Source organism: Acartia tonsa, chromosome 8 (assembly GCF_053477335.1).
Source record: "Acartia tonsa isolate MP-2025a chromosome 8, ASM5347733v1, whole genome shotgun sequence".
Taxonomy (NCBI): domain Eukaryota; kingdom Metazoa; phylum Arthropoda; class Copepoda; order Calanoida; family Acartiidae; genus Acartia; species Acartia tonsa.
This window is the reverse complement of record NC_137267.1, coordinates 22,924,563-23,065,964: the sequence shown is the minus strand read 5'-3', so window position 1 is coordinate 23,065,964 and position 141,402 is coordinate 22,924,563. Positions and strand designations below refer to the sequence as shown.

Below are 141,402 nucleotides of genomic sequence, written 5' to 3'. Positions count from 1 at the left end.
TTAAGAATATAAAAAGGATTAACATTTCACTAAAACTTTGTCGAAATAAAGACTAAATGTCTGTGATAATGAAAGTTCAATTATAGAAAAAGAATAAAATCATAAAAAATTTCTTTTTTACCCATTTATTTTTAAAGAAATTTAGATACTGTAAGAGTGCGTCCTTGTTTGACAGGCTTCTCAGTTCTTTGAATAACGAACTTAGGTGTAGACATATGGACGTACAGATCACTAATTATAGATCAGCTACGCTGATATGGAATCATGAAGCCAGTTTAAGTTTATTTTAGTATATGAATATGGTATAAAGATATACAAAGTTAAATCATATAGGCAAAAAACAAGCAATTACAATGGTTCTGTTAATGTCTATCCCTGTCTTTGGGAGACAGGATAGACAAAAGGGGAAACTCACTTGGAAAGATTAAATCAGCATCTGCTGAGAACCAAACTAGTCCAGTGATTTAGTGGTTAGTGAGATCTTACTGTACAAAGAGACAGCAGACAGACATACATTCTATTACTAACATATATTACATAGGTATAGACTGTAGATGTAAAATTATTGAGAAACCTTACTCATGATACTATTTCTTTCTTGAAATAACAAGGATAACAACATCCATAAGTAGCGAAGCACAAAAAATCATGGATGGGAATACGTACAAGTAGATTTAAAGTGTATTTATTAAAATCAAGAATAGATTTATTGGAGAAAATAAACACATACTTAGTATAATGATGACGGTCAAAGTAAATTACATAAAAGATGCTCATATAAAAGGAAAAATTATTTTGATACTGATATCCCAAAAAAGTTTTAAAATTGACCAAAAACACTAAAGATATGGGGAAATATGTAAAACATATAAAAATATCCAAGAAACTGCTTAAAGGCCGTCTGACCGCCATGATTGTATTCTTAAAACGACAGGATATTTAATTTTTATTATCTTAACCTAAAAAATTTGGAAAATTTGACTATATACATCAGATATATGGAAAAATAAAGGAAAAATTTAAAAATAGCCAAAAACCTGCAAAAAGGCATTCTGACCGTCATGGTTGTTTACTATAAACGACAGGAAATTTAATTTTGATATCTATCACTGAAAAAAATTTTGGAAATCGGACCATAAACACCAAAGGTATGGAGAAAAATGTGAAAAATACAAAAATAGCCTAAAACCTGCTTAAAGGCAGTCTGACCGTCATAGTTGTTTTCTTTAAACGACGGAATATTCAATTTTGATATCTATATCTGAAAAAATTTTGGAAATCGTACCATAAACACCAAAGATATGGAGAAAAATGTGAAAAATACATAAATAGCCTAAAACCTGCTAAAAAGCGGTCCGACCGCCATTGATGTTTTATAGTTAATTGTGCTCCCTAATAATGGGAATGTTGTCAAAAAATTTCAGACTTTTATCATTTATAGGAGCCGAGAAAATCACGTTTCCTCCAAACTAAGACGGACATTTCAAATTATAGAGTAGCTTCGCTACTAAAAACATCTCAAAATTTCAAGACCTCTAAAAATGTTTTCGCATGCCGAAACTAATTGCAAAAATGTTTTCTAATTTTTTTGTGCTCCATAAACTATGATTAATAGTCTCACAAAATACAATTATACATTATACAAAGATAACTATGTTTATAAGGAGCGTAGCAATTATAGACTGACAATATTTTTTTAGGATTAATATTATGAAAGGCTACATCAAAATGTTTTTGTAGTTAAAATGAGTTTATCAGTTAAAAGGTTAGTTAGCTTATAAACTACAAATATATACCATAGCCAGTTTCCTAACACATCCTTATAATAAATAAATAGGGTGTCCGTCTGTACGTCTATGAGTCTGTCTGTGAGTATTATCTCGCTATCCACTTATCCGATATGGATCTCATTTACAATCTAGCTTAAAATAAGTCCAGGTAAGTTTTATAACTAATTTGAGGTAGAAAATGACCCTTCAAAAAGTTTATGTTTAAAACTTGAAAGAGGGGGGGGGGGATGGGAGGCTAATTTCCCAACTCCATACCTCAAGTGTCCTTAGAGGCCTCTATGACATAAAGACATTGTGATGTTCTATAGAGTAGCTACAATACTGCGCTCTCTCTATGTATAAGAAATAGGATGCCTGAATCGATGTATCTCGCTCCAATATGTCTCTCCTTTATAGGATTGATTCTCATAAATCAAATAAATCGGTGAAACACATTAAATTGACGTACTAGGGACTTCCAGAAAATATAGGATGATAGGACCTCATTCTTTCTCATGTGTGATATTTTATATATAAAATATAATATATATATAAAAAACACGAATTTGCAAACGGAGTGAATCAAGCTATTGTTTAGTGTTCATGAAAAATGATTTTGAACAAAGAGAAAGAAGTAAATTAGACCATGAGATAGAATAGAACAGAAAACTTAATTTTGACTTCACTGAAAATCGGATTAAAATACCAAAGATTTTTCATCTGATGCTTCAAGCTTTAATTACTTTAATTATCTTGATGGTTCAAAATTTGGTCAATTACAAAGATTAGCACTTTTTAAATGAGTGCACCCCTATAATCTTAGGGTTCTGTATTGGATGATTTAAAATAGTCTAAAACCATCTAAAAAAAACTCCCAGAAACTGATATTCTAGCAAATCCAACTGCAAAAAGTTCAATAGTATAATGCCTATCTGTACCGAAGGATCTTGCTAACCACAGGACCGGTAACTTTTATGGGAGTGGGTATTACCACCCTCCCAAGAGAATCGCCCCTAACAAAGAAATTTAAAACTAAGATTAAAAATAAGAAATGGTAGACTCCGTGTGTACCCCCAAAATATATTTTTACTTTTTCTTTTTAAAACTAAAATTAAATAAAAGTGTCAAATTCACCCCCCCTCCCCCCACCCCAAGTGCCCCTGATGGTCTCTAGGGGCGTAGCCGCTAGACAAATATATATAATAATATTCCACTCAGGTTTGCGTAAATTTAAAGTGTGCAAAAAAAACAATAATTGGTCAAGATTTGATTTAAAGGAAAGCATAGCTTTTAAATTATGCCAGTTTGAAATTGCAGAACCAATTATGAACATAATTGTCCTACTTTATTTCTGGTATTTTTAAAAGCGAAGCTTTTCTATAATTAGGGTCGGTACGTCCGTCCGTACGTCCGTCCGTCCGAGATAGATAGCTTTTATTCGTTAATTTAGGCATGTTAGAATTGTCCTATCGATTTCAAACTTTGCATGATGATTCCTGTTGTAGTTAGGTACGATTTAGAAAGCGTAGCAACTCTATAATCATAACCAGAATGTCCGTATGTCCATCTTAAACATGTTGATTTTTCTACTTTTTTAACAACAAATTTTTATGTGATCTAATTATCCGTTTGATCTGATTTTTGGTATATTGATTCCTGGGACAACAAAGATCAATATTATAAGCGAAGCAACTCTAAAATCAAGCCCTTAAAACATAAGTATGTCCATAAACATTATCCTGTATCAAGCAGTTTTTCAACAAATTTACTTACAATTTTGCTTCGACTCTTATACTTTTATATTCTGATGATTCAGTTTAGACACTATACAAGTGTTAATGTCCGTTTGTCCTACCGTTTCAGTGCTTCGCTTTTATGGATGTTGCCATCCTTGTTTTTCTAAATACCGTCCTCAACCTGACTTTTGTGTCTGAACATTTTGACCCTAATGTGAAATAATGTAAAATACAATTACTGGACGATAATCTGTCATTCATGCATAAAAAAATTTTAGAATAAAATTTTATAATTTTCGCACAAAAAATTTAAAAACAAAAATGACAACACCCATAAAAGCGAACCTCGACAATTATGACGTCAGATAAATAACGTTAGCCTGGTAATGTCATTTCCTTCATTTACTTAAGTACAGACGGACAAAATGTGATTAGGAGCAGCTTTGCTATTTTTAAACAAAAGAAGAAATAATAGCATAATTAATTGTTATAATTATGTAAATCTGGGCGTCGGAAATAATATTAAAAGCGAAGCTTTTCTATACAACGTTTTATCTTCAGTCCATATAACCTAGAAAGGGTTACTATTTACAATCCTATTAGAAGGTCTGTGTTTCTATTTCAAACCTGTCGGTTTTTTTCTTTATCTATTTGGATACAACAGTTTTTTATCTCATTGCATTATCCTTAATTTGGGATCAGAGGTGAATTCTTAAGAAACTTTTGCCCCACTAAAATCAGTGAGGCAAGCTAAAAATTTTGAGGGGATAATTTTGCCTCACTAAAATTTTAGTGAGGCAAACTAATTTTAGTGGGGCAAAAGTTTTTTTAAGAATTCACCTCAGGTGCAGTTCAATGTAAAATGTTCATGGTATCGAATAACTTCAAAAATTTATGAACTTAATTTAGAACCATGTTTTGTCTTGTCATTTCTTAAATAGAAAATACTTTCATGGATGAGTATATGTATTTCTATCACGCAAAAGTATTCTATAAGGACTTGCTTCTATATTTTATAATTGGCGACTACGCCCCAAGAGGCCTCTAGGGGCACTTGAGACTTAATGGAAGTTGACCTTCCACTTTCCTATAAGAGAAATATTTTATCTAGAGGTGATTGATTATGGGTGGGTGGAGGTACCCTCCTCTAAGATAGTTATAAACCTTTCCTGAACCTTTAACTTACTTTTAGATAAGGAATATATGAATGTTGTGGTTTAGCCTCAAGCAAGTATGGGCTCCGTCCATATAGATGAGTGGGGATAATTCCCTTACTTTTATTTTGCTAAATAAATAAATAAAAATAGAGAATTTTTTTTGAGGGGGGGCCCGGGGGGGGGGGGGCTGGAAATCTTTTTTAGGTGGGGGGAAACACGACATTGTCTATTCAGTAGTTACCAAGATCTTAAGCTTCAGACAGACAAAAAACATCCTTCTACTTTGTATCATTTAGTGTAAAATTTTCAATCCACTTGTTGCTTGTAATGGCCACTAGAGGCCTTGTTTCTATCAGATTGTTTTGGTTGGCTGAGTATAAATAGAAATTTTAGCTTTTTTAACATTTCATAGATTTTTCTGACATTCACAATGTATTTTGATTTTGTTCAAAGGATATTATCAAGTGAAGCGTTAGCAATTTTTCAAAGAACTTTAAACATGTATACTGTATAGGACCTGAAAGTACATTCAGTACATTTAATTTTCAAATTCATGTTTTAGAATTTTTTCACATATGTTTTGCAAATTTGCCATTTATTTGCGAAAATTGGCGACCCATTCGCAATTTTTTTTCAGCTGGGTAGGTAATAGTAGATATAATGATTCCCCTACTCGCATAATGTTTTAGGCACGTATATATTTTTTAAATTACCTCTTGGGGCAAAGCCCCTAGAGGCTAGGGGCGAAGCCGCTAGTAATATAAAATAGATTTTTTATCTCAAGCTTAAGATAAAAAAAATTACTGGTCTGATTGGGTTGTACTTTTTAGGGAATCTTTAAAAATATCGTGGTGGGGTTTAAGGCTATTATTTTTATCTCACCCATCCTCTTTAAGGGTAGGTGCGAAGCAGCTAGTCCTATTATATAAAGCAGTAAGGGTGTTTTATCTAAAGCTTATGATCTCAATAACTACTGAACCAATTTGGTTCTCTATTTTAGGTAGGCTTCACCTAGGTCCTGATGGTTTTAAGAACCTAGTAAAAGTGTCTGACTCTGATTATGACGTCAAAAAAATTAACCAATGAGAGGTCACTATAAATTTTACCATTGGTCAATTACAGTGTATATTTACAGGCCTCTCATTTTCTAATTTTTTTTACGTCATAATCAGAGTCAGACACTTACTAGGTTCGGTTTTAGGATATTTTATTTTTTGATTGAAGTCTTTTATCTTCCCTATTGAATCTAAACCCCTAGATGGTAGAGGCGTTGTCACTAGTGGAAATCAATAACAATATCTATGATTTTTATAAATCTGTGGGCATGTTTATTGTACATCTTCTCTATAACTCACATGCTCCTTCAGTCTTTCTGTAATAATTAAAATGTGTTTTCAACTTTTTCTTTTCTGGTATTTAAGATAGGATGATGATTTTTTGGGTGAAAACTTTGCCGACCCTTTCTAATTCTATAAATCACTTTTCCGGAAGTCTATTATTCTTTGCCACTTCGAAATGAATAATTCTTTTAATAGGAATGATCAAAAAGACAAAGTGCTTTGCACACCACTGATTTTTATTAAAGACATTTCCTGTACATAAATAAGAGATGAAAAATTATATCCAACTAAGACGATAACAGTCATTGAAGTGAGTCTCAACGTATCAGAAAAAAGTACAAACTAATGAACAGAAAGGATTCTTTGACTTGTGCTTTAAGAAAATTCTTTAGAGTGTTAAAAAAAACTTTCACTATTAAATTTTCAAAATTGTATTTTTAATTAGATATCATGTAACGTGTGCATTTTAACTCTAATTCATTGATTTTCATTTTCTGGTGGAAATACCAATCAAACAAGGATGACAACATTCATAAGCGAAACATAAGTAAAAATTGTATGAATGAAGTCAATAATTACAATGTAAAAAATATACATATAATCATAGGCCAAATAATCTTCTTATTAAATTTCTGGTGCCTATCTTCATGGTTATCAATTAAAAATCGTACTTACCTTAAAAACGTTCGGAAGTAAAGACGTCCAAGCTTTTTATTTTATATTTTTGGATATTGGGGGGTAACATCCCTTTAATCCTCCCCTTAGAAGGTCTCTTTATTAAAGGATAGATAGATATTAGGACAAAAAATTTAAGAGAACATGGACAAAATAAACCACTGATCAATACTCGAGTATATTATCATTAGCAAAAAAATTAGTCTTCTATCTGCAGTAGGTAGCAAGAAAATACCGTTTTCCACTTAGCCATTTAGACAGACTAAGTAAGTTATAGAAAAGCTTTGCACTACAAAAACTTTCTTTCGGAGGAAAAACCTTTAACATAAGCTTTCCATGTAAGTTAATGCAATTACATATATGGTAAATCCATTGACGTCACAACGAGGTAAGTCCTATTGCGACAAACAACATTATGGTAACAGTTAAATTGGACAAGATTTAGCATTTATGTGTGGTGTTATTATCGGTAGTTTATGGGCCCTGTATATATCTATAAACTGCGCTCTTAGCTACACGCGCACTGTGCGTCTAAGTTGTCTTCAAAACATTTTTTAACTCTAAACAAATATGATTTTCATTATAATCCAAAGCCATAACAAAAAACTACTGGGTGTATCAAACCTACCTACAGAAAAGGGTTGCAACTGTAGAAATCTACAAGATTGCCCCCTGGATGGAAAATGCCTTACAGAAAGTTTGGTGTACAAAGCCCTTGTCACAGATGAAACAAACCAAACTAAATACCAATATATAGGGCTGTCATCTGGAACTTTTAAAAACAGATACTACAAACACTTGCACTTATTTAGACACAACAACAATGGTACTAAGCTTTCTGACTGCATTTCAAAGCTTAAAGAACAGAACAAGCCACACAGCCTAAAATGGTCAATAAAAGCCCTTGCAACGACTTACAACTAAAACTTCAATAAATGCCAATTATGCCTGACAGAATGTGTTTCCATTGCCCATGCTTCAAAATCAACCACAACATCACTCAACATGAGAAATGAAGTCCTCAACCACTGCATACATCGAAAAAAGTACTTACTGGACCAAACTTAACCTTGTATGGCCATATCATTGCATTTTTTTTTTTTATATATATATCATGCATAATATTCATTACTACAAAGTACATATTGCCTTTTTATGTGTTAAATAAGAAACATTAGTCATAGTTAAATGGTAAAATTTAAATACCTCACCACCTTTTTTATTATGATAAAATCATCTTTTGTTTTTAATAAACAGTATAAAACTTATGCTCATTAAAGCATCATGTCTTTTTATTTATAACCAACTGAAGATTGTTTTTAACATGAAACACTGTGTATTGGACTTATCAAATAAAAATAACATGTTTAATTAAACTGTGTTGATCACTCTATCTATAATACAAAGTAGAACGATGTCTGTCTGTTTGTTTGTGTGTTTGTGTGTGTGTGTGTTTGTGTGTTTGTCTGTTTGTAGCGAAGGATCTCGCTAACCGCTAAACCGATCGGGTTCTCCTTTACAGGGTAGCTTCTCATAGTTCCCGGGAAGGTTTATAACTATTTTCTTTGGGGGTGGGACACCCCTAACCCCCCCAAAAATGAAAAATACCCCCCCCCCAAAAAAAAAAAAAAAAATTTCTTTTTTATTTTAAATCTAAAATACGAAAAATTGGTTTGATCAAACCTCTTGGGGCAAAGCCCCTAGAGGCTAGGGGCGAAGCCGCTAGTATTATATAAAGTAGTAAGGTTTTTTTTACAGTAGCGAAGGATCTCGCTAACCGTTGAAACGTTATGGATCTCCTTTACTATTTAGCTTTGAATAGGTTGTGGGAAGGTTTATAACTATTTTGGGAAAGGGTACCATTACCCTTCGAAGAGAAATCGCACCTAGTTATAATACAAAGAACTGAACTTTTTTGTCTGCAGCTAAATATTACGAAAAACTCTTTCTAGTTGGTTGGAATTAACAGTCGTTATAAACGTCTTGGGGTGGTTTTAGACTATTTTTCTGATTTTATCCGTCCTAAAGGTTATTGTCAACGCAACTAGTTTTTTCATATACTGGTGGTCCCGTCCATAGCATTTAGGGAAGGACTGAGGGTAGTAAAATAGCCTAAAACCATCGCAAGACCTGGTTGATAAAACATCAATTATAATATGTCAGCCATGGCTACTTTTATTTAACGTCATATTGTAGATACAAATTAAAAAAAATGTTAAAAATCATAGATTATGTAATAATGAAACATAGTCCTTCTCAAAAAATTTCAAATGTCTAATTATATGTGTGTTCATTTAGATCTTGAAGATTACGTCTTTCATTAAGCAATCTTCATGTTGACCCTTGGTAATTTTGGGACTTTATTTTCACGATTTCAAAATGTTCTAAAATAATTAGGGAGTATATAGTGCGCACAGCCAAACATAAAGAAATGTTCTAAAATATTAGGGAGTATAGTGCGCACAGCCAAACATAAAGTGAGCGCAAAAAAAAACTATGGATTTAAACCTTACTGTTTTTCAAGTTTTGTATTCAGTTACTCCAAATCACCCAGTGTAAAATCATCTCAGCCATTCAAAGTGAACTTATTTTTTTGCTGAAAGTAACCTTTACAGCTATTAAATGTGTACACATTTTTGCTCTTGTAATTTTGTATATGTTCACTTATAATATTGTAAATAGTGCCGTTTTTCTAATAATGGTGAAAAACTTTTTTTCTTTGGCTGCATAATAAGATTGTTTCCTCTTGAAGTTGGGGGGAGGGGTTCTAATTATAGATCCCGTAATGCAAATAATTTAGTACATTTAGAAACAGTCAAAACTTTTTGGCTTGTGTGTACATTTTTTGACTTTTCAAAGCGTTTAATAGATAAAATGTCAACAAATAGTAAATTTTTTTTGGTATTTTTAAAGTTTAGCTTACAAATACCTGTTTATAGGAAGCTATCTATTAATTTCTATCTTTCTAGGATGTTTGAAAAAATATACCATATACTTTGTTTTACGTGAATTCTCTAGTAAATAGTTCCCTTACCCTTAAGTATTTTTTAAAAAGAAATTATAATTGCAGATATGATAAATTAATAATTAATAAAAACAAAAAAATAAGATGCTTCTAAATGAAACCAAAGTGTTGATGTTGTACCAAATTCTAATTGTATTATTTTCACAGGTAAGATTTTTTTTTGTAAATAATGAAACACCTAAAAAGTTTTAGCAAAAGTTAGTTGCCCTGCTAGGGTTAGCGGATTTCAAGTTTATAAAAATGTTAATTTTTGTAAGAATTTATAGTTTATCAAGTTATTTAAAGACAACTATCGGCTGCGCTTCTACCACCTAGGGGCTCTATATTTGAAGGGATATAGAATAGCAGATATAATAGCCCTAAACCATCCCGGGATCTATAAGGCGCTTCTCTTTAAAGAATATCGGTTTGTGGTTAGTAAGACAGACGAAAAAGCTTTCTACTTTATAAAAATAGGATAGGTGTAATATTTCAAACCGATATAAGCAGAGGCAACATTTTCAATTAAAACAAAACAAAACATGTTTTTGCCCAAACTAATTGTATTGCCTTTTAGGCCTAGGCACAACATACCTCTGCCCCCCTCTTCCCCCACCGTCCAACATTTATCTGTTAATAGCTATTTATCATAGACAGCTTTCCACGGATATTAAAATGAAAAATTATAAGATTAAAACCCGTTTTGTTGGCCCCGAGGGGCCGAAGGAACACACTAACAAAACTTGTATTAATTTTATGATTTTTATTTTAGAATTCGTGGAAAATTGTCTTTAATACATGGCTTTTCAGTATTGCTAAGAACCGGTTCCAATCCAGCGGATATTAACTAGCTTCGAAGCCATACTAGAAATCTTTATTTTTAGATTTGTTATTGCTTGTCTCACATGCACAGATCTGAAGAATGTGCTATAGGAAAAGAAAGGTGAGACATTTTCTTTAACTTAGTGAGGATTCATTGAACAATGAAGTATAAACTAAAAAACTTAACAACTACATAATCACTACAAGTGTAAATTTAGTTCATTTTTAAAATAATATGTGACACACAAAATTTATAAAATCAATGTCTGAAATGTTGATTTCTAAGACGATTAGACATGATATCTAAATGTCTGGTTTTTAGATTTGTTTATATGGATGATGCCGCACTTAATACTTTTTATTTGATTTAGTAGCATTAGCGCCAGTTTTCTTAAGAGGGCCTATTCAAACACCTATAGAAAATAGATTTTTCGTTTGTTTCTTTATTAATAAGGTCAGGTTAAGTTAAGATAGGTTGCATTGGGTGATGGGAAGCCCAACAGGATAAGGGCACCGCATGTATAGGAAGGTAGGGTACGATCCCCTCTTATTTTTTTTCTCAAATGAAGGGTGATGCTTTATTTCTTGATAGGCACTTTAATAAATTATCTATGTATTTTTAGCTATAATTTCTCCGAATCTTAAAACTTTCTATTTTATAACAATTGAATTGAAATTTAATCTTTTCATTTGTCAAAGCAACAAAATTAAAGATTAGTATTTAAAATAGTGTCATCTGGCAAATTTGGAAGGAGCACAGCTTCTCTATAAAAGTCTGTTTGTTATGTAGATTTTTGTGCTTACTAAGTTTAACTAAAGATTTTCTTTTGCATCACTTAATTCCAAGCTATTGTTCTAAATAACATAGAGTGTGACAACAAAATATAAATCCGCTACTTTTGAAAATGATTAGCCCAGCTAAACTTCTTATTCAACTTAGGCATTGTTATGTTTTAAAAGGTTGCAAATATTTGAAAATGAGCACACCTTAAATGCGGGAAAAGAGATATTTCAATTGAAGAAAATTTTAATACTATTAATATTGGCGTGCAGAGGGTTCTGTCAGGGCCGAAAATTTTGACAGCCACCTTGAATCGAAATCTAAGTGGTGCATTACAGACAACCAGAGGTGTATATTATTAAGGTTAGGGGGGTGGGTACCGTCTACTTGTGGCATTTTTGCTTGACACCCCCCTTGGCTGTATTAGGGGTAAAGTATCAGAGGGGTGTAAGTTCTATGTCAAGGGGGGGGGGGGGTAAAAGGGTGTATGGTGTGGGGACAGAGGGGGTGTATCCCCCCCCCACACCCCACTGTTTCACGCCTCTTCTCTTAAACATATTTTATGAAGATTACACCATTTATTGCTAAAATAAGCCAAAAAAAATAGTATAGAAACTTTTCTCCTACTTATTTTGTGCTGTCAGAAAGGATAATGACAACATAGCTTTTTTCAGATGAATTATCCCTCTTCAATGAAAAAAGATTTCTTGAAAGTAGTTTTTATGTCAATTTGTCTAGCTGTTCGTTTAAATGTTTTCTTTTTAGGCAAGAGCAATTTTCATTTTTTGAAAGTGCATGATTTATATTTAGTCTCGGTCCAATGCTCAACATACAAGAGCTGTTAAGAATATTACCTATTGTATATTTCAAAGAAAATAGACATTATTGTCTTGAAAAAATATGTCTGTCTTGGACCAGAAACGGGCCAAATTTATTCAAGCCCATTATTATAAAGGACGTGAAAACAAAGGGTTAGTTGTCTTTATTTGATTGCATAATTTTTACCTTTACTAATTGTACAAATGCACACAAACAGAATGACAACTTACTACTTTAGTCTATAGGAGGCATTTTTGAAATATGATTTTGTTTCAGATGTTGTCCGTCTGATCCCTCATGGCTAAAATTTGATGGTTATACTGATATTGTTCAAAAGTAAGTTATTTCTTAACAAGGATGACAACATCCATAAAAGCGAAGCTCTGAAACGGTAGGACAAACGGACATTAACACTTGTATAATGTCAGAACTGAATAATCAGAATGCGAATGTATAAGAGTCAAAGCAAAATTGTAAGTAAATTTGTTGAAATACTGCTTGATACAGGATAATGATTATGGACATACTTACATTTTTAGGACTTAATTATAGAGTTGCTTCGCTTATAATATTGTACTTTGTTGTCCCAGGAATCAGTAAACCAAAAATCAGACCAATCGGATAATTAGGTCACATACAAATTTGTTGTTAAAAATGTGAAAAAAATCAACATGTTTAAAATGGACGTACGAACATTCTGGTAATGGTCATAGAGTTGCTACGCTTTCTAACTCGTACCTAACTATTACAGGAATCACCATGCAAAATTTGAAATCGATAGGACAATTCTAACATGCCTAAATTAACGAAAAAAGCTATTTAAAAAAGTAAAAAAATCAACATGTTTAAAATGGAACATGGAAATGATTATAGAGTTGCTACGCTTTCTAAATCGTACCTAACTACTAAAGGAATCACCATGCAAAATTTGAAATCAATAGGACAATTCTAACATGTCTAAATTAACGAAAAAAGCTATCCGTGACGGACGGACGTACGGACGGACCGACCCTAATTATAGAAAAGCTTCGCTTTTAAAAATATAAATAAACCAAAATACTGAATCAATAGAAAAAACTTGTTGGTCGTTCAGCCGTTTAAGAAATCTTGAATAACACATTATTGTACAAAACACACAAACGTGCCAATTGATATCCTTTTAAGATTAAAATTTATAATACAAAATTTCTATTTTGTGACAAGAATTACAACAAACAAACAATGTTTTTTTTAACATTAAATAGATTTAATCTTTTATTGTCTTTGAAAATGCTTGTTTTAAACACTAGAAAGAAAGTTTACAACACCAAAAACTTCAGAAGAGTTTAATCAACCCCTAGAAATTTCGACTGTTGGGGGATAATTTTTGAATAAAAAATAGATGATTTACTACAAAAATTCAAATCGGACAAAGGTCTTTTAAATTGTTAGAATTGATCATTCTACATTTGGAGCACCTTTGAGCCCCCCCCCCCCCCCCCACCCTACTATCTATGTTTTCCTTCTCATGAATACTTGTATCTATCCACAACCTTTAACCTTACTTAACTTAACCTATAAACTAATGAATTGTTGTTAAAAAGTACTTTTTTGCAAGAGATTTTACTTAGATAGGATAATGGCAGATTTTTTAATCTTACCCCAAATTCCATATGTTTGAAATCCTATTTTAGATGTTAGTAAATGAAAGGGATTTATATTAATTTTATTTTTATTGACCTTTCCCTCCCTGGTAGTGAGGTTATGGGATGGGTTCGCAAATGCAAAATTTTGTTTGGTTTGAATAGCAATTATACAATGAACGCAATGAACTTTTAGCCTAAACTTTAAACAAAGATACAAAGACAAAATTTAGTACTGTAAAGGTGTAACTATTAAAACCAGGGCTCGGCAGCCACGCGTCAGTCGTGACTTATCTTCAAATTTGAGCCCATTTAAATTACAAAATAATTTTGAAAAGAAGGATTTCCATTTTTGGATCAGGTTTAGACTTTCAGTTGAAATTCAAAATTAATAAAGGTTAATTTCCCTGAGACTTACAAGTGACTGACGCGCGGCTGCCGAGCTCTGATAATATATCTAGATACATATATCTTGAAGATAATATCATCTTTACTAAGTAACAACGGATGTAGAATATACGTGGATATTATGGAAGGGAAAAACTGTCCTAAATTTAACATGGAACTGGTTCTTTGGTCATTTCGTTCATACAGTAAAGGTTGTAGGAGATAGGGGTAAAGGGAGGGAAGGGCGTAATCGTTATTTTAGCCCAATTTCTTAGAGAACATGAAAATCCGGTGTAAGGTGTATGTAATAATACTATTTGCTACACCTAGCCTCTAGGTAGTCGGGGGAAACATTTTCAAAGCTATGCTGAAAAGCATAACCATTATCGGAACAACAAGTTCTATGTTCTTTAGCTACGGACCAAAAAAACCTTACTACTTTATATCATAAAAGATATCCAATTAAGTAACTGATGGATATAATGATTCTTGTTTTAGTTGTTTGAGTGTAAATTCATGCATAGACCGAACTATTCCCCTATGCACTGGCCGTCAAGGTATGAATCAAGAGCAAAATACAATAGATACGGATTCAGGTACTAATTCATAAAACAGAAGCTCTTTATAGTTCCTTTTTATAAAAATTACATTCATACAATACAAATAACAAATGACAGGCCAATACACAGGCTAAATTTTTATACATTTTTATTGGTAAGCCAGTATGACGTCATTTTCATAGGAACTATAAAAAGCTTCATAACAAAGCCAATAGTAGCGAAACTATTCTATAAATAGAGCATGTCCGCACGTCTGTTTGTGCACGTTTATATGTAATCATTAATGGTATTTGGTTCATTTTTGTTATTTTTGTATTTTGTCATACATAATGCATATCATACAAAATAAAGTATTATTTCGTAAATGATAAAGTATTAAGTTTATTGTTTGTCTATCAAGATATCCCTAGCTCCCCCTCACCCCCCCACTTCCCTTAGACATCTTACTTAAAATAGGAAGGGATTTCTGACTATTGATTTGAACAATAGAATTATACTGAATTGCATGTTCTATAATAATTCAATTCTCTTAACATACATAGTAAGAAATAAAGAGACAGCGTAAAGTGGCACCAAAAAAATGACGTCATACGATAAAATAACCAATGAGAGGCAAGTATAAATTTTACCATAGGTCAATAACAGTCTATACTGGCCTCTTATTGTCAACTTTATTGTATGACGCTATTTTTTGTGCCACTTTACGCTGTCTCAGAAATAAACATTGATTCATTTTTAAATTTACATTATACATCTTGTTTATTTAGTAGCATAGCTACTTTACAAGGCAACTGTGTTTGTCGGTACTTTACTTTCTTTTTTAAACTATATGATGTACGTCCACATATGAAAATATTCATCACTACCAATCCTAGGGTGCTGCCACTTCTACGGCTAGCAAAAGTATAGTCATTGTTTTTTTGACAAAATGTGTTTTTGTCAATTTCTGATTTTTGGCCAAATTTTTTTTACCAACTATCAAAGTAAACCATTACAATTTTGTAAGTTTTTTTTATATTTGGTACTATAGAACGTTAAAGTCATTGTTGTAATGTGATTTTTTTAAGGAAAACAAAAGTTTAAGCCATGGGAGCCCGAATGGTATGAGGGATGTAAAAAATCTTGTCTAGAACATCATGTACATAGGAGAGCTTGTATCATTTGGTAAGTAAAATTAATAAATCTTGTGCTTTCCCTCAAAGTACCTAGCGAGCTTAGGACCCCAACACATTATTTTTATATTGACTGAAAACTCTACTTCAAACCAATGATACAAATTGTTTGTAAAACTTTGAAGACCAGTAAAATTTACATTTCATGGTTCCCTCCTTCCCTGATTAAAAAGTAAGGGTAGAGAGTTCATTTAGCGTTGACTAGAAAAATGACGAAGTTTTTTTTATTTGTTTTTATTTGTGAGTAAGTGTGAAATTTGATTATTCCAACAAAAAAACGGAAGCGCCATAATTTTCTTCATAAATAAAAACAGCATATAAACTTTCTACAATATACACACATTTTGGTCCTTAAAGATTTCGTTAACAACTGAACCGATTAGGTTCTTCGGGAAGAATCTTATGGCGATGGTTTTAGCTATTTCTTACCCCCTCCTATCCCACCAAACATTTAGACATTGGTTCATGGGGCAAAGCCTTTACTTTACAATAACTTCTTTAGGTTGTTGGTGTGTTTTTGTTTAGCTACTTATTAAGATTAATGTTCTTATTCCTTGGAGGCCTCTTGAGAGAAATCTATTCAGCGTATGGAGGGTATTATTTGCTACTTACGCGACGGATAGACAAGCATCCTGTTACTTTTATATAAGTATTTAGATTTAGTTTTAAATTATTTAATAAACTATTTGATTTACAGGTGTTCTTTTTATCACAAGAAATCTATCAAGGAGAGAAAGAAGGAGGAGCACCAACTTGTTCTAACTCCAGAATTCACTGTTGTTGGTCGTGTACATCATGCAAGTAGATTCAAGCATGCCTATGTATATTAGTTCCTTGGTTAATTAACATTAATGCTGTAATTTTATCAATATAATTCTGGAGAAATACTATTATGTTAGAAGTAATAGGAGAAAGACTAAACTACATAACTTTTGTGTCACTTTTGAGGAAGACGATTTCCTTTTCTCCCATCTCTTTTGAAGAGATTTTCTTCCCACCTTCCATTTTTCTTTTCCAAAATGTATGTGACGTCACAGGAATCGTCTTTCTCAAAAGTGACACAAAAGTTATGTAGTTTAGTCTTTCTCAGTAATGGATGTACAAATCACAAGAGGTGGTAGGACAATGTAATATAGAGGGAGAGAGGGCACATTGAACCGTAAATTACACTGGTGACCAAAGTTTTATGCCAGCGTTGTCTTATTCGTTGGCTTAAAGACATTGGGTATTTTTATTTCATTGGTTCCAAACTAGTAGTGTCCAAACTTTTCAACCAATAATTTTAATGTATAGAAGGGGTAACTTTGTTTATCAGCATTGTGGATGTATGTATATTAATCTGTAATCCATTGTCTTATCCCTAAAGATCCATGCTACGCCCCAAGATCATTACCACAATAGGGTAAGCTTTTATTGATGATAGGCATGAAGATTAAACTTCCATTGTCTTAACCCTATATATTCTGTATTAACACCTCTTATTAAAGTCAATTTATAAATCAAATTCTTAAAAGAATGTGTCCTAACTTTTGTGATTTTGTTTTAACTCATTCGGGACGAGCTCCCAAAGTTCAAAGTTTTGATTCAACAGGGTTCAACAAAATAGATTTTTTCAATAATTACTCAACAGAATTAAAAAGTAAGGTGTCGAATTAAAGAACTTACTATCTTTGTTCATATTGGCAATTTTCTTTTTTTTTGTGTTTTTGTATCTTAAAATCGACCTAATTTAAAAAAAATTAAATTAACCGATTGCATACCTAAATTCTATGGATCATTTTACATCTACTACTAAAAGCACCGACTAGCTTTTTTTTTTAAATCACAAAAGTTAGGACACGTTCTTTACAGATTGACAATTAAAGACTTTTTACAGTTTTATCTAAGCTTTAAATAGTAGAAAAGTTATATTGAATCTCTTACTGCTTTGAGTGTGAGAGATTTTTTTATATAATCTTTTTATGGTTCCAGTGCATTACATTCTAACAGACCATCAACTTTTTTATGTACAAAAGATTTTCAGGTTTTAAATTTTTAAAAGATTTGTTTTTTAATTGAAAATTAAGTAAAACTTTCAGTACAAACCTAATGTAGTGTAAAATAATATATAATAATAATATGTATATTTTATTTACATTTAATATTGATAATATAATATAATGTGTTTATTAAAATTCATAAGTTTCATTAAAAATTTTGAACATATTTTTTGTGCTTAGCAGTCGCCTTAAAGCTGCCCTTTCTGCAATTTTTTTTTATAATTGAAAACTTAATTCATTTCAATAAAAAGTTGGCTTATAACATGCATTAGATTAAACTAAATTTTCACAAAAATTTGAGATGATCTGTCTAGACTTTTACGAAATTTTATACTGAAAAACACAAATACCTAATAAGGGTACAGGATTTAGTAGAAAAAAATACAACAATAAATTTGTTAAAATTAAACTTTTGACAGTTGGCGGCTGTAAAGTCAGAAATTTTCCGTAAATCTGTAAAAAAAAAGGTAAAATTTATAAAAAAAAATCATTTATTCATGTTAAACTTGGTGTGCTCTCATATCCGCATGGATTAAATCAGCAAATTATGAGAGGGAGTGTTTAATGATAAGAGAGATGAGTATGAGGCAGTTTGTGCTGTTGTGATAATATTCAGTTCTAAAGATTTGACTGTTTGATACAATTGCGGAAGTGAAGGCACACCACACATCATTGTATAGTCACGCCCATATTTTTATTCAAATTATTCTTACAGATCAAAATACATTTTGAAAAGAAGGCTTTGTGGTGTAGTGAGGCTACTCTATAATGTTAGCTTAAAATAGAACAGGAATCGCCATTTTTAGAAAGACCACTAAAGATTTTTAAAAAAACTACTGGCTTATGCTGAATACTTAAGGATTGCGGTTGTATTTTGATTTTACACAACCAGCCGCAGCTGCAAAGGACAGCAATCATTGCTGGTGCGAATAATTTAAAAATTCGACTGTTAACAGCTGCTAATTAGCCATTTGTATGTAAAGATTGCTGCTGGTTGTGGCTAATCAAAAGGCTTCAGCCGTAAAGCACTGGACTAAAGTAAAATGTACTTCCCTATTTGTTCAATCTGAAACTTGATTACTATAATTGCATAATGCATTGAAAATCGCTATTAGAAATTCCCTGTAGTAATCTGATTATGCAAATAAAAAACGCCAAAACTGAAAGGTAGTTGGCTTTGAATGAAAAATTCTTTCTGAAAAGTCTTTAGATTACTTATAAGAAGCATATGTATACCATAAAGATTAAAAGTAACTTTGGATTCTTGATATAGAAGTAGTAAATTTTAGCTCTTATAATAGCCAAATTTTTATCTGAACTTCTTACAAGAAAAAAAAAGAAATCTCTTATCAATCGTCTAAATTTTCCCTTAGGGTCAACAACTGGGGACTATATACTCATTAATCACTAATGTTTGGGTGTTTTCTTAAAACTACAAAAACATCTTATGATTTAAAAATGGTTTTAATTATTTCATAAAAACAAACTATTGTATGCACTTTATCTTTTGCTTTTTTGCATAAAATGAAAAAAAATAGTTATGTTTCTATTTTCTAAATTGTAGACCAAGGATTGCCAAACTAAACCACGCGGTGCGGGCGAGATTTAAATGTGTCTAGTACACAATTTCTTAAACTCAATTTAGGGGGTTTTATATAATTGCAACGTATTTATAAGACTTTTGGTAGCAATATAATGAGACGTTGGGTACCCCTCTAACTAAACCGATTTTGAATTAGTTAACGGATCTAAATTTGTCTTGTCCAGGATATATTTTAGACACTTTAAAAGCCTAAATCAGCCATGGAATAGCCAAGTACAATATTTTTGAACTTAAAAAATCAAAATAAAGAGCTAAATGAGTGATTGCCTCTTTCTCTTTTATGGACAGACTCACTTGAATAAATTATTTTCATAATGAATGATATTTATTTCCCACTTTAACGTCAGCTTATGTGTAAATTTTGTGAGCTACTTTATTGAGTAGCGTCATTAAGTTTTGATGGAAGAATTTTGTAACGAAAGGAAGAGTGGGGAAGGGAATAAGGGATGGGATAAACCGGTTCCCATAATGCCACTGTAACTAATCTTTAAATTAAACCTCACCAAATTGAAGGAGTAAAAAAAAGTTGTAGGTAAGAAGGAAAAAAAGGGGGAGAGTAAAGGTAAAGTGGAAGGAAGGGTAAGTAGAGGAAGGGATGGAAATGGAAGGGTGAGAAAATGAGAGGGGGTGATTTTTGTTTCTTGGGGGAATGCATTTACTACTTAAAAATTTTATCATAACCCTAAGAATTGAAATTATAGAATCCTATGTTTATAATAAAATGCAATGATATTACTTTTAATAGACAGACATTAGGGAAAGTTGGCACCCTGCTGTTCTATGAATTTAACGTCTTACACTACATCTAGGGAATATTATGAAAAATGACTAGTAAATTTCTGAAACTTGATGACTACGTTCATCTTCAAAGATTATTGTTAAAGTATTCTACTAAATTTATAAATTCAAATGAGTAGGGTAAAATTTATTTTTAAGAAAAATAATGACATTGATAGAATGACAAGTTTTAATTGCTAAATGATAAATAGAAACTAGAGCAATAAAAACAACTGCATTTTCTAATAAAAAAGATATTGCCACTATACTTTTTTATTGAAATGTTGCTTAATATTTCCGTAAAAAAGTCTATTTGGTATCTTTTTTTATAGTAGCGAAGCTACTCTACAGTTCACTATGTCTGTCCATCCGTAACACAATGGGGTAAATTTGATTTTCTCGGATGCTATTAAATATAGACGGCTGATTTTTTGTGTGAAGATTTCATGACATATGTACATTTATACTATACATTTTATTGTCCGCCTGTCTGTCGGTTATGCATCAAAAGATGTAAACGATATTTCTTAAGGTTTCGTGAATTTTTAAAGTTTTTGCATGTTCTCTCTCTTTTTTTTCTTTGTCTGTTTGTCCACTCCATGATTTTATTGTGCTTCCTTCCCCAAAATAGTTATAAACCTTCCCTGGACCCATAAAAAGCTTCGCAATAAAGAAGAACCATATTGGTTCAGCAGTAGAGTTTCTTTGCTTACTACTTTATATAATACTAGCGGTTACGCCATCTAGAAGTCTCTAGTTGCTCTTGAATGGGTGGGGGGGGGGGGGAAATCGACTTACTCCACTTTAGATTTTATTTAAAAAAAAAATATTTGGGTGGGGAAGAGGTAAATTTGTTCTAGGGTGATTTTCAGGTCCATATTCTAGGACCTCAGGTAAAGGAGAACCATATCAAATCAGCGGTTAGCGAGATCCTTCGCTACAGATAAAAAAGCTTACTACTTTATACAATAGGATTTATATAGTAGATCTCTAGTTTTAGAACAAAAATGGTATAAATTTCCTTGTTAGTATTTTGTTACATGGTTTTCCAAGTACGCAATAGAACAAGAACACAATATATACAAGAGCTGACAAATCTATCGACCAATTGAAAATCATGATTCTGGTATTAGTGATTTCTTTCCGGTTCCGCCTTGGCTTTGCTGTAATATCAGGAGCGTGATGGTATTATGACGTTTAAGATACAAGTATTTCATGTCTTTTTTTGCATCAAGGGTTGGTTGTCTGTCTATAATAGTCGGTATAAAAAGCGTAATCAAATAAAATAAGGATGACAACATCCATAAGTAGAAAACCACAAAAAAATACGATATCAAAAAAGTAATTATTAAGTGGATACTATTTATAATCAGAGGAATCATCTTAAATAACTTCTGACGCAAAATTCATTCAGCAATAAAGATACCTGCCCCTTTATCTTCAATTAAACAACCTTGAAATCAAGGATGTTTAAACTTTTTATGCTGGGGGAAATACAAAATGTTATTGGGGGACAACTGTCCTGTTCTCATTAAGGAATTTCAAGGGATAAGAAAATGGGCGTTTAATTGATATACATCTTCAATGATGATAAAAATAATTCCTTCTATATTTATCTATTGGTGGAAAAGTTTGGACATTACAGAATGGATCAAACAAACTTTTTGATCTAACGAAAAAGATAACACGAGTACTAGTGTGATTTACTGTTCAATGTCCCTCCCCCACACGAATTAGGTAAACTCCCAATCTTATTGAATTGCTTTGGTCTGCTAATATAAACATATGGCGGATATGTAGAAGTGATCGCACACTAAAAAAGAAGACACCATTAAAACAATACAGGATTTTTGATTTTGTAAATAACAGAAATTAGATTATTGTGCTTTAGACCAAATAATTATTTTATATCTACAATAAATAAAATAATTATGTGTTACACGAAATGTAATTTTAATTAAACTAGGATAAAATAATTCATAAATGCGAAGCTTAACATGTCAGATAATAAAAGAAGCAGAATTTTTAAAATAACATAAAATGTAAGATGTTGAACAAAACTTCTAACAGAACAAGGATGACAACACCCATGTGGGCAAAGCTCTGAATTCAACAAACGAACATGAATACTTGTAGAGTTAAAAACTTAATAAGTCCTAATTATTTAAAAAACATGAAAATAAGGAAGAGAAAGGTAATATTTTGTGTGTTAGATCTTCTTCTTTCAATGTTCATATATCATTTATGCTTGTTATGGACGCTTGCGGCCTTGTTTAACTTTATCTCTAAAATTAAAATTATAGGTAACAAGAGGAGTATATGAGTTGCACTCTCTTGGACTACAAAATAGACTGGTCCCCAAAGTTCTAAAAAAACCATATGTTGGCTTTAAATTGGGATGTGTAAATTGTTTGGAGGGGGGGGGGATTTATCACCACTTTATACCCCCCCGGCCCCCCCCCCCCACATTGGACGTCCTTGCTCCCGTCTATATAAATATGTAGCGGTACAAAGTGTCTCAAAAATCTGGAATGTGACGTTATAAAAAAGAGGGAGATGAGAGGAGAATTGGGAAAGAAAACCTCTAAAAAAGAGATGGACAATTCCTCATTTTTATGACGTCACATGGCTGATTTTTTAGATACTTTGTCCCGCTACATAATATACAGTAACTACAACTAACAAGGATGACAACATCCATAAAAGCGAAGTTCTCAAATAAGAATGAAGGATAAACGAACAATAACTTAGAGTGTTGGAACTTAATAAGCAGAACATTAATTTGTAAGTCTAAATGAAATTGTACATAAATTTGTTGCAAAATTGTTTAAATAAAGGATACACTATAAGGACATACTTTCAATTTTAGGATTGGTTATAATATTGTACCTTGTTGTCCTAGGAATTATAATTTCAATAATCAGAAGAATAGGATAATTATATTATACAAAAGAAAATTACAAAGTAAGATAAAAATGGACCTACAGGCTTTCTGGTATCGATTATAGAATTGTAAATAACTGTTGTAGGAATCATCAAGCAAAGTTTGAAATCGACAGGACAATACTAATATAACTAAATTAACGGAAAGAGCTAACCGTTACGGATGTTCGGACAACCCAAATTATAAAAAAGCTACGCTTTCAAAAATAATTTAAGAGGCGCCTATCTCTTAATACTGCACAAGAAAAACACTAATTTTACGGTGTCTTACTTTTCTAAACAGATTTATGTATAATTTCTTTACAGAAATACAAAACTTAATTATTCAAGCATAAAAAATCTGCAAATGAAAACGATGGGTGCGACTGTTTATGATTATGTTTGATTATGAATTTTAAAAGCTGCGGATATTGTCAAATCGTTGGCAACTTAGAAAAACTTAAATTTCGACAAATTAGTTTTTAGTTAGAGGGGTTTTCTGTGCTCGCTATAGGAATTGAGGAAAACACTAATCTAATTTCTGAATATGATTAATAAAAAAGTTGCTATTAAACAATTATGACAACATCCATAAAAGCGAAGCACTGAAACGGTAGGACAAACGGACATTAACACTTGTATAGTGTCAGAACCTAATAATCAGAATATATGTATAAGATTTGAAGCAAAATTGTAAGTAAATTTGTTGAAAATGCTTACAGGATAATATTTATGGACATACTTACATTTTTAGGACTTGATTTTAGAGTTGCTTCGCTTATAACAGTATACTTTTTGTTCCAGGAGTCAATATGCAAAAAATCAGATAAATCGGATAATTAGGTCCCATTAAAATTTGTTGTAAAATTTTTTTTTTTTAAATCAACATGTTTAAAATGGACGTACGGACATTCTGGTAATGATTATAGAGTTGCTACGCTTTCTAAATCCTACCAAACTACTAAAGGAATCACCAAGCAAAGTTTGAAATTGATAGGACAATTCTAACTTGCCTTTATTAACGAAAAAAGCTATCCGTTACGGACGTACGGACGGACCGACCCTAATAATAGAAAAGCTTCGCTTTTAAAAATAACTCTGAGTTACTTTGTATTATAGGCAAACAAAACAATACTGAATTTAATTTTCACAGATTAGGTTGGGTTAAACAGAATAATATATGATTCCTTCCCTTCACGAATTTTGGAAAAGGAATAGGCAGAATACATTTAAATAAGCATAAATAATTCAAACAAACTATTATCAAGTACATTATTATTCAGGGGAGTATAGCTACCAGGGGCGTCCAGACTTTTTTATTTGGGAGGGGTAAAATTCTTTTACGGTTTTTTTGGGGGGGAGGAGGGGGTATTTACTAGGGCCTGTCGATTTGCAATCTTTTTTGGATTTTTACATTAGTAGACATTGGCAGGGGTTACTGGGTCAATATAAAAACCAAAAACAACGGGCGCGCATGGGGGTATAAAAAGTGCCCACCCCTATATAAAACCAAAAATTGAAATTCCTTCAAATACAGGCATGTTGCATGTCAAAATGATCGCATTGAAATGCTGATTACGAATCTGAAACCCGTTTTGAAAAATATTGCTCCTAGTTCGAATAAGATCTCATTAAGTACCTAAAAACAGCTGATTTGGTCAAAATTTATTATTTTGGTAGGTTATTTGAAAATCATTTCAGACTGAATCAATATTTTTCAAAGCGGATTCCAGATCTGTAATCAGCATTTTAATGTGGGCATCTTAAAGTTCTGTATATTAATAAAAATATAATATAATATAATATACTAGCGGCTACGCCCCTAGAGGTCTATAGGAGAGGAGAGTCGAATTTGAAAACCAAATTTGTTATTTTAGATTTAAAAGAAAAAGTAAAAAAATGTGGGGGGGGGATTGCTCCCCTTAAAGTTTTTTTTTTTTTTTTGGGGGGGGGGGGTAATAGATATAAACCTTCTCGGGACCTATGAGAAGCTACCCTGTTAAGATAAACCCGATCGGCTCAGCGTTTAGCGAGATCCTTCGGTACAGACAGACAAACAAACAAACAGACATCCTGTTACTTTATAATAAGGATTAATAAAATTATTGGAATTTTAGCAAAGCGTAAAGGTTGAATTTATTTGCCTCGACAGTTTGTATGTGTTTAAAGGTTTTTTTTATAAATCATAGAATTAATCAAATTATTAGGTTTTTATCAATGCATGTATGTTGAACTTATTTGACTCGACAGTTTAAAGGTGGATCTTAGAATTATTGGATTATTATCAACGGGAGGAGGATGAATTTATTTGCCACAAGAGTTTGTATAATTTAAAGTTTTTTAGTTGTTCTTTTGATGTTATTATTAGGTTTTTAACAACGAGTGTAGGTTGAATTTTAGTAACTCAACAATTTGTATAATCAATAGGTATTTTGGTAATTTTTAATTTTTAATAGAATTTCACGTTTTTATCATTTGCTTAATGCTTCAAAAGACCATTATATATTTTTGAAAGGTTTCGTGATTTATTATATTTAAGTTTTTTTTTCTCGTATTCATTCGAATCCGGTGGATAGGAACCGGTTCTCATCCATACGAAAAAACTATGTCTAGCATCATATTATATCCAGCTTTCTACGAATATAAAAATGTACAATCATAAGGTTAAAACCAGTTTTTTAGCCCATGCCTTTGGCACTTCGGGGCTATAAAAACTGATTTTAATCTCATAATTGTACATTCTATATCCGCGGAAAGCTGTTTATACTTCGATGTGAGAAATAACTATTATGAAATACTCTATAGATCATTTTCTCCAGATGTCTATCCATAATTTTTGAGCTTCGCTACTTATGGATGTTGTCATCCTTGTTGTGAAATTATTGGGTTTTTAAGAACTCATGTAGGTAGAGTTTATTTAACTTAACAGTTTATATAATTAAATCAATTCCACAAAAGAATTTTTAGTCCAGCTGCTCCAAAACTTGGTATATTGTGTCATATATATTCAATGTTTTTTTACAACGCCAGTTAGGTTTTTGTTTACTCTCTAATATACCTTTTTACATTATAATTCTGTATAATACTTTTTAAAAGACAGATTATTATAATAGATTTTACTATAAATACATAGATCAAGCACTGTAGTCCAATTAGCAAAAGCTATCAGAACCAAATATTAAAAATTACCATATATAGATATGATACATTTTGCGGATTTTGATATTAATTTTTTCAACCTATATTACCAAAATAATCACATTTTAATGAACACCGTGTCTATATTTGAAAGATATCGAAAAATTTGGCATAGAATGTGATATTTACAGAAGCATCTATTAGAGAGAGAGAGAGAGAGGGGATTATTGGCTGTCTATTACACTGGTCCCCAAAGTTTTACAATAACGTTTTCTTATTCATTGGCTTAATAACTTTGGAGACTTGAGTAAATTTTGATTAGTTGTTTCACTAAGTTGAGTGTTCAAACGCTTCAACCAATAATCCCTGAAAAGAAGAAGGGTTTGGAATTAAGTTTAAACATTGACAGTATGGTTGGCGATAGAGTGCTCAGATACGAATTCTGTATTTGGGAGATAATGCGGAAAAGAAAGGGTTGTAAATTTAGGACAGTAATATTGAGAATAATTGAGTTCACTAATTGTGTGATAGGCAAGACCTTGAAGTCTACTCTACAACTAATTATGTCCGTCTGTCTATTCCTGTTGTTTGTTTAATTACAAGCGGTGATCAATGAGTGTAACAGTAAACTGGCGGTTTCCCTCAAAAAGTCTTTCCAAGCAACATCCCCCCCTCCACACACAATTTGAAAAAAAAATGGTGGTATTTTTTCATTTGCTTGTTTACTACTTTAAGTCAGGTTAATTTAAATAGGGTACTAGGTAGCCTCAGAGGGTTGCCCCCCCCCCCCCCCCATGAAGTGGTTAGGCATAGAAAATAAATTACCCCCCTCATATTGAATGAATAGAGAATGTGTGTGTGTGGGGGAAGGGAAGTGTTCGACAGGCAATTTTAGGGAAAGTATCATTTATGTCTAAGCCATTGTAGAGTCATTGGCATAATTATTTTTAACTTGAGAAAAATTTGTACGCGGTGCCTCACAGATAGCAACTGAAATTTAGTATAATATAGAAAGTTCAGTATCACTTAGAAAGTTTTTGTAAAGAGTGAATGCACTAAAAATAGAGTCATAATTTATTATGTGATGTATATCTTTTACTGCTGCCATGTATTGGCATTGTATTGTAGCTAGGATTTCCAGACAAAGGTCGTTCAATCAAAGGGGCTATAAAGTCACAGAGTTGAGTGTAATGTCAATACACTATTTTATCCCCTAGCTTGAAGTAAATATGAACATGCTTTATTAATCTTATTCACTAAACTTTTAATTAAAATATTTTTTTGTCTATAGCAAAGGATCTTGCTAACCGCTGGACCGATATAGTCCTCCTCTTCATTGAATATTTTTATAGGTCCCTGGTTGTTTTTAGGCTATTTTATTTTTTTTTATAAAAAAAAGTCTGGGTGTTATTTTAGGCCATTTTTTCTGCTAGCAGTCTAATGAAGTGAAACTTGTAGCTGGCTACAATAACGATCCCCACCATCCACCAACCTACAGGCTCAAACTGATCAATAAAAGTTGTGTATGTTAGTAACCTTAATTGACGACAATTTATACCCTGTCATAATATCCACGTATATTATATATCCATTATAATAATGAAGGTGCTTTAGTAGCAAAGCTACTCTTCAATTCAATATACTCCTGATAGGACAAGGTAATAAGGCGAGGAAAGTGGGGAAAATTATAACAAGGATGATAACATCTATAAAAAGCGAAGCTTCAAAATCATACGGTAGGACAAGCAAACTTCAACACTAGTACAGTGTCAGAATGTTTTGGGGGTAATTTATTATAGGGGCGATTCCTCTTGGAAGGTTGGTGGTACCCTCCCCCAAGTATTCATAAACAGTTTCCAGGACCATGAGAAGCTAAATTGTAAAAGAGAATCATATCGGTTCAGCGATTAGTGACATCATTCTGTACAGTCAGAAACACACACAGACGGAGGTCCTGTTACTTTTCTATAAGGATAATTATGAACAACAAAAAATGCCCTTGACGGAAAGCACCACTTTTCTTGATGCCAAATTATTTCAAACTTGAGAAAAATTATGGGGACAATTAACTGTACACCTTATTCTTAATTAATTCTTATTAATTCACTTCCTAATGTTAAGTTTCATATAAAAATAAAGTGGAGGGGGGGGGGGGAGGGGGCGGGGTTATTTGATCATTCTTCGTCTTATCCTAATCCATGATAAATTTATTGAGTAAGAGTTTGATAAAGCAAATGAATTATTTTTTTTGATATGTTTTTTTTCATTTTTATATAATATCAATCTTTTAACATCAAGGTACAAAATTGTTATAATAAACAAATTTAGAGCTGACTTTAAGTTAACTACACAATTAAAATACGTTCCAAATAATTTTTTTCACATAGATTTCTAAAATAATAATTTTATATTATTAGGGGTTTGTTGGTGTATATTGGTTTCTCGTAGCTTAGGTGGTTTCATACATTTCAGCAGAAAAAAAGATGTATATAACCGAATTTAAAAAAAAGTTTTTTCTTTTAAAAATCCAAATAAGTCTAAAACATTTATAGAATTAGTTTTTTAAAGAAAGTATTATTATTGATATTATGATAAATTTGTTTATTGTTATTTTATGGGAACACCCACACGGGAACACTTAGGTTTACATTAACCGTTTACATGAAAAGCAATATTTTAATGACCAATTGTAGTCTTACATGTTATGTGCCTTCTGATTAGGGTTAAGTTTTGAGAACAAGGACACGTATTAATGTTTCGTGCAGCGTTTCTATAAATGATCTTACACAATTAATAAATAAGAAAGTGTATGATAGTAAAGACAACCATTTTTAGTTACAAAGAATTAAAGCGAAAAACAGAAAGTTGAGATAAAAAAAGGAAAAATTTTTCTTTGCAGGGTCATCATGGTAAATTTTTCTTGGAGGAGGGTGGTGGTACCAGCTCCACCACATTTTAACTTACTGTGATGAGAAGCTTCACCGCGATGGAGAACCATATCAATTAAGCGGTTAGAGAGATCCTTCGTTACACACAAAAAAATAGGCATTTTGGTACTTTTATAAGGATATATTAATGTTTAATATATTTAGTTTAGAACATATTTTAATATGAAATATGTATATTCTTCTCTTTTATTCGGATGTTTATTATTCTAGTCCCCAAAGTCTCATAATTACGTTTTCTTAAACGGTAACGTTGGGTTAACAACCTTGGGGACTTTTATTGAATTTTAGTTGGTTAATTTATCAAGTTGAGTGACAAAACATTTCAACCACTAATTGTAATCTACAGAAGTGGTAACTTTATGTATCATCAATGGGGATGTACATCAATTTATCTTCCATTATCTTATCCTTTAGATCCCTGTCAGAATGCAGTCGCGTACTTAGAAAATGAGGGAAATTTGTAGCGCACAATTTACTAGTACCCATTACTGCATTACAAACCATTCTGTATACACTAAGAAAGGTGAACCAAGGGAAAGTTTTATTATTTTTGTAAATGTAACTTATAAGCAGGGAGTAAGGGAGGGGACAATGGGCAATTAATTCAATTTAAGAGTTTTCATAGAAAGGCCATGAAATCCAGATTAATCCAGAAAATTTGGAGGATATTGTAAAGGGTTTGTTAATTAAATTTAGTAAACTATAAACTAAGAAAAAAGTTCCAAGAAAAAAAGCAATCTTTTGAAAATTAAATTACCAGTATATCAGACTGACGTCTATCGGTAAAGCAGTTAGCAAGATTCTTCGGTTTAAACAAGCAGATAGACATCATATTACTTTTTGGTAAGAATTGTCCAATTAAAGTGCTAATTATATTGATTCCCTGATAGATAATTCTAGGCTGATTAATAGGACATATTTTTTTGCTTTGCTACTTATAGATAAATGTCAACTTTGTATTGTTATATTTCAGAAAAAAATATGAACAGGCCTATGCTAAAAGATGGTTCAAAATATATAAAATTTATTAATCGAAGATTGTTCAGAGCAGTTTTACTGAAAACTGTTAGTTTAATGATTGTTTTGATATTTTTTACAATGTTATCATTACAAATTGAAGAAATAAAAGGTAAATTATTATTTTATAACGTGGTTACTCTATTATTGGGGTATTAATTAACAACTATCCAAATGTTCCTTTTTAAAATCCAGGTGCGTGCAAAAGGAAGTGTATCCACCCCTCCTGGTAAAATTATGTGTCTATCCCCCATACACCCCCTATGAATTAAATTTAATGGGGAGACATTTTTATAATTTTTTTTGAGTATATTGATTATCAAGGCGGAAAACTTTAGGATGGTGTATCCACCCCGTGGCAATAAAAAACACCCCTTCTTTCTTTATTATACCCCTTTAAAGTTAACACCTCTTTATTTCGGCTTCGCGCATTCCCCCGGCAAAACCCTGTGCACATCACTGATTGATTGCGAACTAATAAAATGTGCCCCTTACTTGTAATCAGCAAAGCTACTCTATAATTAGAAATGTCTGTAAGGGAAAGCTGATTTTCTTGGCTGCTGTTAGAAATGAACAGCTATTTTTTTGCAAATGCAATGGCAAAGATATTTTATTTCAAAATGTGATTTACTCGGCGTCTATTGAAGATAGATATATTATCAAATTTATGTTGATATTATTTAGTGAATGATATAAGCAATAACTATGGAGTTGATTGTGCGGAACACAACAGACTTGTAAAGGTACGTTGTCTTACAGATTAAGGGTAGTATAAAGTAGCTGCTCTTTTTTTTAAGTTGTTAAATCTTTATAAAAAATTACAGAATGTCTTTCTGTGTGTCTATTCTATATACTTTAAAATCAAATCAGCAAATTTTGGTTTCAATAAGATAAAGTGAAAGTTATAAATGTACAAAGTTTCTTATTATTTTCTCATCAGTCACATAAAACAGTTTTTATTTTAAACAAGGATGCGATATTCATAAATAGCAATGCACATATGTATTAAAATATATTAGCATGTAAATAACATAAAAAGTAAATGCTTCTTAATCAAAGGAATTATCTCAAAAGTAGCTACCTGTACCTAGATCTACAACTTTTAGAAAAACTAGAATAGTTATTTAACGCATCGTAATAAGGACAGCTTTCCGTGGATAGTAAAATAAAAAATTATAATATTACTTACAGTTTAGATAGCCTAAAGGCGCCGATAGCTATGGCTTATAAAACTGGTATTAATGTTAACATTTGTATTTTACTATTCATAGAAAGTAGTGTATAAAACTATACGAAATATGATTTTTCATTATAGCCTGGAACCAATTTTACTTCAGTGGATATTAATTGGTTTCAAAGCACTTTTAGTAGTAGTTGTAAGCCAGTGCGCGTTTTAATTGATGTTCTCATCCTTGATATATTATTTTAGTTCCGGAAAAATGACGAAGAATTATATGGAAAATTCAAAGATGAAGTGATCATAGGAAAAGAAACATTTCAAACATTTTTCTTCTGGAATAGTTATTTATCGCATCGTATTATAAACAGTATTCCGCTTATATACAAATATACAATTATAAGAATAATTACGAGTTGCCTAAGGCACGGGCTAACATGCTGGTTTCAATATTATGATTTTACATTTTATATTCGTAGAAAACTGGATATAATACGATGCAATACGTGAATTTTCAGTGTAGCTGAGAACCGGTTCTTATCCACCGAATAATTTTTGTTTTGAAGCCATACTGAAATAAATAATTATCCTTCATATAAAATTCGCTATTTTTTGTGATCTGGAAAACCATCAAGTTTTTTATTACATTATTACTCACGGATGGTTTCACAGCTCTCATATTAAGCAGCAAATATTGCCTAATAAAAAATGACGTCATACAATACAAATGACAAATAATAAATCAGTGTAAATTGTAATTAATCAAAGGTAAAATATATAATTGCCTTTCATTGGTCATTTGTATTGTATGATATCATTATTATTAGGTACTATTTTTCAGGGAGTAAGGGAGGGGACAATGGATTGATATTCAATTTTTAGGAGTCTCAGACTTTGGGTACTGGCTTAAAGGGAATGTGCAAGAATTTAGCAGTTTCTGACTGAGTTTAGGTTCTAGTGCAAGAAATACCGCTACTCGCTGTGTTAGTTTTGAATATAGCAGACAGAGAGTAGTTTAGATATAAATACACGGCCCCCCTCCCATACTCTATATCACTTTCTTCTCCCCCACCTCCTTTTTTAAAGCAGATGAGAAAGGGAAATGGAAAAGGGAGGTGGGGGCAAGGGAAATAAATAGGATAAAAGGGGCAGGAAGGCGTGAGGGTCATATTCTTGCCCAGCCAGCTAGCAGTTACCCTACTCGCCAGCCTGCCCCTTTTTTTCCTGTTCATATCCCTTGCCCCCATCTCTCTTTTTTCCCTTTCCCTGTCATCTGAAGAGTTCCAGGGAGATTTTTCTAGTGATTAATTACAGAATGGTTAAGTCAGTCTGTAATACTGGTAATCTAATTTTCAAATGATTGCTTTTTTTCTTTAAACTTTTTTCTTAGTTTATGGTTTTCTAGATTTAATTAAAAATTTTACAATTTCCTCCAAATTTTCTTGATTAATCTGGATTTCATCGCCTTTCTTTGAAAACTCTTAAATTGAATTAATTGCCCATTGTACAATCCCTTACTCCCTGACTATTTTCTGCTTCTTCTGATATTCTATGGATATATATTAACAAAATGTTTCTTAATGTTTTAGAAGAGAGAACTCTAATTTTTGAAGATGGGGTAAATTTTACAGTTTTAATATATAAGAATTAATCTTTTGATTATACACCCCCCCCCCCCCCCCCAATAATAATAATGATAAGAATTTTAGATTGAGTATAGATTAATTCTATATTGTGTTGGATATGTTGAAACCGGTTTGTGGCCATTTCCCTCTCCCCCTTTATGGCCTGAAAATGGGGAACACTTTCGCTTTCATGAAAAATCTTAAAAATGGTTTCAATAAGTGGGCTCGTATTAACCCCTTAGCTGACGATAACGTGAACAGTCTTAAATAATTTATTTTAAAAATGTTTTTTTATTTTCATTTGGGGTTTATGGTTTTTAGTGTCGTTTTTTACGATTGTAATAAGTTTTTTTGTATTCATGTGATATTAATGAAATTTCATACAGAGACTACCAACTACTTTAACTAGCTATGTTTAAAATTTCATCGATCTACATTGAAAGGCCAATGAGTGAACGACACTTAGAGACAATCAACATTTTTTATTTAACAGTATAAAAAAAGACTTTTTTAAATGTAGTACCTACGGACAAAGATTGCATAATTAAAGGGATTTAAACGTAAAAATCGATCATGAAGCATGAAAGAACTGCGATTGTCATTTGTCTAAAGAATCTACACAAAAAGTTTCAGACTCCTATCTTTATTTTAAGTGTTTTTTTTTTGCACGAAAAGTTAACGTTAATTTTGTGAAAGGAAAAAATAATTGATCCGAAATTTAAACGAAAAACCTACGGACAAAGATTACATAACTATAGGGGTTTAAACGTAAAAATCGGGCACAAAGCATAATAGAACTGCGATTCTTATTTGCCTAAGGAATCTACACAAAAACAAGGATGACAACATCCATAAGTAGCGAAGCACAAAATTTCGTGGATGGGACTGACAGTCATTGTTGTTGTTTTTTCAAACGACGGGAAATTTAATTTTGATATCTTTAAATGAAAAAAATTTGAAAATCGATTAATAAACACCAAAGATATGGGGGAAAATGTAAAAAAATATAATAATAGCCAAAAACCTGCAAAAAGGCAGTCTGACCGTCATTGTTGATTTCTTCAAATGACCGGAAATTTAATTTTTATATCTTTAACTGAAAAATTTTTGAAAATCGGTCCATAAACACCAAAGATATGGGAGAAAATGTAAAAATATAAAAATAGCCAAAAACCTGCAAAAAGGCAGTCTGACCGTCATTGTTGTTTTTTTCAAACGATGGGAAATTTAATTTTGATATATTTAACTGAAAAAAGTTTGAAAATCGGACCATAAACACCAAAGATATGGGGGAAAATGTAAAAAATATAAAAATAGCCAAAAACCTGCAAAAAGGCAGTCTGACCGTCATTGTTGTTTTCTTCAAACGACGGAAAATTTAATTTTGATATATCTAACTGAAAAAATTTTGAAAATCGGACCATAAACACCAAAGATATGAGGAAAAATGTGGAAAATAAAAAAATAGCCTAAAACCTGCTAAAAAGCCGTCCGACCGCCATTGATGTTTTATAGTTAATTGTGCTCCTTAATGATGGGAATGTTGTCAAAAAATTTCAGCTTTCTATCTTTTATAGGGGCTGAGTAAATCCCATTTCCCCCATAGCGTTACGGACTGACGGACGGACGGACTGACGGACGGACGGACTGACGGACGGACGGACAAAGCGAATTATAGAGTAGCTTCGCTACTAAAAATCAGACTCCTTTCTTTATTTTTAGTGGGTTTTTTTTGCACGAAAAGTTAATGTAAATTTTGTTACAGGAAAAAAGTAATTGATCCGAAATTTAAACCTAGTAAATGAAAGCTAGCATAAATCCTGCCATGTGGGTCTGCCCCCAACCCCTTACCCCTTACCAATAAATGAGGTCCATATTAGCAACCTAACTATACAACATGTTCTACCTTGTAAATATTTCCATGAATGAGGGATCTTTTATTTTATCCGCTAGATTAAAATCAGTTCTCAGCCATACTGAAAAGCATCATATTACAGGCAATTTTCTCTCTATTAATAAAAATATAATAAATAAGGCAAACAATATTAAATCAGGACTAATTGGTACCCAAACTTTTATAACCATTAGTAAAAATTGGTTTGTAAATTACATTTGGTACCCAAAGTTTTATAACCATTTGTAAACATTGGACTGTAAATTACACTCGGTACCCAAAGTTTCATAACCTTTAGTAAACATTGGACTGTAAATTACATTTGGTACCCAAAGTTTTATAAACCTATATGGCTATATCCGCTAGATTATAATTGGTTCCATGCCATACTGAAATGCATCATATTACAGACAATTTGGCACAAATATTGTAAGTAATTTAATGGCTTTAGAATCGTTTTCACGTTGTTTTTATGTTAAAAATGGTCCAATTTAACAATACTTTTCAACAAATATTATTAGTAATTTAATGGCTATAGAATAACGTCTTTTAATCCTTTTTTACATGGTCTTTATGTTAAAACCGTCCAATTTAACGATACTTTTTATAAAAATATTTTTAGTAATTTAATAACTATAGTATAACGGTTTTTTTAAATAGTTTTTTACATCATGTTTACGTTAAAACCGTCCACTTTAACAATACTTTTTAACAAATATTGTTAGCAATATAATGGCTATAGAATAACCGTTATTTTAATCAATTTTTTTACGTTGTTTTTACGTTACAAACCATCCAATTTAACGATACTTTTTAACAAATATTGTTAGTAATTTAATGGCTATAGAATAACGTTTTTCACTTCGTTTTTAAGTTTTTAACTCTTGTATTTCTATTTTAATATCTGCGGACAGCTGTCTATAATACGATGTGATAAATATCTATTTCGGTAAGGCTTCCAAACCGATTTATATCTGCTGGATAAGAAACTGTTCTAAGCCATATTGAAAAGTCATGTATAGCATTGTATTACAGACATTTTCCCACAATTACTAAAATAAAAATCCTAAAGAATAATGTTAGTTTTTTTAGCACAGGCCTCCGGCCATTTGGAGCCCACAAAACTGGTTTTAATTGTATACTTTTAATATCCGTGGACAGCTGTCTATAATACAATGCAATAAATAACTATTCCAATATGACTTCCAAACCAATTTATTTCCGCTGGATAAGAACCGGTTCTAAGCCATACTGAAAAATCATGTTTAGCTTCGTATTAAAGTCAAATTTCCACATTTTCCCATGATTACTAAAATAAAAATCATAAATAATAATGTCAGTTTTTTTTATCACAGGCCTTTATTACAAAACTGGTTTTGATCTTATAATTTTCCATTTTAATATCCGCAGACAGCTGTCTATAATACAATGCAATAAATAACTATTCCAGTATGGCTTCAAACTGATTTATATCCGATGGATTAGAACTGGCTCTATGCAATACTGAAAAATCAAGTTTAGCTTCGTTTTACAGTCAAATTTCCAATTATTAAAATAGAAATCATAAAATAATGTTTAATTTTTTAGCATTGGTCTTAGGCACCTCAGGGCAAACAAAACTGGTTTTATTTGTATATTTTTTTATTCTAAATAACTGCGGAAAGCTGTCTATAATACCTATAAATACCTATTCCAGTATGGCTTCCAAATCGATTTATATCCGCTGGATTAGAACCGGCTCTATACAATACTGAAAAATAATGTTTAGTTTGGTATTACAGTCAAATTTCCACAATTATTAAAATAAAAATCATAAAATTAATGTTAAATTTTTTAGCATGGGCCTTAGGCACCTCAGGGCCCACAAAACTGGTTTTATTTGTATATTTTTTCATTCTAAATTACCGCGGAAAGCTGTCTATAATACAATGCAATAAATACCTATTCCAGTATGGCTTCCAAACCGATTTATATCCGCTGGATTAGAACCGGCTCTATGCAAATGCAATACTGAAAAATAATGTTTAGCTTGGTATAACAATCAAATTTCCACAATTATTAAAATAAAAATCATAAAATTAATGCTAATTTTTTTAGCATGGGCCTTAGGCACCTCAGGGCCCACAAAACTGGTTTTATTTGTATATGTTTTCATTCTAAATACCCGTGGAAAGCTGTCTATAATATGATGCGATAAATTGATTAATTTAAGCATGTTAGAATTGTCCTATAAATTTCAAACTATGGATTTCCAGCCAAAAAATTGTTGATCAACAGTGCAGTTACTCTTTAATTTATTTGCCTTGTGGCTTTTCTTGGATGTAATTAAATATATAGGTTTACAATTCAAATATTATGCTTATTTTATTCTAAAATCTTTTTATCATTTTTAGTCTTTTAAAATCGCTAGGATTTGTAGTTGCACTTAAAAAAAGAGCGAATAATGAGATTTTCCTTTTATTATTGTTATTATCATGAACCGGTTAGAAGATATATTTTTCATGTCAGATATACTTTATCTACAACCGAATTTTAAATATATGTATATCCATAGGATGCACCAGATTTAAAAGAAGGAACAGTCAAGTTAGTTGAGAAGAAAGTTGATTTTATTAGAAGGTAGGATTTTATCAAATTTCCAGCATGGCTTCAAAACCGATTAACATCCGCTGGATTATAACAGGTTCTCAGTCATACTGAAAAATCACGTATTGTATCGCATTACAGCCAGTTTTCTACGAATAAAAAAACAAAAAATCATAATATTGATGCCAGTTTTATTAGCCCAGGGTTTCGGCCCATCGGGGCTAACAAAGCTGGTTCTAATCTTACAATTTTACATTTTATTATCTGTGGAAAGCTTTCTATAATATAGTGCGATATAAACCACTTTCGACAGATAGTTGTCTAGAATATACATCTATACTTATAGATTTATTGTTTCTGTAAAATTCTTGATCATTAGAGATATTCTATTATTTTATCAAATTAATCAAAAGTGTAAGGTTTCTTAGATTAATTACTATTTTGTGAATGTTTTTAATACATATTCTTTTATTTCAGACCTTTGTTAAATTGTCTGGATGCAAATGATGAATACCTAGCTTGTAAGTTTTTAAAACATGTTTAAGTTGCCAAGCCACTAGACATCTAGAGTACATTTTTCTGTACATCAGAGATAAAGGGACATTAGACTGTAAATTATACTTGTTTTATAAAAAAAATATCTTATTTGTTGGCTTCAAAAATTGATAAGGTTTAATAAATCTTGATTGGGCTGTACAAAAATTTCCATCAAAAATTAATCTTGTTTATTGAGGATATATCTTTAAAATTGAAAACAAAAAAATATATCTTAAAAATTTAAAACAAAAAAAATAATGTGATTAAGATATTGATGTCATATTTGGTAATTCATAAATGTATTTATCTAGCTTAAACTCAATAGAACTCATAATTAATCAAGCATTTTTTAGTCTTTGCACCTTTAACAATCATTTAAATAAATATTTTTAAAAGCGAAGCTTTTCTATAATTAGGGTCGGTCCGTCCGTACGTCCGTCCGTAACGGATAGCTTTTTTCGTAAATTTAGGCATGTTAGAATTGTCCTTTCGATTTCAAACTTTGCATGGTGATTCCTGTAGTAGTTAGGTACGATTTAAATAGCGTAGCAACTCTATAATCATTACCAAAATGTCCGTACGTCCATTTTAAACATGTTGATTTTTTTACTTTTTTAACAACAAATTTTTATATGATCTAATTATCCGATCGATCTGATTTTTTGTATACTGATTCCTGGGACATCAAAGTACAATATTATAAGCGAAGAAACTCTACAATTAAGTCCTAAAAATGTAAGTATGTCCATAAACTTTATTCTGTATTAAGCAGTTTTTCAACAAATTTAATTACGATTTTGCATCGACTCTTATGCATTTATATTCTGATTATTCAGTTCTGACATTATACAAGTGTTAATGTCCGTTTGTCCTACAGTTTCAGTGCTTCGCTTTTATGGATGTTGTCATCCTTGTTTTTAGATGTTATAGGTAAGGACTATTTAATTCCACCAGTACCTGATAAAAACTATATGTTGAAGGATCAAAAACGTTTAGGTAAGAGAATTGATGCTGTGAGTATTGGTGCAAAAAATATGACGTAACAAAAAAAAATTAGCCAATGAGAGGCCACTATAAATTTTACCATTGGTCAATAACGGCCTCTCATTGGCTAATTTTTTTTGTTACTTCATATTTTTTGCACCAATACTCACAGCATCAAGAGAATTATCTGAAAAGTTTATAATTAAAATCAAGTATAACTTTGCAGATTTTTTAAAGAAAAATGTTCTTTATTATATGTTTATTATTCTAACTATTATATGATTCAATTTTTACAACTGTAAAGCTAAGAAAATTTAAAAAATATCCTTTACTATTGTTTTTCATTACCCCTTTTTTTCTCTCTTTAAACCTTTTTTAGTATACTCATCTGACCTTTAATCCCTAATTACATGTTTATCTTTTAAAGTGTTGCAGCTATTTGTTTTTATTATCCTTGTTTTTTATTTCAATTTTAGAATTGTCATCTGATAACCAAGCAAAAGATGTTATGGAAATGGTTTATAAAAATAATTTGAAGGTAAGATATTGTTTGTATTTCAAATTTTAGGTATACACAAATCCTATTATATAAAGTATTAAGCGTTTTTTGTCTGTCCCGAAGGATCTCGCTAACCGCTGAACCGATAATGTTCTCCTTAACAGTGAACCTTCTTATAGGTCCTGGGAAGGTTTTGAACTATTTTTTAGAGAGGGTGTCTTCACCACCCCCCCCCCAAAAAATTTTTTTTATCTCTTTTGAAACTCAAAATTAAAATGGGAAAAGGTTGACTTTTTCCCCTCCTACCAGTGCCCCTAGAGGCTTCTAGGGGGCGTAGCCGCTAGTTTTTATATATATTGCTATCAGGTTATTTTTTTCCCAAAATGTTTTGAGTTGTCAATATTTGAAACTTTTTATGCTAAATATATATTTTTTGCAGAATGGATTTTTTGTTGAAGCAGGGGCAGCTGATTGTGAATTCTCTTCTTCATTGCCACTGGAACACAATTTTGGATGGACAGGTAATATTTCATTCATTTTCAAACTTAATAGTAAAAAGTACTAAAACCTATAGGGGCATTTGAGGAAAGGGGGGGAGTGGGAAGGTTTCTCTTCACTTTTAAATTTAATTATGGCAAGAAAGAGTAAAAAAAATTATTTCTTTAAATAGAGTCATTTTTTCTAGGGGAGATTTTTCTTGGGATGGTGAAGGTACAGTTCCCCAAAACAGTTTTTAAACTTTTCCCTAAACCTATAAATTGCCTTATTTTGAAGGAAAACAAAATTGGTGCAGCATTTGGTTTCTTTTCTACTTACAGACAGACATCCTGTTACTTTTAATATGCCATTTAACCTGAAATAATTCTTGGAATATTTGGTAAAATCTTTTAAAATTAGTAGAAAATAATATTTAATTATATTTATTTTAGGTATTTTGATAGAAGCAAAAACTCAATATTTTCATGAATGCAAAAAGGTAAAATTTGATATCATATCACATAAAAAATAAAAATATAAAAATGTGATAAAAATTTTTTGGTCAGATTGGGAAGGATATTGTATGTCAATTTGACTTCGTTTATTTTAAGTTGGAATACGTATAAGTTTTAGTCAAATAATGTTTTGCCTTTTTAGGTGAATAGAAAGGCTTATCTGATGAATACATGCCTTGGAGTAGAGAGAACACCATATTTTGCTAAGTTTAATTTTGAAAGGTAAAAAACAATTATATATTTTAAAAAGATCACTAACCCTTAATAAAAAATGTATTTTCATATGAATATTCTTTTCATAAATTATATCTGAAGGAATTATTACATTTCAGTCAACTACAAATCAATATAAAAGTTATATACCAAATTGTTTCAAAAAAAAAAATATTTAACCATTAACGGTCGGGGTGGGGGAGGGCGTTGAACGCCTTAAAGCCAACCCCCCCACGCCCTTTCACCTATTAAGGTGCAGCAATTGGGGCCCGACCGTTAAGGATTAAAAGTAAAATTTTTCTCTGAATTTATTGATAATTACTTAATATATAAATAATTTTTTTTTTCAGTGCAGGAATTAATAACAAAACATCATTAGAGTAAGTCTTTTAAATTTAAAACTAAAAATTTCTGATTTTGATTAATTTATACCTATTGATTCTAAATGACTTTAAAGTAGGAAAAAATATCACATTAAAAACTAAAAAATTTGATTTCAATTATAGGTTAAATAAGAAATAATAAAAAATATCCTTCAAATTATTCAAACAACATACTCCTCAGAGTTTAAAACAAATTATATATTTAAAACGGATGACAACATCCATAAATAGCGAAGTACAAAAAATTGTGGATGGGAATGCGTACAAGTAGATTTAAAGTGTATTTATTAAAATCAAGAATAGATTTATTAGAGAAAATAAACACGAAACCTTGTTTTATTTTGTATGATGAAGACGGTTAAAGGACGCCTGCAAGAAATAACACGCTTTAACTGCTGAAAGACTGCCACAAGAAGACCCAATACCCCAAATTTAAAGCCTTCAGCTTCAATAACAAAAAAGTTTTAGGCATTTCAAAATAGCATTTTATGTACAATGGAATTTTTGAAAGATTTTCAATGCTTATAAAAGAAAAAACAATATTAAATTACGTCGCCTAGACACAAAATTATAACCTTATCTTTGTCAGAAACTTAGATTGCCTGTAACTGATTACATTTTTACAATAAAAACAACACATTTCATAGTCAAAATCTATGAAAAAAATTCGATTTAAATAGCATTTTTAAACGAAAATCATAGCGGAAACAAAGGGGTAAACTAATACAAGCTTAGCTGTGATTGGTTGTTAAGCTGATTCAGCCTTCTGATTGGCTACAATACATTTGGTACAACGCACGTGAAACCTAAATTTTTAATGATTTTGACTATAAAAATGGGTATTTTTATTGTAAAAATATAATTAGTTACTGGAAACCTAAATTTATGACAAAAATAAGCTTATAATTTTGTTCCTAGGCCACGTAGTTTAATTTCAAAGTTTTCAACATGAGCATTGCAATTCTTTCAAAATTTTCATTGTACATAAAATGTCATTTTAAAATGCCTGGAACTTTTTTATTATAGAAGCTGAAGGCTTCAAATTTGGGGTATTTGGTCTACTTGTGGCAGTCTTTTAGCAGTTAAAGCGTGGTATTTCTTGCAGGCTTCCTTTAAAGTAAATTACATACTATATTCACATAACGATGGGAAAATTTTTTTGATACTGTTATGGCAAAAAAGTCATCAAAAACTGGACCCAAAATACCAAAGATATGGGGAAATATGTAAAGCATAGAAAAATAGCCAAAAACCTGATAAAAGGCAGTCTGACCGCCATTGATGTTTTATAGTTAATTGTGCTCCTTAATGGTGGGGAGTTTGTCAAAATTTTCAGCCTTTTATCTTCAATAGGAGCCGAGAAAATCACGTTTCCCCCAAACTAAGACAGACGGACATAAGGACAGACAGACATTTCAAATTATAGAGTAGCTTCGCTACTAAAAATACAATAAACTGACAGAATATATGGAAGTTTTAAACCTTGGAATACTTAAAGTAAGGTCTAGTAGATAGATATTTAGTTGGAGAAAGCAAAGCACGTCTGTAATGTATAGCACTATTTGATCTTACTAAAATAATATCTATACCCAATATACTAAACTCATTCAGATATTCAAGTTGCGCAGCTATTATATAAATGATATATAACAGGGTTATGGCAGGGTTTGGTGATCATTCTACAACTGATAAGGACAGTTATTATGTGAGTATTTAAGTCTCATTATATTTACTAAAAATATGTTTGCTGTTCATCTTTATTGAAAAAGTCTGGTGCTAATAATTTATAAATGGATATTTTATTACTTGGATCTTACACCAGATTTTTCTCAAAAAAGTGAAACTTGCATCGGGCTAAAAAACAATTTCCCCCTCTACTCCCCTTATCATATTCCCTCCCCTCCTAGTGTATAAACGAACTTATCAATAAACGAGTTAATGTTAGCAAGCTAAAATGACGACAATTTTTACCCTGTCATATCATCTACGAATATGCTACATCCATTTATATATATAACATCTACTTTATATTATACTAACAGTTGTATTATACTATTTCTAAAAAGGTAGTGAAAGACAGAAAAATAGCATTAACCCATTCTAACTTAATATAAACATAAATAGCATAAAACCATTCCAAACCTGTACCTTAAATGAAGATCTCAATCGGTTCAGTGAATACAAAAAAAAATCTTAGGCTACAGACAAAAAACCTTACTACTTTTATATTATCGTATTTTTCTAGATTCAATGTTTTCCTCTGGAGGCCATATTAGCAGCAATTGGACGTCCCAAAGTGAACTTATTCATTCTGGATATTGAGGGTTATGAACTTGCAGTGCTCAGAGCTATTGATTGGACCAAGGTTGATATAGAGGTAGGGATTAATTGCTTCAATTCGAAGCTGCTTATAGTGTATTATCTCATCTATAATACAAAGTAGAACGATGTCTGTCTGTCTGTTTGTGTGTATGTTTGTTTGTGTGTTTGTCTGTTTGTTTGTAGCGAAGGATCTCGCTAACCGCTGAACCGATCTGGTTCTCCTTTACAGGGTAGCTTCTCATAGTTCCCGGGAAGGTTTTTAACTATTTTGGGGGAGGGTACCACCACCCTCCCAAGAGAAATGACAAAAAAATCGAAATTTTAAAAAACGTTTAGGAGACTTCAACGTCAAATGAAGAGGTATCGTACGTAAATAATTATAGTATAGACTTTATCAAACAAAAACATTTAAAGTGCCACTAGAGGCCTCTAGGGGCGTAGCCGCTAGTTTTTTATAAGGCATTATGAGTTGCTTCATTGAATTCTGCATATTTTTTTATGAGTAATAATGGTAAATGCCGAATGTCGCTCTAAAAAAAGGGCATGTGACGTCATAAAAATGAGTGATTATCCATCTCTTTCTCTCATCTCCCTCATTTTTATGACGTCACATTGAGCGACTTTCTCCATTACGTAATAATGTATGACGAGAAGAAAATTGGTATATACAATATACATAGTTTTTATTTTTTTCCATCAACTAAAATTTTTAAATTCTTTCCGTCATTTTGAATGGTCACTAGAGACCTCCGAAACTGAAACAGTAGTCTCCAAAACAGAGTGTGTGTATTTTTGTGCCTCACATTCCCAGACTTTCGGTTATTGGATTTCTATCTCCAAAAGTTATCTTTGCCATTTCCATCACTTTGTCGATAGCACGTTGATTTTTTAAAAAGTTTTCATGATAACTAATCTTGTTTTCTACAGATTTAAATTGATTTCAGGTACTAACTGTAGAAGTGGAACATGCTGGAGTTTTTATGAAAGGTAATCCTTATATAAAAGTAGCAGGATGTAGCCCTGTGTGTGTGAGAGTGAGTCTGTCTGTCAGTACTGCTTCACAATGTAGTTTTCATGGGTTCAATGGTGGTCTATTTTGGGGGAGCTGGTACCACCACCCGGCAAAGAGAAATCGAGAAGGGTCGACTTCAACCCCCCCCCCCCATCCTCCCCACCTAACAAGCCCCTAGAGGCATTTAGGCGCGTAGCTACAAGTCCTATTATATGAAGTATATAGCCCCTTATATGGGATATCAGAATATTTGTCTTAATAACTAATGACCTTCCTTTGTCAGAGAAGCTTCGTCTTAAGGTTAGTCAATCTAAGCTGTTGTATTAATACTAATTTAAGTTGTTTTTATTATTTTTTCAGATTCCTCTCCAACTATTATAGAAGAATTCATGAAAGATAAGGGATATAAAAGGTATATAGCATATAAAATATGAATGATCGATCTGTTTGTCTGTAATGTCAATTATGATTTAGTCGTTCTTGTGCGCAAGGATTCTTTTTTCTTGACTTCTTTTAACTACAGTAACATTCATACGGAACACACACACATACATAATATTGAAGATAAAAACACTGTTAATTTAAATTTTTTATAATCAATTGGGAAAGTTTTTGTGCATGCCAGGCACTTTGAGGGAAAGCACCGGATCCATTTTTCTAATTTTTATATGCTCCACGTTTTCTTAATCTTTATTTTATTATTGAATCTTTTATATAATTTCATATTATTTAGGTTTAAACACAGAAATCGAACCCAACGATTTCAGGTTCTAACTGTAGAAATGGAAGATGCTGGAGTTTTTATGAACGGTAATCCTCATATAAAAGTAATAGGATGTAGCCGTGTGTGTGTATGTGTGTGAGTTTGTCTGTCTTTCTGTCTGTGTTGCTGTCGATGAACGGATATAGTTCTCCTTTACAATGTAGTTTTCATAGGTCCGAGGAAGGTTTTTAACTATTTTTTAAAACTAAAATTGAAAATTTCAAGGGTCTACTTCCCCTCCCCCTTCCCCACCTCAAGTGCCCCTAAAGGCCTTTTTAATTAGTATGGCTTTTTGTATGTCTGTCTTATGATTTCAGGTATCATATCTTTAAATCTAGGTCTTTGGATGGGATAGTTTTATGTTATTTTTCTCCTTTCGAATACAGAGCCCCATATGTATGATGTCAGAATATTTGTCTAAATCACTATTGCCTTCGATTGGTCTTCCTTTGTCAGGGGGGCTTCGTCTTGGTGAATTAGATTTGTTGTTTGGTAGGGTTAGGCATCCTAGATGTTGTAATACTGATTTTTATTTTTTAGTAGCGAAGCTACTCTATAATTCACTTTGTCCGTCCGTCCGTAACGCTATGGGGGAAATGGGATTTACTCAGCTCCTATAAAAGATAGAATGCTGAAATTTTTTGACAACATTCCCATCATCAAGGAGCATAATTGACCATAACACATCATTGGCGGTCGGACCGCTTTTTAGCTATTTTTATATTTTTTACATTTTTCTCCATATCTTCAGTGTTTATGGTCCGATTTTTAAAATTTTTTCAGTTACAGATATCGAAATAAATTTTCCGTCGTTTAAAGAAAACAACCATGAAGGCCAGACTGTCTTTATAGCAGGTTTTAGGCTATTTCTATATTTTTTCACATTTTTCTCCATATCTTCAGTGTTTATGGTCCGATTTTCAAAATTTTTTCAGTTATAGATATCGAAATTAAATTTCCCGTCTTTTAAAGAAAACTGCCATGAAGGCCAGACTGCCTTTTTAACAGGTTTTAGGCTATTTTTATATTTTTCACATTTTTCTCCATATCTTCAGTTTTTATAGTCTGATTTACAAAAAATTTTCAGATATTGGTATCAAAATTAAATTTCCCGTCTTTTTATATTCTTGATTTTAATAAATACACTTTAAATCTACTTGTACGTATTCCCATCTATGATTTTTTATGCTCCGCTACTTATGGATGTTGTCATTCTTGTTATTTTCAGATTCCTCCCCAACTATTACAGAAGAATTTATGAAAGATGGATATAAAAGGTAAATATATATATTATATTATAGACAAATACTTTCTACTTTGAATATGATTTTTTCGGCTCTTATTTAAGATAGACTACAGATTTTTTTGTTTAGGTAACTCTTACCAAAAAAACATCTAGTATAAAATTTACTTTGTTTTGTCAGTCATTTTTACAAAATCTAATATATGTATTTAATATAAAGGTGATATACTATTATTTATAATACATATATCTTTCTTTTCCTCTCTCTATATTTTGTGACCGCTGAACATCAGCTCCATAGCTCTATGTATGACTTTGTGTGCTTCGCTACATGTTATCCTTGTTTCTTCTTTAGGTTCAAACACCGAAATCGATACCACCAAATAAATGGAGGAGAATTAGACCATTTATACGTAAGAAATGACATTGTACAGAAATATAATGTCGTGCAATTGTAGTCAAAGTAAATTATACAGTGGCTATACTAAAAAGAAAATTAGATGCGTGGTAGGAGAAAAAGCCAGTAGTTGAGCATTGAAATCCCTCGAACCTTATTCTTATATAAATTTGGGGGGAAAAAAGGTGGAAAGGCCGGGGGTAGTTTTTAGTTTGTTTGATTAATTCAATTTAGGTTGGAATAGGTTATATTGGGTACCCCAATAGGGTTAGGGCATCGCATGGGTAAGGCATAGCAAAAACACTTCATATTCTTTAAAAAATACTGGGGGGGGGGGGACTTCAGTGCTCAACGGGCACTTTGTTAGAAGATACCAAAAATCACTTGGCCATGATTCTATTTGAAGTGAACAAAGTTTTGCTTACAAAAGCAGTCTTTATTGACCCAGCGATCACTACTTTGATCATTATTACTTTTGTTTTTTAAAATAAACTTGTTATTCTTTCTTTCATTTAGTAATTATAAAGTGAAAATCATCTAATGATATAGAAATGGCTGTTTTTATTTTATCTTTGGAATTTTTTTTTATTTAATTTTTTTTTTGCATTTACAATATGTGGTATATTTGAAAAGAACAAAATTTTTGTTGTAACATTGTTGTTAAATAAATATGAAAAAAGTTAAAATGTAAATGTTTTTTTTTATATGGTATTTATAATGATTGTAAAATTTTTAAATTCGTGAGGGAAGCTTATTTTATTATTTCTTTCCCCATGTATACCCTATTATAAAATTTATAGGTTTTTTATATGATCAACCCCTGCGGGGAGCTTATAGTATCCCTTTCTTAACATAACCTATTGAAAACCTTCTTATAAGTTTTTTAAAGTGGTAACCCCTGCGGGGAGGTTATTTGTTTATTCATATCATAACCTAACCTAACCCATTGTAACACTTTTTACAGGTTTATTATATGCCAAAATGTATTAAAATGTAACTAATTATGTTATTATTTTTTAATAAGGTTGTTGATGAATTTATGAATTTTTATGGCTTAATAAAGCACTTAACAGCCTGCAAAGACTTCCATCCCCACCTGGCCGAGCATTTCTATAATAATTTGTGATGTTCATATAACGTCATAAAAAATTGGATATACGGCTGCTCATCGATAGCACCCGTGACACCTACCTTTGGGACCCCTGTACGTTTGTCCTGGAACCCCCCAATAATGTTACATAAAATTAACCCTTCTGTAGACTACAATTAGGTGGTTGAAACGTCCGGACACTCAACTTAATGAACCAACTATTTAAAATTCAATAAAAGTCCCCAAAGTAAGGCAAAAGAATAAGAAAACGTTATCATAAAACTTTGGGGACTAGTATAATATACAATTACTAGCGGCTTCGCCCCTAGCCTCTAGGGGCTTTGCCCCAAGAGGTTTGGTCAACCCATTTAAATTTAAAAAGAAAAATGAAAAAAAAATTGGGGGGGGGGGAGGGGGGGGAGGGAATTTTTTTTTTTTTTTTTGGGGGGGGGGTTAGTCGACCCCCTTTTTAATTTTAGTTTTAAAAAAATGGGTTGGGGTGGCCCACCCCCCAAGAAAATAGCTTAAAACCTTCACAGGACCAGTAGGTATAGATGAGTAGAGCCAAATCGGTTCAGTGGTTACTGAGATCCAGACAGACAGACAGACAACGTACTACTTTGTATTATAGACAGACCGATATCCCCTCCTTCCTAATAAATAGTAAAAAATCAAATTATTAATCAAAAACCATAACCTAATTTTTCTAAAAACTAAATAAAATCGCGAAACCTTCCAAATTTGTGTCTTATCGGATAAGTAATTAAGTTAAAATTTTTCTACAATTGGGGTTCTGTTATACTGCATATCTAAAACAAATTCTGTTTTCTTCTTTATAAGATAAAACAAATTATATTGAAGTAATTTTGTCATGATATTACGTTTGGTAACCCTGAAATAAGAAAATGAAGAAGCTAAATGTTCAAGTTGGAAACTCTTTGCCGGTGAAAATAGAGTAGCCAACTTTTTATTTAAAAATCAAATTTATTTAGCATTTTTTGGTAAATCATTTCATTAACATTTAGGTTTAAAACTTAAATTTTATAATGGAATTAAAATCAATTGTTATTACAGCATTATCAATGAACAAAATATAAGCAAAAATAACTATATAAAACAAAATTATATAAATCATGATAAAATCACGGCAGCTCTGTTTTCATTTGTTATTTTTCTTTTCGGTAAAATGGCTTGTCTTGTATAAAAATATAAATAAAATTTTTGTGTTTTCTATGCGTTGTTTATTTGAATATATTTTATTATGTGTATTGCCATCCTTGTTTAATACTAAAAATTATTAAATTTACGTTTGTCAAGTTATTATTTAAAGGGTTTAGGTAGAACTTATTTTCCATTTTTTCAGATATTTTTTGTTTAGAGTGATTTGCTCGTTTGGACTACCTCAAATAAATTTTCATTAACACATCACCTCCTCGACTTTTAAACCAGGTCAGTATTAAATTATTAAAGTAATTACCTAATCAATAGTTATGTTTAATAGTGTAGCTAATCTGAACTTATTCAGCCCGTTCGTCCGTCTGTACGTAAAATTCAGAATGGAAGAAATTTGAATATCTGAGCTACTATAGAATGACATGAAAATTTATTGGGGAAGATTCCCTGTGGCATTGAGAATCCAATAGATATAAAATGTACTCTGACCGTTGGACGCCATGCTACATTTAATTAAACATGATGACCTATATGAAAGCTTCGTAATTTCAAAATTTTATCATCTTTTACTCTTTTTTTTTCTCCTGTCTGCGCGCTGATTATGATCACTGAACATTTGCCATATATCTCACTATGTCGGTTTGTCAATCCATAAGTTTTGTGGTTTGCTACCTATAAATATATGTTTTATACACATATTTTAAGCATGAATTTTTTATCAATTCCAATTTTGTTACATACATATCTACACATTTTCAAAGAAAACTATATACCTACCTATGCTTTGTTTGTATGACTATTTTAAATGCAGATAGCTTTTTCTACAAAATAAAATTACTATTGTTTTATAATAGGAAAGAAAAGGCATCAGAATGTCTGATATTAGCAAAGCCGACCTTAAGAAGGAGATCCAAGAAATTTTGAAAGATGCAGACCTTGACAACACCTCTGCAAAGAAGGTAGGTTGTTTGGTTGAGTTGGTTACGGAAATCACAACTAAATTCATTAAACACTATTTTAATTTAAAAGGGACTAGGGTAGGAATAGAGTGACATTTTTGTAATATGGGGGGGGGGGGGGCTGTCTTTTCTCCTTATTACATGGGGAGAAACGTAACAGAAAAGTTACTCAAGCCTTATGTTTTCCAAAATATGTCCTATTGAGAAATAAAATGGCGACTATTGGTTAACTCTTGCTGAATCTGACAATTTAGAATTATTTAAAAGCTATGTAAAGAGTATTAACCAAAATTATTAAAGTTTGGCTGATAAATCAAGTCTGATAGATCCGGTTGTTTATTATATATCTCATATCTTACATTATTAAGAAACATTCATGGCGTTCTTTTATATTTTTATTTCATTCCATTGATCGAGAAAGGGACAATTGGCTGGTAATTACACTAGTTCCGAAAGTTTTGCATTAGCGTTTTCTTATTCGTTGACTTAATATTTTTGGGGACTATTGAATTTTTATTTGTTGGTTCATTGAGTGAGTGTCCAAACGTAATTAAATTGTAATAATTTTTGTGTACCCTTCTTGGATATGTACATCAATTTATCGGACATTGTCCTATCCCTTTAAATCTCTGATCTCATATAAGAGGAAAATCAACATAAATGATTTACTTTAGGTTCGTTTGGAACTTCAAGAAAAGCTGGACTGTGACTTAACAGAAAGGAAGAAGGAAATTGATACTCTTGTTATGGAGGTCAGTACAATAATAATTTCTGCGCTTCAATACTTGTTGTCATCCTTGTTTTCTTTTTATTTAGTCTTGATCTTTTGGATCGTCACTTATCTAGTTGTTTTCATCCATTTTTACTTTTCTTAAAAGATATTTACATATTCAATGTTTTTTCTACCTATTCCTATGTACTTTCAAAGCATATTTAATACTTAATATTAATATTAAATCTATCTCAAAGTTTTATATGTAATTGTACAGACTAAAGAGTTTAAAAGCCCTAAAGGTGTTTGTATCTTAAATTATTTATGTATTTATCTATAAGTGATATATGAGCACAACCAAGAGTCTGGAAGTAAAAGGGTGGAAGTGAAGGAGACTGCCTGTTTTTCTATCTATCTACCTATAATCTTATCCATATAAATGTGTAGGTGATAGATGAGCAGACTCAAGAGTCTGGAAGCGAGGGTGAGGATGAGAAAGAGGATGGGGATGGGGAAGAGGACGAGGAGGGAAGTGAAGAGGAGGGCAGCGAGGAAGACGAAGATTCTGAGGTGAGTTGTTGTTTGTGTATTCATTGTTCTTAGTGTTTGGACCTAAGTAGTCATGGAGAAGGAAGAAACACTTTTGTATAGCCACTAGGGATATCAAACTCTACGCTCAAGTACATTATAAGTTGACCCACTGTCTCAAGGCCGAGCCACTCTTTATTACTTCACCCTCACCGAGTATGACAGGTGTCCCAAATTAAGTCGGATCTTGGGATAAGGGTTGGAGAGTAGGTAACTACTGCTGCTCTTTTGAACAGCTATTACTCACCCTCAAAAAGTCTCTAAAGGGGAATGAAGATGTGAAGGGAAATGCAACCCCATCCGTTTTTACTTTAAGTTTTAAGAAATATTTTAAAAATTTCTTTGATGGGGGGATTTTGCGGAGTTCGGAGATACCCTTCCCCCAAGCTTCACCTTATAAAGGAATCATATCGGTTCAGCGGTAAGTGAAAACCTTCGCCACAGACATAAAAAGCCTACTACTTTATATTGTAAGATATGATAAGAAATTTTATGATTATGGACTGGACTTATAATTTTATTCCCTTTAAACTAAAAGTCCCATTATAAACTTTTCAAAATTACAACAATATGAATTTTCTCCTGGCCTTAATTCAAGTAAAAAAAAAGTTATTTATTTCGCGAGAAAATTATCTAGGTAATTAATATTTTCAATTTCACAATCGATGCTAAGAAGCTTTACTCTCTTATTAAAAACATTTCATAGAGTTATCATTTTGATAAAATATTGTTATTAGGATGAGAAGCCTAAGAAGAAGGCTGCTCCTAAGAAGAAGGCAGCCCCACCTCCCAAGAAGAAGGCCAAGAAGGCTCCCAGTGAATCTGGCAGCAACTTCTCTGGTGATGAGGATGAAGAGGAGGTAAGATTTGGCGGGAAAGCTTCCCGGAAAAATACAGCTCGATAACTTAGGTAGTTGTCGACAGAAACAAAATAAACCCACAATTTTGAAGACTAGTAACACATACTTAAAATAAACCAAATCATTAGTATTTTAGTGTAAGAAGAAATCTTAGCCATCATCTGCTAATCGTAAAGGAGGTGATAACTAAAGACGTTAAAAACAGTTCTGACTGCTTCTATGTCAGGTGCGCGTCATAAATAGTCAGAGAAGGGTGAATGCCTTGGCCCATTAACTGGCGCAACTCATTACCATTCACAGTTAGGACTCGACTACCAAATTACTAATTTTAATTCAGATTTAAAGGATGGAGGGGATATTCGACTGTATGGTTTGCTAAAGGGTTAACTTTGTTGAGCATACTTGTAGATGTACATTAATTTATCGTCCATTGTCTTATCCCTAAAATTCCTGCTTTCAATTACCTACCCTTAAAAATGATCGTTATTTAAGTGTGCCCTTACTCTCTAGGATGGCAGTGACGATGATGGATCTGACTATGAACCTGATGAACCTGTCAAGGTAATGACAGTAGTCAAGCTACTCCATAATTCACTTTGTCCGCCAGTCTGTTAATAATCTAAAACAATCCCGGGACCTATAAGAAGCTTCCTTATAAAGGAGGACCATTTCGGTTCAGCGGTTAGCGAGATCCATCACTAAAGACAAAAAAGCTTACTACTTAACATAATAGGTTATGTGTTTGTTATGATACATATTTGTATACGTTATTATAAAAAAATGTATAGCTGCTGCAAAATTATTTTTTCCCCTCCTAGTTTTTTTTTCCAGTAAGGACAGGAATAAAGTGGAAAAATATTTTCAGAACTCTTTATTTTATTCATATTATCCCCCATCCCACATGTTCTTTTATTTTTTTTTACCAAGGAGGGGAGAAAAATTGAAAAAATGTTTTCAGTTCTCTTAATGTTTACATTTTTCTCCCAAACCACATATAAATTTTTATCCCCCCCCCCCCCCCCTGGTGAATAATATTCCACTCCCCCCCCCCCTTTATCAGGGTCAAATATGCAGAATATACACCCCTGAATTGAAGTTAAAGCAGACCTCACCATGAGTCCTGATCTATTTATTCTAATAAACTATTTATAAGTACTATTTATCTAGATTGGTAAGAAAAGAGGAGCTCCCAAGAAGTCTGCTAGGAGGGGAGGTTCTGATGACGAATCTAGTGGAGAAGAATGGGGAGCTGCCAAGAAGAAAAAGGTAAAGATTAATAGGTTTTCTGACTAATTAAAAAAGGACTATCCACGAACAAGAGCAAGTGATTCTAAGCACCTTCCAGCATTGATCCTTGGCATTTTTTTAGTGAATATACTAGGTTCATGTTTATTATTTAGTTTATCGACTAAAAAATTAGGTTTCACCATGGTTTTATATGAAAAAAACTTTGAAATGTTAAGCATAGTTTGGTTTTGATGAGTTCAAACTGTTGTTTAAAAGTTGTTTTAAAAAAGTATATTATTGTGATTAAAATTGTATAATTAGAAAAAGGGTTGGTAACTTGTAAACAGTTTAATTAATGTACTTTTGCAATTTACAGCATTTGATGCTTTTATTTTATTTTGTCCTTTGAACTCAACAAAGCAGTTGATGATATTGTATCTAAAAATGCTTTACATTTTAAAGTTTTTTCATATAAAACCATGGTGAAGCATAACTTTTTAGTCGATAAACCAAATATTTAACATAAACCTATTATATTCACTAAAAAAATACTATGGATCAATGTTGGAAGGTGCTTAAAATCACTTGCTCATGTTCGTGGATAGTCCTCTTTGACGTATGTTAGGCGTTCTTCATTTTATTACATTTTTGTTGTAGGTAACTATGACAACTTAAGATTAATCTCTTTTCGTTCTATTTGATAAATACGTCTGATAGAGTATCTTTATACTAGCGGCTGCCCCTCAAGCATCTAGACTAGAGGGCTCTGGATTCAAAGGGTTAGATGAGGGACAGAAAAATAGCTTGAATCCATCCCAAGGATTAAATCTAAAATAGAATAGCCTAAAACTATCCCTGGCCCTATGCAAAGCTACCCCATAATGGAGAACTCAATCAGTTAGTTATTGAAATCTTAAGCTTCAGACAAAAATAACCTTAGTACTTTTTATAATAAGCTTAGCCAGCAGGCGAAAATCTGGTGCAATATCCAAGTAATTCTATATCCATTATTGTAGGCTGGTGGAAAGAAGAAGGCCTCCAAGGATAGTGATGATGACAGTGACGATGAGAAACCTAAGAAACCCAAGAAGAAGAGAGCTGGCGGTGGAGGTAAATTATATAATTCTCACGCCAAAAAAATCTGACTATTTTAAAATAAGGGTAGCGCTAGGTTATATTGGACAGCGATTAGTCCCGTAGGGATTGGATCTACCGCAGGAATAGGTCGTAAAAAATTAAATATTTTCAATAGGTATAAATTCTAAAGAAGGAAGGGGCCTCGGGGGAGAGTGAGCGATTTCTGTGCTCGGTAGTCACTTTAAGGGAATGCACATAATTTTAAACATGAGAAAAAAACTTTACAATTGAAAAGTTTTCAAATTTTTATTTAAACAATTTTTTTTTTCAGCTAATGGTTACACAGCCCCAGTGAAGCTATCCGCGGATTTGGCCGATATTGTTGGTGGTAATGAGATGCCCAGACATGAGGTAACTAACTTGATTGTCCCTGTTTATTGTAGTAATAAATGTATAAGAAATGTATAGTCGTATAACCCCGACAATTACCTGGTTCCAGTGGTGGGAACCTTTTTTTGCTAATTGCTTTCTGTTCTTGTGTAGCGTCTTGGCTGTTTGAAAATTTCCGACGTTTTTGGTTAATATTCAAAGACCCAATGGAAAGTCGACACAGGGTGCCACTGTGTAATAAGGACCGGAGGTGGAGGGAGGGGACATTGGACTGTCAACCAAACTAGTTCCTAAAGTTTTGTATACCTATTAATTTTCATATTCGTTGGCTTCAAACTTTGAGTACTTTTGATTAATCTTGATTTGTTGGTTTAACTAGCAAGCAGAGTCTTAACTTTTCAATCGATATTTTTAATCTACATAAAGGTTTATTCTATTTATCTATAATGTAAAAAGAATGTGGACATATATCAAGGATAATAATCTACAGGGCCCTAATATAAATATATTATTAAGGCTGTAAAGAGAATGTGGACATATATCAAGTAGAATAATCTACAAGGTCCTAATATAAATATATTAAGGTTGAAAAGAGAATGTGGACATATATCAAGTAGAATAATCTACAGGGTCCTAATATAAATATATAATAAGGTTGTAAAGAGAATGTGGACATATATCAAGTAGAATAATCTACAAGGTCCTAATATAAATATATTAAGGTTGAAAAGAGAATGTGGACATATATCAAGTAGAATAATCTACAGGGTCCTAATATAAATATATTATTAAGGTTGTAAAGAGAGTGTGGACATATATCAAGGAGAATAATCTACAGGGTCCTAATATAAATATATTATTAAGGTTGTAAAGAGAATGTGGACATATATCAAGGAGAATAATCTACAGGGTCCTAATATAATAAAATATATTATTAAGGTTGTAAAGAGAATGTGGACATATATCAAGGAGAATAATCTACAGGGTCCTAATATAAATATATTATTAAGGTTGTAAAGAGAATGTGGACATATATCAAGTAGAATAATCTACAGGGTCCTAATATAAATATATTATTAAGGTTGTAAAGAGAATGTGGACATATATCAAGTAGAATAATCTACAGGGTCCTAATATAAATATATATTAAGGTTGTAAAGAGAATGTGGACATATATCAAGTAGAATAATCTACAGGGTGCTAATATAAATATATTATTAAGGTTGTAAAGAGAATGTGGACATATATCAAGTAGAATAATCTACAGGGTCCTAATATAAATATATTATTAAGGTTGTAAAGAGAATGTGGACATATATCAAGGAGAATAATCTACAGGGTCCTAATATAAATATATATTAAGGTTGTAAAGAGAATGTGGACATATATCAAGGAGAATAATCTACAGGGTCCTAATATAAATATATATTAAGGTTGTAAAGAGAATGTGGACATATATCAAGGAGAATAATCTACAGGACCCCAAGAACAAACAGATGATCAAGTGTGACGAAAAACTGCAGAAGGTAAATATTTTTCCAGTATGGCTTTGAAACCGATTAATATTCGCTGGATGAGAACTGGTTCTCAGCCATTTTCATGAATATTAAAATAAAAAGCTAAATAGAATTAATATTATTTTTTTTGGGCCCGAATGATTTTTTTAATGATTTTTGATTTGTTTGTTTCACACTTTCCTACCTTTAAAAATTTTGGGATCTTAGAATCTTTAATACATTTTTTTCAGGTCATCCCTACGAAGAAATTCCGTGGATTTGGAATGACAAAGTTCCTAAAAGATCACATGAACGTTGATTAAAATCTCAATCCACAAATTGAGGAGGGTTTCAAGCAAATATATGACAATTAACTTTTTGTAAAATATTTGAAAAAAAAACAAGAAAAAAATCACAAATCCTCATAAATAGTGCAAATGTTATCAGTTTATTTTTTGAACTGATCACATTTTTTGTAATTTTTTGTTATTTGTACCTTCTTATGCTTAACCTCTGATAATATGTTGATAATGTTTCATTCTTTACTACTTACATTTTAAAATCCCATAAAGAAACCTTTTAAAGTTATCTTATTGTTAAGATAATTATTTTCCCTGATAATTTACCGATGTTCAGCGATATTATGAATTGTTCATTTTTGTGGATTAAATAATTTAAAATATCAACTTCCGAATTTTTTTATATACCACAAATATTACTCGATGCAAATCAAAATCGCTAGATTTCCGTCTTTTTTGAATCTAACATTTAAAAAGTAACTTTTTTTCTTAAAATCCTAATATGTAATGTAGTTGACAATATTGTAAAAAATCTGTCATTCAGAAAAGAAAAAAAATGTTTAGTTTAGTATAGTGCATTTTTCTCCCAAAATTATTTCTACAAGAAAAGTTAATATCTTTCTCAAATAAGTAAAAATAAGCTTAAAAATGATTGAAAATTTTTACCTTCCTTCAAAAGGAATAAAAAATTGTTAAAAATTTTTTACCTTAATTTAAAATATTTATTGTAAAAATTTAATCGAGTAAGATCTTGATAATTGTAAATGTCCCCAACTATTGAATTTCAAACCCTGTTCTTAACTTATTGTAATTGTAAAAATGAATGATGTTTACTTTATGAAATGTAATCATGATTGTTCTAATTTTTAATTGGACATTTTTAGGGCGTAGTTTGTATTATTATGTTGCGGGGGCTATGCATAGTTTGTTTGGTACCTGTATTATTATTATTAATAAAATACGCCATTTTCACAAATAAATAAAACACAAGCTTAAATATTTTTAAAAACGAAGCTTTTCTATAGTTAGTGTTAATTCGTCTGTATGTCCGTCCGTCTAGGACAGTTAGCTCTTTTCGCTAAGGAGGTGCGCAATGACATCTTACCGTAAACCATGAGAAAAATGGTCCAAATATTGAGCTAGAATTTTGAAACTTGGTACATGAGCCAAGTAATATTTGTACTACATCTAAATGGCTAAAAATCCCCAAAAAATGTTAGGTTAGGTAAGAAACCCCCCGTCGGAAATGGTGTTGTTTTGGTCTATTTTGATGTAGAAACTTAATTTTATCTGTTGATTTTTTTTGTAGGCTTTTACCTTAAATACGCTGTGTCTATTTATTAGGATATTATTCATGATTCTTTTCTGTATATAATACATCTATAATATGTTTTGGGTACCGCCGCAGGGGTTAGATAAAAACTAACCCCTCACTTTATTTAAAATTATTTCAGTGCTCGACAGGCAATCTTACTTATAAGATAATTAAATTTCTTATTAGGTTAGTGTATTTTAAGCCTTAGGATAAAAAAAATTATTACAGTTTCCCAAAATTCTGTCTTAGAATAATGAAAGCTAAAAAATGTCATTATTTATTTTTAGTTGAATACAAATCACAATAGGTTAAATAGTTTAATCATTAAAAAATAGAAAATAAGTTTATCATGTTTTGTTTGGACTTCTTTTCTTTTTCTGAACAATTTCATGCTGAAAAGAAACAAAATATATTACTTTTCAGACTTGTCTTTTTTAGGTAGGTAGGTATGCATTTCTTTATATTATTAAGAAGACAAATATTATACACTGCTATATTTCCCTTTTTAATCAATTGGGGAAGAGGTAAAATCGAAGAGATGATGAAGTAAAGAATTTTGTAAGATGACTATACAGTTTAGAATTCTAGGGGCGATTTCTCTTGGGAGAATAATCTCCAGCAAAATAGTTAAAACTTTCAATAGACCTATTCGAAGTTTTGCTTTAGAACCACCGTATTGGTGCATCCGTTAGCAAGGTCCAGTTTGTAATATAAATGTATTCAAAGCTCTGATTCAAGGTTTTTTCTAGCAAAAAAGGGGACATAACCGAAGCCTTTTTGGTTCAGGGGGGGGGGGGATAAGGTTCTCCGACACCACTTGAAAAACCGTTCAGATTTTCTAGACTTAAGCTTTTATGGGTAACTATGGACTGGTGGACATCTTTTAGAACAACACCCTGCCCCTAGCCCCCCGGTGCTCAAAAAAACCCTAAAAATGAACCTAACCTTAATTTTCTCAGAAACCATTTGATCAATAGAGAAGATTACTTAAACTTAAGCTTTTATGGGTATTATCTAACTATTAATTTAGAAGTCATCCCCCTGCCTTCACCCCCTACCCCCCTGGGGCTCTAAAACCACCTAAAATGAACCTAACCTTAATTTTCTCAGAAACAATTTGAAAAAAAACAAATTTCTTAAACTTAAGCTTTTATGGATAGGAACTAACTTTTAGTTTAGAAGTCAATCCCCTTCCCCCACCCACTAGCCCACCAGGGCTCAAATTCCCTAAAAATAAACCTAATTTTCTCAGATACCATTTAATCAGAGAAGATTTCTTGGACCTAAGCTTTCATGGGTATGAAGTGAATGAATTAACTTTTAGTTTAGAAGTCACCCACCTGCCCCAACCCCCTAGCCCCCTGGGGCTCAAACTTAATCAAATCTTAACTTAATTTTCTCAGAAACCCTTTGATCAATTGAGCAGATTTCTCGTACTCAAGCTTTTATGGTTATAAACTAACTAAGTGAAGAAAAAAATTAAAATTGTCGGTGTATCCCTTTTGTTTTCCATGAATAAATACCTGGCATCTTACACACAGATGGCAATCCTCTTTGTCCTTTGTAGTAATAATCACATGGAGCATCATTCCACTCCCAATTTTGCAGTTTCCACCACTATAAATAATAAATCTGCTGTATAATTAAACTAGTATATTATTAACTTTTTAAAATCTATAAAATTGAAAATGTATCTTTGTAGATTAAGAATAAAAAAAGGTTTACGTAGACACAGTCTTCTTTTCCTCTACCATTATTTGGTTCTCCTTTTCTCCATGCTGCATATTTGACTGAAAAGGAATTAATTTTACTAGATTTGAAAAACATTATAACATACAGATACATCCTCAATTTTTTTCAATTAAAATGAGTAAATCATCTCCAAATTAACAATCTTATTTCAAATAAAATTTTGTGATAAAAAAATTAGGGCTTTTAGATAAAAATTAAGATTATCGTTTGCTGAAAGTTGCTAAAATCTGGAAGATCATTTCCAGTAAGTTTTTAAATAGATATAAAGATAAAATTCTTTTTGGACTAACTGGTCTTAAAACTTACATGTATTCAATCTTTTAATATTTTTTATGCTAATGACTTGAGCTAGTACAATAGCTTAAAATCCACACAGATGACTATAATTTAAAAAAAAAATGTGAATTTAACAAGTTGTAAACTTACCCTCAGATCCATCCAGCCAAACAAAGGATCCCTCTCTATCCAAGTCATTAGCTCCCATCCAGAATCCAATTTTTTCATCAACTTTTTTCATCAGCTCTAAATATAAATATATGTTTTTTTAAAAATAATTCTTATTTCTTGTACATTGTAATCTCTAATAATTTTGAATAAATAAATATTACCTATGGCAAAATTGTTTTCTCCTGACGTAGTTATTTTGGCAAGGCTTGAACCCTGGGCTAAAGAAGAACATGCTTCTTTTGCTTTATACCAACTTAATTTGGTACTTACAGTTTTGAAACAGGAACCTGATTTTAAATAAAAATATATTATAGATATAAATCAAATTTAAATTATTGATTTATAAATTTAGTGATATATATACATATACATATAACAAATACACCTGTTGGAGGATAGTGTGACCATCCCTGAAGACATGGATTTGCTAAAACAAATAAGTTAGATGTTAGAAAATTCTCTTAGTCTAAACCCCGAACCACTTCATTATGCAATCTACATTTTCCTGGATATTTTGTCTACGGTAGACCATAAGTGTACAGCTTTACAGTACATTGTTTCTATTTGTTAAAGCAACACATATGATAAAAGAAAAAGATTCTTTTTAAAGTGAAATGCTTATATTTCAATCAAAATCTATATTTTTGTATTTTTTACCGATCCACTTCATTATGCAAACCAAAAGAAAATCAATGAGAAAACGTTTGTTTTGCCCTTTTCTCCACTTTTAAAAACTAAGTCTGATAAAATAATTATTTTTTAAGGGATTTATGCATTAATTATAATGAAAAACAGTTTAAGATAGATTTTATTGATTTTTCTAAATAAGAAAAAATTGAAAAAAAGAAATTCTATCCTTATCACTTTAGAGGACAGCTGCCGACCCCCAGTCTTATGGATGGAGCTAAATACATGTAAAAAATAAAAATTTGCCTGAAAAGTATACAAAAATGTTTTTTGATGTGTTAAAATAATCCATTTTAAAATCTTGATTTTGAGGATGATGGCCTTTAAGATGCTCTTACTGGTGGTGATGGTGAGCTAAATGTTATCAAAGTGCATGCCCTTGAAGAAAACTTATATATTGAACTATGGTCCAATTTTTGTAGTCATAGCAGCCTCCAGCCAAGCAATATTAAAAAAGAAAAAAATTGCAATTTTAATTACTAAAATTCATAAAGTAAATAATGTAGTTTTTAGATAATGGTTATATTTCATGTCGAGAGGCTCCACTGGAGGCTGCTATGACTACAAAAAATGGTACATAGGTTAATAGACAAGTTGTTGTAATGGTCATATACTTAGATAGCATTTAGCTCACCTTCACCACCAGTAAGAGCATCTTAAAGGCCATCATCTTTAAAATCAAGATTTTAAAATGGATTTTTTTAACACATCAAAAAACATTTTTGTATACTTTTCAGGGTAATTTTTATCTTCAACATGTATTTAGCTTCATCCATAAGACTGGGGGTCAGCAGCTGTCCTCTAAAGTAAAAGTAAGGATAGAATTTCTTTTTTTCAATTATTTCTTATTTAGAAAAATCATTAAAATCTACCTGAAACTGTTTTTCATTATAATTAATGCATAAATCCCTTAAAAAATTGTTATTTTATCAGAATCATTTTTTAAAAGTGGAGAAAAGTGCAAAACAAACGTTTTCTCATTGATTTTCTTTTGATTTGCATAATGACGTGGATCGGTAAAAATAAAAAAAATATAGATTTTGATTGAAATATAAGCATTTTACTTTAAAAAGAATCTTTTTCTTTTATCATATGTGTTGCTTTAACAAATAAAAACAATGTACTGTAAAGCTGTACACTTATGGACTACCGTAGACAAAATATCCAGGAAAATGTAGATTGCATAATGAAGTGGTTCGGGGTTTAAAAGTATAAAAAAAAACTTTTACCATTCTCAAATAATTTATTATGTACACTAAAAATGTAAGAGCACACCCAGCTCATATTTTTTTCATGCTAATTTTCCGGATTTTTCACGCAATTATGAAAAACATGAAAATTTTTTAAAATTTGGAAATTTTTCATAAATTAATGAGAAAATTTTTCAACCACCATTTTTATGAACTTTTATAAAAAAAATTTGTGAAAAAATTTTCACAACAAAAAAGTGTCAATTATTTGGAAAAAAAAATGAATTTTTCATCATTTTATAAATTTTTCAAATTTTTCTATAAAAATTTTACAACTTCATTTTGAGGCTGTGTCAATAATCCAAAAAAAAAATTTTTCATCATTTTTTTTACAAAGTTTTGAAAAAAATTTTCAACTGCATTTTCAGGCTGTGTCAATAATTCGGACTTACCAAAAGTTGTAAAATTTTTCACAAAATATAGAAAAAAATTTTCAACTTCATTTTCAGGCTAAGTGTCAATAATTTAAAATTTAATACTTGTATTATATGTAGTTCATAATTTTGCCGCTAGGTAGTGTTTTTGTAAACATATAACGATGAATTGTAACTAAATTATACAATACCTCGACCAGGGGCGTCCAAGCTTTTTATTTTGAGGGGTAAAATTTTTTTTAGGGGGGGGGTAATTCGGTTTTGGGGGGGGGTAAAAAGGCGCCCCATTACCCCCCCCCCCTTGGACGCCTATGACCTTGACTCATTGTATATTTTTAATCATTTAGGTTATAGTAACATTTGTAATTGTTCATATATATAGTAGTTTACAAGAATTAATTTTAGATGGTGCAAAGATGGTGTAAATTTCCAACTATACATCTAATTATCATAAAAAGTGCAGGGCTTTATAATAATTAAAAAAACAATGATCTTTTTTAGGAGGTGCTGTTATTATTAAAGGGAGTGTGAACGTAAATATTTCTCATCTGATTATTAAATCTTAACATTTTCTAAGCACATTTCACTACACTGATCAACCAAAAACGTCCTATTAACAAAAATATCCAGGAATAATGCCTTGATTTTATGGTATTTTGGGAGGGAAAAAGGAAAAAACAGGGAAAATCTGAACGTTTTTGTTTCTTATAAAGTTTGTAGGGATATTTAGCTTGTCAAATATAGTTGAAACAATTTACTTACTGTTAAGGATTTATTTTATGATATAAAATTGCCAATTAGATTTTTTATAACGTAGTAATTAGGTAATAAAGACCTATTTTAAATTCGTATTATTGACAAAAAAAATACCTCACTGTCTACAAAGGGTTGAATCTCATAGGTTATTTAAAACAATAATATCCTTTTTTATTGTGTTGGACAATAAATAACCCACTTTCGAGAATTAGTTTACCCTTTTATCAGACTGTTTATAAGGAAATATTGCGTCTTTATTATTTACAAATTTGTAATTAAAGGTGGGCGAGAGATGGGCCATCTAAAGTTAATTGGATACTAATAAAATAACCTGTTTCTAGCTTTGTTATTGTAATTGGTTTTCAATAAAAAATATTGCTTATTTTATCAATTTCTAAGTAACTATACATTGGTTTAAAGCAAGGATTAAGTTAAAAGTCAGCTTAACCGTTAGGAAAAGTCAAGAACTATGTGAAAAAGTTTAATTTTAGCTATAATGGGAGAAAAAAGCAATTTAATGCACATTTTATATAATACGGAAAATTTCTTCCTTTCCCTTTGCCTTATAAAAATCGTCGGAAAAAGCCGTTTTTTAAGCAAACAAAAGCGCGGTTTGCTCTATCTGTGAGATATTATGAATGAGATAATGTTAAGATTTGATATTAAGATGAGAAAAATTTACGTTCACAGTCCCTTTAATTGAAAATTACTATTTTCAATGCCCTCCCATTAGATGGTAGTAACTAAATGGTATCTACCCAGCTTTGTCTGTCTGGGTGGGTAATAATCTTTGTCTATCTGGGTATAATGCATCTGTGAAATTATACATAATGTTCGAAATTTGTGTAAAATTTTACACAAATTTGTGAAAAATTTTACAAATAATGAACCATATTTATAGATAAAAATTAGAAATATGAAAAATTTTACATAAAAATTTGAAAAATTTACTGAATTTTATGAAAAAACATGAAAAAGTATGAAAAATCAGTGTCTTCAGAGTTGAAAAAATTTTCACAAATTTATGAAAAATTTTTCATAAAAAACCGGGAAAAAAAGATGAAAAACAAGCGTTAGGTATTGTGAAAAATTTTTTTTTTCATGATTTATGAAAAACATATGAAAAAATTTTCACGTTTTTACTTATAACGCCTATGAAAAATTTTTCATAAATTCGTGAAAAACACCGTAAATAAGCATAAAAAAATATCTGCTGGGCAATAGTTAACACTACTTTAGAAAAGGTAAAGTCCCACCCCCTAGAAAATTGCTATAAAAAGAGACTAGCTTAATCAGCTCAGGGGTTAACAAGATCTTAAGCTTCAGACAGACAAACAGGCAGTGTCCTTCTGTTACCAGATGTACCTGTCTACAGCCTTTTTGAGTTAAAATAAACAGCGTTAGGAAGCTAGCTTATTATCATTGTTACTTTTTGTTTGCTATGTATAAATACCTGGCATCTTACATACAGATGACATTCCTTTTTGTCCTCTATAGTTCCAATCACATGGACAATCATTCCACACATAATTTAAATTATACTCTTTCCACCACTGTAAATAGAAGATCTGTTGTATTTTTAGACTAGTATTTTATTAAATTTTAAAAATCTATCAAATTTAAGATGTTTCTTTGTAGGTAAATAGATCCATTAAGAATGAAAAAAGTTTTTACCTGGACACAGTCTTCATCTCCACCATAATTATCTGGTTGTCCCTTTTTCCATGCATTAAACTTGACTGAAAAAGAATTAACTAGATTTGGAAAACAAAAATATAACATACAGTACATCCTCAATATTTTTCAATTAAAGTGAGTAAATCATCATTCTCCCAATTAAAAACCTTATTTCAAATATAATTTTGTGAAAAAAAATTGGGACTTTTAGATAAAAATTAAAATTACAGTTTGCTGAAAATTTGGATGATCAAGTCCAGTGGGTTTTTAAATATTGAAAACAAGTAAGATTAAATTCTTTTTGTATTAACTGGTCTTAAATTGTGCATGTGTTCAATCTTTCAATATTTTTTATGCTAATGAATTTAGCTAGAACAATAGCTAAAAAATCCACACGCTAGAATTTAATTTATATTAATCGTAAATGTAACAATTTGTAAACTTACCCTCAGATCCATCCAGCCAAACAAAGGACCCCTCTCTATTTAAGTCATTAGCCCCCATCCAGAATCCAACTTTTTCATCAACTTTTTTCATTAGCTCTTAAAGGGCGAATATAGGTTTGATATAATATGAGCTTATTTCAAAGGTGCCATTATATAGATTATAAATAACTTAAGGATATTGACATATCTAATTGTATAAGTCTGTTTATAGCTTAAAACCTTTCTAACTCAAGATAATATTATGTAATAAGTGTGGTTCCCTAAGAACCCAATTACCCTAGCATCACACAAGGCTTCGTAGCAAGGTTGAATTAAAAAGCTTTCGTAAAGGATAGTCGTAATAACGTGGAAACTAATTAATCAGGGGTAAATATACCCATCTTCTAACTTAATACAAATTATATAAAGTAAAATATTTAAAAGTTTAAAAAAACATCAAATAATGTAAAAAGTAAAAAAAACATAATTGATAAAATTTTCTTGGAGGAAGAATGATTTCAAATCCCTGTTTTTTTAAGGTTCGTGTGAGTGTGTGTTAAAATTGCGTACATCAGGGTTTTTATATTTTCCAGAATTAACCAATGATCTTTGTACAGAAAATAAACTTTAAGACGTATTATTTACCCTAGTCAAAACTTTTACGCAAATTATTTCTACGCTTTTAAAAAATTGAATTAAAGAGTATATAATCTAAAATAATAAACATTTAAATTATCTTTTAAGGTGCGTGCCATTGTAATAGTCAATCAAACTTAAGCAAAATAGTCAAAAAATAGTCTTGTAAAGGGCTAAAATAAACCGTTTGTCGTCAATCTCATTTATCATATGTTCAATTGAAACAGAAAATTGCAAAATCTACTTAAGGATTTTTTTGAATTTTTAAATTTGGCATAGATATTCTAAAAGTATGAAATGGCACCTTTCATATAAGCTCATATCATATCAAACCTATATTCGCCCTTTAATATAAATAAATGTTTTTTGAAATAATTCTTATTTCTTGTACATTGTAATCTGTAATAATTTTGAATAAATAAATATTAACCTATGGCAAAATTGTTTTCTCCTGACGTAGTTATTTTGGCAAGGCTTGAACCCTGGGCTAAAGAAGAACATGCTTCTTTAGCTTTATACCAACTCAATTTGGTACTTATAGTTTTGAAACAGGAACCTGATTTTAAATAAAAATATATTATAAATACATATGTATTTTAATTAAAGTTAATGACTTTATGAATTTAATGATATCCTTATACTAAAGTAACAGGATGTCTGTTTGTCTGTGTGTTTGTGTGTCTGTGTGTTTGTACCGAAGGATATCGCTAACCGCTGAACCGATCGGGTTCTCCTTAACAGGGTAGCTTCTCATAGGTCCTGGGAAGGTTTATAACTATTTTGGGGGAGGGTACCACCACCCTCCCAAGATAAATCATAATAAAATCGAAAAAAATTGAAATATTCCTGCCACATAGTGTTGCTAGCGTAGAATTTAATTTAGCGTAGAGACATGAATTTAACAGCTGATCGTAACATAGACAAATTATTTCTCAAATTATATATTTAAAAAAAACATCTAAATGCCACTTGAGGCCTCTAGGGGCGTAGCCGCTAGTATATTATATATAACTAAACCTGTTGGAGGATAGTGTGACCATCCTTGAAGACATGGAGGAGCTAAAACAAATAAATTAGACATTAGAAAATTCCTGTAGTCTAAAAGTATAAACTAAAACCTTTTACCATTTTCAAATAATTTTATTATGCACAATAAAAAATCAAAAGCATAATAGTTAACACTATTTTAGCAAAGGTACACAGTAGCCATTCAGAAATAGGGTCAAGGGTACCTCCCTCAATGCTTGCTTTGTTTGCAATTGTGAAACAGGAATTTGAGCACTCTACTATACAACTTTGTGTTTTGCTGAGCTGCAGTGTAATTCCACAGTTGAAATACCTTTCAAAAATAGGTTAAAAACAGTTTAAAATATCAAAAGTGGCTGGCTTAATCGGCTGAGTGGCAGCGCAAAATGACTGCAGCCATTTTTTGGGTGGTCAGCCACAGCCATTTTTATTTAAAGATTGCAACTAGATCTAGCTCTGATTTATTTTTACTAGTAGCATTGCCCCTAGCCTCTAGTAAATACTTATTACCTGTTGTTTTTGTAGTCGTAGTAGTGATTTTTGTAGTTGTAGTTGGGATTTTTCTTGTTGTAGTAGTTGTTTTTCTAGTTGTAGTAGGGGTTTTTGTAGTTGTAGTAGTGGGTTTTCTAGTTGTAGTAGTGGTTTTTTTAGTTGTAGTAGTGGGTTTTCTAGTTGTAGTAGTGGTTTTTCTAGTTGTAGTAGTGGGTTTTCTAGTTGTAGTAGTGGTTTTTGTAGTTGTAGTAGTTGTTTTTGTAGTTGTAGTAGTTGTTTTTGTAGTTGTAGTAGTTGTTTTTGTAGTTGTAGTAGTGGTTTTCCTAGTAGTAGTAGTGGTTGTGGTAGTTGTAGTAGGGATTTTTGTAGTTGTAGTAGTGATTTTTGTAGTTGTAGTGGGGATTTTTGAAGTTGTAGTTGGAGTTTTTGTAGTTGTAGCAGGGGTTTTTGTAGTTGTAGTAGTTGTTGTTGTAGTTGTAGTTGGCGTAGTAGTGGTAGTTGTAGGGGTAGTGGAAGTTGTAGTTGTAGTAGAAGATGTTGTACTAGTTGTAGTCGGGAAAGAAGTAAAGTTGGTAGTTGGGTTACTGTTAGAGATTGTAGTAATAACAGTAGTAGTTGTGTTGCCCGAGACCATTGTTTTGATAGTGATAACTACAGTGATTTCTACAGTAGTGGAGATGTTGGGAGTAGTGGCTGTTATGACAGGAGTTATTGTAGTAGGTTTGATAGAAGAAGTGATGCTTGTGATGGTAGTTTCAGGGGTTGCAGTTGCTCTGGAAGTTGAAGAGGTGTTGGTTGCAGAGGTTGTTGTGTCAGAGGGTGTTAATGTTGTAGTGGTGGTGATAGTGGTTGAGTTTTTGGCAGGGGCGGTTGTTGGGAGAGAGGTTGCAGGTGTTGTAGTTGCTGTTTTTGTGGTTGAGTTGTTGGCAGAGGAAGTTGGTTTTGTTTGATCCTTGGTATTTGTTGTGATTGGTCTCAATGTTGTTTTTCTGAAAACAAGGAAGACAACATACATCAAAGAGAAGAAAGGAGCTTACAAACTTTCTTGTACTGATCATAGGTTACTATACTTTCTAAACTTTACCGTATTGATACAGGATCACCATGACAATTTTGAATTCAATAGGACAATTCTAACATGTCTTAATTACGGATGAGTGCTATATGTTACAAAAGAACACTATCTACATCAAATAAATACCAAATCTTTGTTATTTAAATATCAACCTAAGTTTATTTACTCACTGCTTTGATTATAAACCTTACCCCCGGTCCCCAGTTAAGCATGTTGAATCAGTTGGAACATTTTCTGGCCAATCACATCTATCTGTAAAAAAATTTGATATTTAAATGAATTTACTATTACTTGGATCTTACATCAGATTTTCACTAATAAAGTTAAACTTGCATCGGGCTAAAATAATGACACCTTACCCCATTCCCTCCCCTCCTACTGGATGAACGAACTGACTAATAACTGACATGGAAAATGGCAATCTAAATTGAATAAAATTTTTTCCCTGTCATAATATTGACATATATTCTACAATTAAATCCATTGATATTTCTAATATTGAAGGTAAAAAGTGTATTTTAAATATGTGTTTCATATTTTGTGTTAATATGTATTGTAAATTATCATAGTTTGTAGAATCTAAGAATCTAAGTTTAAAGACTATACCACGCTTTAGGTCACCTAAAGGCGACCTATCTTTTCATTCTTGGAAGAAGGGGTAAAAAATCTCATTAATTGGGCTAATTGGAATTAGGAAAAGGAAGGGGAGGAAAATTGGGTAATTATCCTGCAAAAATTTTCAGGTCAACATAAGTATGTACTCAAAATGTCATTAGACTATCTAAATGTAGTATTTATGTCAGTCATTACCACTTTTTATTAATGCCACATAGTCGATATGTAAAAATAATCATGTCGTTGAATTAAGGGGCCGGGATTAGGTTAAAAAAAACCACACTTTGATGCAAAAATTTAGCTGATTTGTAAAAAGTGATAACCCCCTTTTCAAAACATTTTTGGTGCTATTTACTAAGCTGCTAATTATCTAACTTATATAAAATAGTTATTTGTTACATTGTATAGTAGACAGCTTTCCGCGGATATTAAAAAATGTATAAGATCAAGACTGGTATTAAATCTCATTTTAATATTTGTCTGTAATACGATGCTATATATGATTTCATTACGGCTAAGAACCAGTTCTAATCAAGTCAAGCGGATATTAGTCGGTTACGATCAGCCATACTGGAAACATGTTATCATTAAATTTCAAAATTTCTTACCTATTTGATAATTGTACCATAAACCAGGGGGGCATGAACTAGATCAATAGAAAAAAAATTCAAGATAAAAAATACACAAAAATACGAACACATCCCCCTACCCTATTTTTTTTTTTTTTTTTACATTTTATTAACATTTATTAACCTTACCTAACATGAAAGAACATAAAAAAGAGGCGTGTAGTCCCTTTCGTGACAACGCCTCTTAAGTGGCGTTTCGTAGTATTTTCACAATGACTTTTGATAGGTTATTTTAGGTTAGGTTAGGTATATTAAGTTAGGTGATTGCCCCGCAGAGTTAAGCAATTGGCCCCACAGTGAAGGAGCCCCTCGCAGGGGTTGGAAATAGGAGAAAAGCTACTGTGAAAATACGAAGAAACAGAGGCGTTGCCACAAAAGGGACTATACCCTAAAAGAGCTTTTAAAAGTTTTTCAATTTAGATAAAGTTTAATTGAAAATTAATAATAAAATTGATGTATGATCAAGAGAAAAAAATAAACTTCATATAAATTAAACACTAAAAAGGGTTATTTTTCTTAATGGAAATAAAAAATCTAAATCATAGGTAATAACATTTTATCTTACGTCTCGTGAGCGGTAATATGTGAACACTGTACAAACTAAAAAAAAATTAAATGTAAATATACTATATATTTTTTAACATATTTAAAAATCCTTTTGATTGATGATGTTAACACATTGCGCTTCAGTAACTTTTTATTTATAGATTCTTTTTCTTCCCCACCCCCTCAATATCTGCCCAATCGGTTAGGGTTAATGTAACGTAATTTCCCCCAAAAATTCGTATTAAAATGAATTATCTTTTGCTATTAAAAAGAAATATAAATTTTTTAGTAACGAACGAAGCTACTCTATAATCCACTTAGTCTCTCCACCAATCTGTCAGTCAGTCCGTACTGTGTATACATACAGTATACATTGTTTTGTCCGTCTGTCTGTCGGTCATTCTTCAAAAGGCACACACTCTGATTTTTTAAGGTTTCGTGATATTATTTACATACATCTTTCTTTTCTTGGTTACGACAACTAAAGAAATGCTCTATAACTCAATTTGGCCGTTTGTCCTTTCATGATTTTTTGTTCTTGCTACTTATGGACAGGGACGTCCATATGGGGGGTGTAGGTAAAGGGGTAATTACCCCCCCCCCCATGAATTTTGTATGCCTCCAAAAGTTTTTATTTTTTTTCCCTTCCCCCCCCCCCCCCAAAATAAATTGCATGGACGTCCTTGCCTCTATGATATATAAGTGAACTTGGTTGTGCAAATTCCCCCCCTTCCCCAAATAAAAAAAAAATTGGACGTCCTTGCTTATGTATGTTGTGATTCTTGTTTTACCTTTGTACAGTCAGAGTTGCATGGATAGTTTCCATCATGAATACCATCACAATCAACTCCACAATCAAAACCTAAATTAATTTTAACTTTTCTATAAATTATGGTTTGATGCATTCATTTCAAAGCTTTATATATTTGATACCCGCGACCGTGGCTCAACTCAACACGTAGCGCATCCGCTCGTCGTCGGGAAGGTGATAGGTTCGAATCTCGGTCCGACACCGCGTAATAACTAAAGAGTTAAAATGTTTCCTACTGCTGCTATGTCAGATGCGCGACGTAAATTGTTATAGTGAGGGGAATGCCATGACCCAAAACAGGCGCAACTCGTTACCATGCACAGTTTGGACTTCTCAGACAAAGGTCGTGCATCTCAGAGAGTTGGTTGTCTGATGGGCGAATGGACGCTTTACACTTCACTGCAATCATAAGCGTAGTATGTTTCAAGGTGCGTGGAGAGGGTAGTACCCGAAGCGACACCACGCCCCCTAGAGTCTTATGTATATTTGATAGCCAATGTCTAATCTTAACTAAAATATGAGTAAAATAGGTATTATTCTTAAATTTATCTGCGCTGCGAGACAAATGTGCATTATTTGCCATGTCTTTTTCCATGTCGAATAAGTAATACAAATAAGCAAATTTGATTATAATTTGATATCATTATAAGTCATACCTTTTACACCAACAAACAGTAATAGAGCACATAGAACATAATTTATAATCAACATTTTGTCCTCTCAAAAATTATTGTTATTTTGGATGGCCAAACATTGTTTTAGATTTTATTTAGTTGAAAGTTAAAGTTATGATTGAGTCAAATTGATTTAAAGGAATTTAAAATACATGAAAAAAGTGTAAAAAATCTTCTTGTAAGAAGAATTATGCTACTATTTTTTGACAACTCTAGCCTATCTATAAGATTTTAATGCCATAATTAGTATTATAGTAATTGCAAATATTGAATATTTAATCAAAAGCGAAGCTTTTTTACACATAATACAATATAATAATAACTAGCAGCTACGCCCCTAGAAACCTCTAGGGGCACTTAAGGTAGATGGGAGAAAAGTCGACCTTATCCCCTTTTAAATTTGAGTTCCAAAAGAGTAAAATAAATATTTTTTGGGGGGAGGAAAAGGGGTGAAGACACCCTCCCAAAAATTTTTAAAACCTTCCCAGGACCTATTAGAAGCTTCACTGTAAAGGAGAATAATATCGGTTCAGCAGTTAGCGAGATTCTTCGGGACAGACAAAAAACGCTTAATGTTTTATATAATACTAGCGGCTTCGCCCCTAGCCTCTAGGGGCTGTGCCCCAAGAGGTGATCAAAAAAAAAATTTGGCGAAATTCTTAAAAGGACCAAGGAAATCTAAAAAAAAAAAAAATGGGGGGGGATTTTTTTGTTTTTTGGGGGGTTGGGGGTGTCCCACCCCCCAAGAAAATAGCCTAAAACCACCACAGGACCAATAGGCATATACCCTGAAGAGTAGAATCCGATCGGTTCAGTGGTTACCGAGATCCTAAGGGACAGACAGACGGACAGACAGACATCGTTCTACTTTGTATTATAGATTTTATATAATACAGGGTCATTCAAGAGAAATGATTTTTTTAAAAACTTAATTATGCATAGAAAATAAAACAATAATGTAAAATCTTTTAAATATTTGGAAAACCTATTATGAGACATTTATGTTTCAAATATTTGAAAATGATTATTTCAACAAATTATGCCCTAAAAACCGGTTTTTTCAAAGGCCCTTTTTTCGAAGATTTATTGATTTTAGAGTTGTAAAAAAATGCGCACCTTTTTGAAATTTTAATTGCGCAGCTTGTATTAATAGTAGAAAAATGTTATGCATATCGTTAGAATCGTCATAATCTCTAGTTTTTTAATATATAAAAACCATTCCTGTGCTACGTATAGTATAAGATCTACGAGGTAAAATGTTCCAATTACCTTAAACTTTTCAACCTTTTTCTCACATTTTTCAATGTAGCTCCTAAACTACAAATAGCACAAAAACGGGTCTTATATTTTCAAAAACTAGAGCTTATGACGATTCTAACGGTATGCGCAACATTTTTCTACTATTAACATAAGTCACACAATTCGAAATTTAAAAATGTGTGTATTTTTGCACACCCTTTAAATCCATAAATCTTCGAAAATAAAGGTCTTTGGAAAAACTGGTTTTTTGGGCATAATTTGTAGAAAAAATAATTTTTAAATATTTGTAACATAAATGTCTCATAATAGGTTTTCCAAATATAAAAAGCATTTTGCATAATTGTTTTATTTTCTATGCATAATATAGTTTTTAAAAAAATCATTTCTCTTGAATGACCTTGTAGGATAACTGTGTCCTAAAAAGCAGGTACATATCCATACTCAGGTATTTTTGGTGTTTGCTTACATGTGAATAATGGGGGGTAGTTAATTTGGTCAATTTAAGAATAAAATATCGTATTTGTATGGAAACTTTCAAATAAATCGCGGTTTCCCTGATTTTTTAACACGAAAAACGAAAATTTATATTATTTCAAGTTAGGTTAGAAGGGATAGGGCCCAACAGGATTATTGTCGACTTTATGAATTGTTTAGTTTTGCTTTTATGGGTGTCGTCATTCTTTTTTGATTTAGTGTTTTACGACATTTAAAACAATATGATAATTCGAGAAGAGTTCAACTACAAATAGGAAAAAAACCCAGAATATAACATTAATATAACAAAATCTTATCTTTAAATTTTTTATTTTTTAACACCATTCAATCTAATTTCTAGTTATTTCTAGTTATTCATCGCGTCGTTTTACGACAGCTTTCCATTGATATAAGATTGAAAAAATATAAGATTTAAAACAGTTTTGTTAACCACGATTGGCCGAAGGCCCAGTCTAACATTACTGGTATGAATTTTATGATTTATATTTTAATACTCGTGGAATACAATGCTGTACATGATTTTCTAATCCAGCGGATATTAATAGATTTAGAAGCCATACTGGAATAGTTATTTCTCGCGTCGTATTACAAACAGCTTTCCGCGGATATAAAATGTACAATTATAAGATTAAAACATGTTTTTTTAGCCCCGAGATGTCGAAGGCTAGATATAGTTTTTTCGTATGGATGAGAACCGGTTTTAATCCACCGGATATTAATCGGTTTCAAATGAATACGAGAAAAATTAAATATTATAAATTTTTAACAAGAACGCATTCGTCCAATAGAAGCGAAGCTGTTTCTAAGAAAAGAGATAGAATGCCTTTAAGTCCAAAAATTAAATAATATTTCTAGAGATGTATCAATGCAAAAGAGAAAAAAATTAAAGAGAGCAAAATTGTACGTCAAGACGTTACTCCAAAAAATGTATTATTTAAACAGTTCTAATCCATGGATAAGAAGTCCTTTATACCAGGGAGTAAGGGAGGGGACAATGGATTGAATATTCAATTTTTAGGAGTCTCAGACTTTGGGTACTGGCTTAAAGGGAATGTGCACAAATACAGCAGATTCTGACTGAGTTTGGGTACTTGCGCATCAATGCCCCGCTAACTAGCTGAGCTAGTTTTGAATATGCAGACAGAAAAATTTGTTATTAATGGCTGGTTTTAACAAACATTTTTTTCCAAGAAAATGTCATTTTATGTATAGAAACTTATAAATATATGAGAAGGGTTGAGGTAGTTCTAAACAAGATTTTTCTAGCGATTAATTACAGAATGTTCCTACATTGTGATGTGTTGATAATTTAATTTTCAATTAAATGATTTTTTTCTTAGAACTAATTTTGTTCTAAATTCGGTTACCATGATCCCTTTACAATTTTGGTAAAATTTTCTTGATAAATCTGCTTTTCATTGCTTTTCAGCTAACCCTCTTAAATTAAATTAATTGCCCATTGTCCCCTCCCTTACTCCCTGCCTTTATACACACTCGTTAGGGTGCAATTCATTTTCCATGTACATATATTGAATAGTTTGTACTCAAATTTGGTTATCTTAGCATTATTGGTCAAACAAACAGAGAAAAGGAAATACAGACACTAAAATTTAAAGATTAGCTTTGCTAAAGAAATTTTTCATAAATGGACTAACTTATAGATAGAGCAAAACGGGCTCTTTTGCTTACTTTAAAACGGCTTGCTGCGCCGACTTTTACAAAAGCCATGACTTAACAGAATTTTTCTGTAGTTTTATAAATTGATGTTTTTTCCTTTCATAACTCAACTAAACTTTTTGAATTAGCTGCCTATTTTCCCCAACAGTTAAACAAACTTTTAACATATATAATGCTTTAAATCAATCCATAGTTACTGAGATATTGATAAATAAGCCATATTTTTGACATAAAATACATTAACAACTATAAAAAGAGGTTTTATTAACAGTATCCTAAGTACTTAAGTTGGAACATCTCCAAACCACCTTTAATTACAAATGTGGGAAAAAGATATGTTAAAAATTCTTAGCATACATTCTAATAAAATTCTATTAAAATACAAGGAAGTGGGTCATTTATTATCCAACACAATCTAAAAAGGATATTATCAATTTAAATAACACATATTCAAATTGTAAAAAATTATTTTCATAAAAATAATATAATTTTATGGTGCTTTTTCATATTTATTTATCCCTAGTAGTTTTTACCCCTTTTCGGTCAGATTAGAAATCCACAGTCACTAGATTTCAGATTTAAATCTGTCTCAATATGACTCTTTGTTACCAAAGTTCAGATATGACAAAATTTGACCAAAGTTCAGATTTCAATCTGAAATTTAGTGACTTTATGTCAGGTTATTTTCTCATTTTGGCAATGCAAACAAATCTGACACAATATCACCAAAAGTCATATATGACATTTAAAGACATAGAGTCAGAGTTGGGGAAATTACCTAATCTGACACATTATTGCCAAAAGTCATATATGACATTTAGTGAAATAGAGTCAGAGTTGAGAAAATTACCTAATCTGACACAATATCACAAAAAGTCATATATGACATTTAGTGACATAGAGTCAGAGTTGGGGAAATTACCTAATCTGACACAATATCACTAAAAGTCATATATGACATTTAGTGGCATAGAGTCAGAGTTGGGGAAATTACCTAATCTGACACATTATTGCCAAAAGTCATATATGACATTTAGTGAAATAGAGTCAGAGTTGAGAAAATTACCTAATCTGACACAATATCATTAAAAGTCATATATGACATTTAGTGACATAGAGTCAGAGTTGGGGAAATTACCTAATCTGACACATTATTGCCAAAAGTCATATATGACATTTAGTGAAATAGAGTCAAAGTTGAGAAAATTACCTAATCTGACACAATATCACTAAAAGTCATATATGACATTAAGTGACATAGAGTCAAAGTTGGGGAAATTACCTAATCTGACACAATATCACTAAAAGTCATATATGACATTTAGTGACATAGAGTCAGAGTTGGGGCAATTGCCATATCTGACACATTGTTACCAAAAGTCATATATGACATTTAGTGAAATAGAGTCAGAGTTGAGCAAATTACCTAATCTGACACAATATCACCAAAAGTCATGTATGATATTTAGTGACATAGAGTCAGAGTTGGGGCAATTACCATATCTCATTGTTACCAAAAGTCATATATGACATTTAGTGAGATAGAGTCAGAGTTGGGGAAATTACCTAATCTGACACATTGTTACCAGAATTCATATATGACATTTAGTGACATAGAGTCAGAGTTGGGGCAATTACCTATTCTGACACATTGTTACCAGAATTCATACTAAAGATGTAAAATTAGTACCTACTGCTGCTCTTTCAGGCGTTAGAGATTGGAGTAAGAGTAGGGGGGAAGCCTTAGCCCTAAATCAGGTATGCATGGGGGTCCTTGGCATGGTGCACTAGTGATCGAAAAACGCTGTAAGGTCATAGGTTGATTAAAAAGTCATTCTGGACTAGCATTGTGTAGTAGCTCAATTAGTGTATTAGTGGCGTTTGTTAGTTCAATGACTAGGAGTCATGTTAGATCCTAGGTTGCATTGAAAAGTCCCTAGGATTTGATGTGGCTTCAGTCATTGCTGATACAGTGTCATGTTCATGCTTTTGTTGCATTAAATGTTGCAATAATACCATGACCAAAAAATCACAAAACCTTAACTCTCCACCTTTAAGTTTGACGTGTAAATGACCCACAGGTTCTTATTAAAGTGTCAAGGAAACTGTTGGGAAGGATGCAACTAGAATCCACATCATACCAAAGATGGTAATAATGGTACCTACCATTGTTTGTCACAGGACATAAAAAAACATGCGGAGTAGGGGGAATGCCTTGGCCTAAAACAGGCGCAACTCATTGCCATGCACAGTTAGGATCTCCAGACAAAGATCATGCAATCAAAGGGTTGGTTGTCTGTAATGTACTATACTACAGGTATGAGGTGAAGGACTAAGAGTCTGGCCTTGAGTTGACAAGTTGTCTGTTCAGTCCAGGTGCAACTCACCCACACAACATTAACCCTTACAGATTGGGGGGGGGGGGTCATATTGACCCCCACCTCTAGTTTTTTCAATGTCATTTTTTTGTAGGTAAGATAGAGATTTTGTTAGTTGTGACTTTATGACTTTTTAAGTTTAGTAATTATACGTCGGCAAGAGTTGATCTTATAAGGATATCTGGTCTGTGTCGTTCGTGGCGTCTTGTCAAAGTCGGTTAGGTGGCACCAAATTTAGAAAAAAAATCTAAATAAATCTTCATTTCTACATTATGACTTTTGTGTATAAGGTAGAAACCTAAAATTTTTTTGGTGAATACTTAGATATCAATGATCTTCTGAGAAAAGTGGTGATATGACCGTTTGACTGCTAACTGACCAACTTTATGACCGATTTTTGTCCGGCTTTTACTACAGACATATATCATGATTATCATGGCTTCTATTACAGCTAGAGACCTATAAATTTGTTTGGTACATCCTTGAGCAACAATAAACAGATAAAAATAATAATTGGCGCCGCCAACTGCCGTTTTACCGCCGTAACCACCGAAAATAATGGTTCTTGTTATTTGCCGTTTTTTGGCGATGATCAGAAAAAGTCATTTTTTGTTATGAAAAATAAAAGTTCGTCCTAAAATTTGGTCATCCTAGCTGCAAAATTGGACGCTCTACAGCTGTTTTAATACACAAAAAAATTTTAGCTTCTAGCTCTAATAAGAGCTGAGATAATTGAGGGGGGGGGGCAAATTGATAAGGGTGCGGCTAGGGGCCCAACTGTTAAGGGATAACTGGCAAAAAGAGTTATTTTTGCATCATTTATAGACAGCTTGCTGTAGATAGTAATATGATAATTTGTAAGAATTATTCCAGTTTTGTTATCTATGAGGCTCCAAAGGCACGGGCGAACAGTGCTGGTATCAATCGTATTAAGAACAATCAATTTACTATTTGCAGAAAATTTTCTATAATACGATGTTATACATGATTTTCAGTATGGCTGTGAACAGTTTTTAATCCAGCGGATTTTAATCGGTTTTGAAGCTATACTGGAAAAGTAATTACACTTTTTAAAGCTATTTGACTTTCTCTGATGGTATGAAAGATAGACTGCTGAAATTAATAGATATCTATGACATATGCACATCTAGTCTATACATTGTTTTATCAGTCATTTTCTTTTAAAAATATTAAAACTTTTTTTTATAAATCATGATTTTTAAAAACATATTTTCTCATTCATTCATTTGTGTATTATTAAAGTGCAAAGTTATTCTATGTTGACGTTCGTCCGTTCAAGTCTGTAAATATAACAGATGAAAGTTTTGAGTGAATTTTACAAGCCTTGGTATGACCAGTGGGTATATTCCCAAAAAGCTGAGTCCAATCTTTCAATTTTCAAGATGTAATTCTTTATACTGCATACACTGTTCTTTAAAGATATACATCTGAACCTAAATTGGTAGATACGTCAATCTAATAACCGTACAGGGATCTAAAGGGAAAAGACAAGTGCCGATAAATTGAAGTGCATACCCAATGGGGATGCACAAAATTACCCCTTCTGTAGATTGCAATTAGTGGTTGAAACGTTTGAACAGGGAACTTAACCCTTAACAGTCGGGGGAGGGGGGATGTTGAATGCCCCCCCCCCCCTCCAGTATTTTCTATCTCATTTTCTGTGTGTGTGAAAGATAAAGAGCCCAAACTGCCTGACTTTTTAAGTATGGGTATGACACATAACTGAGAGTTAGATTTTTTTGGTTGCACTAAAAACCCGTAAAGGTTGTAAGTTTTAAGTTAAAAATAGTAGTAGAATGATAAAAATTTATACTAACTTTAAAAAATATTTAGTGAATATTATCATGCTACTACTATATTTAAGCCTTAAAACTCACACCTTTACAGATTTTTTAGCAAAACCTTACTAATAATCATCATTTCAAATTAATGTTTTTTTGACGTATTTATCAAATCATATTGTGTATAGGTATATTACTTACAGGTAATCCTTATATATTATTGCTTGTTTGGCTTTTAAACCAAATGATACTGTTTCTTCAATTCTTCTGAAATGAGCAACTTTTACTATAAATGTGTGAGGATTAATATTATCTTCCCATTGTTAACTCACATGTCAGACAATATTGTTGTAGAATGCTTAAAAAAGTAAGCATTTTATTATTTAATAGCAGCTATGCCCCCTAGAGGCCTCTAGGGGCACTTAAGAGGGGGAAGTCGAATTTGATAACCCAATTTCTTATTTTAGATTTTAAAAGAAAAAGTAAAAAAAAATTTTGGGGGAGGGGGGAGTTGGAATAATTTTTTTCTTGGGCCAATTTTTCTTTAGAGGGTGGTGGTACCCTCCCATAAAATAGTTATAAACCTTCTCGGGACCTATGAGAAGCTACCCTGTAAAGGAGAGTAAGCAAGATCCTTCGGTACAGACAAACTGATAGACACATCCTTACTTTATTATTTTAAGGATATAGCTAATCAGTAATTTACCTCCAAAATGACACAATTTATTAAGCATTTTTCTTTTCATGTGTCAGATTGAGAGAAGAGAAAACTAGAGGTAAATTTGTGAGATTAATAGGGGATGGTTGGTTTGATGGTTGGATTGTGTGTGTGTGTGCGTGCCCGTGTGTGCGTGCGTGTGTGTACATGCGTGCGTGTGTGTCCGTGCGTGTGTGTGTGTTTTGTAAGTGCGCGCCGGTCAATACAATGAGTGTCGGGTCGCGTCAGTTATCCAAAGGCAACCATAGGAGAACCACGCAATTGTTATAATTATGTGCAATGTATTTTTAGTTATATATAGAGTTATTTGATAATTAATGAAACATTTCTATCCAGTAAATTCTAACTGTATTTTTAACGGTGCCTCTAAATAATTTTATATTCTATAAATAATACTTTTAAGGATATCTAAATTATTTAAAGTCGTAACGTTAAAATAAAACTACGCATTATTGAAGCCAAACTCTATTGAAAAGAAAACTGGCAGTTCTATATGATTAAGGTAAGAACATTTTTAATCAAAAGTTTATAAAAATTTATTATTATTGCGGCTTTCTACGGATATTAAAATGAAAAAAAATATATAGAAAGAATAATTATGTTTATTTTAATATTCATTGAAATCTGTAATACAATGCTATATATTACATAAATCAGTATGGCTTAGAACCGATTCTAATCCTGCGGATATTAATCGGTTTTGAAGCTCTACTGAAAAGTGTATAATACATTTTTACAAGTGAAGCTTTTTTTTATAACTGGAGCTGGTCCGTGCGTTCATAAGTCCATATTGGGGGGGGGGGGGGGGTTAAGCAAGGACGTCAAAGCTTCGATTTTATTAATTTTGTCATCTTTGTTTCTCTGTTGTTTATCAGGGATCTAAAGGGATAAGACAATGGCCGATAAATTGATGTACATCTCCTTAGATAATACACAAAACTACGACTTCTGTAAAATGTCCATAGTGGTTGAAACCTTTGGACACTCAAATTAATAAACCAACCAATTAGAATTCAATGAAAGTCCCTAAAGTTGTTAAGCCAACGAATATTAAAACTTTATCTTAAAACTTTGGGGACTAGTGTAATAAACAGCCTAATGTCCCCTCCCTCTCTGGATAATTCTATTGTCATATTCTTATCTCTACCATTTTAGTATTGGCATAACATTGTAAATTACAATTATAGGAAAGGAGTGAGGAAAAAGATTCCCAAAGTTTTATAACCACGCATATTTTATAAAAGATCTTTTAGGGATTTTTATTAGTTGGTTTCCAACTAGTTTTGCCCAATCTTTACCTAATCAATTCATTAAATAATTTTATTCCACAACAGGGGTAATTTTAATGATCATTGTCTTATCCCTTAAGATCCCTGAATTATCCCTCACCTCGTAAGGGCGAGATTATCCCTGAAGTATATACAAATTTTAATAACTATGTTATCTTGTTTGTTGGCCCAAAAGCTTTAGGTACTTATATTAAAGTTTTATTATTGTAGGTATCTAAAGGGATAAGACAATGGCCGTTAAATTAATATACATCCATATTGATAGTAAACATAATTACCCCTTCTGTAGATTTCAATTAGGGTTGGAAACGTTTGAACACTTAAGAAAATAATGATAGATTGTTGAGTTTTGATTAGTTGAGTCCTCAAAGTTGTTTGTAAATAGGGAATTTTCATCAATTTATCGTCCATTGTCTTATTCTTTAAGATTCCTTGTAAAAACGAAAATTTAGTTTAAAGTAAAAACAAGAATATTAATCCATAAATGCGATGCTATAAAATAAAATATTTACGCTTTCACTCGAAGTACCTTGATGAGCACTGAAACCATTAATTTTGGGTCAGGTTGTCAGGATAGGTTGTATAAGGAGAAGGGGGGTGGCATTTTACTTAAAACGTTTTTTATTTGAGGCATATCTTTGAGCAAATAAAATGAGGTTTTTTACACATTATTTTTAAAATATTTTTACTCTTACAATTGTATATTTTAAAATCCACGGAAAGCTGTTTAGTGTTTATAATATGATACTATAAATAACTATTTTAGTAACTATTTAAGTGTGGCTACGAATCTAAGCTTTCCCTTTTGATAGGATATGAGTCATACTGAAAAAAACATTATTATATTGTAGAAAACATTGCTTGCGCGATAACTGTTTACAATATGCACAATTACAATTATAAAAATGGGACCCCTTTTGTAGATTAAAATAATCGGTGGAAAAGTTTGGACACTGCCTTTTGTAGACACACCATACCCAGGGATATAGGGATCATTGAGCAGTAAATTACATTTTTACCCAAGGAGGGAGAGTACACTGGACTGTATTTACACAGGTATCCAAAGTTTTAATACTATCCTTGCTCTATGGTTAGCTTAAAAACTTTGGGTACTTTTGTCTAATTTTGATTGGTTGGTTCCAAACAAGTAGTGCCCAATCAATAATTTTAATCTACAACAGGGGTAATTTTATTTTCAGTATGGCTCTGAAACCGATTAATATACGCGGGATTAATACCGGTTCAAAGCCATACTGGAAAAATATTAGACAATTTTATATGAATATTAAAATGAAAAAGAAATTGTGGTTTGTTGGTAGCAGATAAACTTTATTTAAATATGGGGTAATTGTTTATCATCATTGGGTATGTACATCAATTTATTGTCCATTGTATTATCGTCTTATCCCTTAACATCCCTGATTTATTACCCTCCCTAAACAAATAAAATATAAGATAGGGTTAAGATTCCCACATACCTTTATCGAAAGTTAGGTCCCCAAAATTTTATAAAAACGTTTCTGATTCGTTGGCTTAACAACTTTGGGGACTTTATTAGATTTTGATTGGTTTGTGTAATATTTAGTTGAGTGTCCAAACGTTTCAACCACTAATTGTAATCTACAGAAGGGGTTCTTTTGTAAATCATCATTAGGGATGTACATAAATAAATCGGCCATTGGATATAGTTGAAATTGGGTTGCTGTTTGTTAGGCATAATTATTTCAAACTTTTTTATATTTTTGAGGGAGGGGCCGTTTGACCGTAAATTACATTGGTACCCAAAGTTTTATAACCGCATTATCTTGTTTTATTTCCATGAATTTTGATTGCTTTGTCTTAATTTTTGGTCAATAATTTTAATCTACAGAAGGGGAAACTTTGTCAGGGATCTTAAAGGATAAGACAAACATAATTAATTACCATTTCTGTAAATTAAAATTATTAGTTGAAAGCTTTTAAAAAAACTACCAAATAAAAATTTAATTTAAGTACCCAAAGTTTTTAATCCAACGTTTAAAAACTTGATTTTAAAACTTTGGGTTCTAGTGTAATTTCCCCCTTCCTCAACTTTGTTCATTTATTATCATTGCAGTCAATTGACGTATCCCCTATTATCCCTGGATAAAAACAAAGTAATAATTATAAGTTGTGTAGAACTCTACAATTCTCTCAATAAACCTCTTTGTCCATCAGTCCGTCCGTAACTCTATTGAGAGCGATGCAATGTTGTAAACTAACAGACTGCTTAATTTTTTGGGGTATAGTCCCTTTCGTGGCAATGCCTCTTAAGGTGTGTTTCGTCGTATTTTAACAGTAGCTTTTCCCCTATTTCTAGCCCATGCGGGGGGCTCTAACCATGCGAGAAAATCAACTAAACCTAAACTAACCTAACCTAAAATAAATTATAAAAACTAATGTGAAAATAAGAAGAAATGCCCCTTAAGAGGCGTTTTCACGAAAGGGACTATACCCAATATTTAGTACTAAAATTTATTTCATATTTTCTTCTTTTTTATCAGCCGACACAATCCTCTCTATAATAATAAGTTTTGTGCTTTGTTTCTTATGGATGTTGTCTTTCTTGTTAAAGGCGAAGCTTTTCTATAATCAGGGTCGGTCCGTACGTCAGTCAGTCACAGAGAGTTGTCTCTTTTCGTTAATTTAAACAGGTTAGAATTGTCCTATTGATTCCAAACTTTGCATGATGATTCCTGTAGTAGTTCGGTTCAATTTTGAAAGCGTAGCAACTCTATAACCAATACCAGAATGTCTGTACGTGCATTTGAAACATGTCGATTTTTAACTTTTTTGACAACAAATTTTTGTATGTTAAAATTATTTGATTCTTCTGATTTTTTGAAAACTGATTCCTATTACAACAAGGTACAATGTTATAAGCAAAGCATCTCTATAAACAAGTCCCAAAAATGTAAGTATGTCCTTAAACAGTATCATCTATTTATGCAGTTTTGCAACAAATTTACTTACAATATTGTTTGTATTGATGCATTAATATTCTGCTAATTCAGTTCTGACAATCTACAAGTGTTAATGTTCGTTTGTCCTTCCATTTCAGAGCTTCGATTTTATGGATTTTGTCATCCTTGTTATTAATATTCCGCAGTCTAGTATTCTAAAACTGGATATTTGCCCCCTCCCAATTTGAAAAAGCTTGTACATCATTACTTCCCAGACCTCCCAGACAACGGTTTTTAAAAGCGAAGCTTTTCTATAATTAGGGTCGGTCCATCCGTCCGTACGTCCGTCCGAGATAGATAGCTTTTATTCGTTAATTTAGGCATGTTAGAATTGTCCTATTGATTTCAAACTTTGCATGGTGATTCCTGTAGTAGTTAGGTACGATTTAGAAAGCGTAGCAACTCTATAATCATTACCAGAATGTCCGTACGTCCATTTAAACATGTTGATTTTTTTACTTTTTAAAAAACAAATTTTTATGTGATCTAAATATCCGTTTTATCTGATTTTTGGTATATTGATTCCTGGGACAACAAAGAACAATATTTAAGCGAAGCAGCTCTACCGTTTGTCCTACCGTTTCAGTGCTTCGCTTTTATGGATGTTGTCATCCTTGTTTGATATAAAAAGAATAGCATCGCTTTTAACAAGAATGATAAACATGCATTTTTATGAAGTGACAAGGATGACAAAATCCATAAAAGCGAAGCCTTGAAACGGTATGACAGACGAACATTAACTCTTATAAAATATCAGAACTGAATTTACAAAATATAAATATAAAAGTTTTGACAAAATTATATGTATATTTTTAAAAGCGAAGCTTTTCTATAATTAGGGTCGGTCCGTATGTCCGTCTGAGATAGATAGTTTTTTTTCTCATTAATTTAGAAATGTTAGAATTGTCCTATCGATTTCAAATTTTGCATGGTGATTCCTGTAGTAGTTAGGTACAATTTAGAAAGAGTAGCAACTCTATAAGCATTTCTAGAATTTCAGTACGTCCATTTTAAACATTGATTTTTCTAAGACAACAAAGAACAATATTCAAGCGAAGCAACTCTATAATCAAGTCCTAAAAATGTAAGAATGTCCATAAACATTATCCTGTATCAAGCAGTTTTTCAACAAATTTATTTACAATTTTGCTTCGCCTGTTATACATTTATATTCTGATTATTCAGTTCAGACACTATACAAGTGTTAATGTCCGTTTGACCTACCGTTTCAGTGCTTCGATTTTATGGATGTTGTAACAAAACTTCTTAAATTCAGAATTCTGTTTAAGGACATACTTACATTTTTAGGACTTGATTATATAGATGCTTCGTTTATAATATTGTACCTTTTTGTATTAGGAGTCAGTATTTCAGGTCAATCGGATATGAAATAAAATTATATTGTTAAAAAAGATAAAAATCAACATGTTTAAAATGAACTTACGGACATTCTGGTAACGATTATAGAGTTGCTACGCTTTCTAAATCGTACCTAACTACTACAGAAATAATCATGCAAAGTTTGAAATCGATAGGACAATTCTAACTTGCCTAAATTAACGGAAAAGCTATCAGTTACGTACGGACGAGCTGACACTAATAATAGAAAAGCTTTGCTTTTAAAAATTAAGTCAAGTAGCGCAGATATAATTAAATCTATGTATACATTATTACCATGTACAATTTATCTGTAAGTAGTGAAGCTTTTCTTTTGTTTATAAGATGTGCAGCTACATATAACTATTATATACCCTCCCCAAACAAATTTTAAAAGTACATTAGATCCTCAATTTCCTCCCATTGGGGAAGTACATCAATTTATCAGCCATTGTCTTATCCCTTTAGATCCCTGGTTTTTTTTTCAAAGCGACTTATAATTGGGGTCGGTCCGGTTAGCTAGAATTATCCTTTTGATAATCAACAAATATTCATTTTTTTTGATAATTTTTTTGTTGTCGTAGAGTTGGCGTAAAACTTGTTTCTTAATGTATATGAAGGGAAGTGGGTAAGAACAGCAGAAAAAGGGGAAGGAGATTGTGGGGTAATTTTCACTTAGAATTTTTTGTCAGAATACAATCCCTTTTCCCTGGTTTAATACTTTGGAGCTTCGCTTTTTTATGTTTCCTCATCAAAAGAGAGGCCTTTTTAAGTACGAAACTTAAAAAAGTGATAATACATCAAAACACCCCTTCTGAACTCTATAATTATTGGTTAACACATTTGGACACTGCTGGTATATTAATTGACTAATCTAATTTGATAAAAGTACCCAAAGTGTTGAGCAAATGAATTAAAACTTTGTTATCATTGTAATATACAGTTCAATGTCTCCTCCCTCTCTTTTTGACCAGGGAGGGAGGGGACATTGGGCTTTAAATTATGCTGGCACCCAAAATTATCTTTGGTTGACAACACTTACAGGTTTTTCTTATTAAATTTTGAATGTTTTTTACTACATTAGAAGAGTGCAAATTTTTCAACCAATAATTTTATTCTACAGTAGGATTGTCTTGTTTATCATCATTTGGGATATGAATAAATGTTTTGTCCATTTGTTTATCCCTTGAATTCCTGTTAAATCTTTAACGTTTTTTCATTCATTGGCATAACAACTTTAGGGACTTTTTTACTCATTTTGAGTCTCCAAACGTTTTAACTACAAATTATAATTTACAGAAGGGGTAATTTTGTGCATCATCATTGGAGATGTATGTTAAGGCGGGTTGATTTTCCACTTTTTTGTTTACACAATTTTTTTAGTAAAAGTCCCCAAAGATGTTAAATCAGCGAATGAGAAAACGTTATTAAAAAACTTTGGGGACCAGTGTAATAAATAGCTCATTGTTCACTCTCTCTCTGGACAATGTGGTGATTAAACTTTGGGTACTTTCTTATTCCCTACTTTGACATTGGGCTGTTTATAACACTGGTACCCAAAGTTTTATGATAATGTTTTCTCATTCGTTGGTTTAACAACTTTTACTAAATTATGATTGGTTGCGTTATTAAATTGAGTGTTCAAACGTTTCAACCACTAATTTTAATCTTCAGAAGGTGTAATTTTGTGTGCCATTGATATGTACATCCATTTATCTGCCATTGTCTTATCCCTTTGGATCCCTGAGTATCATTAGATATTGCTATTTTGTTCAGGGATCTAAAGGGATAAGACAATGGCCAATAAATTGTTGTTGTATATCCCCAATGATAATACACAAAATTAACCCATCTGTAGATTGAAGTAAGTGGTTGAAACTTTTGAACACTCAAAATTATGAACAAATCAATAAAAAATATAATAAATATCCCCAGAGCTGGCGAGCAAAAGAACAAGGAAAAGTTATTATAAAACTTTGGGAAATAATGTATTAAAATGCCCATGGTTTTTCCCTCCCTGTATTTTGTTTCTTACGAGCGGCTACACTCCTAAAAGCCTCTAATAGTGGGGGGGGGGGGGTGAATCACCTCCCCTTAATTTTCAATTTTAGTTTTATAAAGAAAAGGTAAAAAACATATTCTCAGGACCTATGAGAAGCTACATTGTTAATTAGAACCATATTGGTTCAGCAGTTAGAGAGGTCCCATTGTACTAACAGACAAAGTGACACTCCCATTTAGACATCCTGTTACTTTTATATAAGGAGAAACGAATATATGAATTGTTACTTTCAATAGATAGATAGTGAAGTTTAAGTTTTAAAAAGAAAACTAAAAATTTATATAGTTGGAGAAAATATTTTGTGTTGTATCTTTTTAGATATCCTTTCCGGTAAAATTTTTTTTTGAGATAATTGTTTTTGTGGTTAAATTTTTGTGTTATATAACAATCAAGATATTTGCTTAAACCACAGAGGGAGTGGACATTGGACTGGAAATTATACTGGTTCTATAATCTCTAATTTGTTGGCTTAAAATCTTTGAATATTATTAAAAAATATTGATTGGATGTTACATGCTTAACATACAGACTGAAAGCTTTAAAAATTTTCATTAAAAATTGTGTAAAATTAAAGTTAGAAGAACACTTTAGATTATAAGTACTAAGGCATTTAAAAAAGGTTTTAGTAGGATTATAATCAATGTTACAATGTGTTTTGTGCAAAAAAATTGGTGGCAGCTAGGAGTAAAAAAAATTACAGTAAAGGTTGCATAGTTGTGTAATTTAAAAAGAAATTTTGTAAATCTAACATTCAAAATAAGCGGCAAAAAAACTTTATGAGGGGTGGGGGAGTATTTAAAGAAATATAGAAACTACTTCAAAATATATCACAATATAAATCTTGATCTTAGCTACATTAACAAAAACAAAAAATATTGTTGCATATTCTGTGTTTTTTAGTTTTCTTTTTTTCTGATATAATATTATTATTATTTAGTTTAATAAATTATTTAATTTGTTTAATTAAATGTTTAAATCAAATATTCATAGATTTTTAATTAATAGTATTAATTTTTTCCTTATTTTTTTTGCATCAAAGGGGTAGTTGCAAGAATTGCATTTAAACTTGAATTTAGTGAGCTGCATATTATTTATGTTCAATAGTTTATGTAGAGGACATACATTTGAAATAATTTCAATTTTCTACCAGGTAGTTTTAAAAATATCAAGACTTGAAAATCATATCATGACTAGTTCAGTGGTGCCTATTGATTGTTTTTCATTTTATTACAGAATTATATATGTTAGATAGTATTTTGTAACTTATGCTTGCCATCAAACTTTAATTATGCACTTTATGCAATTATCCCTTTAGATATTATTTTTTGATTTGTAATCATTTCCAATTAGTTTACCTATTGTCAAAAATTGATTTAACTCAAAATTTTAGAATTACTTCAATGTCAGGTTGTTAATTTTTTTTAGTCTGGTGTTGAAGTGGTTTTGAAAATCTTAAAACTACATCATAATTTATTTTTAAATTGTTGATGAACATTTTTTGATGCAGTTACCACACAAACAAAGAAATGAGAAACCAAGAAAGAGACAACTTTCAATAGAATAACTTAATTAAAAGATTGTTACATAAGTACAAAATCTTTTATGATAGTTACTTCTGTTGACCCATTTGCACAACTAGAACAACCAGAATCTTTGGAAGAGTACCATCACTTAATTTTATAGTTTTATATTTTTTTGTGTAAAAGTTATTCAATTTTGTAAAATTTATTGCTTTTAAAATCAAAATATCAAAATTATTATTTGTCTGAATAAAGAGTATGACTAACTGTCATTAAGAGTCAGATTAGAGTATGACTATTTTTCACTTGAATTCAGATTAGAGTATGACTGTTTGTCATCAAATATCAGATTAGAGTATGACTGTTTGTCATCAAATATCAGAATAGAGTATGACTGTTTGTCATCAAATGTCAGATTAGAGAATGACTGTTTGTCATCAAATGTCAGATTAGAGTATGACTGTTTGTCAATGAAAGTCAGATTAGAGCATGACTGTTTGTCATCAAAAGTCAGGTTAGAGTATGACTGTTTGTCACTAAAAGTCAGTTAAGAGTATGACCATTTGTCATCAAATTTCAGATTAGAGTATGACTGTTTTTCATCAAAAGTCAGGTTAGAGTATGACTGTTTGTCATCAAATGTCAGATTAGAGTATGACTGTTTGTCATCAAATGTCAGATTAGAGTATGACTGTTTGTCATCAAATGTCAGATTAGAGTATGACTGTTTGTCACTAAAAGTCAGTTAAGAGTATGACTGTTTGTCATCAAATGTCAGATTAGAGTATGACTGTTTGTCATCAAATGTCAGATTAGAGTATGACTGTTTGTCATCAAATGTCAGATTAGAGTATGACTGTTTGTCATCAAATGTCAGATTAGAGTATGACTGTTTGTCACTAAAAGTCAGTTAAGAGTATGACTGTTTGTCATCAAATGTCAGATTAGAGTATGAATGTTTGTCATCAAATGTCAGATTAGAGTATGACTGTTTGTCATCAAATGTCAGATTAGAGTATGACTGTTTGTCATCAAATGTCAGATTAGAGTATGACTGTTTGTCATCAAATGTCAGATTAGAGTATGACTGTTTGTCATCAAATGTCAGATTAGAGTATGACTGTTTGTCAATGAAAGTCAGATTAGAGTATGACTGTTTGTCATCAAAAGTCAGGTTAGAGTATGACTGTTTGTCATCAAATGTCAGATTAGAGTATGACTGTTTGTCATCAAATGTCAGATTAGAGTATGACTGTTTTTCATCAAATGTCAGATTACAGTATGACTGTTTGTCATCAAATGTCAGATTAGAGTATGACTGTTTGTCATGAAATGTCAGATTACAGTATGACTGTTTGTCATCAAATGTCAGGTTAGAGTATGACTGTTTGTCATCAATTGTCAGATTAGAGTATGACTGTTTGTCATCAAATGTCAGGTTAGAGTATGACTGTTTGTCATCAAATGTCAGATAAGGGATTAACTGGGCAAATTTTGAGGGTCAATTTAATCACAGATTACGATCTTAATCACCTGAACTTTGCTCACATTGAGTCAGATTCGTCAGATTATAATCTGAAATCCCCCCTGACAGATTAAAAATTTGGCGGCAAATCCTGAGTAATCTGAGTTTTAGTACCTTTTTGCGCAAAAACACAGGTTTCGTCAGATTACAATCTGACGAAATGTAATCAAATGTCAGAGTTGATTGATGAGGGGCGGGCAGATTAAAACCTGAGGAAAACCTGTCAAAACTCAGATTAGACAAGGTTTTATCACTACTTGTCAGATTTAAAAACTACTAGGGTATTATTCTGTAAACTTTTATTTACTCATAAAAAATATTACACTTTTTTATTTGCACATAAAGAATATTACTTTTTTTTATTTAATATAAAAAATACAAAAAACACAAAACAAGAAAACTTACATCCATTGCACACAAAATGTATAATGTATCATAGTAGACCAAAAAACTTAATGTTAAAATTACTGCTAGTGGGGGTGGTGGTTACTCCCTTTTTTGTTAATATAGAAAACTCTAAGACAATCTTCTTTTTCACTTCACAATGGGACAGAAACAGGATTAAAGTATAGTTTTGCAGGTCCCCGCAGGCTAGGAACAATACATTACAAAAGCTAAATTAGATTCAAATTATACCTTGATTAACATACAACAACATACACTATAAAAAGTTTGTTTATGTTGTTTGTCAGGAAAGCTAAGACATATGGAACAGATTTTCAAGGGAAAAAATAGAATAATAAAATTTTATGCTACTATTGTTTGTTTTAATTTCTTTGTCATAGTTTTTTTAGAATTAATGACACCATGCAATGTATTAATGGCATGTTATTTACATATTTCATGTTTCATAGTTTACTTTTTATGCTACCATAAATTTTGTTGTATCTAGATTCTGGATATTTTAATTTTAAAAGCGAAGCTTATTTACCATTAGGATCAGTCAGTCTGTACGTTCGTACATAACGGAAAACTCTTATCGATAATTAAGGCATGTTAGAATTGTCCTTTCGATTTCAAACTTTGCATGCTGATTCCAGTAACCGTTTGGTACGATTTAGAAAGCGTGGCATCTCTAGAATTGTTATCAGAAAGTCTGAACCTCCATTATAGGCTTATTTTTTAACTATTTTTACATCAAACTTAATATGATACTATCATATTTATATGATTTATGGAACAAGATACAACATTTGAGCGAAGCATCTCCATAATCTTAAAAATGTAATATGTCATCAAACAGTATTCTGAAATCTGAAATTTTGCGACAAGTTTATATTAACTTTTGTATATATTCTGATTTTAGGTTTTAAGGCTCTACAAGTGTTAATGTTCGTTTGTTCTACCGTCTGATTTGAGAGCTTTCCAGACGTACGTTAATAAAAGAGTTTCTGCGCTATTTACAAATACACTAGAATTAAATTAAAATCTTAAATTTTGTAAATTTATTTAATCTGAAGATGACAAAGATTTAAGAAAGCATAAAATTGGATTAGTAGCTATTCAAATCATTTAACAAAACAGGATTTTAAATTAATGACCACAAGCAAAAATAATCACGGGACAAATTGAAATAAGCAAGCGAATTAGACAATGGACGATATATTTATATACATCCCCGTTGTTGATATACAAAACTACCCCTTATGAAAAGTTTATAACCAACCGTTCAAAACTTATAAAAGTTTTTTTTTGTAAACGATGAAGATAAGTTTGTTAAAACCACGAGTACCATGTAATTTACATTCTAATGTAAAGTTTACAAAGCACCAATATCGTCTTCAACATCAATGCCAAGCTTCTCTTTGATTTGACTTGCTACGCAGATGGCCATCATGCGGGGCTTCAGGCAGTTGAACAACACCTTCACCTTCTCTTCAACCTACAAGACATATATGCAATAAATAAAGAATTGCTACGCTGTTCCGTTCGTACAAAAACATAAATTGACGTGTTATTCAATATTAAGAATATGTATTTTTTCCTACTTGAAAATAATAGTAAATTAAATGGAGATCAGGGAGGGAGGGGACATTGGTCTGCAAATTAAACTGGTCCAAAAAGTTATATAAACAGCTTCTCTTGCTTCATATCTATACTTTGGGATTTCTTTTGTAAAACTATCAATTTCCAAACATTCCCAAAAATAATGATAATCTATAGGAGGGGTAATTTGTTTATCATAATGAGGGACGTGTGTAAATCAGTTTTATTGCTCTATCCCTTAAGAGTCTATCTTGAAATACGTGGAAAATTGTCAGTAATACGATGCTATAAATGATTTTTCAGGCTGATAACCGGCTTTATTCCTGCGGATATTAATTTGTATCGAAGCCATACTGGAATATTACTTACTGTTTGAAGTCCACAAGACTGAGATAGGTTGATACATTCAGCTACCTTCTCTGAGATCTTGCCTTTCACTTCCTAAATGTAAATAATATGAAAATAATAAATTGGAAAGGCTAACATCAATGTTCATATTTACAATGAGATATTTACTAAAACAAAATTAAGCATAAATGAATATTAACATCCCAAGTCTAATCATGGAAAAACATTAAATGATCAGTTTACCCAGGGAGGGAGGGGACATTGGAATGTTTAATATACTGATACCCAAAGTTTTCTAATAACGTTTTCTTATGCGTTGCCTTAACAACTTAATTGAATTCTGATTGGTTGATTCATTAGTTGAGTTTCCAAACATTTCAACCACTAATGTAATCTACAAAAGGGGTAATTTTGTGTTTCATCATTGGGAATGTACATCAATTTGTCGGCCATTGTCTTATCCCTTTAGATCCCTGGTTTTACCTCATCTTTGATAATAACAGATTGGTTGATCATATTCTTGACTCCCTCATTGTTGATATCGCTTCTATCCTCTAAAAGTAAACGCGCGGCATTAGCGTAATTGGTCGGGGAGTTTTAGGGTTCGGGCCAGGACATCTCTTCGCGTCATACTAGAGACTTTAAGATGGTACCTACTGCTGCTATATAAAACGCGTGACTTAATAATAAAAGTGAATGCTTTGGCCCATAAAAAAGCGCAACCCATTACCATGTACAGTTACGACTTCCAGACTAAGGTCATGCAATCAAAAGGTTGGTTGTCTATTTATAAGAATTATTAGTATTTATAAGAAAAACATATTTGGATGAACAAGATTGGTTGGCGCTATCACACAAAGTAGAATCATCGTAGAGTGCATAAAAAAAATGACAATGTCATACAATACAAAGTATAATTGATAGGCCAGAATAAATTGTAATTGACCAATGGTAAAATCTATACTGGCCTCTCATTGTTCACTTTTATTGTATGACGTCATTTTTTGGCGACACTTAAGCTGTTTCCACAAAGTTCTCTTGTTCCTTGTTTTGAAATAAATATAAAATAAAAGGGAAAGTGGGGCTAATTGTGTATATTACATTTGGTCAGGTTAGGTAACCCCTCATTATTTTTAATCTACTTTAAAAGGAGGGGAGGGGCAAGGGCGTCAAATGGGGGGGGGGTAAAGTTGTGATTAACGGTAATTACCCACCTCAAAAAAAAATTAAAAAGCATGGACGTCTTTCTATATAATGTAAAGATTATCCCCCCCCCCAAAAAAAAAAGCTTAAACGCCCTAGGGGTGGGTGTGGGGGGGGGGGGGCAGTGCTTGACAAGGTACTTTGTGTGAATTTAATTTTTCTAAATATTGTTGAACCTGTAACAATGCCAAGAGTCTTTGCAACACATCTCATTATTTCTCCTCTCTTCTCTCTAGTTTCCTTCACTGAATTAAAATCATTATTTAAAGCGAAGCTTCGCTACGTTTACAGTCTGTACGTCTGCCCATCCGTAACAGATAGCTATCATCATTAATTTAGGCATTCTTCCGTAACTATTCTTTGGGATTCCTTTCACTATAAGGTACAATTTAGAAAGTGTAGTCACTCTATAATAAATAATAAAAAAGTAACTATTTTATATCAATCATATATTGTATTTGAGAAATTATGAGAGAGATTAATCTAAATAATTATTAACTTTATTGTAAATAGACATTTGCTATGTAATAAGATAAGATAAATAAATTTGCACGGGAAAATGATTGTAAAATAATTGAGCTGAAATATATAATCTGAAATTTGATCTGAAAAGTTCTAAAACTGTCTTAAAAGTTGATGTTTAAGTTACCTCTTTTAATAATGGCAGCTTTTTTCTCTTCAGAATCCTAAACAGAAAAAAAAAACGTTCAAATTCTAACATTTTAATAAAAGGGAGGAGGGGGCGTTGAAAACTTACCCTTCTTCCTCATATATTTTGTGTGTTCAAGCTAGAAGGCTTAAACTAATTGACTTTTTAAATAGAGTAATAGAGACATGTGGGAATCAGACTTTTTAAAAATTGCATAAAATTTACTTTGTCCGTTGGACTTTCGGTCATGCTTCAAAAGACATAAATACCGCCTTAAATTTTTCATTTATAAAGGTTCGTGATTTGTATGATTTATTGTCTATTATCTCTCTATTTTTTATCTGACAACTGAACATCTGCTCTATAACTCACGCTGTTTATTTGTACATTCATCATTTTTTTGTGCTTCGCTACTTACGAATGTTGTCTACCTTATTTATGTTTCTTTCCATTTAAAAAAAAAATGGCTAGAAAACAACAAATGGTTTTGAAAATTAAGATATCTAAAGAAAGTGTTCTAACTTTTATTAATTTTTAAAATCCATTCGTGACGAGCTCCAAAAGTTCCACGTTTTGATTCAACGGGGTTCAACAAAATAGATTTTTTCAATAATAGCTCAACAGAATTCAAAAAGTAAGGTGTTAAATTAAAGATCTTACTATTTTTGTTCACAATGGCAATTTTCTTCTTTTTTTTGTTGCGTCTTGGAACCTTAAAACCAACTTAATTTTTGAAAAACTTAAATTGCTTTAAAAATAAGGGGTCTACAAAAAAAACCCGATTGATTTTCTAAATTCTATGGATCATTTTACATCTACTACTTACTAAAAGCACGGAGACGTTCTTTGTCTCTAAAGTAAAAGCAATACTTACAGCTTGAAGGATTTTGATAATATTTTCCGGATCAAGTTCTTGTTGGTCGCCAGCACACTTTATTATTGCTTCCTTTTGCTTCTCATCATCATAACATCTGGACTTTACCTAAAATAAATAAAAACAAAAATCGTATTGTTAGTAGCGAGACTGCTCTATAATTCATCTTGTTTGTCCGTCCATAAGTATCTCAGTCATTTTGTCCATAGCGTGATTTTTTCGGCTACTATTTAAGTGAAGACATCTTTATCATGTACGATGCGGTGCGCATCTAGTTTATACATTGTTTTTTTTTCTTATGTCAATTGTTCAAGCTTATTTTTATTTTAAATTTTTCTCCCATTTTTTTGTACTTTGCTAATTATGGATAGGTAGCTGAAATTTTCAGTGAAGATTTCTATGGCCTGTGCGCATCGACTCTATTCATTGTCTTTGTCTATTGTCTCTTGTTTTTCTAACTGATTAGATTATTTGCTCTACAGCTCATTTGTCTGTTTGTCCATCTATAGTTTTTTGTATGCTTCACTACTTGTTTTGTCATCCTTGTTCATAATTGAATTTGATTGCTTACCTTTTTGGTAATTCTCCTCAGCTTCATAACATCCTCAACAACTCCATCAGCAAATTTATCAGAAAGTTTGTTAAAGAATGAGACAAAACTGCCATCCTGGGGGGTGGGAACACACAGTACCTGAATTTATATGTCAGATAATTTAATCAACAAGTAGGAGGCTATTAAAAGCTTCTCTGTAATGGAGAACTCAATCGGTTTAGTAGTATAAGACTACTAGAAAAGACTTGCACCTAGGGCCTCTGTATAATTATATACAAAAGGGTGAGAGGAGTAAGAAAAATACACCAATACCATTTTAAAATTTTATTTGAAATAAAATAGACTAAATCCAACCCAGTAAAGATCCAGAAAATGTAGAATTTAATCGGTTTAGTTGCTAGCAAGATTTTAACAAACAAACAAAACAATATAACCAGTTGAAGGTGAGATTACCCAATAAATTTTTTAATAAAAAAAATTGGGGGAGGGTTCGATATTTTTGGGTAGGGGGTGTCTATCTCCCTAAAAAATGATTTTAGTAGTTAAAAACACCACAGGACTGAATATCTTACGATTCAGACAGACGTTGTTCTAATAATAATCTAATATGAAAATAGATATACGATGAAAAATTTCCATTTGCAAAATATCTTATATTATGACGTTACACAGATCTTATAGAACAGAAAATAGTTACCTGAGCTAGGCAAAGAGAAAGAACCACGGTGAACTTCATGTTGATTGAAACTGATGAAAATTTGACCGTGTACAACCTATTTATATACGCAAAGATTTCAAAAATCGGGGAAACAGAAAGACATGTTAAAATTTAATTCATTAGATGTTGTTACTAGAGGTTTCTAGGGCACTTAAGCAAGATCTTTCAGTACACAGTGACGAACATACAGAAATACAAACATTATGTTACTTTTATTAAACTAAAATGGCCGCAACTTCCTTGTTTTTTGGTGGATTTTAAAATATGGAGATTGTTGTTAACCTATCTTGATGCTGCTAAGACATTTAATTTAAAAAAAATATTGAACCTGATTTTGATACACCTCTGTAATAATCTATGTCTGGACATACAGTTTTCATTGTGAGGCTATCCTAGAATTAAATTTGTCTGCTGATCAGTCCCTCCACCAGCCTGTCAGTTCGTAACGCTATGGTAGAAATATTATAATTTGGGCGTTTATTTAACATAACCTTTTCCAAAGATCATCCAGTTTATAACTTACTTAATTCTCCGACCTGTCGGTAATATTTGTATATAAAGATTTGGAAGATGGTAAAAGTCCCTCCACAGATTATGACGTCATACGATAGAATAGCCAATGAGAGGCCAGTGGTAAAATTTATGCTGGCCTCTCATTGGTTATTCTATCGTATGACGTCATAATCTGTGGAGGGACTTTTACCATCTTCAAAGATTTGTCAAAGCCTTTTCTCTCTTTCTTTTCCTTATCTTTAAATATCTGCTGTATAACTCACTTTGATCATTAGTTCATCCATGATATTGATGTTGCCATCCTTGTTACAAGTAGCCTTATTTAAGAATTCTGTTCCATGTCTTTTCTTTTTCATAATAATAAAAATTTCCCCCTTTTTGCTAGACTGGAGAATTTTCTTCCCCCATTCGATTGGAAACAATTTTTCAGCAATTCTGAGATTGTTATATGACCCCGCCCCCTCTTCTAAGTTTTGTCAGCATGAAAGATGTATGTGTGTATCGTCAATAAAATTAGAAGCAAAACATCTCTAAATGACTAAAAGAATATGCTATGCTTTTTCAGGGACGTTCAACAGTAGTCTAGAAGTATGAATAATATGTATATCAGATATGAAATTCCTGATTCTCTTATATAAATTAGTCTAGCAGTTATTAAGACTTTTTGATACATATAATAGACATCCTAGTTCTTCTAAATGCATATTTTTGGAATTGGTGTTGGGGAGGGTTGTTATGGGATGAAAATATTTTCAATGGGATATTATACAAGTAGAGGGATTAGTTAAATCAACTGATACAGTTTTTATTCAAATTTCTTTTAAAGGAGACTTTTGGAAATATGTACTGTAGTTATGATTAGATTTGTTGGTATTAAAATATAAACATAAGACTTTAAGCAGAACACAGTTTGGAGAATGTCAAATCAAAAATATGTCAACCTCGGCCACTTTTAATCAATGACATATTGTCGATTAGAAATTTTTTTATCGTAATCAATAGGATCAACATGTTACTAAAGTCTTTCTAAATAGAATAACATAACCAATCAATATCCGCTGGATTAAAACTGGTTCTCAGCTATGGAAAAACATTTATAGAATTAAAGAATATTATCCGCTATCAGCGGAAAGCTGTCCATACTGCGATGTGATAATTAATTATTACTAAAACATTAGCTATGTTTTTATAAACTTACAACAGTTATCTTATATATACTCTAATAAACTTTAATAGCTTTTATTCTAATTGCGGTATACAACATTTTTAAATAAGTGAGTCAGTGAGAGATTTGGATACTTACAGAGTTTCAAGATGCTACATAACTAAAATATGGTTATAGAGAACCAAATTATAAAAATTCTTAGTTTTATTCTAGAAATGCTCCTTGGAGTAAAAGTCTAAGCGCTTACATTGGCGCGCGTATTTTTGGTGCAGAGACTAGACAACCAATGTTAATATTATTTAGCTAATTTAAAGAATATTGGGGAAGTATATGAAGAGTTACAAAACAAACATGATTATATTGCATCAAATGGGTAAAATGAAGCAATAAATTACGCTTAGAACCTAGTTTTATTATGAGTTAGCTTTTTTGAAGGTGCTTATTTCATTCGTTTTATCTGAACTCTAAAACTTGGTCACAATATGTATGTACATTTAAAGGAAAGTGTACTATATTAAATAGTGCATAGAAAAGTGAACATTTATACACTTTCGCAGTGTATAGATGCACATATGTACACCACATATCAATAGTCTAATAAAAAAAGAGTTAAGATGTTGGTTGGTACGTGAATATAAAAAGGCTGGTCCTTAAAATCTAGCAAACTGCTGCTGCCCAGTTCTAATGTTATTCCTGGAATGTTTAGGCATTTTAAATATTCTGTTTTCTAAATGTCACCAAGAGCAGGGCTGAATAAAAATTTTATGGTTGAGGCTTAGAGTGTCTGTGGCTGCGATGGCCTTGGCTGAATTGAAATTGTGGCTCAGACTGAATTTAACTGATGGTGGCTGTGGCTTCAAAATAATAATTTTTTCTTTTTTAAAGACATTAATTAATATATTCAATATTAATTTTTAACAATGTATTCTTTTAATGCTTTAGTTACACAAATTATATATTTTTGTTATGGATTGTTTACTTCTGGTATAAACAGTATCTACTTTCTATTTTCTGTGTCTGATCGACGCCTTAGTTGAAGACATTATAATATTTTTACTTTTGTGCTTTCCCTGAAAGTACCTATCGAGCACTGAACCTCCTTATCCTTACTTCCGGTGCCTATATCTAACTCTGCAGAACTATTTAGTACCCAATATAATCTAACAGAACCTGATCTAGAGTAATAAACAAATCAAACTCAAAACTATTTTCAATTTATTTCAAAATTAATAGGGGGAGGAGTTCAGTGCTTAACAGGGCACTTTGAGGAAAAACATCTTTATTTGTACTAATATAAATATGTAGATTAGGTTTACCGAAATCACAAAACAGCCATTTAAAGGTTAGGCTAGTTAAAATTAGGTAAGTAAAGGTTTTTCATAGTTAGTTTTTGTAATACCCACTCAGTAGTTATGTTATCACAAGGTTAAGTTGGGTTTATGATAGTCTCTTATAGTTAGCCCCAGGTAGTAGTTAGCCGTCCCTCCGCAGGAGCTATGGTTTATATGTTTATCATTCAAATGGGAGATGGTATCCAGTAGATCCTAGAGACAATAATAAGTAAAAATTAAGTTAAGAATATGCAAGAAAATTCAGCTTTATAGATTTTTTTTAGCGAATGTGCCCTTAATGTCTTTGGATTGGAGTGCAGTAAAGTAGCATAAAAACATAAACATTATGCAAGATTTCCTTACAAAGAAAACAATAGGTTATAGAGATCTTAAGGAAGTAACAAAAAAACTACTACTTAGTGTGTTAGGTTTCAGGAGAAATTAGAATTTTTTTGCTGTGCTGCAAATGGACATAATTGCTCTTGATTTTATACCATTAAATTTCACTGAAGCTTATAATTGTATAGGTATACCTCATTAAAAGTAAAGAAAAGCAATTAACTTGAAAAGAAAATTAATAAATAAATAAATTGAATAAGCAAAATTGTTTTATTATTAAGTAATTATGTTTAACGAAAATAAAAAAATAGCACATGAAAAGCAAGGACAAATTTGTCAATAAAAAAGAACACAGTATAAAATCATTACATTATAATATAACTAACGGATGATCCGCTAGAGGCTTCTAGGGATACTCGAGGTTCGAAAGTCAACCCCTTTTCCCATTTTCAATTTTAGTTTAAAAAGAAACCAATAAAAGGGGGAAGGGATGGTTCTAATGCAACCATTCCGTAATCTATGCGAAAATGGCACTTAGAATTCGAATATTTCGTTATGAAACTTGGCATGAGTAATCGGTGGTAGGCATATTTCCAAAAATCGAACTTAGAGTTAAAAGAGTAATGGCTAGTGATTCAACCATTTAGCCGTTTTTTTGTTGCTATTTTTAGGGCAAATCTATCATTAATTATGTATGAATCAACTTTTTGGAACACTTTTTTGCTTTAACTCATGTGAAATGATACCAAAACCATTTTTTTGATTTCTAGTACCCCAAAATAGTCATATACCTTCCTAGGACCTATGAGAAGCTACACAGGTAATGAAGAACCAAATCGGTTAAGTGGTTTGCGAGATCCTGCGGTACATACAGATTGGCGGACATCCTTTTATTTTTGTATAAGGATATTTGAAGTAATCATTCTTGTTTTTGTATAAAAAAAACCGTTGTATTTACGCATTTTTACTATCTAATTATTCTCTACTTTAAAGATTTAAACAAATTATATGAATGAAGGGTATTTAAGGCAAAAAAATTCAGTAACTATCAGGGATCTTAAGGGATAAGACAATATATGATGACAATAAATTGATTTACACTCCTAATTATGTTTAACAAAATTAAAAATATAGAAAGAAAACTACCTGCAAATGAGGACATTTTTAAAAAGTGTTTGTTTATTTAAATTTGTATGTAATATATATACTATACTTTACACTTACAACAAACACACCAAATCTTTAGACACACATAAGTATTTCACCTCAACTTCATCCCACCTGTAAAATCTACAGGTGGGTATTGATAAATTTTTATAAGTGTAGTAAAAAAAAGAATGATCCCGAGGATAATTATTTCTTGTGATTCTTAACTTTAACCATATGAATTTAAGCCTGTTTTTCATATTGTGACGTTTAGACCTACAAGAAAAATTACCTCATCCAATAGAGGGACAGTATACAACCTTAACAATAATCTTGAGGTGGAGCTTTTGGTGATCTGCCCATTAAAGCATTCTGCAGTTTTCATTTAACAGGCCACACTTATTTATCCCTCCTTAACAATTTTAAGTGCAGCTGTGTATCCATTATGCACATTTTAATCAGAATATATTAAGGATTATTATTGACCTAATATTTTTATCATGAATATTGTATTTCACTTCTCGATGACGATTATTTTTCTTTCTGGAACTTACTGAAGTTTTTATTTTTTTTGTATAAATTTGACATATTTTGAGAAGAGATTATGTTGAATTAGTCTTGACCTAATTTAAATGTACACTTTTTATGTTAAACGGCAAAATTTCTTTCTTTTTATTTTGACTTCTGCTTTACAATGAACTTTTTATAAGAGAATATCTTGGATTAGTCTTTATTTAATATTGTTATAATAACTCTTATAATTCAGATGTTAACTTTTTATGTATATAATTAAGACAAATAAAGAATCAAATAATAAAAAAAAAATATAAAAAAAAGTTTGGACATTTCTTGTATGTACCGACCAGTTGAAAAATACCCATTGTTTTTATTTTTACCCAACAAATGAAGGACAATGTAGCACACTACATTTTATTTTTCAAGTTTTAATAATTATATATATATTTATGATAATATTCGATATTGCAGCTACTCTACAACTCAGCTCAACAATGTGTTCTCTTTGATTTCTAAAATTTCTGAACATGTTTGCCTATATTGACTTAATTCCTTCACTGAGAAAGCAAAACCATTATATCTTAATTATAAAAATTATATTATATATAGTTAATGAAAAGAAATTGAATAATAATAAAAGAAATACACGTGAAAACAAATGTGCCATATTTATTCAAACAAGGATGACAACATCTTAGCGTAGCTCAAAAATTATGGATGGATATCCGGAAACAATGAACTATAGAGCAGTTTCATAAAAAAACATGAAACTAAAAAATCATGAAACCTTGTAAGATTTATAACGTGAAAATCTAGAAATTGATCTAGCACCTCAACCATTAAGCAAATCCTAATGAAAATTTGTTGGGATATGATTATGTAAATTGCGAACTATTTTAATCCCTAAGAATATCAGCCGTCTATTTCGAATAAGAGTAAGGAAACTTATAAAACTTAAAAATCTAGGAATCGAACTAACACCCCAACCAGTAAGCAAATCTCGATAAAACTTGAAGAAAGTGTGTAGATATGAAAGTATTCAATCCCTGAAAATTTCAGCCGTCTATCATGAATAGGAGTTGAGAAAATCATGAAACCACCCCAAACATCTAGCACCCAAACCAATTGACAAATCTTAATAACACTTGGTGTAAATATGATGAATATTAACATAATTAATCACTGAACATTTCAGCTCTCTATCTCTTATAGGAATTGAGAGAATCAACATTTCGTATTATAGAGTAGCTTCGGTACTTAAAACACGTGAAAAGAAATGAGCCATTATAATTACAAAAAAAATAGATTAATAAAATGTACACCATGACGTGTTAGTACGATAGTCAACAATTTTCTGCAAAAATTAAAATTAAGGGGAGGAGTGCAGTTGATCAAGAAATAGTTCTGATTTGAAGTATTTTCAGAGATCCTAAGAAACAAAGTGTATATTGATTCTACATTTCTTGCCAATATAGAACAAAAACATTAAAATGTTTTTTTTTTAAATTTAATAACACACTAATTATAATGACAGCAGTCTATATTATTGACTAGTGGCTGCGCCCCTTGCATCTAGGCGCACTGTATTCGAAGGTGTAGAAAAGTGCAGAGAATAGTGTTAACCCATATGAAGGCTCATATCTAAAATGAAATAGTCTAAAACCACCTCAGGACCTTTGTGAAGCTTCCCTTAAAATGTGAATACAATTATTTCAGTAGTTGTTGAAATCTTTAGATTCAAACCAAAAAACATTGTACTTTTTATAATAGCAATAAAATTGTACGTATATGTTCAATAATGTTAAAATGTTTGTTAATTAATGGGTATTGCTTTGACAAACATAATGTTTGGTTTGTGGGTGGGCAAGGTTAACCATCTTTTCATAAAATTATATTTAATTAAAGCTTGAGACCTTTCAACCAAACTAAAATTTCTGTTGAAAATGTAATGAAATTAAACATTTATATTATATTTTTATATTCATTATTTTTGTTAATAAAATAATTTTTTCTTCATTTAATTTTATTTCAATATGACAAAATGTTTCAAATAGCCATCCATAAATAGCACAGGAATGGTTTTATCTTATTTAATACTAGCGGCTACGCCTCTAGAGGCCTCTAGGGGCACTTGAGGAGGAGAGAGTCGAATTTGATAATTCAATTTCTTATTTTAGATTTTAAAAGAAAAAGTTAAAAAAAATTTACGTTTGATGTTTATTTTTCGTTGAACTCTCTTTCTAAAATTGGTAAATTTTTAAAAAATTTAATTTCTCTAGGGAGGGTGGTGGTACCCTCCCCCAAAATAGTTATAAACCTTCCCGGGACATATGAGAATCTACCCTGTTAAGGAGAACCCAATCGGTTTAGCGGTTAGCGAGATCCTTCGGTACACACAGACACACAGACAGATACATAGACAGATACACAGACAGATACACAGACAAACATCCTGTTACTTTAGTATAAGGATGAGAAAATATAGAATACAGGAATATGCCTTACAATATAATATTACTGGTCTCTCATTGGTTATTTATTGGCGGCATTTTGTAATAAATATTCCAACATTATTATTGATATTTAAAATTTTATACAAGTTGGTGTAATTTAATATGAAAAAGAAATTCTTAAAATAAATTTTTTCTTTAATTGTTGAAGATTGAAGCTCAAGCTTTTACCGAGGGGGGAGACCCCTTCAACCCCTCCTCTCCTGAGGGGAAAAATCCACAAATAACTTTCAAAATCTTTTTAACTTTTACAGTTAATTAAGGATTTTTTAGGCTTGGGTGTATATTTTTTAAAACCAATTTTTTAATTCTTATTTTACTCCACAATTTAAAGTCAGGAAAGTGGATATAGCAATACTTTGATAGAAAAAAAGTTGCACTCCCAGAAGAGACCAAAAAATTATTTTAATGCCTTCCTCCCTCCCCCCCCCCTCCCATGGACAAAATCTATTCTTGATATTAAGGTTTCTTAACAAAGATTATAACAAATTACAAGTCCAAAATTGATCCACCCTACTGTACAATATTATAATTAAAGAATTTGAAGAAGGTATAAAAATTATACATAGATCCATCTAACCCCATTTTTTGTCAAACTTAAAAAGGTATTCCGAACTGTCAGAAGCCTTTGTTTATTTTGTTGTATATGATTTATGGACAATGTTATTTTATGTTAGATTATAAAACTATATATGTTTTGTGTCACATTATACAATGGAAGAAATTGTACAAGAATTTATTTACCCAAGAAAAGCCTTAACCTAAGATATGCAACAATTTATAGCTGAATCCTAATGTAAATGTCTCTAGGTTATCTCTATTATATAAACAATCATTATTTAGGTTTTCAACTTATACATAACTATATGTATAAGAATAAAATCCAAAAAAGAATTGCCATTTTCACATTTTAAAACATAATTCTTTCAAAGGGGGACAATAGTAGAGGAAAGTTTAAAATTTTGGTCACATGACCAAATTTGGTGGCGTATCTAAAATATCCTTTCAAGAATTCATCAATATTACGAAAATACAATAAATAACTACTATATTTCCAAAAATTAAAGCTTATAGCATTTCTATTGTATTAAAAACTTTTCTACTACTAACACAAGCCACGCAAATAAATTTTTTAAAAATTCTGGGTTTTTCCCACATTTTTTCTTTTAGGTTGACGGTAATCAAATACAATAGTGTTTCACCATTAGTCTGTTTGTCTGTACCAAACACTAGTAAAATATAGGTTTTTTAGTCAAAAAGAAGAATACTCTGGAAATTCGACCTGATATCAATTATTTATACCTATATAGAGGGGCCAACGTCTTTGTTTAAATCATAAGTGCATAGCCTAAAAAATAAACTGCATTCGAACTTGAGTATATTTTTTTCTTGGGAAAAGGTATAAATTCATGTTTTTAACATAAGTAATTTATAAAAAAAAACCACAAGTAAAAAAATGAAAAATCCGGGAAGCTTATTAGTAATAAAATTCATACTTAGTGTGATTGATTCATTAATATCAAACTACCATATTTTGCAATAGATCATTTAAAAGCTCGAAAAATAATTTGTGTAGCTTGTGGAAGAAGACAAGAATTGCCAAGATATAGTGAAAATTAAGCTTGTAAAATCTGGTGCAAAGGAAGGCTTAGATCTTATAAATCTGAAGGAACCAACCTGTCTTTGTAATTATTGTAAAACATATTTGTAATTAGGAATTATAAATTTAAAGTGATGTGTTTATTAAAAGTGAAACTTTTCTATAATTAGGGTCGGTCCGTCCAGAGCTTTTTCCCGTTAATTTAGACATGTTAGAATTGTCTTATCGATTTCAAACTTTCCATGGTGATTCCTGTAGTAGTTTAGCTTTGGTAGGTATAATTTAGAAAACGTAGCAACTGTAATGTTGTTACCAGAATGTCCTTCGTCAAGATTTTCAACAAATTTACTTAATTTTGTTTCAACTTTTAGACATTTATATATATTACTAGAGGGGGGGGGGGCTCTTGAAGCCCCCTCTTCCCGATCTGTAAGGGTTAACTGATTGGGTTCTCTATTTTATATAAACTTAACATCGGTCCCGTGATTGTTTTAGGCTATTTAATTTTTAGATTTAAGTCTTGGGATGGGTTTAAGCTTTCTTTCTAGTCCGTAGATAATAAAGGGGCAAACGATAATAATATATATAGTTTTTTTTTGTCTGAAGGTTAAAATCTCAATAACTACTAAAGCGATTGGGTTCTCAATTTTAGGTAAGCTTCAAATAGGTCCCATGAGGGCATTAGGCTATTTCATTTTCAGATGGTTTTAAGCTATTTTTTCTAGCCTGTTTCTGCCCCTTTAATTACAGAGCCCCTGGATGCTAGGTACGCATCCGCTAGGTATGCATTTTTTTAATTCAGAATTAGAAATATGAATTTTGTTAATTATTAGAAATATTAGAAAATAAATATAAATATATTAACTTGCACATAAAGATTACTTCAAGTTCAACTACTTACATTAGAATTTCTGTCCGGCTGATTTTAGTTATTTATTTTATAATAAAAGCCTTTGATACTATGAACGTAATAACATTCTGCCTTAGCATTTTCTTGTTTTTTTAAACCTCTCTCTCACACTTGCTTTTTCTTCCATTTGTCTTTTGATTTCTTTATTTGATCTTCAGATACGTATTTATGATAATGCTTTTTTCATTCTTTCAAAAATGTAATTTGAATTATGGAATTTATTTTCCAATATATATTTTTTTATATAAGCGTCACGAAAGGGTTAAAATTTTTTTAATTTTTGTTTGTAAATCTGAACACATTAAAAGTGGCGCTAGAATCAATTTATTTTAAAACTAAGTTTTCTTAAATTTACTATATTATGAATTTAAATTTTCTGTTTTAAGAATAGTAATTAAATACTTCAACATTGTGTAAATAGCAACATGAAATAAAAAAAAATGAATTTATTCTTAATAAAGTAAAATATTGGGTCTTATCGTTCTGGGCAATGAGAGTTTATTATGGATTATTGGAGCACTATGAGTTTTAAACATTTATCCCTTGGAAGACTTGAGCTCATTTATAGACATTTATTTCCTATATAGATCTGACATGGATCTTGAAGCAATAAAGCAGGCTGTTTTGTAAATGTTAAAAATTGGAAGAATCTATTAAATAAAAGTTATCGCAAATATACTTAGTAAATAATTGAAAACTCTTACAATAACAAAATTATTAAATTATTAACACTTTCCACTATGATCAATTTAGAACTTTAGCTCCCCCCTTTTTCTAAAAAAAGTAAAAATGATTTCCAGTACAATATTTAAAATATAGCAATTAGAATTAGAATAGGGTTAGAATTAGAATAGGGTTAGAATAGGGTCGTTATAAGCGTTTACAAGGCACAACAACTATCGGCTTTTACCCTGTCCACTTCGGGCGATCTTTAACATTCGACTTTTAACTATGATGTATTCAAAATGAATTTAAAATTTAGAGGCCAAGGAGGTTTGTAGAAAAATAGGCTAAGACCATGCTAAGGTTAAATATTAAAAACTATCCCAGGATTAAGTAAAGTTTTCTCAAAATGAAATGAATGTCTGATGCTTAAGATCTCAATAACTACTGAACCAATTGGGTTATTATTTTAGGCAAGCTTCAGATAGGCCAAGAAATGGTTTTAAACTGTTTTTAACCTATTTTTTTATCATATATCAAAAATATACTATGACACCAGTAGAATCAGACTGCAGAGCCCAAATTTGAATTAAGTCCCCAATAAACTTTTTTTGGGGGATTTAAAAATCAATTTTATATGTTGCTGTGATCATTTTGATGGAAGCAAAAGCATTTTTTAGTTTGGGGTTAAATTGTTTCTTACAGAACAATTTGATGTGATTCAGATTATATCAATACAATAATAAAAACTCTACTCTGTTCGATGCAAATAATTTTTTTCTAAAACAATAATTTATATAGAAGAAATTTAACTTTAAAATAAAACATATTATTCTGAAGTCTGAACCAATTAGAAGCCTTGTTTCATTTCAGTTTTTTACAATTCAAAAAAGAGTGTTTTCACAAAGTGACTTATTTCCAATGTAGTTAAATAATTTTTATTTAATTAAAATGAAAAGAATGAAAACTATACACATAAAAGATACATGCTTTTTAAAAATATTTAAAAAAATAAGTTTGAATAATCTTATATTTTATCATATTTGTATATGTGACAAAAAAAAATTGTTGTATTGCGTAAACATTTGTTGTCATCTTTCACTATTTAACCCTTTACAGCCAATTTTTTTGTGTTTTAAATAAGTGATGGAAAACAAGCACGATAAAGTTAATTCATTGATATATTGTAAAGAATTAAGTTTTTAATGAATTTTTTAGATGAAATCAAAAGGCCTAATTTTACTCTATACCAGAATACTATATATATGAAGCAAAACACTCTAAAGGCTACGAATTTTACCCAAATAAAAAAAGACCTTTTGCTCTGATCAAAAAAGACCACAGCAACAGTAAAATTAATTTTTAAATCCCCTCAAAAAAGTTTATTGGGGACTTAATTCAAATTTAGGCTCTGCAGTTTAATTCTACTGGTGTCATAGTATTTTTTTGATATATGTTTTAAAAATAGGTTAAAAACAGTTTAAGCTAATTTATTTTCAGATATAAGACTTTTGATGATTTTAAGATATTTTTTCTAAGCCCTTTCTGCCCTTTGAGTACATAACCCCTAAATACTAGGGGCGTATTCGCTAGTAAGATATAAAATAGCATAATGAAATAATAGTGGTATATATCAATCTAACCAGATATTTCTTTTGCCTCCAAAAATGCGTAACAGTATTTCATTCAACAGTTTATTCTAGACAGTAAAAGAATAAACAGAAAATTACATTCATATGCAAATTAAAATTTTTTTTTGCGAGGCTTAATACAAGTATACAAATAATCCTTGTCAGTATGTCCTTGACTGTTTCAGTTGATATACTTCATTTTCCTCTTCACTTTCGCTTCACCTTTCATTAAAGAGCCCCTTAGGGGCGAATCTACTAATAAACTTGATCTTTTGTTTCGTAAACACTTGGAAGTAAAAAATATTATGTAAAAGTAACACGATACTTGTCTGTCTCTCTGTACCTATTTTAGTTGTGAAATATTTAAGAAAGTCAGCTATTTTTTCCAATTTATAAAAGCGAAGCTTTTCTATTTATAATTAGGGTAGTTCCGTCAATTTAGGTATGTTAGAATTGTCCTATCGATTTCAAACTTTGCATGGCAATTCCTGTAGTAGTTAGGTACGATTTAGAAAGTGTATCACTCTATAATCATTACCAGAATGTCCGTATGTCCATTTTAAATATGTTGATTTCTTACTTTTTTAACAACAAACTTTTATGTAATCTAATTATCCGATTGTTCTGATTTTTGGTATATTGATTCCTGGGACACCACAGTACAATATTATAAGCAAAGCAACTCTATAATTAACCCATTAGTGCCGAGCGCCACTTTTATGGGCCGATCGAGCTGAAAATCTCAGGGAAGCTTTATAATGGTCAAAACGGAATTCGTATTTTTTTGTTTTGCTCTAGTGGCGTGCACAGGAAAGTTGCAAAAAAACCCGGTTCGGCTCGGCCATAAATACCAACCAGGCATTATTACCCGTTTTGGACGGTTTCCGCCGGCGTTAAAACCCGGTTTTGCTGTAAAAACCCGGTTATTTCGACCAAAAATCGAAAAATGTAATTAACGCCCAAAGTGAGGTGAACACTTTTTAGAACTTTGATACTATCCATAATTGAAAACTACACAACCTCATGTAATCTATAGAGCTACAAGTATAATACGAAGCGATTTATTTCAAAGAAGTTGTATCAACTTTTTTGCTTTTTATTTAAGATAGCTAGCCGGTCCTTTCAGTAAGTAGTAGATGTAAAATTTTTCATAGAATTCAGATATGCAATCGGTTTTTTTGTAGACCTCTTATTTTTTAAGTAATTTAAGTTTTTTAAAAAAATAATTAAGTCGGTTTTAAGGTACTAAAACGCAACAAAATAAAAGAAGAAAATAGCCAGTATAAACAAAAATAGTAAGATCTTTAATTTGACACCTTACTTTTAAAATTCTGTTGAGTAATTGTTGAAAAAATCTATTTTTTTAACCTCGGTTTAATCAAAACATTAAACCTAAATATTTTCTCATACAGACATAAAAAATATGGGTTCATGTATACCATTAGAATGAGAAAAATAATATGAATCCATTGTAAGCAAAATTGAAAAAGTTTTAAAAAATTGTAATAAAAAATAGAAAAAATAAAAAAGTTATTTTAAGAATTGTAACTACTAAACTAGCCAATCACAAATCGCAAAAATTGACGAATCGGGAAGCTTAATCTATAAAATTAACCTATAGAATTGCCAGAAAAAAAGGAGAACGTTCATACAATATATACAATAGATACTACAATAAATATAGTGATATTAAAGAAAATGTAAAGAATGAAAAATTATGAACAAATATGCATCAGTCTGTTTATAAACTTCAAAACAATGCAGTTAAAAATACATTATTGTTTCTTGTGTTTAAAAAATATCTGCTACATTGCATTGTCTTTTGTTTAGGTTTTGTTCAGGTTTGGTTCAAGCTAACCCTTTAAAGCCAAAAATTATGATTCTTAAAATAAACTTATTTTTTTTATTATAGTTTTATAAAACTTTTTCAATTTTGCTTAGAATAGATTCGTAATATTTTTCTGATTCTAAAGGTATATATGAACCCATGTTTTTTATGTCTGTTTGAGAAAATATTTAGGTCTAAAGTTTTTATTAAACCGAGGTTAAAAAAATAGATTTTTTCAATAATTACTCAACAGAATTTTAAAAGTAAGGTGTCAAATTAAAGATCTTACTATTTTTGTTCATACTGGCCATTTTCTTCTTTTATTTTGTTGCGTTTTAGTACCTTAAAACTGACTTAATTATTTTTTTAAAAAACTTAAATTACTTAAAAAATAAGAGGTCTACAAAAAAACCGATTGCATATCTGAATTCTATGAAAAATTTTACATCTACTACTTACTGAAAGGACCGGCTAGCTATCTTAAATAAAAAGCAAAAAAGTTGATACAACTTCTTTAGTGTTTCGGCTATAGGTGCCGCCGTTTTCGGGTAAAAAAACCCGTTGCTCGAAGTTTTAAAAGACACACACTACAAAAAAAGAACATATCAAATTTGGGTGTTATATATCAGAAAACGAGCATAAAACTATTGGGTGACACCTATAGAGATTACTAGGGTTATTAGGGTTGCTCAAACCCTTACTATTGACGTAAACTGTTATTTTTATTGGTTGAAAAGTTAAAACCGGGTAATAAAAACCGAAACCGAGCCGGGTTTTAAAACTGTCGGGTATTTATGGCCAAGCCGAACCGGGTCATAATAGGGCGTAAAAAAACGATAAATCATATAAAAAATAATAATTTGAATAAAATGAATTCACAAATAGATGTACTTGTCAATAAACATTAGATTTCACGAAAAAAATCAGCGACTTTACTATAAAAACAAAAAAGTTAGAAGGGGTATTTTGAATTTTCATGATTTTCAAATTTTGTTGAGCTATACCGGCAAACGGAAGTAAGCTAAACTGCCTGCTCCAGGGCGAAATGAAAGCCAGGGTAGTAGAGGGGGGATTCATACTAAGAATGATGCAATTATGAAGCCGGAAACCGTTTTTTTTTCCATTTTTCGGAAGAATTTTTTTAGAATACAAAAGCTCAAGTTTATAAAATAAATATGAACAAAATGAAAGTAAGCAAGTTGATATCATTATCTTCTTGTATCATGTTTCTTTACCAATCAAACATCAGTATTCATAATCTTCAGGTTTTTATTATCCAATTTTACAAATCATGTAATTCTTATTTACCCCAAATTATGATACACAAAATTAACCATTTAGTATTTCAAATATATTAATGGAGAAGTTGGGAATTGGGATATATGTACTGATATCCTTATAATAAAGCAACAGGGTGTGTGTTTGTGTTTCTGTCTCTGTGTCTGTACCGAAGGATCTCGCTAACCGCTGAACTGATCGGGTTCTCCTTTACAGGGTAGCTTCTCATAGGTCCCAGGAGGGTACCACGACCCTTCCAAACGAAATCACAAAAAATCATTTTTTTTACGTAGAGACTAAACGCAACATATTACGTTCTATTTAAAGTGCCACTAGAGGCCTCTAGGGGTGTAGCCGCTAGTTTTGTATAACCCAATCAAGATTTGATAGTACCCCCAAAAGGTTTACACCAATGAGCTACAGAATGAATTCATACACTTAAGAGATGGGGGGAGGGGAGAGGGGAAAATTATGAATAATAGTAAATTTATGGATAATAATAAAAATGATAGAATCCAGAATTAGCTGATACTACAGAGATTAAACACATCAAGGTATTGATAAAATTAGAAAAAAGAAATTAAAAACTACATTTGATATTTATCTTGATTTTTAAGAAATAAAAAAAACCTAACAGTAAAATAATGCTTAGTGTATAATATACTATTGAATACATTTTAATTAATATTGTAGATTCCTTGTTATTACAGAAATAATAAAGTGGTTATATTTTCAGAAAATGTATTTTCTTTATCCTAGACATAAACTATCAAGTGTTATGTTTAAATCAAAAGTGCATATAAGTTACTTTCTTTAAATTAAATTTAAAATGCTTAAAAATTTTATATTCTAATATGCTTTGCTATTTATATCAATACATGAATTAAAGAAACCACTCTCCTCCTAGCAACCAGGGCCATTTTACAAAAAAATGTTTTTTTTTGCTATTTCTGTTAAGTTTCGAAAAGCTTGTAAAAGTTCTTATTCCCTTAAAAACCTATATTTTAACTTCAAAACACCACTAAAAATTTGATTTTATCATCTGTAAAGGATATAACCCCTCCATTGATAACAATATGTCCAGAAAATCAGACCAGTAAAACAAAGGAAAGTATAGTAAACATTAACATTACCAATGTTAAATTGTAGAATTTAATTCAGAGAATTGGCTTTAAAGTATTTTTTTTTATCACATTTCCATTTTTAAATTCTAATTTCTAAATAATAGATGGGTTGTTAACATACGAAATTATACAACTTTTGACAAAAATAACCATTTTAAGTTTTTCACAATTTCACAATTTTTTTCAGTTTTGAACAGTTTTCTTCTGTTAGTTTAAATAAGACAAGGGCAAAATTTTAAAAATCCCGAAAAATTGAACCCTGAATGCTTAGAGCTTAAAAGATGGTCAACAATCCGAAACTAAAATGAATGTTTACTAAATAAAAACTAATACAGATAGATGAGCTTGGTTATTGTAAATGGGGTGGAAGGGAATGTTATCGATTCTTCTATGGTGAAAAATGGTTAAATGGCAGGAAAAAAAAATATTGAAAAATAACTAAAACTATCTGGAAACGACTTTTTGATAATTAACAGTTTAAAACTACTAACAGCATAGATTGCTAAATAAACACAAACATTAGATACATATGTTACTAGCTTCTGCACCCCTAGAAGGTTTAAGGGGCTGAGAGATTTTACAAACCACCTTATTTTACATTTTCAGGGGTGCTGTCTACTGGGAGGAAGGATATACTCTTCCTAAAATACTATTGGATAGGAGATCTTTAGTATAGACAAACAAATTGCTCATAAAAAAGGATTAATTTTCAAAATTCTTGTTCAGAATTCAGCTGACATGGGGAGTGGATGTAAATAAAACATGGGAACAATTACTGGATGATGTACTCTATCATAAAGATCAGGAAGAAAAAAAAAATGATTATATTTTACATTTATAGTATAGTTTTATTGACAGTTGACCATGTATAAAAAAATTGAAAACAGATTTACCTCCCCCAACAACGTATGATTTTTATTAGCTTTTTTTTGTTCTTGAAAATTTGTTACCATACTATAAATGAATTTATAGTCTGGCTAGTTCTAATCCAGCTGATATCAATCGGTTTCGAAGCCATACTATGTAATATTGAACATGCTGGAATGGTTATTCCATATATTCTGGCAATGTGTGATCACATGGTAAAACTTGAAATTTATCTCTCCCTCTGGGACAAAAAAGGCATAAATACAAATTTTGCTAAGATTACTATATTGTCTGAACAATGTCAAAACCTATTATCTTATATGGAATTTCACAATTTTGACGTTTTAAAGAAAATATGTATGAATTCCAGTATCATTTTTAATACAGTAATACAAAAATTATCATTTCGAATACGATAAATGAAATGGTCAATAATAAATGATTTTCCTTACGGTAAAGACAGCTTATGTGAACAGAATAAAAGATGGTGATTTTATGATGGGGTTTTATAACCAACATTTGAAGGAACTTACTCTTGTCATTTTTATACTTGTGTCCTTGAGAAGCACAGCAATGGAGGTTAACATGATAGCTTAATCAGAACTGCTTTTAACGTTAGTTATACGAATGGTTTCACAACTCTCTGGTGAATCGCCGAGATTCGTTTTAATGTATGTTGTCATCCTTGTTTATTTTTGCTATTGCATATTAATCCCCTGATATTAGGTCTAATCAATTATCAACCAATTTGATCCATAAAAAAACAAGGCTGATGGCGTCCAAAAAAAGAGGCTCCAACAGTAGGACAAACAAACATCAGCACATTAAAAGTGTCAAAACTTAATAAGCATAAAATCAATCAATCAAAGTATGAAAAAATTCTAAAATGCCTTCATTAATGTGAAAAGCTATCCGTTACAAACGGACGTACCAACATTAATTAACAAAAAGCTTTGCTTTTGAATGTTGATTAAAAGTTACTTACTCTTGCAAAAGTCCTAGAAAATAAAATAAAAATAGGTATTCTTTTTACCAAGGAATTATCTTTACTCTTACTACCAACGGCCCCCTCCTAACATTGCATGAGTGAGTGCCTTGTTTAATGTCTTTAGTATGCTGGAGTCTGGCTTAAACCAACAATTTTTCACTGTTCCCTGAGTCTAGTACGTGGTTAGTAAAGGTTAAAGTTATTCCTATAACTATTTGTTCAATTTGCAAATAAAGTTTTCAATAATTATATGAATTAAGTATTTGCATTATATATTATTTAAATTTTTGTTAACAATTGTTTAATTTGCAAATGAAATTTTTTTGGTTATATGAATATAGTTATTTCTCTCATCGTATTATAAACAGCTTTCCGCGGATATAGAATGTACAATCGGGACTAAAATAACTGGTTTTAATCTTATGATTGTACATGTTTATATTCGTAGAAAGCTGGATATAATACGATGCTAGACATAGTTTTTTTCGTATGGATGAGAACCGGTTCCTATCCACCGGATTCGAATGAATACGAGAAAAACAATTAAATCATACATTTTGAAGTTTTACAAAGTGTCTAAAAAAATAAGCCAAGTGACGTCATAAAAATGAGGAATTATCCATCACTTTTTTAGGGATTTTCTTTCCCACTTCTACTCCCATTCCTCATTTTATGACGGAACATGGCTGATTTTTTAAGACACTTCGTATTAAAGCTTATCCATTCTTAATATTTATATACATATGAAATTACTTTTAACTTTATTAAATAACTTCAAATGTAAAACAATTTTAATAATTTGCCAATCCTATAACAATTAGTTAGCAAATTAATTTTTTCAATCGATATAAATAAAATAATTAAATCATCTATTTTCAATATTTATATACGTAAGAACTAACTTTTGACAGTTATTAAATAATTTGAATTAAAAACCTACATGTTGCATACCTAGCATATGTTCATTGTTCCGTTGTCATAAAGAAAGAAAAAGAAAGATAATATATAAAAAAAAATACAAATCTCGAAACCTATTTTATAAAATATGTATTGATCTTTTGTGGAATGGCCTACAACAAGACGGACCAAGTAAATTATATACTGTATGCTCATTGATACAGGGAATCTTTGATAAAGATGCTCTCTATCTTAAATAGCAACCTTGAAAATAAAATTTTCCCTTGACTGTTTAGTACATACAAACAGACGAACATTTCGAATTATAGAGTAGCTTTGCTATTCAAATTAGCTAAATCTTTTAACAAACTAAAACAGAGTAATGTTTTTAAGAAAAAGTTTTATGTTGGATTCTGGGGCTACTGCTGGGAGCTAGAAAATTATGACGTCACAAGTATTCTAGATATCAGCATTTATCCAGGAATATACATATTTTATAGAGGGGTTCGGTGAAAAAATCGCTAAACTTTTACTTTTTGTTTTAGTGCCTAACTTTTGATGACTTAATTTTGTATTGCCTATTCTTTATTACTAGCGATAAGATCCAGGAACTATTTTTATTACAGTGGGAAAGTGAAAAAATACCTAAAGTATGCTTAGCTAAAATATTAAAATGGTTAAGGTTACTAGAATTCAGATTAGTTCGTACAAAATAAAACTGTACAAATTTCTCTTCGTTATTTTACGAATCTCTAAATGATCAATCTCATTATATAAAGTAGTAAGGTTTTTATTGTTTGAAGCATAAGATTTCAATAGGTGCAGGGAAGGTTTTAGGCTATTTTTCAAACTCCTTCCCACCCCTTCTAATACAAAGCCTCTAATTGATAGGGGCCAACCCTCTAGTATTAATTAAAGTGTAAATAATGTCAAATACGCTGCTAAGGTCAGAACAACACTCTAGATTGCATTTTATACTTTACCTTTTAACTAGAATGTTTAATTTCTACATCTTGAGCTCCTAAAACAGTCTGTGAATTTAAGAGAGGACAATCTTAGATTAAAGAATAATAAAAGGGCATTTAATAACTTAAAAAAAAACATAACTTGGCTCTCACTATTTGTTATACAAGGGAGGTTGTATTCTTTCTTTGAGGGAATTTCTCTTGGGAGGTACCCTCCCAGAAAATAGTTTGCAACCTTTCTTGAATCAAGACATACAGTAACTTTTATATAGAAATATTATAGTCCCTTTTGTTGCAACGCCCCTTAATGGGCGATTCTTCATATTTCAACAGTAGCTTTTCTCCTATTTCTAGACCCTTCGGGGCCAATTGCCTAACGCTGCGGGGCAATCACCTAACCCAATATAACTTAAAATAACCCATCAAAAGCCATTTTAAAAATACGACGAATCGCCCCTTAAGGGGCGTTGCCACGAAAGGGACTATTAAAAAAATATGTATATAATATTAGAAGGAAGATACGAAGTATTCATAACGGACAAACAAATAAGAAACTTCTATTCTAAAAATCTGAAAAACCAACTTGGACAGAAAATATTTCCGGATGCAAAGGTCAATTTTATTTTTAAGTTATTTACAATTTGTTCTAAACGAGGATAAAAGTATCCATTAAGAATAGCTCAATAATTCAGGGAGTTGGTTAAACGAACATTATTGAGAATAGAGTTACTAAGAAAAAAATAATATTATTCAAAAGGAATATTAATAAATCTACATTGCAGGATGAAATTTATGCCGCTAGCAAAGATCTGAGAGGTAGGGGGGGGGGGGGTGAAGATGCTCTGATGACAGTCTGCTATTGATTATGTTCATTTGTGAGACTGTCTTATTTTTCATTGCATCGCTTTAATTGATATTGTCATTCTTGCTATTTTATTCTTTGCTTGTAGCTACCAACTTTCATGACTTAAAGTAATAAACAAAAAAATACCTTTCCCCCTGGTTTTGATTTTTTTTATAAAACAAGGGGGGACACGGCACTTTTATTGCCACAGTTATGTTTAGGAGCAAATCTGGTATGAAACGAACCTGAAGCAAATATCAGGTGAAGATCCCAGAGACCCATCTACATGCGTACACTACAAGGCAAGGGTTATAGAGTATATCTACATGCAGGATATATTTATCTTCTCATCCAGTTTATTGTAGTTTTGACAAATTCATGTTGGCTTCCTTAAAATCAGCATTAACGTGCCTCTATTGTAAATTGGTATATACAGTGGCTTCGCCCATTGCAAGGGATTGCCCCCCTCCATTTTTGTTTGTATCTTTTAAACTCTCTAAAAACTGCACTGAACCAACAATAAACATACTTAAAAACTAAACATGCACGCAACTTACTTTTTCGTATAGGATAGAATTTTTTCATGCCACTCTGTACCGTTCTTTAAAAAATCAAGGTTTTGTTGTAGCGAAACTGCGAACCCGGTATTAGTGTCGGACTGATTATGACGTAACAAAAATAATTAGCCAATGAGAGGCGACTATGAATTTTACCATTGGTCAATAATGTCCTCTCATTGGCTATTTTTTTTGTTACGTCATAATCAGTCCGACACTAATACCGGGTTCCGAAACTGCTCAATAAATAACATTGTCTGTCCGTCTGAAATCAGATTTTAACAGTTATGGACGACCAATCAATCGTTTTTTTCCTTTTTTACACCATTCCATGAAAACTTTATTTCTAATAAATTGTCTTACTCGACTGCTAGTTGAGATAGCTTAAAAAATTTTTTCATAAGGCTTACCTTCTACCTCAAGACCTACTTTGCCTTTCCGTCTGTTTTACAATGGATATTTCTATCCTTGTTACAAGTATTGCTTAAAAATTTACTCTATAGTCCACTTTATCATAAAAACAAGGACAACGAGTATGAAAAATGCATAGATGAACACATACAAACATTAATCAAGCCTGATATTAGCTGCAACCCTCCTTGGCTATCTCCACAGGAAAATATATATAAATAATATTTTGTCTTAGGAATCATATGGGATAAGACAATAAAAGAAAAATTTATGTAAATTCCCAATTACTTATAAAAAATCCAATCTGTAGATTGCAATTATTTGTTGAAAAGTTTGGACACTACTAGCTTTAGCCCAACCAATCAATACTTATTTTTATCAAAATTACCCAAAGATTGTAAACCAATGAATAAGGGAGTCACATGTTACGTTTTTCCCTGATTTTCTTCTGCACCTAAAGAAATTTTGATGTAAAGAAAAAAGAATTCCATATAAACATCTTAAAGGGGGGAAGAATCGAGAAAAGAAGTGTTCAACCCTCAAGAAAAATGAAAAAAACTATTTTGTTTAATGGCAGCTGCTGAGATATTTATTACTAGCGGCTTCGCCCCTAGCCTCTAGGGGCTTTGCCCCAAGAGGTGATAAAAAAAGTTAAGTTGAAATTCGTAAAAAAAGGACCAAGGAAATCTTCTACAAAAAAAGGACCAGGAAAATCTTCTACAAAAAAAAAATGGGGGGATTTTTTTAGTTTTTGGGTGGGTTGGAGTGTCCCACCCCCCAAGAAAATAGCCTAAAACCACCACAGGACCAGTAGGTATATTCTTTGAAGAGTAGAATCCGATCGGTTCGGTGGTTACCGAGATCTTAATCTTCAGACGGACGGACGGACAGACATCAAGCTACTTTGTATTATAGATAACTATTCCTGATTATCACAAAAAGTCTCCGTGGAAAAGGTTTAGTGATTATTATTGTTAGTTTGAAGAAATAAAATCTGAAATTCTATATCAATAAAAGAATTTTTTTAAAGAAAAAAAAATGAAAACAAACTACAACCTAAAAATCCTTATACTAAAGTAACAGGATGTCTGTGTGTCTGTCTGTGTGTCTGTGTGTACCGAAGGATCTCGCTAACCGCTGAACCGATCGGGTTCTCCTTAACAGGGTAGCTTCTCATAAGTCCCGGGAAGGTTTATAACTATTTTGGGGGAGGGTACCACCACCCTCCCAAGAGAAATGACAAAAAAATCGAAATTTTAAAAAAATTAGGGGAGACTTCAACGTCAAATAAAGAGGTATCGTCATAAAAATTAACTTTAACAAACAAAAACATTTAAAGTGCCACTAGAGGCCTCTAGGGGCGTAGCCGCTAGTATGATATAAACTATCATAGGGTTAAATAAGCCTGAAAATATACTAAAATTGGTTCAGGGATATCTAAAGCATTAATTAAATGATTCCAGTCGTCTTAGGAATTTGATGTTATACACATTACACATATATGAAAGTAGCCTAAAACTTGCTCAGATCAATATAAACCTTTCCGAAAATTACTGACTTTGAGAAAATCAAAGTATATATATTTTGTCCAGGACAATTGCAAAGTTTTGATAAACCAGTCAACATTCATCAGTAACGAATTATACAACAAGAAAATTGGACCATTTGTATTCAAAGAAGATATACCATTAGGCACTTTCTCAGTTCAATACAATGTAATGATAATTAAAGTAAGCCTGCAGGAAATACTCTGCCAATTACTGATGAAAGATAAGTAGAAAAATACCCCAAACTTCAAGCCTCCAGCTTCAATAACAAAAAATAACAAAAACAAAAAAAAATGATATTTAAGGTAGTTGAAAATCTGAAAATTGAGACATTTAAACTTTAGGCCAAAAATAAGCATATGATTATTCTTCTAGCTGCTGAAATTTCAGGGGTGGATTCTTCAAATTTGGGGTAAAGGAGGGTCTACTTGTAGCAGTCTTTCAACATGCTTCCTTTGATTTTACAATTGCAATCATTGAAGTCTAATTGCTTCATTAGAATATCGTCGTTTCGATATTTTATCAGCTACAAACACTTTGATTTTAACCCAAACAAAAGTGAGCAGCATATTTTTTTGTTTATTACTCTTGGTCAAGTTTTATCTAATAACAATTTCGTTATTATGTCATCCACAACCTCTTTTTTAAAAAGCCATAGAGTAGAAATAAGTTATTTTTGAAAGATAAAAGTTGTCATATCAAGTGGTGGCGGGGTTATTTTAATTTCAATACTTGGTGTAAAATTAGCAATATGTCCTTTTTCTTTCAAATTGGTAAAATTACAAGTTAGGAAGTTCAAAACACACCGGAACTGGGAAAAAAACCATAGAGAAGATGTGTAAACCGCCATGCTTGAAAACATTGTTCAATACAAGAATAAGATCTACTGTCACAGACTTTCCATATACATTGAAGGAACACTCTAAAATTGTTAAAAGCGCAGCTACTCTATATTTCTATATGTCTTACACTTTAATAAAAAGGCAATAAATTGATTTACACCCCCAAATTATGTAGATTAAAGTTATTGGTGTAAAAAATTTGATATTTCTAGTTTGTGCCAACCAATCAAGATTTAAGAAAAGTACCCAAAGTTTTGAAGTCAATGAACGTGTTTATAAAACTTTGGGTTATTTAATATTTCAATGTCTCCTCTCTCCCTGATAGCAAGTGAGTGCTGATTATTCGATCTAGCAAGTTTATTTTTTTAGCATAAAAGGATCTATCAAAATATTGTTTCAGAGTGTACTTTTACCAGATTACTTTTGTGGAAGAGGTTCCCTTTACCAGAAAACTGTTGACATACGACTTTTCAAACTTTTTGATAGGTATACATTTTTTACAATTTATGTTTTTTTAAAAAAATTAATAGGATGTTAATTTGCGTTTATTATTGTCTGCTATCAAAGATCAGAATTAATGTCTGTTTGTAGCAAAAGATCTTTCTAACCGCTGAACCGATATGGATCTCTTTCACAGTAAAACTTCTTATTGGTCCTGTAAAAGTTTAAAACTATTTCTGATGAGGGAGACTCCACTCTCTCAAGAAAAATCGCCCCTAGAAAAAATACCACAACATTCCCCAATATCAATTTTGGCTACATTTTCTTTTTTTAAACTAGATTTAAAGTTGACTATGCCCCTAGAGACCTCAAGGGGCTTAACCACTAGTCTATTATATACTAGCAGCTGCATTCAGTATTTGAAAAGGAAATAAAAAAACCTTAAACCTTCCGATGTTATGTTTTTATATAATAAGATATTTATCAAATATTACATTGATTGCACAACCTTTTTAAATTCATTGTTATGAAACTGTTTGTGATTATCAATACAATTATAATACTTAAATGACTAAATCTTAAAATTGTAATGAAATATTTTTAGATATTGGATCATCACTTGGCCTTTGGTTTGGATTGAGTGTTTTTGGACTTACAGATCTTGGAATATTCATCTATAACTATTTTAAAAATACAAAGTTTAAACTTTATCCTTTTTATGCTTAATCTTCATTCATCAATACCAATACCTCTTTGATCTAAAATCTAAGGGGGTTGTATTACAGACAGCAAGAGGAGTGAATCTTTTGGTGTTTAACCACCCACTGACAAGTCTAAAAAAGTTACTAAATTGGTACATTGATGTGCGAAGCGCGAAAATTTCTTTTAACACCCCCCTCCCTCCTACTCAATTTCAGAGGAGTGTGACTTTATTACCCTGACAATCCTATTAGCTGTATTTGTATCAGGGGGGTATAGACTCTTGTCAAGGGGGTGAAGTGGGGTTGACACCTAGGAGGGGTGAATTCACCCACCCTAATTTTGCCTTTGGGTTTAATACACCCCCCTTCTACACGCCTCTGATCAATATAGTCAAGTGGTTTATTCAGATACTATATTTGTTATTCAATATAGATTTATGATGAAGCTCTTTTAGTGCCTATACAAAAATAATGTCGTACAATACAAATGACTAATGATAGGCCAATACACAGACTAAATTACCAATGGCATGCCAGTATATATTTTAATTAACTAATGATAGGTCAGTATGAAGTTATTTTTTATAGGCACTATAAAAAGCTTTATTTATGATAATTATATTTAAGTAGTGCAGGTACACTATGATTTATTGTTCTAAATTGACTTGTCTTTTCTTGCATTAAATATTTAACATATTTTACATTTAAACTGTTTTTAACCTATTTTTAAAACATATATCAAAAATATACTATGACACCAGTAGAATTAAACTGCAGAGCATAAATTTGAATTAAGTCCTCAATAAACTTTTTTGAGGGGATTTAATAATTAATTTTACTGTTGCTGTGGTCTTTTTTGATCAGAGCAAAAGGTCTTTTTTTTATTTGGGTAAAATTCGTAGCTTTTAGAGTGTTTTGCTTCATATATATAGTATTCTGGTATAGAGTAAAATTAGGCCTTTTGATTTCATCTAAATTAATTCATTAAAAACTTAATTCTTTACAATATATCAATGAATTAACTTTATCGTGCTTGTTTTCCATCACTTATTAAAAACACAAAAAAAATTGGCTGTAAAGGGTTAAATAGTGAAAGATGACAACAAACGTTTACGCAATACAACAAATTTTTTTTTGTCACATATACAAATATGATAAAATATAAGATTATTTAAACTTATTTTTTAAAATATTCTTAAAAAGCATGTATCTTTTATGTGTATAGTTTTCATTCTTTTCATTTTAATTAAATAAAAATTATTTAACTACATTGGAAATAAGTCACTTTGTGAAAACACTCTTTTTTGAATTGTAAAAAACTGAAATGAAACGAGACTTTTAATTGGTTCAGACTTCAGAATAATATGCTTTATTTTAATGGTAAATTTCTTCTATATAAATTATTGTTTTATAAAAAAATTATTTGCATCGAACAGAGTAGAGTTTTTATTATTGTATTGATATAATCTGAATCACATCAAATTGTTCTGTAAGAAACAATTTAACCCCAAACTAAAAAATGCTTTTGCTTCCATCAAAATGATCACAGCAACATATAAAATTGATTTTTAAATCCCCCAAAAAAAGTTTATCGGGGACTTAATTCAAATTTGGGCTCTGCAGTCTGATTCTACTGGTGTCATAGTATATTTTTGATATATGATAAAAAAATAGGTTAAAAACAGTTTAACTATAATGGACATATTATTTCTTGGATTTTACACCAAATTATCATGTACTCTAATAAAGTGAAACATGTAGCGGGCCAAATTAACAGCCCCCCCAATCCCCTCCCCTCCTACTGTAACAATGAACTGTACAGTAAATGACAGGGGAAATAGCAACCTGAATTGACGCCAATTTTTTTCCCAGTCATAATATCCATGTATAATCTATAACTTTAGACCTTTGATTCTCTATGTTTATTATTTCAATTTATATGTAATTGGTAATCCCTTGTAAATATTATTGACTTTACACATTAAATGAAATGTTATACAGTAATAGTCTGTTAATTACTTGACAAGCAAATTGGCATACAATTATAATTATTTATCGTATCTGTTTTCATTGAATTAAAGAACTGTATTGAATTATTGTACTGCAATAAATGTTAGATAATTGTTACATTAATTGTTTTTTTTAGCATTGCTGCTGGTTTCACTAATTTTTTTTATTGAACTTCTCATCATTAAATTTTTAATCCACGCAAGGTTGCGTGATTATTTGTAAATAATAACCTATTCCAATATGGCATTAAAACCGCGCTGTATTAGCCATACTAGAAATCCATGTATTGCATATTATCGTATTATAGACAAGTTTATAGAATAACAAAATGAAAATCTTAAAGTAATAACAGTCGATATATAACTATTGAGATCTAGGAAAGTCCAGGAGACCTTGAGGGTTAATAACCATTTTAGAAAACACTGTTATTTTTTGATTTTTGGGTTGTTGGATCATGGATGGATGGTCCAATGGACAATGAATAAAACACAACCTCTCTTCGTGTAATCAAGAGCTGGATCTTTAAATCATTTTAATGGTGATTTAGATCGGGGTGCGCCGAATTTCAGTCAATCACTGTGATTGGCTGAAATTTGGCGCACTCCGATCTGGTTCACCTCTAAAATTATTTAAAGATCCAGCTAAGGTTGAAATGAGACAAATTAAGTATAAAGCTATACCTACTGAAGCTTTTTGAATTAGGTGTCTATTAAAAATGACGTCATACTGGCCTACCATTGGTCAACTAAAATGCATGCTGGCTAATAAATTTTATATAGTCACTATAAAGAGCTTCGTACCTACTTCTAAGAAATTATAAACTGATTTTTCACTGATTATTGTCAGGGAGGAAAGTTTTATAATAACGTTTTTTTATTCGTTTGCTTAACATCTTTGGGGACTTTTATTAAATTTGTAATAGTTGGTTCGTTAAGTCGAGTGATTAAACGTTGAAAATACTAATTGTAATCTAAAGAAGGGTTATTTTGTGTATCATTATCGGGATTGTAAATAATTTTATTGGCCATTGTCTTATCCCTTAAGATCCCTGATTTATTATATAATTTTCCTAGATGTTAGCAAAGCATTAAATAAAATAATTCGTTAATAAATTCCATCCTAAAGAAGGTGTATCAACTTTTTTTTTTATGGCTAGCCGGTTCTTTTAGTAAGTAGTAGATGTAAAATTTTTCATAGAATTCAGATATGCAATCGGTTTTTTTGTAGACCTCTTATTTTTTAAGTAATTTAAGTTTTTTAAAAAAATAATTAAGTCGGTTTTAAGGTACTAAAACGCAACAAAATAAAAGAAGAAAATGGCCAATAAGAACAAAAATAGTAAGATCTTTAATTTGACACCTTACTTTTAAAATTCTGTTGAGTAATTATTGAAAAAATCTATTTTTTTAACCTCGGTTTAATAAAAACTTTAGACCTAAATATTTTCTCAAACAGACATAAAAAACATGGGTTCATATATACCTTTAGAATCAGAAAAATATTACGAATCCATTGTAAGCAAAATTGAAAAAAAGTAAAAAAATATAAAAATGGCCAATTGTATTTTTTGTTCTGGCAACACTATCGTCTTCCCTTTTTTACCCCCTTTTTACCCCCTCTATACCCCCTTCCCATTTTTATACCCAATTCAAAAGTTAAGACATTGCCTGTACAATATAATATGATATTTTCATATAATTCCTTTTATTGTAGTTTATATACTATATTGTAAACTTTTTTTTTCAATTTTGCTTACAATGGATTCGTAGTATTTTTCTGATTCTAAAGGTATATATGAACCCATATTTTTTTACTTGTGAAATGATAAAATTGAGTTCAAAGGTTTAAAAAAATCGATTTTTTCAATAATTACCTGACAGAATTGAAAAAGTAAGGTGTCAAATTAAAGATCTTACTATTTTTTTCATAATGGCCATTTTCTTTCTTTTTTTTGTTGCATTTTAGTACCTTAAAATCGACTTAATTTTTTTTTTTAAACTTAAATTACTTAAAAAATAAGAGGTCTACAAAAAAACCGATTGCATATCTGAATTCTATGAAAAATTTTACATCTACTACTTACTAAAAGGACCGGCTAGCTATAAAAAAAAAAGTTGATACAACTTCTTTGTTAAATTAATTAAAAGTAATGAATTAACACATTAATACAGCTATCCACATTTATTGGGTAAATATTCATTACATAAATATAAATAAATAAATAGATAATTAAATAAATAAATAAATAGGGATTCAATCTTTACTAATCAAAATTAAGAATATCTATTGTCTCCTTTGCTATGAAAATCTAAAGTTTGATTAATCAGATTTGCAGTTATGGCAGCTTAAAGTCTTATTACAGTTGCGGACGTGAAATCAACTTTATATTAATTGAAATGCAACCTAAAATCATTTTCTTCAAGTTTTACGAATAAAATGTTAATCTTAGATTATAATTTCAACATAATGAAGTTGGTTTAGCGATCCTAACTGCATTACATTATTATTTTTATTATTAAATGCCCTCTTTTTTTCATTTTTATGATTTACAGTTTTTGTAGCACACTGAGAGAGGTCAAGTTAGGGAGTTTTTTTGACATTATTTTAAATACTTTTGTATTTATGGTACTATTATTAGTTTTCTCTGTTTATTGCTTTATAAAAGTCTCAAAAAATGCCCAAAATTTGGTTGCTTGATGGATAAACTCTATAGGTTAGAATTTTTAAATAGTCTTAAATTTTATATTTTTGGCTATAATTTGATGAAAAAGTTTGAGCTAATTTGCTACAGAGGTTTCAATTATTTAGGACAAGTCTATTATAATAAGAAGGAAGCCAGTCTTATATAAAAATATTTACAGAATTCAATTATTATAGCTGACAGGGGAATTAAAAGATACATAAAATAAGGATAATCAAAAGGAAAAAAAAATATTTTAAACTAAAGAAAAAAAAATCATTAAAAAATTTTGTCTCATTTTTATAACATTTAAGTTACTTGCTAATTTTCTTAGTTAATTTAGAACTAGATTTTGTAGTTTGGCAAGTTTAAAAAAAACTGTATATTTTTTGTATAAATGCCAACTACTTTTGTTTTACAAGTTGATATATTTGTTTTTTTTTTAAAGTACATATATTAAATATATGTATGTATAGATACATTTGAAATATGCATTGCATAGATGTACACATATTTATACATACATGTCTAAGGGCTTCAACATTTTTTTTACACATATCTTTCATCCACTTTAAAATTAAACTCATGACAGTTTGGGGGCATTGTTCATGGAATTTTGGGGGAGCATTGGGTTGGAGAAAAATGCGCGTTTTTCGCGCTTCCAGAGAGATCACAGCAAGTTCAGAGCGCATCAAAATTTATACACACACAAAAAAATTCACATATGCTGAAGACTCAGAATTATGATTTTCTAAAACATCATACACTGAAAGGATTTTGGTTAGGGAAAGGGTGGGTAGGGGGGGGGGGGGGGGATAAGGAAGTTTTTGTTTGAAGGATGAGTGTTTTGATGTTATAACATTTTGGTTCATTTAAATGTGTGCGTGTATGTATGTTTTTTTCGCTCCACAAATGCATATCATGGCATCTTTTATATGCTCAGCTTAAAACACAAATTTATGGAAGAAAATTGACTTCGTTGTTATTAGCTTTCATAGGCTTATTGGATTATTTCCAACTAGATGTCTTTTTGTTACTAGATATATCAAGTTTTTATCACAATATTTCTAGCTTTGTTGTTTGGAAATGAGGACTAATCATAACCAGATATAGAGAGGCTGATTTAAGCCTCGCAGGAAGGACCGAGGAAGGGCCAGTTGCAGGCAGAGATGGAGTCATCATATTGTCTGACAGCCATGGCAACAGGACAGGGGAAGATGTGCAGAGTAAACTTATCAATCCACTTGTCCCAATAGCATTCATAAAATTGATGACAGTCTGAAAATAGAAAAAAATATTACTTTTCCTATAAAGTACTACTAGTATTGGAGGACTGGGAAGGATAGAAAAATAGCTTAAAGATATTAGAAAGCTTCAACCAATTTGTGCCAGTATTTTCCGAGATCTTAAAGAAACACAAAATGCAATTTATTGATCTATATATAAATTCCATACGTCTTCGATTAAAATATAAACAATCTTGTAAAGGATCTTTTAGGGACTAAAAACTTAAGTTAAAGAGTAGCTTTGCAACTAAGAGCTTTTTACCTGTGGGATGTCTGAAGAGACCGGGTCTCTCACAAACTTCAGGGCCCAAAGTCTCATTGAATGTTCTGAATCCTCCAGGTCCAAACTTCTCCCAGATGCCAAGATCCCAGTTGTTGACCTCGCCGTCGTTGTTATTGTTGTGGTGGCTGTTGGTGCCCTTGGTGAACTTACCGAGCACAGCTGGCTTGGGCACCACTGGTCTGGTGACAGATGTAAAGGTAGCCAGCTCTTTGCCTGTTCTGATCTCATTGTCTCTGCTGGCCTGTGCAAATCTGTTGCCTCCATTGGAGAATCCATTGAAGTCGTTGCTGTTTCCATTGAATCTTGAGGGGCTTCTGCTGCTGGTGGTTGGTCCATTTCCAGCGCCATTTCCACCAAATCTGTTTCCATTAGATCCTCCAAAGCCATTGTTGCCAGCATAACCTCCATTTCCTCTTGAGCCACCAAATCCATTGTTACCTCTATTGCCTCCAAAACCATTGTTTCCTGGAGCTCCACTATTACCACCAGGTCCTCCAAATCCATTGTTTCCAGCAGGGCCTCTGAATCCATTGTTACCAGCAGGGCCTCCAAATCCATTGTTTCCTGGAGCACCTCTGTTTCCACCGGGTCCACCAAATCCATTATTTCCTTGGGCACCTCTATTTCCACCAGGTCCTCCAAATCCATTATTTCCAGCAGGGCCTCTAAAGCCATTGTTGGCAGGAGATCCTCTGTTTCCATTGGGTCCAAATCCACTGTTTCCATTTCCTTGCGGTCTTCTGCCTGCTCCGGCTCCAAAAGCATTGCTTCCTGGTCTTCTGTCACCATTGTCAATAGCATTGCCACTGGAGAGGAAGAAAGATTCATCAGCAGGATCACGATTGCCAGCTCCAGGTCTGTTAAGGCTATTTCCAGTGTTGCCATTGTTACCACTAAAAGCTCTATTACCTCTAGGTTCCTGACCAGCCGAAGAAAAGGCAGTAAATGCTTTCTTTCCATTTCTTTTTTTGTGAGCGGCTCCTCCATAGCTGGGCAGTTCTTCTTCATAAGTTGGGTAGCTAGGCAGATGACCTGGCTTGTTATCAATATCAATGGCATTGAGAGAAGAGAACGGTCCATTTGACAAAGTGGCAGATGAGAATCCACTTGTGACAACTGAAGCAACTTCAGGCTTAGATCCATGGGGTCCCTTGGGATACTTGAGAGGATTGCTGGGAACAGGGTAGTCATAGCCAGGCTTGACAGTTGGTGATCCAAAATCAACAAATGGCTTGAGAGTGGTTGGTGAGTACGCAGGTTTGGCAGGAGCATAGGTTGGTTTTGGGGGTGGAGCAGCATAGGTAGGCTTGGGTGGAGGTGGAGCATAGGTTGGTTTGGGAGGAGCAGGAGCATAACTAGGAAGAGGAGCAGGGGCATAAGATGCAACTGGTCTGGAAGGATACTCAAGTGGATTAGCAGGGGCAGGATATTCATAACCAACGGACGCACTAGGGGCTGGTGGTGGTACATAAGGAGCTGGGGTAATCTTGGGGGCAGCTGTTGAGCCATAGACTGGCGAGAAGGGAGTTGTTGGATTGTAGGCAGCAGTGACACTGGTATGTAGAGCAGGTACTGGGGTTGTTGGATAAGCCTTAGGTGTGGTTGGTCTATATGGAGGAACATAAGGAGTAGTAGGTGGTCTAGGCTTGGGTGTTGTAGGGTATTGAAGGGGATTGCTTGGTACAGGGTATGCATATCCAGGCTTAGGTTTGGGAGCATCAATGCCCTTGAATCCTCCATAGCTGATCTCAGGTCTGCTAGGTTTCCCATAGCTGGGCTGCTGATATTTGGGCTGTCTAACAGGTGGTTCTGGTTTATAGGCTGCAGGCTTGAATCCTCCATAGGAAATCTCGGGTGGAGTAGGCAGGTCTTTGCCAGGATATTGGGGCCAGTTGTCAGGAAGAGTGGCAGGATGTCCAGAATTACCATAGGAAGGAAGTTCAGACTCATAGCTGGACAATTCAGAACCATGGGGAACACCGTAACCTTGCTCAATAGGTTGAACTGTGACAGGTGCATAAGTTGTTGCAATGACAGGTGCCAGGGGAATTCCATATTCTTCAGCAGGTTCTTCAATAGGAGCATAAGTTTCAACAGGCTCATGATAGGCTGGAGCAGGGGATGGGCTGCCAAAGTGGACAAAAGGCTTGGGTGTGGGAGAGTTATACCTTGGTGGCTCAGGGGCAATTGTTGGTCCATAGGCAGGAAGTGGCTCATATGCTTCCTCAACTGGGGCAACTGGAACGCCATAATCTTCTGCAGGTGCAACAGGTTCATAGGTAGACACAACAGGAGCAGCAGGCAGACCATATTCCTCTGCAGGAGCTACAGGTACACCATATTCCTCAGCTGGCTCATAGTTGTATTCAGGAGCATAATTATAGGAAGGTAGGGGAGGAGCAGGTGCAGGCTCTGGAGTGTAGCTGTAGGCAGGAGCAGGTGCATAGGAAGGCTTTGGAGAAGGAGCATAAGAGGGTTTGGGAGCTGGAGCATATGCAGGCTCAGGAGCGTAAGATGGTTGAGGAGCAGGGGCATAGGATGGTTTAGGTGTTGGAGCAGGTGCAGGAGCATAAGATGGGCTAGGCTTGCCATAAGAAGGAGATGGATTACCAAAGTTGACAAAAGGCTTGAGAGTAGGTCCAGCAGGAGCAATTGTGGTTGGACCATAACTAGGCAGAGGTTCATAACTATCCTCAACAGGAGCATAAGGTACACCATATTCTTCAGCAGGCTGCTCAACAGGTTCATAGTTGGTCTGGACTGGAGCATGAGGTAGGCCATAATCTTCAGCGGGGGCAGCAATAGGTCCATAGGTTGTGGTGACAGGGGGAGCATAAGATGTTGTCACAACAGGTCTTGGTGTTGTTACAATTGGTGAGTAGGTAGAAGAGATGAAAGGTCTGTAGACCTTAGCAGGTTCGGTGTATTCATACTTGCTGGGATTGTAGGTTGTGCTAATTCCATTCCCGTAGGCTGGTAGAGGTGATCCGAATGTGGTAGAAATAGGATTATATGTTGTGCTGACTACTGGTGATACAGGAGCCAAAGTGGTTGAACCTCCATAGGCTGGGATGTTGGGGGTAATATGGGGCTCAGGCTTCAGACCCAACTCGCCCTGGTTGGACACAGAAATTCCGTGGACAAATGGAGTTCCAGGTACGGGATAGTTGTAGCCAACAGTGGGTGCCTGTGGGGGTGCAGCTGTGGTGTAGGTAGGCGATGGTGGTGGGGGCCTTGCTGTTGTGTAGGTTGGCTGTGGCCTAGCTGTTGTATAAGTGGGCTGTGGTCTGGCGGTTGTGTATGTCGGCTGAGGTCTGTAGGCAGGCTGAGGGCTGGGTGGGGCAGGGTTGTAACCAGTGTTGTAAGTATCTGATCCAGCGCCAATAGGTCCAAGGCCGTCTCCAACCTCGATACCGTGCTCAGTAATATGTCCAGAACCTGAAATAAAACAGATATTATTCAATGTTTTTTCTAAATTTTATACCCAAAATTTTCTATGTTTTGGCTTATTGTCTAACCAATTATTCATCTAAACTTTACTTTTGTCCATCCCTAACACACTTCTCATTCTATAAAATTACATCCATGCTTTTTAAATCTGTTGCATACAAATGCAGTTGAAATGATCAATTTAATCTTCAAAGACAAAATCAAACACCCATAAAAAGGTGGAGAAAAAGGACAAGGTTTTATATAAAAAGATCAATCATATTTTATCATCACATTTTTGTTAACTGTGCACTTTTTAAAGTTAAAAGGTGTTATCATAGAATAGTATTTTATATAGAATGAAACGAGGTATATTGTATTTTTTATTTATCTTTTATTTAATTTTGATTTATGCCTTGATCGTGTGTCATTAGATTAGATTATTTGAAAAAAACATCTTAGAGTTGATATAAAAAAGAAAATTTTGCTTGATGTATATAAATTATTTAGGTATGAATATTGAATATATCTAAAATAAGTATATAATCAATTATCTATCTAATAATCAGAGAAACTTATTTTACATTTAAAGTACAAGCACAAAAACCTTATCTAAATATTTTAAAAAATAAGAATATTACTTTTTTTACCTTTGCATAACACCTGCGGGACCTATAATTGCAGGATTAACCCTGGAGGGCTGCAGTGCACATAATACACCCAACCTTTCTGACCTTAAAGTTCCAGCCCCCATTTCCAATTTTAAATTATTTCATTGGTGGATATATGCTTGACAATTTTGTTTAAGGGAAACTGCCAACCTACCATAATAAACTGTTATAACTACTTTTTATATTATCCTGCTTATTACCTGTAATAGTAAGAACAGGGGAGTAGCAATTTTCACATCCCTCGCTGACAACTTGTCCAGCAACAGGCAGAGTATTAGCTGGAGCGGCGGCCGGTTGTCTCAATCCAGCACCGCCAACAGGACGGCGGGCGCCGCCAGGTCTGCGACCTCCATTACCGTTTCCAGCACCGCCAAATCCGCCGTTGCCGCCGAATCCACCAGGTCTGCGGGATCCTTGGCTGGCAACAGCCGCAGCAGCCGCGGGATCAATGGCGTATTCTCCTTGGTTAGCGCAGGATGACACGAGCCATGGCCAGTCGCAACGCAGGTTAACCTCGTCAAAAGCCAGACCAAATGGACATCTAAAAATAAATTAGTTTCGTGTAAAGTAAACTAAGACAAAAAATTTAAACCTATTCCAACCAAAGTTGTCTACTTTTACATAAATATAAAATTGAACAATTAATTGGCTTATTTTGATTCTCATTTTTACCTAAATTATTATTCTTAATTTTCAAATTATCTAATTTTGAACAAAAAAAGTTATTTTTATTTCTAAAATATCATCAGCTGATATTCTCACATTGATTTTTAAAAAGTGAAACAAGAATTATTTTCATGAGTGTTGCAATAATTTTTAGCAGGTAATGTCGATAAATGACTAAATGAAAGTAAAAGTTTTTTTTAGATTTTTTAAATCTGAGAACAAACAAACTAAGTAGCTTAACTAGTTATACAAAGACACCCAACTATAAAAACTGAAATGAAACTCCTACCTGAATTCATAATGAGTATATGTTCCATCTCCCAGATGATCTCTGCAGGCAAAGAACCAGCGGCAGTTGTAAAGAAGCAAATTTGGTTTATTTCTATCAAGCCTAAATGGATCATAAATTGATTAGTTTTTAGGTATGAATAAAAAAATGGACAAATATTTTATGTAGCGTAGATAGATAGATATACAAATTTATAGATTGTATATAAATAGAAAGACATATAGCTAGATATAGATATATGGTGTATTCCATTCACAGAAAAATAAATAAACAGATAGACAGAATCATCTATGTATGTACCTGTCATCGAAGACAAGACCAGTAGGGCAGCCATATTCAAAGATGGTATAATCGTTCTTATACTGGTTAAACTTTACACAACGGTAGAATCTAAAATAAAATAGTTATATTTATAAATATTTTTTCCCAGGCTACTTAAGTATTGTCTGCCTGTATGTCTTTTAATTATCAACATACTTCTTTAGTCATTTCTCTATATTATCTAGTATTATCCTGAAACAGTCTTATACAGCAAAGGAGCCACTTGGAACCTTTTATAAAATGTTAAAACGATGTCTATTCTATTCTAGAAGATTCTATAAACTCTAGAACACCAGGGAGTAAGGGAAGGGACAATGGATCGAATATTCAATTTTTAGGAGTCTCAGACTTTGGGTACTGGCTTAAAGGGAATGTGCAAGAATTTAGCAGTTTCTGACTGAGTTTGGGTACTTGCGCATGAAATGCCGCTACTCATTGTGTATGTTTTGAATATTGCAGACAGGGAGAAGGGATAAGGGAAGTGGGGGCAAGGGAAATAACTACTCTTTGTGTTAGTTTGGAATGTAGCAGACGGGGAGAAGGGAGGTGGGGGCAAGGGAAATAAACAGAATAAAAAGGGGCAGTCATATTCTTGCTAGCAGCTGGCCGGGTCCAATAATCTTGTAATATAAAAATCACACCATAAAAACCTCAATATATTTCATCAAAAACATGTTGTGATTTCACTTTTCATGACGCTATGGAAATCTATTATTCAATTAACAATCCCTTTATAATTTCCTACAAATTTATTGGATTAAACTGGATTTTATGCCCTTTCTTTGATAACTCTTATATTGAATTAATTGCCCATTGTCCCCTCCCTTACTCCCTGGTAGAACACACTATATTATACATTATACAAAAAATAAATAAAATCTTTTGACATCAGAATTCAAACCACACTAGAATATTCCAGAACAATGTAAAAAGAAATTAACCTAGAACCATCTTTTGAATGACTATAGTAGCCTTGTCTAGAGTATTCTAGAACATTTTGTAACAATCCAAAATATTCCAGAACAATGTATAAAGAAACTAACCTAGAACAATCTTCTGGATGTCTTTAGTAGCCTTGTCTAGAGTATTCTACAGTGTGTTTTTTTTATGAGAACTTTTTTGAAAGCAATTTTACCCCACTTATAGTTATCAGAATTTAATGATTAACGGCTTATTTTCTTCGTTTTTTATAATTTATAGAATATTAAACAAATATTTCAGTTTTTATTTAAAAAGTACAGTAAAATCAAAAATTCAAAACTTGGGTGTCAACATCTAAAAATAGTTTTAGCGCATTTTTCTTTGCAAGAAAAAAATTGGATTTTCAGTAGTCGACTTTGGAGGGCCAGTACTCCCTCCTTGGTTGAGATATGGCTTTCAAACTTTGATATGTTCTAGTACATATTCCCAAAAGTATCTGTATCAATTTTTAACTCTGTATATTAATTTTGAAGCGTTTTGCAGCCATTCTTGCAAAGGGTAGAAGATTCGAGCATGAGAAAAATGCGCTAAAACCATTTTTAGATGTTGACACCTAGGCCTTGAATTTTTTATTTTTCTGCACTTTTTTTAATAAAAACTTAAATATTTTTTTGATGTTCTATAAATGGTTATAAAAAACGAAGAAAAAAAGCCCTTAATCATTAAATTCTGATGACTATAAGTGGGGTAAAATTGCTTTCAAAAAAGTTCCCATAAAAAAAACATACTGTAGAACATTTTAGAACAGTCTAGAATAATCTAGAACATTTTATAAAGAAACTAACCTAGAACAATCTTCTGGATGTCTAAAGTAGCCTTGTCTAGAGAACTATAGAACATTTTAGAACACTAGAACACTTTAGAATATTCTAGAACAATGTATAAAGAAACTAACCTAGAACAATCTTCTGGATGTCTATAGTAGCCTTGTCTGGAACATTCCAGAACTGTCTCAGAATTCTCCCTAAAGATAAAAATAAATTAGTTGGTTACGAAACTGGTTCTAAACTATAAGTAAAAACTATATCTCGCATATGGGTTAAAAATTTTGTAAATTTAAAAAAATTCACGCAACCTTGCTGTTTAAAAAAGTAATATAAAATTTAAAAAAAAACCCGAAAATTTTAAATAAAAATACCTAATAGATTGAATTTCTCCTTCTCTGTCGACAATTCTAACAATTCTGAATGGGGAAACACGGAGTCCGTTAGCCTGTTGGTCAGAAATAATCATTTAGATTTTTTTTTGAATTTCCACATAAAGTTAGCAATTTCATTCCATAAGTATTAAGGCCATGTGAGGGTTTTAACCCTTTACAGTCGGGCCCCTTGCCGCACCTTAATCGGTCGGGGGGAGGGAGGTGGTCAACGCCCCCCCCCCTATTATCTCAGTTCCTATTAGATCTAGAGGGCTAAATTTTTTTGTGCAAGTCCCCTGTTTGATAATGAATTTCCGACATGTTATAAGTCTAAGTAAATTTTCGCTTCCTTCACCCTTTTATTTAACAATCCCTTTTATTTAAGGGCACTCTGATAGTATTTGCTCTAACTGCGGTATACAACATTTTTAAATAAGTGTGTCAGTGAGGGATACGGATACTTACAGAGTTTCAAGATGCTACCATGTCTAAAATATGGTTATTGAGAACCAACGCATACAAATTCTTAGTTTTATTCTAGAAATGCTCCTTGGAGTAAAAGTGTAAGCGCCTACATTGGCGCGCGTATTTTTGGTGCAGAGACTAGACAACCAATATTATTTAGCTAATTTAAAGTATATTGGATAAGTATATGAAGAATTAAAAAAAACATGGTCGCATTTCCTCAAATGGGTAAAATCAAGAAATGAAATGCACTTAGAACCTTGTTTTTATTATAATTGTAGCGTAATTTTTATTCGTTTTATCTGAACTCTAAAACTTGGTCACTATATGTATGTACAATAAAAGTAAAGTGTACTATTTTATATAGTGCATGGAAAAGTGAACATTTATACACTTTCGCAGTGTATAGATGCACATATGTACACCACATATCAATAGTCTAATAATAAAAGAGTTAAAATGTTGGTTGGTACGTGAATATAAAAAGGCTGGTCCTTAAAATCTTGCAAACTGCTGCCCAGTTCTAATGTTATTCCTGGGAGGTTTAGGCATTTAAAAATTATGTTTTCTAAATGTCACCAAGAGCAGGGCTGACTAAAAATTTTATGGTTGAGGCTTAGAGTGTCTGTGGCTGCGATGGCCTTGGCTAAATTGAATTTGTGGCTCAGACTGAATTTAACTGATGGTGGCTGTGGCTTCAAAATAATATTTTTTCTTTTTTAAAAATATTAATTAATATATTACCCGATATTTCAGCATTTGTACGGTCCTAGTTGACTTTGTGATTCCTTACTTTTGTATTACAATTAATAATTTCAATTGTTATTAAATGTATTTAACCATGCTAAAGTTAAATAAATGTTATGTTATGTTATTCAATATTAATTTTTAACAATATATTCTTTTAATGCTTTAGTTACACAAATTATATATTTTTGTTATGGATTGTTTACTTCTGGTATAAACAGTATCCACTTTCTATTTTCTGTGTCTGATCGACGCCTTAGTTGAAGACATTATAATATTTTTACTTTTGTGCTTTCCCTGAAAGTACCTATTGAGCATTGAACCCCCTTATCCTTACTTCCGGTGCCTATATCTACAGTGCCCTAACTCTGCAGTACTATCGAGTACCCAATATAATGTAAAATAACTTTACCTAAAGTAATACACAAAACAAGCTAAAAACTATTTTCAATTTATTTTAAAATTAATAGGGGGAGGAGTTCAGTGCTCAACACGGCACTTTGAGAAAAACATCTTTATTTTATACCAATATAAATATGTAGATTAGGTTTACCGAAATCACAAAACAGCCATTTAAAGGTTAGGCTAGTTAAAATTAGGTAAGTAAATGTTTTTCATAGTTAGTTTTTGTAATACCCACTCAGTAGTTATGTTATCACAAGGTTAGGTTGGGTTTATGATAGTCTCTTATAGTTAGCCCCAGGTAGTTAGCCGTCCCTCCGCAGGAGCTATGGTTTATATGTTTATCATTCAAATGGGAGATGGTATCCAGTAGATCCTAGAGACAATAATAAGTAAAAATTAAGTTAAGAATATGCAAGAAAATTCAGCTTTATAGATTTTTTTTAGCGAATGTGCCCTTAATGTCTTTGGATTGGAGTGCAGTAAAGTAGCATAAAAACATAAACATAATGCAAGATTTCCTTACAAAGAAAACAATAGGTTATAGAGATCTAAAGGAAGTAACAAAAAAACTACTACTTAGTGTGTTAAGTTTCAGGAGAAATTAGGATTTTTTTGCTGTGCTGCAAATGGACATAATTGCTCTTGATTTTATACCATTAAATTTCACTGAAGCTTATAATTGTATAGGTATACCTCATTAAAAGTAAAGAAAAGCAATTAACTTGAAAAAAAAATTAATAAATAAATAAATTGAATAAGCAAAATTGTTTTATTATTAAGTAATTATGTTTAACGAAAATAAAAAGTAGCACATGAAAAGCAAGGACAAATTTGTCAATAAAAAAGAACACAGTATAAAACCATTACATTATAATATAACTAACGGAGGTTCGAAAGTCAACCCCTTTTCCCATTTTCAATTTTAGTTTAAAAAGAAACCAATAAAAGGGGGAAGGGGTGGTTCTAATGCAACCATCCTGTAATCTATGCGAAAATGGCACTTAGACTTCGAATATTTCGTTATGAAACTTGGCATGAGTAATCGGTAATAGGCATATTTCCAAAAATCGAACTTAGAGTTAAAAGAGTAATGGCTAGTAATTCAACCATTTAGCCGTTTTTTTGTTGCTATTTTTAGGACAAATCTATCATTAATTATGTAGGAATCAACTTTTTGGAACACTTTTTTGCTTTAACTCATGGGAAATGATACCAAAACCATTTTTTAGATTTCTAGTACCCCAAAATAGTCATATACCTTCCTAGGACCTATGAGAAGCTACACATGTAATGAAGAACCAAATCGGTTAAGTGGTTTGCGAGATCCTGCGGTACATACAGATTGGCGGACATCCTTTTATTTTTGTATAAGGATATTTGAAGTAATCATTCTTATTTTTGTATAAAAAAAAACCGTTGTATTTACGCATTTTTACTATCTAATTATTCTCTACTTTAAAGATTTAAACAAATTATATGAATGAAGGGTATTTAAGGCAAAAAATTTCAGTAACTATCAGGGATCTTAAGGGATAAGACAATATATGATGACAATAAATTGATTTACACTCCTAATTATGTTTAACAAAATTAAAAATATAGAAAGAAAACTACCTGCAAATGAGGACATTTTTAAAAAGTGTTTGTTTATTTAAATTTGTATGTAATATATATACTATACTTTACACTTACAACAAACACACCAAATCTTTAGACACACATAAGTATTTCACCTCAACTTCATCCCACCTGTAAAATCTACAGGTGGGTATTGATAAATTTTTATAAGTGTAGTAAAAAAAAGAATGATCCCGAGGATAATTATTTCTTGTGATTCTTAACTTTAACCATATGAATTTAAGCCTGTTTTTCATATGGTGACGTTTAGACCTACAAGAAAAATTACCTCATCCAATAGAGGGTCAGTATACAACCTAAACAATAATCTTGAGGTGGAGCTTAAGGTGATCTGCCCATTATAGCATTCTGCAGTTTTCATTTAACAGGCCACACTTATTTATCCCTCCTTAAAGTGTTCACGAAGCTGGAAAAAAGTTGATATATGTCACTGATTAATGTTTTTTAAGAGTACTATTTTGAGAATTAAGTCTTAAATACTTCCCATTTAAAAATAAATCAAACTTTAAAAAAACTAATTTATTCCCTTGAAAACATCGTTGTATTTTGTGTTTTATTATACATACCTAAAAACCTATCAAAATCGACAAATAACAATCTTTTAGTTGAAGTTTACTTGCAAATTTATAGTAAAATAAATGCTTTTGTTACATACCCTATTAAACTAACCAAAAAATGTTGAAATTGTAATCTACGGATAGATTAAAAATTTTCTTCCAATGGTCACAGAAATAAAGCCATATATGGTAATGAATATCATTGATAATGGTACCTGGATTTTCATTTTTCCCTTTATTTGAAAATTTATATGAATATCTACATATCTACATGGCTTTAGATATGTGACGTTAAAAATCATTTGAAATCAGTTAATTGCTTTGTATATGTATGATAAAATGTAATATAACAGGATACATACAGGCAATTGATAATATTATAATTGAAACTATAAAATTAAGCTATTCTCGGGACCATCAATATTGTATCATCTTATTTAACGCCTATCTCAAAAAATGCATATCTCTGAAAATGCTTTAAAAAAACATTTTAAAAAGCAAAGCATTGTTTTATATCTAGCAATCAATATATTAATAAGAATATATTTTTATATCATTAATATGACTTTATTATATTCATTTTGTATAAAGACACATTCATTTATTAAAAATTGTTAAGATAAAGTCCAAGCTTTTTATCTCTAACTAGTGGCTACGCCCCTAGAGGCCTCTAGTGGCACTTTAAATACTTTTTTTATATTTAAAATATGTCTATGTTGCATTTGACATTTATGTTTCATTGAATGCTCTTTGTTAAATCAAGAAACATAAATTTTTTTGATTTCTTGTGATTTCTCTTAGGAAGGTGGTGGTACCCTCCCCCAAAATAGTTAT

At 31.6% G+C, this 141,402-nt stretch overlaps 5 protein-coding genes across 10 annotated transcripts; 3 read left to right on the top strand and 2 right to left on the bottom strand.

Moving 5' to 3' along the window:
• Nucleotides 1-9,721: 9,721 nt before the first annotated feature.
• LOC145326268 (uncharacterized) lies at nucleotides 9,722-16,731 on the top strand. Of its 2 annotated transcripts, none has more exons than XM_080169482.1 (6): nucleotides 9,722-9,849; nucleotides 10,566-10,624; nucleotides 12,380-12,439; nucleotides 14,611-14,669; nucleotides 15,740-15,836; nucleotides 16,542-16,731. In XM_080169482.1, exons 1-6 carry the CDS (start codon nucleotides 9,787-9,789, stop codon nucleotides 16,672-16,674), a joined length of 471 nt encoding a protein of 156 aa, XP_080025608.1. In that variant the 5' UTR covers nucleotides 9,722-9,786; the 3' UTR covers nucleotides 16,675-16,731. The 2 variants fall into 2 exon arrangements, with proteins under 2 accessions (XP_080025608.1, XP_080025607.1); XM_080169481.1 differs by having other exon boundaries at nucleotides 14,611-14,708.
• A 13,517-nt stretch (nucleotides 16,732-30,248) lies between these two features.
• LOC145326270 (uncharacterized) lies at nucleotides 30,249-47,509 on the top strand. 2 transcript variants are annotated; one of them, XM_080169484.1, is made up of 19 exons: nucleotides 30,249-30,400; nucleotides 30,973-31,031; nucleotides 31,718-31,772; nucleotides 33,055-33,083; nucleotides 37,539-37,603; nucleotides 38,048-38,091; nucleotides 39,029-39,103; nucleotides 39,568-39,629; nucleotides 40,030-40,111; nucleotides 40,520-40,566; nucleotides 40,725-40,804; nucleotides 41,146-41,175; nucleotides 42,832-42,883; nucleotides 43,424-43,555; nucleotides 44,445-44,487; nucleotides 44,873-44,924; nucleotides 45,246-45,322; nucleotides 46,504-46,552; nucleotides 46,874-47,492. In XM_080169484.1, the coding sequence occupies exons 1-19, from the start codon at nucleotides 30,253-30,255 to the stop codon at nucleotides 46,974-46,976; spliced, it is 1,284 nt and encodes a 427-aa protein (XP_080025610.1). In that variant the 5' UTR covers nucleotides 30,249-30,252; the 3' UTR covers nucleotides 46,977-47,492. The 2 variants fall into 2 exon arrangements, with proteins under 2 accessions (XP_080025610.1, XP_080025611.1); XM_080169485.1 differs by lacking the exons at nucleotides 45,246-45,322; nucleotides 46,504-46,552 and having other exon boundaries at nucleotides 46,874-47,509.
• Nucleotides 47,510-49,180: 1,671 nt separating this feature from the next.
• Nucleotides 49,181-57,783, top strand: LOC145326267 (uncharacterized). 4 transcript variants are annotated; one of them, XM_080169477.1, is made up of 11 exons: nucleotides 49,181-49,454; nucleotides 50,033-50,137; nucleotides 50,812-50,889; nucleotides 51,297-51,419; nucleotides 52,175-52,297; nucleotides 52,808-52,858; nucleotides 53,465-53,563; nucleotides 54,541-54,634; nucleotides 54,933-55,012; nucleotides 56,425-56,517; nucleotides 56,739-57,783. In XM_080169477.1, the coding sequence occupies exons 2-11, from the start codon at nucleotides 50,051-50,053 to the stop codon at nucleotides 56,808-56,810; spliced, it is 900 nt and encodes a 299-aa protein (XP_080025603.1). In that variant the 5' UTR covers nucleotides 49,181-49,454; nucleotides 50,033-50,050; the 3' UTR covers nucleotides 56,811-57,783. The 4 variants fall into 4 exon arrangements, with proteins under 4 accessions (XP_080025603.1, XP_080025604.1, XP_080025605.1 ...); XM_080169478.1 differs by lacking the exons at nucleotides 56,425-56,517; nucleotides 56,739-57,783 and adding an exon at nucleotides 55,785-55,875 and having other exon boundaries at nucleotides 49,313-49,454; XM_080169479.1 differs by lacking the exons at nucleotides 56,425-56,517; nucleotides 56,739-57,783 and adding an exon at nucleotides 55,646-55,708 and having other exon boundaries at nucleotides 49,313-49,454.
• Nucleotides 57,784-92,487: 34,704 nt separating this feature from the next.
• Nucleotides 92,488-97,490, bottom strand: LOC145326316 (uncharacterized). Its single transcript, XM_080169605.1, has 8 exons — nucleotides 97,368-97,490; nucleotides 96,689-96,808; nucleotides 96,118-96,225; nucleotides 95,244-95,280; nucleotides 94,771-94,839; nucleotides 93,875-93,945; nucleotides 93,413-93,484; nucleotides 92,488-92,939 (listed from the first exon to the last, which is right to left on the bottom strand). The coding sequence occupies exons 1-8, from the start codon at nucleotides 97,404-97,406 to the stop codon at nucleotides 92,817-92,819; spliced, it is 639 nt and encodes a 212-aa protein (XP_080025731.1). The 5' UTR covers nucleotides 97,407-97,490; the 3' UTR covers nucleotides 92,488-92,816.
• A 29,688-nt stretch (nucleotides 97,491-127,178) lies between these two features.
• Nucleotides 127,179-137,036, bottom strand: LOC145326528 (uncharacterized). Its single transcript, XM_080169899.1, has 7 exons — nucleotides 136,757-137,036; nucleotides 136,514-136,582; nucleotides 134,617-134,706; nucleotides 134,317-134,418; nucleotides 133,562-133,902; nucleotides 129,241-132,699; nucleotides 127,179-128,970 (listed from the first exon to the last, which is right to left on the bottom strand). The coding sequence occupies exons 1-7, from the start codon at nucleotides 136,849-136,851 to the stop codon at nucleotides 128,816-128,818; spliced, it is 4,311 nt and encodes a 1,436-aa protein (XP_080026025.1). The 5' UTR covers nucleotides 136,852-137,036; the 3' UTR covers nucleotides 127,179-128,815.
• Between the last annotated feature and the right edge of the window lie 4,366 nt (nucleotides 137,037-141,402).

Excerpts from the sequence above, each read along its gene's own strand:
- LOC145326268 (XM_080169481.1), top strand. The coding sequence starts at position 9,787 with ATGCTTCTAAATGAAACCAAAGTGTTGATGTTGTACCAAATTCTAATT. Across the intron at positions 9,850-10,565 it reads TAATTGTATTATTTTCACAG|ATTTGTTATTGCTTGTCTCA; the intron begins GTAAGATTTTTT and ends CTTTATTTTTAG. Across the intron at positions 12,440-14,610 it reads TATACTGATATTGTTCAAAA|TTGTTTGAGTGTAAATTCAT; the intron begins GTAAGTTATTTC and ends TTCTTGTTTTAG.
- LOC145326270 (XM_080169484.1), top strand. The coding sequence starts at position 30,253 with ATGAACAGGCCTATGCTAAAAGATGGTTCAAAATATATAAAATTTATT. Across the intron at positions 37,604-38,047 it reads AAAGTTGATTTTATTAGAAG|ACCTTTGTTAAATTGTCTGG; the intron begins GTAGGATTTTAT and ends CTTTTATTTCAG. Across the intron at positions 40,805-41,145 it reads GCTAAGTTTAATTTTGAAAG|TGCAGGAATTAATAACAAAA; the intron begins GTAAAAAACAAT and ends TTTTTTTTTCAG.
- LOC145326267 (XM_080169477.1), top strand. The coding sequence starts at position 50,051 with ATGTCTGATATTAGCAAAGCCGACCTTAAGAAGGAGATCCAAGAAATT. Across the intron at positions 52,298-52,807 it reads GTGATGAGGATGAAGAGGAG|GATGGCAGTGACGATGATGG; the intron begins GTAAGATTTGGC and ends CTTACTCTCTAG. Across the intron at positions 55,013-56,424 it reads ATGAGATGCCCAGACATGAG|GTTGTAAAGAGAATGTGGAC; the intron begins GTAACTAACTTG and ends ATATATATTAAG.
- LOC145326316 (XM_080169605.1), bottom strand. The coding sequence starts at position 97,406 with ATGAAGTTCACCGTGGTTCTTTCTCTTTGCCTAGCTCAG. Across the intron at positions 95,281-96,117 it reads TTATCAAAATCCTTCAAGCT|GATTCTGAAGAGAAAAAAGC; the intron begins GTAAGTATTGCT and ends TTTTCTGTTTAG. Across the intron at positions 93,485-93,874 it reads CTGTTATTATCAAAGATGAG|GAAGTGAAAGGCAAGATCTC; the intron begins GTAAAACCAGGG and ends ATTTACATTTAG.
- LOC145326528 (XM_080169899.1), bottom strand. The coding sequence starts at position 136,851 with ATGATTATTTCTGACCAACAGGCTAACGGACTCCGTGTTTCCCCATTC. Across the intron at positions 134,707-136,513 it reads CATCCAGAAGATTGTTCTAG|ATTCTACCGTTGTGTAAAGT; the intron begins GTTAGTTTCTTT and ends ATTTTATTTTAG. Across the intron at positions 133,903-134,316 it reads TATACTCATTATGAATTCAG|ATGTCCATTTGGTCTGGCTT; the intron begins GTAGGAGTTTCA and ends ATTTATTTTTAG.